Source organism: Desmodus rotundus, chromosome 7, assembly GCF_022682495.2.
Source record: "Desmodus rotundus isolate HL8 chromosome 7, HLdesRot8A.1, whole genome shotgun sequence".
In the NCBI taxonomy this organism is placed as follows: Eukaryota; Metazoa; Chordata; class Mammalia; order Chiroptera; family Phyllostomidae; genus Desmodus; species Desmodus rotundus.
Genome location: NC_071393.1, coordinates 97742276 through 97874159, shown reverse-complemented (window position 1 = coordinate 97874159; position 131884 = coordinate 97742276). Strand labels below are relative to the sequence as shown.

General features: G+C 38.6%; 1 protein-coding gene and 1 pseudogene across 2 annotated transcripts; one reads left to right on the top strand and one right to left on the bottom strand.

Annotated features, from left to right (window-relative positions):
* Window positions 1-11678: 11678 nt before the first annotated feature.
* Window positions 11679-119726, bottom strand: GLCE (glucuronic acid epimerase). 2 transcript variants are annotated; one of them, XM_024568518.3, is made up of 5 exons: window positions 119515-119726; window positions 73378-73469; window positions 22983-23578; window positions 20694-20939; window positions 11679-15462 (listed from the first exon to the last, which is right to left on the bottom strand). In XM_024568518.3, exons 3-5 carry the CDS (start codon window positions 23563-23565, stop codon window positions 14438-14440), a joined length of 1854 nt encoding a protein of 617 aa, XP_024424286.1. In that variant the 5' UTR covers window positions 23566-23578; window positions 73378-73469; window positions 119515-119726; the 3' UTR covers window positions 11679-14437. The 2 variants fall into 2 exon arrangements, with proteins under 2 accessions (XP_024424286.1, XP_024424287.1); XM_024568519.3 differs by lacking the exon at window positions 73378-73469.
* Window positions 84297-86216, top strand: LOC112312000 (COP9 signalosome complex subunit 4-like; annotated as a pseudogene).
* Window positions 119727-131884: the final 12158 nt, after the last annotated feature.

Sequence of the window (131884 nt, the reverse complement as noted above, 5' to 3'; positions counted from 1 at the left end):
AATGTTTAGAGACATTTTTTAAGTCAATAGAACAAACCTTCATATAAAATATGCAATTAAAGTGATATACCAAATATAAGGAAATTAGGAAACACAAATAAAATGCTCACCTGGCTATAAAGAAGATTCCCATTCAAATAGTTCAAATATAGAGACTATTTTCCAGGCGTTATAGATGAAGGCAGAGCCTCAACTGGAGAGAGGTTTGCACAAATGAGCAAAGTACTGGCATTTTTGGTTTTCTTGATAATATCTCAGTGTTGAAAAACGTGAAAGAACCTCAGAAATGCCACATGGAATCTTCATGCTAATTAAGAAATGTAAATCAACACACTACTTTCTTCATCAAGAAAGTCTTGCTGTGAAAAAATCCCGCTGAAGCAAAGGGTGTGCCTGTAGGGACACAGGCTTCCACAGCCTGCTTCCCTCGGCACAGACCAGCCCCAGACATTCAGGGGTGGGATTCTGTGCGGCACCAAGCCAGGCCGTGCTTCATGAGGGGCTGCATCTGTAAGTGATAGAAATTTGTATAGAAAAATTAGAATATTATATATAATGTTTCCTGTAATCATAAGTTATCATATAAAAGCCCATTAAAGTGTTTGAACACGATATGTAAAATTTATGGTTCACTTCGGAATCTAAGTACTGCTTTCAGGAATATATTGATAATTCCAGTTCCTATTGTTTCAGCAAACTGAAGGATCTCCACGCAGAATGTAAAGTGGGACTGTCTAAGAACTCAAGAAAGATGGTCTAATTTGGCATTTCTGCCCATAGAACAAAACTTTTGTAAAAATCCTTATTACAACAACATAATTAGTAATTTTGTTGGAATAAAGAGCCAAATTTTATGAAATAAAGAAATAATGCATAACTTATGTGTTTGTGTTTTATTGTTCTTTCAAATGTCGCTAGCTCACCCACAGAAACGCTCAGACGTACTTAGTGCTGATGAAGTGCTGTCATCTTTGACATTTTACTAACTCAACCATTTAAAAACCAGTCTTCAGTCATACAAAAGCACCATTTTTCTTTAAACTTATTGTAACCCTTGCTCAGTGACACATTTTTATTGATTTTAGAGAGAAGGAAGGGGGGAAGGGGAGAGAGAGAGAGAGAGATAAACACATCAATTTGTTGTTTCCTGCATGTGCCCTGACCAGGGATTGAACTCGCAACCCTTTGGGGCATGGAACCATGCTCCAAAACCACTTTGAGCCACTCAGCCAGGGCCGAAAACCACTATTTTTCAATTTTGTCATTATTAAGGTATTATTTGTCAAGGTAAAAGGAGAAAAGAATTTCTTTTAGGGGCTTGTGAGCCTGATTAATAACTTTTAAATATTTAGCCATAGGGTTGGGGACCTTCAGTTGTACTCTTCAGGCCCCCAAATGTCAGGCGCCAGCATGAAGACCTTGGCGGATTGTGATGTGATTTATGCAGACGCCTCGCTGGCTTTCTTTCCACGGGCTGTGAGGCATAATGGGGAATCCTGCCTGGGTTTGAAACAAGAGGACCCACCTTACTCGCCTTATTTTCCGTTGTCACCCGTAAATCAAAGGTGATACTGCCTGCCCCGTGGCGCTGTTCAGAGATCATGGGAAATAACACATGAGGAAGCGTTCCGAACCATGGAGAGAGAACTGTCCAGATGGGAACTATTCCACCCGGAGCCCAAGACCCCCGGTGACTCCGCCTCCCTTCTGCATCACCCTTTCCGTCTAGTAGATGGAGTCACAATTTTCTTGTGGTTTAAGCAAAGAAAGAGTTATAAACTCTCAAGTCTTTTATCCAATGCATAGAAAAACTTAGATGGCTCAATTAGGTTGTTATCTACTAGAATTCATGAAAGAATCAAACGTTCTCGGAAAGATTTAGAATGAAATGTGGCCCCAGAAAATGGACTTGGTAGCCGTAAAGGTTACAAGAGAAAACCTGCCGTGTGACAGAAGCTATCATCAGTGAAATCTGTTACTTACAAAAGTTCGATCCATGAGCCAAATTTCTGATATAAAACTTAAGTGAAAAAAGAATTGGCCCCAGTGAAAATAGTATCAGTCAACTTGAAATGAAAAATCGAAAAAATTGGAAATAGCTTAACTGAGCTTTATAGAAAATTGATCAGGGAATTAAATTGACTTAATGGAGTCCATTCCGGAAAACCCTTTCCCAAGGAAAATTCATCAAAGTCAACGTACTTTCTAGTTACATGTTTGTGTTCAGAATGTCTCCAGTGGATTCTCTGTGGGATTTTCATTAAGACACAAGGGGTAACAGTTGCCCGTGGTAGGAGTTGCACCAGGGAAGTCACAGTGTAGAGGTGCTGGGACAGGGTGATGGGCAATGCCTTTGGGTGTGGGGCCCCCTCTTTTTATAAAAACATAGTATTAAATGTAATGTGACTATGTTGGTATAAAGATGAATATAATCCAGGCTAGATTCATTATTTCATATTCGTTATTATATTCTTTTGTTCTTCTGATTTTAAAAGAAATTAAAATTAAAACACTTTTGTGGGCCCGAGGCACTTAGACTAATAAATAAGTTGGCCCCAGTGGGAGTGCAGGTCACAGGAAAGCAGGATGATCAGAAGCTGGGGGAGGGGTGGGGCGGGATGGAGAGCAGAGGTGTGGCTTTATCTGCGTCTTCTGAATGGAAGGAGCCAGGGCGATGGCTCCCAGCGCAGCCTTCCTGCAGCTCACTGCTTTTCCCAAGGCCTGCGTGTCCATTCACGTCTTTCTTCACAGCGAATGCTCCACCTCTCAAGGAGCCCTGGGTGTAATCTGTTCTTACAACCTAAAGGGCCCAACTAAACACACAATTCTAATGCTCCCTCCCCAAACTCACGAAGCCTCTCTCAGCAAACTCACTTCATGGTTGCCAGCATTGGCTGAGCTGTCGTCTATAGAGAGCCACATGTGGTGGTGGGGGGGGGGGGCACCTTCCTGACTCAGCTGTGTGCTATTTGGGCTGAGATGGGATCTTTCTCTTTTTTAGGCTCACCCCCTAGGCATCCCACCTACTGTGTGCCAGATGCTGGGAGTATGGCATTAACCAAGACATAGGCCTGCCCTCAAGGATCTCATTCAGGGTCGCTCACGGCAGGGTTTCTCAACCTCGGAACTATTGATATTTGGACCAGATCATTCTTATTTGGGGGGTGTGTCATGTGCATTGTAGAGTGTTTAGCAACATCCCTGGCCTGCCGTCCTAGATGCCAGCTGTACCTCTCCCCCAAACTGCTACCATGGAAAATGTCTCCAGACATTACCAAATGTCCCCTATGGGGCAAAATCTCCCCTGGTTGAGGACCCCTGGCTTAGGGGATGGGTGTTGACCTCCGAGTCAGACAGAGCTCAGGAAGCACACTGTAGCCCTGGCTGTCTGGATGCTTCATGGCTGACGTGCTGTTGAACTTGGGTCTTGTTGCAGAGCAGAGCCCTAGAGGAATTGGCAACAGCACAGAGGAAAACAGGTGAGAGAACTCTCACCAGGTAAGACTGAGGAGAAAGAGGCTTAGATAATGGGTAGATTTCATTATCAGTTGGAGGGTGAGGGTAGGTATAAACACCTGAAAAACCCTAAAGCAATACAAAGGTTACCCATGAGTTAAATCTAGTCTAAAGATGTATTTTGTTTGGTCCATCTAGTAATAATTTAATTTTTGAAATTAAATTTGAAATTTTAAACACTTAATTTTAGCCACAGTCCCCACCATTCCTTATCATACACTGACCCAGTTATTCATTTACAATGTTTTAACTGCCAGGTTTCTGAAGGCTTGTCAGTTTATATTTTTAAATATAAAAAAATACAGTGATTTTCCAATTGGGTTTCATGGACCCTCTCCAGATCTTTGGATAAAATTCAGGGCACCGGGAGGCCCCATAATTGTGGGCAGGAACCACGAGGCCTGAAATGTATCTAAGATTCTCTGAGCATTTTTCTGGTGAGAGAGCCCCTGGCTGTCAGACTTCTCCAAAGGGTCTGCCCCCTTCCCTGAAAGAGGCCTCCCTCGGTAGGGATGGGGCCTCCGCTGATCCTTGGAGAAATTTTCTGCGATCAGCAAAGGAGGGACCTAAGGCTGAGTTCTCACCTTTTCCTCTCAGTCTCTTTTAATTCAGCTGGTAATTAAAAATATTAATGCACTGTGAGGTCTGCTTAGAGCACAGGCAGGCACTGTGGCTGTCACCAGAGGGCTGGGCGCATTGATTTACGGCAGCCAGGCAAAGTGAGTGACTTTGTGAACCGGAGAGAAAGCCTTCGGTTAATGACTTCCTCCCCCCATTAGGAGGCCGATTTGAAGGACACAGAACCTGAGAGGGAGACAAGCATTGCAGCTGGGAGGCTGCAGTCAGCCAGGGATGGCACTGGGCCAGGTGGTGTGGGCTGCACCAGGCCTCTCCCACCCTGGCCCCAGGTGCCCCTGGCTGTGCGGCCTCCCAGCAAACCACTCTTATAAAAGGACCTCTTCCTCCATGTACACCCAGGTGTAGGTGTTGAGAACAATTTCCTCTGCATGTTGACTGCAATCGTAGTTCAGCCACAGGGCTGAGTCTGATTTCCCGGGGGCTTGTTGGAGTTGAGGTGAGGGTGGCGGACAACTTTGGAATGGCACCTAGGAGGTGGACTTGGGAGAGGGGCAGGAGTCCTGTCCTCAGACCCAAATCCCTTTTCTTCATCTGAGAACTGGAATTGTTCTTGAGACCCAGGCACAGCCCAGCATTGTTTCTGGGTGGGTCCAGCACGGGCACGGACTCTCCTTTCCATGAAAATGACAGCAGTGGGGTGGGATTTTCCTGACTTCCCCCGGTTTTCTGGAAATCCAGCCTCCTTAAAACTTTTGACCAGAGGACTTGCAGGTGGGGCTCTGGATTCCCCAAGGGGACTGGCAGAGTGTCCACTGTGTGCTGGGGCACACTCATGCACGTGTGCTCACACTCAGGTCTGTCCCTGACCCACCAGAGGACTCCGTACTGAGAACTCTGGGGACTGATGGGGGATGGAGAAAATGAAAGCCTTGGGGCGGTCCCTGTCTGATGGAGGTTCAGCCCCCACCTGGGTGATGGATGCCCTAGTCTGATGGTGTGGCCACAGCCCTCTATTCAGAGAACCCCGTGAAGAGGAAGAAAACAGGGCCCAGAGCAACGCAGGAACTAAGAGAGGGGTGTGCAAATGCAGCTAATAAGGCCAACAAGTGCCCTGCCAAGGGCTGAGCCAAAGACAGAGAGGCAATCACATATTTCCCTCCCTCTTCCCACCCCATGTGATTCAAGCCTTACCCGTGTCCATTCCTTGAGCCTTGGAAACAACACCAGACACAAGCTACTTCTCCACCTCGACTGCACATTATAATCATTGCACAGTCCAGTCCACACCAAGACATGAGATTGGAATCACTGCGGGCAGGGGACCAGGCATCCGTGGTTTGTGTAACTCCCCAGGTGATTCCAATGTGCAAGCAAGTCTGAGCTCCCTGCACTGGGAAGTGCTTCTGAAACTTCAATGTGCACAACGGGTACCCGGGGACAGTGACACAGCACTGACTCTGATTCAGTAGGTTTGGGATGGAGCCTGAGATTCTTCATTTCCAGGAAGCTCCTGGCTGATGCTCGCGCTGACGCTGGAGGGCATAAAGAACACTGTCAGAGTGCTGTGAGGACGAAGCCAGCACCCAGTCCCCTTCTTTCTCTGGAAGCTTTCATTAACCACTTAATGAAACACCCACCATTTATTGAGCTCATTCTATGGGCAGAGCTCTGTGCTAGGTGCTAGGAATAAGGCAGAGACCAGAGCCACGCTCTTGCCCTCAAGGAGGTTGCACCCTGTGGTGCAGGCAGGGTTGTGCACAGGGAAACCGACACGGGAACAGGTCCATTTCTGTTGGGGAGAAAGGCTAAGCAAGCACAGAAGGCAAGGAACTGTGATAATGGGCACCCAGGAAGCTGCCTTAGCTGGGTGGTCCGAGGGGCCTCCCCAAGGAGCTGCCCATTGACGTTGATGACTGCATGGGGAGAAGCCATGAAAAATCAGGAAATGGAGTCCCAAGCAGAGGGAGTGGCAGTGCGAAGTCCCAAGGTGGAGCTTGGCTATTCAGGAAGTCCTCAGTGTTGAGCCCAGTGAGTGATGGGGAGCGGCTAGGAAGGAGCACCAGGCCAGGGGGAGGCAGGGCTGGTTCGCTGGGAGCTGCCAGCTCGCTAGTGAGGAGTTTGTATTCTGTTTTTGGGCAATGGAAAGCCATTGGAAAGTTTTAAGCATCTGATTTTTTATTCTAAACCAGTGTCTCTTTGGCTATGTGAACACAGGATTACAGAGAGGCAAGAGTGAAATCCCACTGGTGAATAAAGAGATGCAACACACCCCCCCCCCCCCCTAAATCCTCTTCCTCCTCAAACCTTCAAATACCCTGGGAAAAGGCTCTGCTCCCAGGCCCAGGAGGGGACCCAGGTCTTTAGAAGACCCATTTAATCATCCAGACCCCCCATCTCAGCCAGTGGCCCTTCTGCTTTGATCCCTTGTTACCCCTCACCCTGCACAGCCAGCCCACGCGCTCTGCCATGTGTCCTTAATGCAGCCACATCTCACCATCTCACCTCCGGCCACCCCGCCTCTCACTGGATCCCCTGCAATGCTCACCCCACTCCCACTCCCGCCCCTGCAACCCCATGTCCACACAGCCAGAGGAGTCACTGAAGTGCGGAGAGGTGTGGAGAGCAAGTGGCTGCACCTCCCACAGCTAGGGCGCCGCGGGTCAGTCACCCTTCCCATGGCCGCGTGAAAACAAAGGCTGGGGGGCCACTCAGTGGTGGAGGCCTAGCTTGGGTTTTCCTTGGGAACAAAATAAAACTATCTTCCTTAAAGTTTACGAAGCAATGGACTTCTTAAGATAGGTTATTTTCCCCCCTAAAATGTGTTTTCATTAGATAAAGACCTAGCTTTAAACAAGGAGACCGAGCAACATGTAGGGAGGAGACCTTTGCGTGGTTTTCTCGGTCACTTCCTTCTGCACTGTCGGGAGAGCTCAGATGCGATGAGACACAGCTGGACCCATAACCAAAGAGAAACAGAAACCAAGAGAGAAGTGCCCCAGCCCCCCTTTTTATGCCAAGCTTAGGGCCAAAGGAGACAGGACAAGGCCCTGCTCGTGTCCGCTCCAGGCAGCACCCTCCTGGGGACTCCTTTCTGCACTCCCGCATAGGACGTGAAGGCAGCGCTTCAAGTCCAGAGACCCGCTCTCCGTTGGGCTCGGCCGTGGGCGCACTGGCCCTGGACCCGCGCCCACGCCTCTGCTCCTCCATTAAAAGGAGACGCCCACGCCTCTGGTCCCCTAAGATCATGTTGAGGAAAAATTAAAATAATGAAGGGACTCTAGAGTTTCATTCATTCAAACTCTAATTTGGAATTGGTAACATTTTAAACATATTTTGTTTTCATAGCCCAGAATAAAAGCCGTGTGCCTCCAGAGTCTGTTACTCCGCAGACTTATAGAGGGGCGGGGCTGCCTTACTCAGCACGGTAGCCCCAGCAGAAGGCAGAGTGCCTGGTGACTGTTTGCTGTGAATCCTTCCAGATGTTTTCTGTGCGTTTCCATGTGTGTGTGCATTTGCACAAACACAAGCACACGAGACTCCGTAGTAAATGTAGATTTTCAAGTCTGTTAGGGAGACGGTAAACAGCAGGAGGGTGTTGGAGAGGCTGCAGAGGGGCTGTGACGATGGGTCATCCCAAAACGAATGTAAACAGATGGTCCAGAGATGCTGAAGCAACGGGGCACACACCAAGGAGACTTGGTTGCTGAAAAACCTCCTGTTTCTGGGCTCTCCTAATCGTTTAGTGGAGCAAGCACCACTTTGAGCAGATCTGATATTTAGAGTCCACAGATGAAGCGGACTCATTTTCTCATCTGGCGGGTGTGGGAGAGCACTGGGAGGAGATCTGTGTCCCTGGTGGAGCACACTCTGCGGGGCCCCTGGGGAGGAGGCAGATGGTGGATCGCGGTTATTGATTGGGGTCGATGCTTTAGAACATGGCATCTGGGGGCAGACATACCTGGTTTCCAGACCTTGGCCTGCCCCCAAACTGAAAGTTGTTTAGCGTCTCCAAGCTTGATTTTTCATCTGTAAGGTCACGTGACATTTTCGGAATTAGAAAGAACGCCTGCGGAGTCTTTGGCAAGAGGCGCTCGGCACTTCGGCTGTAATGACACCACTGCTTGGCCTTTGCTTGTGGAAAGGGAAGGCTCCCCAGTGCCCACCGGAGGAGAGCCCTCCGGCAGGGACTGGGGCAGGAAAGGGGTCTCGGTAGGTAGGTAGTGCTTGATTGGTAGAAAGGTGTCAGTAAGTATTCAGTGCAAAGAATTGGGTGACTTACTTCAACAGTGTTTCCCTTTCTCCAGGGCCAGAGTCCTGGTGAGTTGTAAATGAGATTCAGTTTGGGGATCTCCTACCATGGTGCTGGTTCCTTCTCCCTGTTTCCAAACAAAGAAGCCCCACCCCAGAACCATGGTTTGCTCTACCCAGACACTGAAAGCTCTCAACATTTACTCACGCTTGTAAGTAGTTGCCCGGATAATATCTTGTGGATACCACCAGATGAAGCTAGTGCCTCTCTAGGTTACCTGCAGGAGTTGGGAAGATGCACTGTTGTCCTGAATACCTTGCCATGCCATTGATGGGATGTGAGAATTAGTTTGGGGTCTCCCATTCTATATTCAATTGAATTGCACAGAGTTAATACCACTGGTGTTAAAAAAAGACAGAGTAACAGGCATTAAATGAAAATCATGCACTTTTGCCAAGACCCCCACCCCTACTTAGGGATTTACTTCCTTCTCTAGATCCAGAGATTAACCCTCTTTACTAGGTTTTCTAAACTGAAAGGGGACAGCCATTTCTAACTCAGTGATTTCACTGGGTGCAGACGAGCGCAGCACGAAATCCCAGGAGGGCACTGGCTCTTCCAGGTGGTGCCCGGATGCAGTGAGCTTTTGGTTGCAGAGTAATACCCGATCTAAACTGCTTACCATTCATTCGTTCATGGGCTGCTCTGTTTCTCTCTCTCTCTCTTTTGGAGAGACACACACTTCATTTATTTATTCATTAATAATTTTTTTAGACATGGAAATATATTCCCAATATACATATACAAGGGCTGCTCTATTTCTGCTCCTTCACAGGGCCTTTTTCTTCCCTTTTGTTATTCACTTTGCTCCTGCTCCTCGATGGTTTGCTTTGCGGTCCTGTCATTTCACAAGATCCTTCTACTCCTGGAAAGGATGAGCAAAATTACAGTGTTGCTGCTACTTAGCATTCAGGAGGCGCGGCACACACACACGGGTTACCAATCATGCCTACCAGATGGTGAATGTATCTTGTTTCATCAGAAAGTGAGCAGCAGCAAACGCTCAATTTCATCACCAATACCACGTTTAAATTCACATCCATTTTCAATTTGACATCCTTAATGAGTTGGCAAAATAAAAATCAATATTTTATCCCTATATTAATAGTTTGTAAGTTACAATAATGCAGACCTGAGATTTAAAAAATTGTCATTAAACAAATCTAACAACTTGCTATTTTGACATACTCTGTATCTCTATTTTTTCAATACCTCAGAGTTCTGTATTCAGAATGAGCTAATGGAAATGGCATATGGTAGGAAGAATAAAAATCTAGCAGCTGATGTTGGTGCCTATGTATACATATATTAACACCACTGTTGGAGTTTAGAGGTTACCTCTTGTTAGTTTACAAAGAGAAGTTTAAGATCAATTAGTTCTCTCTGATTGGACTGCATGATGAGGCAATTGAAACCCATGGGGTGGAGGGAGGTCCTGGTGCTACAGCGGCAGAGCCAGGGAGCCCTGTCTCCTGAGTCCCAAGACTCGGTTTCTGCCCACCAACTGGTCCCTTAGCATCTGAGCTTTTAACTGGTTATCAACAAACTGAATGGCAACCCTGGCTAGTTCAGTTTCTTGTGCTCGAGAGTGAAGAGTGGTTGTTATGGGCTTAACTGTGTCCCCCCCAATCCAGGGTGAAGCCCGAACTCCTAGGATCTCAGATGGTGACTGCATTTAGAGAGGATTTTACAGAGGTAATTAAGGTAAAAATAAGATCATATAAGTGAGCCCTAATTCAGTATGACTGATGTCCTTTCAAGAGATTAGGACAAAGACAATATCCGGAGGACACAAGAAGAAGGTGGCCATCTGCAACCCAAGGAAAGAGGCCTCGGGAGAAACCAAACCTGCTAACACCTTGATGTGGGGCTTTTAGCCTCTGGAATTGTGAGAAAATAAATTTCTGTGGTTTAAGCCACCCGCTCTGTGTCATTTTGGCACAGCAACCCTAGCAAATACAGTGGTCCAGACTGGAGGAAAATGTAGAATTTACATTAATATTTTTCTCCATAATGGAGACACTGTTATTAATTAGTTTTAAGTAACAGAAATCAAGTCCAGCCAACTTAGCATACAGAGGAATTTGTCCTAAGGATACAGTGGTGTCTGATGGAGCTGGAGCGGAATGCTGTTGGCCTCAGAAATGCATTGGATCCAGGGTCTGGGGCACTGCCAAAATTCCTTTTCATCTGTTTCACTGTGAATCTTGTTCGTTCTTTTTTTTTTTTTTTTTTTTTAATCTGTCCCAATTTTGGATTCCTGGGGAAGAGATCATTGGCCCAGCTTGAGTCAGGGACTCGCCCTGGTTTAACAGTCATGCCCAGAAGAGGCAGGGTCACAGAGCACACAGTGGCTGACAGGATATGAAGGAAGCGTCAGCAGGAAAGGAGAACTCACAGGACTGTGGAATAAGTCCTCTTGGCGTGGAGGGTCTGTCCCCACTCAGGGGCAGTGTGGAGACAGACACGTGTTCAGTGTGCTATAGCAGAATGGCTAATGTAGTAAGTTTGGCTGCACATGGCAAAATCAAAGCGAGAGCAGCCCGAGACCTCAACCAGACCAACAATGTGGACTACCAGCCTGTCAAAATGTGTATCCATCAGCTGCAAAAAGCTGATTGGTGATCAACTGGAATTCCATTATATAAATGCAGCGTGTTTATAACCCCGAAAGTAATGTGCAATGAGACATAATGTGAAGCCAGACTGTTCTATGATTTTATAGGCATTTGGGAGCCCAAATTACTTATTACACTCCCTGAGAACAGGGGAAAAGATTAAATAATGCTTATTGTTCTGGAGAAGGGACCACTACAAAAAAATAAAGGAAGGACCAACTTTCCAATTAATATAAATCAGATATAAATAGTTACCAGCCTGAATTAGCTTGGGAAGAGCATGCTCATAGCTGGCGGGCAGCCTGGCTCTGCTCCTTACTTTACCCTCTTCTTCCACCTGGACTCAGGCCTGCAGCCCCTGCCCAGGCTCTACCTCCTCCGCAACACTCTCTCGGACTGACCACATCATCCAGCCTTTTCTTTTTCTGACGCTGTTTGGTAAACACCGCACATGCCCTGCAGACCAGACCTCCTGGTTAAGGCCCATGTGATGTTCTCCTCCCCGTAGTGTCTTAAAAGGTCTGATGCACCTTTTAATAAACATTGTTGCCTGACTAGTTGCCACAGGCTGAACAGAAAATGATGGTTAGAAATCTGCTTGCTGGGATCAAATAATCTTAGTATAATTAGAGAAGAAAGAGAAATATCCAGGTATATTCCTTTTAAGATAAAAACTTTATTTTACAATTTTATAAAGCAGCTTTACATTAAGCACAAACAATCCATTACTTTGTATAGAAACAAAATACCTTTCCATCTGCAAAAAATCAACTTCTGCTGTATATAAAACTAACATGTGCACATTGTGCTTGAACTGCAAAGTCTGTACAGCTTTACAAAGGACTACCCTTCAGAAGGGCATCCAGTAAACACTTTATTGCATATTTAACACATGGTATATAACCCACATGTACAATGGAGGAAAACAAGAAAAGCGAGTTCAAGGAGGATGCAAATAGCAGCTTTCAGTGGAAGTTTGCACACTGACAAGGAAAAAGGACCGCCACATCTGGAGAGTTGTGCTTGTGTGTCACTTCTGCGTTCGCTCACACACACTGGATGGTTTTTGGATGAAGCCTTTATGTACAGTAACTGCTAAAGGGTCAAACTTGACCTTTATCTGAGACTTTTGGCTAGTTTAAAAACTGAAGTGGCAATAGATTTAACTTAACATCAAAGCTAACTCAAGATAAGTGTAACTCAAGATAATCTTGAAACAAGGACAAATTTAAAGAGACAAACTAAAACTTTAAAACACCTTCCCCATTCTCTGTAAGCTCTGAATACGTAAACATTTTACATGGTGTAAAACCCTAGAAAACGCCAGAGGTGTTTAGGGACAAAAACGCAGCGGAGGCTCGTGGGCAGTGTTCCCGCATGTGTGCCCCTGGGCCACCCGCATCCGAGTCACCTGAACGCTTGCTAGAAAGTCAGGTCACCACGGTTCACAGGCAGGTTTGCCGAGTATCTGCAATCTGTATTTCAGTAAGTTTCCAGGTGGTTCTGAGACATCCTAAAGTTTGAGAACCATCAGTGTGTTCGGATGGTGCTGCTACAGGTTCAATTCCTTCTCTCAGAAAACTCTGGGATCACAAGAAAAAGCAAGTGGCTGTTGCGGTGTGGAAGGCGGTGCGAAGCCAACAGCAGTGAGACAGCAATGCCATTCTAGGTCGGCGTGCCCGTCCGTTTTCGGTGGGAAAGGACAGATGTGTTGTTAAGGCACTGATATTTGCCACAGAAGCAGTACCATACTGTTTTCCCCGAGTCCCTCATCTGAAATACCAGTATGCAAACTCAAGGCAAGAGCCAGACTATTCTAAAATAATAACAAATATGATGAAGTAAAAGGGTTTCAGACTGGAGAAAGTTTATTTTTGAGCACTGAAATTAAAAAGGAAGGTATCCAGATATTCTTGTTGAGACATCTAATGTATAAGAACTACAAAGCCCAAAAGCTATGGGGAAACCTAATAACCCACAATTATTTTATTGTGGGCAAAACAGAGTTGTGATGTGCATTTAATATAGGTCATAGAGAAACTGTACTGTCTGTACGTGACCCCTGAGAATGTGGGGTCTCATTTCCCAATCTGTTAAGTTATGGTACTGATTTAGTGTGCTGTCATGCATGAAAGCAAAAGCCAGCAAAATCACCCTCCCTGGGTTCTGACCTAATGCTTGAAGCTCTAGAGCGGACACTGTCCAGGGTATGGGGGCTAAGAAACCTGCATGTATGGTGGGGTATAATGAGATATAAAAGCTAAATAAAGTCTGATTACACATGTACAACAAACGCAGTAGCTTCAACTCTACCCAATAGTTTAAATAATTTAAAATTAAAATTGCAAAGGAAAAACAATGATGCACCAAACCAATGTTTTGAAAAGTTGACGACCAAGAATGATCTAAGTAGGAAAAACCTGCTGTGATTCTTATGTGTAATGTCTGACCTCGTATTTTTCCTTAAGGGGGAAAAAGTCCTAAAAGGGTAGTGGTGGTAGACTTATCAAAATTACTAGCTCCTTCCCAAATTTAAGTTTATAATAAAATATCCCAAATAATGTCCCTCAAAATGTCCCCTTGAATAGAAAAAACTCTTGCGTGTAGTCTGAAACGAAATACAAAATTCTAGATAGTGACAAAAGAAACCATCGCAATGGGGATGGGGGAGGCATCGACCGATTATCAAATCTTTACTGATTGTAGATCAAGTTTCATAAAACAGATGACATTTTTGTGATTTCTTGTGCAGTCAACATGTTTCATTTTAGTTGTGCTTACATTATGTAACTGTGAAGCCTGAACACTGACTGTGCTTTTAATTTACACATCAATAAACCATAAATTCAAAATATTCTCCATATATAACAAATTGAACAAATGCAACAAATTGCCCCCAAGACGTTAATCCATAGAAAAAAAAATCATTTAAAAAAAGTTGCACACAGTCCACTATTCAGGCTACAAGTATTTACTGTATTACAGCACATTATTTCTTAAAGTCTGCTTTCAACATAAACATAAATAATCACATTTTAAAAGCACCCCAGACTCAGTTTTCAGGTAAGTGATAGACAGTTGGCCTGTTCAGCTACTTACCATTCATTTTCCCAAACCAAGAGGGCCCGGGCTACCTGCGGAACTGTACCGGGTGTAGTAAGCAAGGCAGGGCGAAACACCTTTGTTTAGCCCACCGACTAAACACTTTCCTGCTCTAAATGCCACCTACAATTTTAAGCACCCAACCCACGGAATGCAGATATCTCAGAAGACTGGTTTTAAGGATCATTTATCACTTTGATGTTGTCCACAAAATCCTAGTCTACGACCTTTTAACAGGTGCCTATGCTCTGCTGAGACAGGGCCCACGGTTTTCGTTACAGCAGAGGTTGCAATAGGACTTTGGTTGTGAGCTCTAGTTGTGCTTTGCCCTACTGCCTTTCAGGTAGCTTTTCCACCTCTTGACAAATTCTTTGAAGATTGGGGACTCGTCAATGGTGCTGAGGAGCTGCAGTTGATTGATGTGAGTGGTGTGATAGTCCCAGCGGGCCAGATTGGGGGCGATGCCAAGCATGAAGTGCCGGAGGTCATAGATGGTTCCTGAGCCAGTGTCATACAAGGGGAGCATGGCTTTCAGGGACTCCATGCCATGCTCATACAGGGCCTTCGCTTCTTTCCCGAGTTTTTCTCCTGCAGTTTCTTTTAAGTCGTAGAGCCCGATTAAAGAATACATAAAGCCATTTAAAACAAAAGAGCTAGGTGTGGTCGGATACTCTTCATACCAGTCATGTTTATTCATAAACACAGCTTTAACTCCATGCTGCTCTGACAGAAACTTGTAAGGGGCTGTTGCCCTTAAAGCTGAATTGAGGAATACATGGTCTTTTGTTAGTAGATAGGCCCTGACTAATGTAGAAATGGCTTGCCCTTGGGCCATGGCAGAGTACCACCCTGGCTCTAAAGACCTGAACCCCTCCCCTAACTTACGGGTTACCATAATTGGCCAGCCGCCTTTCTCATCCTGGTTCCTCACCAGCCAATCACTGGCAGCGAAGAATGCGGCCATGTGGGCTGTTGTAGAAATGGTAATGTTATCAAGGAATCCTTTCCCTTTTGCAATCAGCCGTACCACCTTCCTGGGCATTATTTTGGTTGGCTTGACAGCTTTTGTGTTGGAAAGACCCACTCCTTTCCTGAGGTCAGTGACCAGGTCTCTGGTAATCGTGCTCCATGAAGTTCTGGGCCCAATGCCATAGTATATGTCTCTCTCTTTAAAAGCAATTAGCTGGGTATTTGAGACATAATGTACAGTGAAGAGCTGATTCTTTTCTGTCGTCTCCAATACCACGGACACACTCCCATTTGTCAAGAATTTGAGGTCGAATGAAATAATAAAATCTTTTGTGTTCCCCAGTTGCAAAGATACACCTTCACTGGTCTCTGTAGGGAATAAAATATACCAACAAAAACTGATTAGAATAAAACCTCTTGTATTTAAAAGTAAACTGCAATTCATCCTTGACAACCACTGACCATACAAAAGTAATACTTTAATATTTTGTGTCAGATCACCATTATTATTGTTGGTCTTATTATTACTTTTACTAAATTAACCACAAATGACAGGTGAGTCCATGATGGCTTGTGAGCCATCTTATCTTTTGGCTCTTATCTTTTGGCTCACGTGGTTTTACTTTAGCGGGTTAAAGGCCAATGGCTAAGGTACTATTGATCAAACAGCATTTTAAGGATCCAGTGCTGGCTGACCAACAATCAGTGACTGTTCTGGTATACCGCTCTACAAAAAGAAAACCATAGCCAAAAGCTAGCTGAACCCCGCTGGTCTGGCTCCACAATACATACTCTCAATCACTATTTGATATTAAATACGACAGGCCTGTTTTCAGATATCTGCTGAACTTGTGGATAACATTTCTGGTAATTAAGGAATAGGTTCATGTAGTCAACAAAGAGTGAGGGAAACTGAGGGAAGTAGAAGTACAGGCTGTGGAGTTAAAAAGAAAAAACCCTGCCTATATGAATTCTTACTCTACCACTTATAGTTGTGAGATGTTCAACAAATACACCTCTTTGAGTCTCAGTTTCTTCACATGTTAAATAGAGATAATATTACTCTGCAAGGTAATTGGGAGAATTTAAAAAAAGATTGTGGCTTTGACCATAAGAAAAAAATGATAGTGACTATTATTATTATTCGGAAGCCACTGGCTTCAGAAGATTATAAAACAGTAGAAGCTGTTCAATCTGGCAAATCATCAAACAGAAAATTTCTCTTGAATATCTGTAATACAATAATAACTGACTCCCCAAAATGTGACTTTCTGTACACCGCTGTGCTAGATCTACCACGCAGAGAAATTAGGCACATTGAATCAGACGGCAGCAGCAGCAAGAAAAACCACCAAAAAAAGCCACACAAATTTTATAATATTAAAGGCAAATATAAATATCTTGATCTTTATTGGGCTTAAATATTCAAAACACATTCACAGGTATTATCTCATTTGATCCTTACAATAATCTACTAAGGCTGGTAGAGCAGGAATTACCACTTCCATTTGAGGATGAAAATATAGAGGCTTTGCAAGGTTAAGAGGTTTGCCCAAAGCCAAACGCTAATTACTGGTGGAGCAGGGACTAGAAGCCAGGATTCCTAAACTCAAATTCAAAGATCGTGGAAAAGAAATGATATTGGAAGTGGCATTCTCATGAGAATAATCAGTGGGAGGGTTATTTCTCTTAAAATATAATGGGAGTCAGATCTGCTTGAGGAAATCTTTAGTGTGTGACCAGGAGCGAGGATAAGAAATGTGAACTGATGATGGTGTGTACGGTGTGATTAGTTTGGAGAGTATTAGCATGCTGAGTTGATCATTAACTCTCCTAACATTGGACTTTACCGGTGTGGATATAATTGACCCAAGGCTCTTAATTACTTCATCTGATGGACAATTATGGAAATTGTATTAAGAATGAGAACATCTTGCCCTAGCTGGTATGGCTCAGTGGATTGAGTGCCCGCCTGTGAACCAGGTCGCCTGTTCAATTCCCAGTCAGGGCACATGTCTGGGTTGAGGGACAGGTCCCCAGTGGGAGCCGTGCAAGAGGCAACCACACGTTGATGTTTCTTTCTCTTTCTTCCTCCCATCCCCTCTCTAAAAGTAAATAAATAAAATCTTTAAAAAAAAGAAAACAAAAAAAAGAATGAGAACATCTTGACAGACTTATATATCAAATGATGCTCTGGGTGATTTTTTAAAAAGTGATTTCAGAAGTATACTTGCACAGTTAAAATCCACTTAATCTGGAGAGATGCCAACGTGAAATCTCTCTCTTAACTAGCATTTTTCTGCATCAATAGTAAAATGGAATCTGATGCTCAGTACGTCCCTGAAACACTGCAGGATTCTGTTGACTTTGAATCACTCAAGACTGAATTATATTCAGCAAAGCAGACTATTTTCAGTGTTACTTATTTTTTCATTCCCAGGGTAATGCCTCATTAATCAGACAACAGTATTAACTATGACATCCATTTTCACCAAAATGGCAACAAGGACCCATCTTTAGAAGTTCAAATGGAGGAAGCTGAAGTACCCATTTTTCTCCCAGAATTCCATTCTGATTTTCACTTTATGTATATGAATCCAATGAAATGATGTAGTTCAATCAATCACCGTATGTCTCAGTATAACAGATTAGTTCAAATAACTCAGTAAGGAATGATGTCATGGAATATAACCTTTTAAAAAAACTACTATTAATCTTCCTAAAACCTCACACCACCAGAGGGGATTATTGAGCTACACAGAAATGACACAGAAGCCACAATCCCCAATTTAAATCAATCTACTGACAATCATAACCTTCATGGCAATTTTATGAGATAGTTCTTTTAATTTACATTTTATAGATGTACAGAAAGGTTAAATAACCTGTCAACATCATTGAGAAGAATCTGAGTGGTAGAAAATGCAATGTGACCACGGGTGGGCAACCCTGGTGCTTTAAATCCACTAACAGAACGTTCTGAGTTTCCTGTTTGAAATCCATGACCTCTTCTCTCTCTGAGCAGTTATTCCCGGGAGTCATGACAAGTGTCTATTTTTAGTATACGTGTACACATACTTTAGGCAACAAAGAATGAAAAAATTTAAGAGTAGTCGTAAAATCAATGTTTTCACATCAAATACAAACTATTAGGAATCATTCACTTAATCAACAGGTGCACCACCAGAATGGGAAGAGGCCCTACTCAACACATCGGGGAGCACTGGGAGACAAGGGCGAGGCAGGAGAGAAGCTCACAAGAAGCCTGAGGAAGAATGGCTACAGAGAGAGGGAAAAGTGTGGCCATGGAAATGAAGTAAAGAGAGTGCTTTGGGAAAGAAAAAGCTAGTTTAATCTTTAAAAAAAGATTTTATTTATTCAACTTTAGAGCGAGGGGGAGGGAGGGAGAAACAGAGGGAGAGAAACATCACTGTGAGAGAGAAACATCGATCAGTTAGTTGCCTCTCGCCCCAACTGGGGTCCCTGGCCCACAACCCAGGCATGTGCCCTGACCAGGAATTGAACTGGAGACCTTTTGCTTTGTGGGATGATGCTCAACAAACTGAGCCATGCTGGTCAGGGCAAAACCTAATTTAATTTAATAGAGTAGGACAGGTATAAAGTTTCAGTTCATTCCATTTTAAAATTAAGAAGAGGGACAAAACATTATCCAATAAACAAAACAATAAAAAAAACATGCTGCAGATCCATGTTATGATTCTTTCCTCTAGATGATTTTGTACCTTTGCAGGGGGAAAAAAATCAAGGGCAAATAAGAAAAAATAAAGGGCCAAAAGCATTCAGGGGCCTATGCTTTTACGTACAAGTCCCAACTTCTTCTCAACAGTGATTCTCTGAATTTCTCCCCCATGAGGTCGATGTTTTGTAAAAAGCCTCACCTCCCATACCAACGCCTTAATAAAACAGACTCACTGCTGGCATTCCTTTCTCCTGCTCTAAGCCAACAACACCCATGTAACTCCAAGTCGCTCTCCCTCCAACACTTGTATCGAATGCCACACCAGGTGTACCTGGGTGTCAAAACAAGCACTCCACCCCCAGCAAGCACACTCCCATCAACAGGGAGTTCCAACTGCAGCTTGTGTCCTACTGGCAGAGTTACCGCCATGGACAGAGTTCCCTCCTCCACATGCTTAAAACCACCTTAGGAAGTAGTTGTATCTCCAGCTACAGGCTGCAGAAAGAAGGACTAAAGTGAGGGTCCCTCACTTTGTTGAGGGGACCTATCTTTTGTATTAACCCAGGGCATCCAAAAGTGAGCCGCCAAATCTATTGCTCTAAATAGGATAGAGTTCAAAAGACTGTTCTAGAAAAATTCCCAGCACTTGAGGAGATCAAGATGAGGGCTGCTGTTTTCCACCCGAATCCAGACAACATTATTAATTAGTGCAAAAATAAGTGCCTTTGGTGCACACCAAACCAAATATCCATTTGCTTACTCTAATCATTTCCTGCTGCAATAACCTCTTAGGTATCACAAGCTAAATATTCTTAAACATTTCCACATACTTTCTCACCCAGCCAAACCTGCTGTGTTACAATAAGCAAAGATGTTCTATGCACTGGACTATCACAGGATGCCATAGAAGAAAAGGAGTTCTAGTCACAATAAAAATGAAAGGTCACTCATTATTTGCACTGCATTAAGTACTCATAAATCCATTACTTAAAGCCATTCGGAATGAGTAGATTTGCATTGTGGCTTTCAAGGTCTGTGAATTACACAGTCATCAATAAAGGACAAGGAGAGAATACAGAAGAAGTCTTCTAACCTTCTCTTTTTCTATTTACCGACTGCAAGGCTGGCGGGAGGGTGGAATGAGTTCTGTTCTTGACGACATTTCCCCATAGAGAATTTAAGCCTGAAGTGCTAACTAAAATTACTTCATTGTCTTTTTAAGTAATGGACTTATTAATTCTCATGGATATTGATTAGTAGAGAAAAATGCATTACATCCTAATTAATGAGACTGTCTTAGTAAAAGGGGAAATGTTGCATAAAGTTAATTTGATTTTATAAATGATTTTATTAATGAAATGGTTTTATATGAAGTTTGAGACAATCTAGTACATTAACAAAATTCAATATGGATGCACACCTAGTTGGTAATGCTCTCTTATCTTGAAAAAAATTAAAAACTACTGGTAAATAATAGGCAAAGGAAAGGATGGCTCTTTCTACAAAGGAAAATTTCTACCATAATGCAAAATAGTTTAATAATTAAAGAATAAATACTGTACTGAAATATTAAAATAAACAAAGAAACCTCATTCTTATGGGCTCCAGATCCCTGAAAAGAGATGCACACCATGCAGTACCCTGGGTCTAAATACTCAGTCTATGGCTTGGTTCTTCACACAGTAAATACGCCTTTTATAACCTTGAATTTTTAGCTGTTTCTTTACTAGGGATTTCTTTCACTTGAGTGACACAATTTATTTCTTTATATATGTAAAATAAGGGTCTGCTGATGTATTTAAAAAAAAACAATTTTAAGAGAGACTCAAAATCAACATAGAATTAGCAGACACACCCAAAAATCAACATAAAATTAGCAGACACACAACTCCTCACTTACCTGGAGCAATGAACTGCTTAACATTGGTGAATCTAGACTTATCAGCCACACTAGCCATAAAGCAGCCCTTTGGCACGGTCCAGTCACTGGGCTTGCTGGTTTTGTCCCTGTCTTCTGCTGTCTCATATACCTCTATGTGAGGGGGTTTCTCAGTTAGATTCTTGCTGTAATGACTTAGCCCATACTGTGCAATTTGGATTGGGTAGAAATAGCCTTGAGGTCCCCATTGTGTAGATAAAGGTACACCTATAAAATAGAGAACAAAATAAAGAACCATGTCCAGATATTTATAAATTTGTTCTGAACACCACTCTTCACTGTTTTACTTCTGGGGATATTATAACGTTATCAGCAAAATTTGAGCTTCCTCATTATACTGTCTTCATATTTAACTAAAATAGTACTAAAATACAAGATACAAAAAACAAAATTAAGGGTTCATTCACTTTCATTCATTATTTGTTGACAGACAGCAATGTGATGTTGTAGATTACCTCTTAAGGACTGACTTTTTATGTAACTTTTGCTCATAGTTACAGATGTCATGTTTCATAATCCTGCTTCATACACTCAAGTTTTGTACAATTTAAATACATGTAGATAACGTTACTATAGCTTTATTATAGAATAGCAATCCTAAAACTTTATTAAACATTTATACTCAACAATCAAGTTAACCGCATATTCCTCTCTCTCCAATGTCAAGATGTGTTGTCACAAGTATATAATCTGATGGTTAAAGCATTTGCTTAAGAACCCAGTTATGACTAGGCAACTTAAAGTGTAAACAAGCTTGCAACTCTTCTTTATATCCCTCATATCAAAATGTAATTCTCGAGAACAAGAAGTATTTTTTTAAATGAATAAAAGTTATATGTTTAAACACAGATACTTGAAATAATTCATTAATGGATTATCTCTTGTGAAGTTCTAAGGAAAACCTTTAAGTGTTTGGTGTATTTATTTTAGTAATTCCCTACATGGGAAATACGATGGTACTACATTGCACAGATTATTGTATTGTTGCCTCGCAGTGTATGTGGTGAGAATAAACTCCTATCTGTATGTAGTTCCAGTCCCAGTAGAAACTGGAAACCTATAACATTGAATGTGTTCTGATGTAGTTTCAACACAGTTTAAGAAATTAGGGACCAAAGAGGCTAAAAAACCTAGGCTACAAATAAGCTTTTTAACTTCTGAATTCTCTCTCCAAGGGAGGGTTTATTTTTTTTAATTCAAAATTTTATTATTTTCATTTAATAGAAGGCAGGCTTATACAATCCCATTAAAGACGGGTGATAACTGTTTACAATGATGTGCAACTGGTCTAAGAACTGATAGAACCTGATCAATGGAATGGCTGGCCAGAATCATACTCGAGTATTCAAAATATTTTAGTATACTGATAAAGCCTGCATCATGAATTAGTGAGGAAAAGAGATTACTCAATACATGATAGGGAAAAAAGTCTAAAGTAAGACCCTAATCTTTTACCATTTACCAAAACATTAACCAATTTAGCTGGATTAAAAAGTTAAATGTAAAACAAAACCAAACCATAAAACTGTTAGTGAAAGTACAGAGGAAAAGCTGACCATGGTGTGGCAAATGACTTTCTAAGCACAAAAGGAAGAGGTTAAAAAAAATCCCAAAATTTAGTAAATAGAAGTGAAAACTTCTAACATTAATAAATCATAAGTAAGTGAAAAGTCAAATTCAATGTGGCTTTCTGATCAGTCCTAGGTTGGAAATACAAATTTTAAATTATACTAATACACTCATAAGAAACACCAATTGCTCCTAGTTTGAAAAACAATCTGCAACAGACTATAGCAGTTCAGTATCAGTGGAGAGAAAATGATATCTATTGTCTAGTTCTGAGGACTTTAAACCTCCATCCAGAGCCGATACCTGGCTAATCTGGTAACAAGATTATATTGGGACATTGATGGGTCCATTGAATGGTCTTTGCTCCTTTCCCATCTCCTCTCATAGGATAATTGTATATTTTAACCAAAATTTCTGGAGCTCCTATGCCTTGGCCTTATTGGTGAAAATTTTAGATTCTGAGGCAGGGTAATGGAATAATCCTATTTGATCAGGTATATGTAATGCCATCTAGAACGTTGCCCTAGGTTCAGAATAAACTGTTTGTCCCTGCTAAGTCAGAGTGATGACAGGTCTCTTGATAGTAAGCTACGTATGTGCTTGCTATATAATGAACACCTACAGTTTCTTATTCTTCAACACAATCAGGATAGAAGAATGCAGCGGAACAGAGATACTAACCTTCAACCCCACTTATACACTTGACTCTGTCTCGGACTTCCACATTGTAGCCTTCGAAGGACATAAACACACCATCAGGGTGATAAGGAGCTCTCTGTGCATAGACTTTGGAATAGCTATGAGAGAATTCAAACCGATCATAGCCATCATACTGAACCACCTTTCCATAAACGTCAAAGTATTTCTCTACCCAAGTGAATGGAAGAAAGATTTCATTCCCCTCTCGTCTCCCTTTAATTGTGTGGTCATCATTTATGAGACAGTCAATTTCTTCGTATTTGAGCCCTAACACCTTGCTTCCCCCATTGCTATTGAAGCCCCCAGCGACAGGGGGTGCTTTCTGCTGTTCTGGAGGAAATGCCTCCTCTGAATGTTTGGCCAGATGATTCACATAGTTGTTACTCTCAGATGCTGCTGCTCTTTTTTCTAATCCATCCACTCTGAAGCCACTACTCAAGTGCCGTGGAAACTGGATCGTTTTGTCGCTGGAACACTTATTCCACAAAAGTACTGTAACCAAAGTGAAGAGTGCGCAGATGATAATCAAAGTCTTATAGTTGACCCGAGCTGCCAAGCAACGCATATTCAGACCATACCTATGGAGTCAAGAAGAAAAAATCATGCAAAGATATACTACTGACATTTCGCAAGATTTTATTTTTTTATGTTGCATAACCACACTTAGGAAATTTTATTAATCACATGTAATTTAATCAGATTTAAAATTACTAACTCAAACTTTTCAGCAGAGACACAGGAAAGACAAGAGGTGCTTTCCCTTCTTATTGGTCGGCCAAAAAGTTCATTTGTTTTTTTCTGTAAGATGGCTCTAGTAGCGCTTAGTTTTCTTTCACTTCATTCGAAACAATTTTGTTAGATTGTATTGTGACAGCTGTCATATCAGTGTTCATAAAAAAATTATCAAAATTGGCGAATCTTCATGCAGCTTTTTAATATTGAAGCTGGAAGAAAACATGTAACATTTTTGGCATATTGTGCTTTATTATTTCAAGAAAGGTAAAAATGCAACTCAAACACAAAGAAAAGATTTGTGCAGTGTATGGAGAAGGTGCTGTGACTGATCAAATGTGTCAAAAGTGGTTTGCAAAGTTTCATGCTGGAGATTTCTCGCTGGATGATGCTCCAAGGTTGGGTAACCAGTTCAAGTTGTTAGCGATCAAACTGAGACATTAATTGAGAGCAATCAACGTTATACCATGAGGGAGATAGCTGACATACTTAAAATATCCAAATCAATAAAATTACTGGTGAAAATGAAAAATGCATCTTTTAGTTTATGGAAAAAACTAAATGGACTTTATGGCCAACCCAATAAAATGCTCAGTTGGCATGATCCTCTAAAGCAGAGATCCCCAAATTTTCTGTTTGTGGCTCCATTTGGACCTTAGTAATTTTTTCACAAAGCCCGTAGGCCCTAAGAAACATCTAATAGTTCCATTTATTAAGTAGTTGGGCCCAAACAACTTAATATATATTTTTGTCTTAACAACTTAGTAGGTGTTACAAAAACAGGTCTTGTAAAGGTAAACACTGACACCCGTGCCGCCAAATCCAACAGTGAATTTTTAGCGCTCATCCTGCTTGTCCTTTTAGCAGCACAAAACAGTCAACGACTCCGTGTTCAAACACTTCCTTCCCATGGCTTCTGGGGCACCCTTCTGTCTTGGTTCTCCTTACACCGCACTGGCTGCTCCTCCTTAGTCATCTGTGATCATTCCTTCTCATCTCCCTGAATCTCAAATATGGGAGCGCCACAGGGTCCCAGTCCACAGACCACCCCCCTTATTCTCTTTATCTCCAAAATCTAATCTCGAAGCCAAACCTTTCCTCAGAACTGCAGACACATATGTCTAAGTGCCAATCCAAGTAATTGACATCTTTACTTGGAGGTCAAATGGACTCTGAAATATAACACCCAAAACGTAACCCCTTATCTCTCCCCTTAATCTGCTTCTCATTTCTAACTGCTGGACCACAAATCTTGACTTCTGGCTCACCTCATGTCCAGTCAGTCAGGAAATCCTACTGGCTCTACCTTCGCGTTATACTCAGAATCTGACCTCTTTTCTGTTACCTCTATTACCACCACGTCAGAGCCAGTCACCTTTCACCTGGAATACAGCGATGATGTCCAAACTGGCCTCGTGCTTCTGTCCTTGCTCTACTATTCTACCCCTGAGTCTACTTTCAAGGCAGCATCAGAATGATGCTTTTAAATGTAAGTTCGATCATGTCATTCCAGTCAAGATGGGAGAATTTGATGCTGTTGTCCCTGCTGGCCACGTGGTATACCAGCCAGCTGTGATTGCACATAAGCAGTCCCAGCTGTCTGTTGCTGGGGTCATCGAGAAATATGAAAAGTCATGGGTTAGTTATATGTGCAATATATAGAGCATTTCAGCCTGCTGAACGTAAAGGAAATAAATACTCTCATTGTTGTCTGCTATGGTAGGTCTGTAATTTATTTTGTGGTGTAAATTCACAACTACTTAAAAAAAAGATTTTATATATTTATTTCTGAAGAGAGGGGAAAGGAGGGGAAAGAGAAACATTGCTGTGAGAGAGAAACATTGATCAGTTGCCTCTCATATGTGCCCTGATCAAAGATGGAACCTGAAACCCAGGCATGTGCCCTCACCAGGAATTTAACCGGCGACCTTTTGCTTTGCCGGATGCCCAACTGAGTCACATCGGTTAGGGACAGCTTAACTAATTTTATTGTTGGTAATCCACCTTCCCCATTTCCTCTCTATAATCCCTTTTAGCACCAGTGAGATTTTTAAAAGATCAAAGCACAAAATGAAAATGTTTAATGAAAAATTACACAAGGAATTTCTGTTTCTCAAGATTGATGGTGAATGTGTAATCCATTCACTTAATTCCCAGAGAAGGTGAACTTTGAGTTCTTGTCTGTCTGAAAACAACTTTACCCTGCTCTCACCTTTGATTAATAGTTTGGTGGGATGCAGAATCCTTGGCTGCACAGTGTTGGAATGGTGTAGGTAGTGTTTGAAATGGTGTAGGTAGTGTTTTACTGTCTTGAAGCATTAAAGGTTGCTCATGAGAGGTTTGATTTTAGACTGATACTTGTCCCTATGTACATGACTTTTCTCTAGATCTTTTATCCTAGGAATCCTGCAGTTTCACCAGAATGTGTTACAGTGTGATATCTGATTCACTATTTCAGTACTTGGTGTGTCCTTTCAATATGAAAACTTGTCCTCTCATTCTTGTTTAATGGATGTTGTATCTTCTTGCAGCTCTGAGTATATTAGAGTTCCTTTTCTGAAAAGTTCTCTCTGGTTAACTCTAGTTTCTCTAGTGGCATTTTTTCTGATTATTTTAGTCTTTCATGCCGTTAGTTTTCCTTACATGCCTTGTAATCTCTGGTTACTCATTCATATTTAGGCCAGAATGACTTATTAGACAACATAGATTTTCTCCATTACTGTCAAGATGGTCTGTTGTTTTATTAGATTGCTCTCCTGAGGGGGCCTCTGTGTAGGCTAGGTATACTGTGTTCCTTTAAGGTTGTGTAGGAGGGGAGCCAGCAGGCTCTCTAAATGCCAGAATAAAGACGGCTTTTCCTTTTGTTCTGGGGACATAACTTGTACTCTAGAAGCCTTAGCTTTTCCCAATTTCTCTACAGAAAATCTATCTGCCTGGCGTTTTGCCTGGTTCATACCAACTATCTGTAATCCAAGTACAGGGGTGGGAGAGATGGGGAGGTGAGAAGAGGGCGTCTTCTAGTACTCGGAAAGAGGTCCAGAAACCTGTTCAATTATTGCTCTTGGGTAGTTTTCCTATGTATTGTTATTGGCTTCTTCATTTCTTATTTCTATGCATTTTATTTCTGTGGGGCATCAGGAGGAAAAGGAGGCAAAGGTACGGGTTTAATCTATCTTAGAAATCATACAGATTTTAAGAGCTAGAATCTAATAACATTTTATCATCTACATTACTACTATGAGAAAATGTGTTGAATGCTAAAAAAACAAAGTGTGGTATAAACAAACCTTCGGAGAATTTCCTTATATTGTAGTACAAGTAAACTCATAACACTAAGTGGTGTTTATTTTATAAAAGGTCCGTTATTAAAAACACTTATCTGGCCCTGACTGGTGTGGCTCAGTTGGTTGGGCGTCATCCCACAAAGCGAAAAGGTCACTGGTTCAGTTTCTGGGCAGGGCACATGCCTGGGTTGTGTTTAGTTCCTGGTCCGCACTCAATGAGAGGTGCTACCAATTGATGTTTCTCTCTCACATCGATGTTTCTCTCCCTCTTTTTCTCCCTCCCTTCCCTTCTCTAAAGATAAATACAATCTTTAAAAAAAAAGCCCCAGTTACCTGACACAATTTGAATCATCTGTCAGCTATACTTAGTATGTAGACCAATTAAAATTGAAATATAAAGTTTTTGTTTTTGTTTTTGTTTTTGTTTTTTTGCCCTGGCTGGTGTGGCTCAGTGAATTGAGTGTCAGCCCGCAAACGTAGGGGCACATGCCTGGGTTGCGGGTCGGGTCCCCAGTTGGGGGTGTACAAGGTGACTGATGATGTGTCTCTCGCATGTATATGTTTCTCTCCCTCTCTTTCTCCCTCCCTTCCCCTCTCTCTAAAGATAGAGAAATAAAATCTTTTAAAACAGAAAAGAAATATAAAGTTGTTTTGTCCTATCTTTGAGAGGTGCTCCTTCTACGTGACCCAAATGAGAGTGACTCTGCTCAGGAGAACTAGCTACCATAATGATAAGGCACATGAAAGGAAAAGAGAGAAAAATCATAATTAAAAACATTCAATAACCTTTATGCCCCAATTTTATCTGATACCATTCCTTACTCAAAGCAATCAGGGCTTCCGAGAGAAACAGAAGATTCCAGGTCTGGGGCCTTACCATGACAGAAAGCAATGAAGACTTTCAAATACCAATGGGAGCATAATCCAGGGGATGAATAAAGTAGAAAAGGACAAATAAAAGATTGGAAATATATAAAGGTGAAAGATACCTTGGAGGTTCACTATACTTTTCTCTATACTTTTCTTTATGTTTAAATGTTTCCATAATTTAAAACACGTATCAGAGCAAAAAGGCACAGGACAGGGATTAGCCTGAAAGATCCCTTCCTTGCTAGTCAACGTTGTGAGAATTAAGACTGACACTAACTGATCCAACAAAAATCCATGAGTCTACAATGATAGTACAAAAGGAGAGCCAGAAAAAAAACTTGTATCATCTTCTGAGCTGGTTAAAAAATTTATCTGATCTTTGCAGGAGAACAAACCAATAGCCTCAGATGTTAAAAAAAAAAAAAAAAAGAAAATTCTGTTTTACAAGAAAAACTGTGGCTAATAATGTAGAAATAATTAATTTCTTAATTTCTTTTCTTTAAAATAACTTTTATTTTTTCATTACCATTTAGTCTCATTATACGCCCCCTACCCCACGGCAATCACCACACTGTTGTCCACGTCCATGAGTCCTTTTTCCTTCATGCCCCACAACCCCCTGCTTAGCTGTCATTCTGCTGTGGGTCTGTCTCTGTTTTGCTTGTTAGTTCAGTTTGTTCACTAGATTCCACATATGAGTGAGATCATATGGTATTTGTCTTTCTCTCACTGGCTTATTTCACTCAGCATAATGTTCCCCAGGTTTATCCATCCCGTCACAAAGGGTAAAACTTTCTTCTTTTTTATAGCCAAGTAGTATTCCACTGTGTAAATGTCCTGTAGTTGTTTTATCCCTTCATCTACTAATGGACACTTGGGTTGCTTCGATATTTTGGCAATTGTAAATAATGCTGCAATGAACATAGGGGTTCTTGTTTTCTTTTGAATTAGTGTTTTGGGTTCCTTTGGATATATTCCTAGAAGTGGGATTACTACAGTTTTGCCTGAGATTTTGCTGCCTATGTTTTCTTCTATGATTTCATGGTTTCAGGTTAACATTTAAGTCTTTAATCCATTTTGAACTTATTCCTGTGTGTATTGTAAGATAGTCTGGTTTCATTTTTCTGCACATGTCTAATTTTCCCAACACCATTTACTGAATAAACCATCTTTAGCCCATTGTATGTACTTCCTCTGTTGAACATTAATTGACCATAAAGGTGTGGGTTAATGTCTGGGCTCTCTATTCTGTTCCATTGATCTATGCATCTGTTTTCATGCCAGTACCATGCTCTTTTGACTGCTATGGCCATATAGTATGGTTTGATATTAAGTAGTGTGATTCCTCCAAGTGTGTTCTTCTTTCTCAGGATCACTGTTGCTATGTGGAGCCTTTTGTGGCTCCATATAAATTTTTGAAATATTTATTCTAGTTCTGTGAAATGTCATAAGAATTGCAGTGAAATCTATAGATTGGTTTGGGTAGTATGGACATTTTAATGATGCTAATTCTTTCTATGCATGAACACGACATGTGCTTCTACTTATTTGTATCTTCTCCAATTTCTTTCTTCAGTGTCTTACAATTTTCAAGTACAGGTCTTTTACACCCTTGGTTAGATTTATTCCTAGGAATTTTGTTCTTTTTGAAGCAATTGTAAATGGGATTGTTTTTTATATTTCCCTTTCTGTTAGTTATTGGCATATAAAAATGCGACTAATTTCTGGATATTAATTCTGTATCCTGCTACTTTGCTGAATTCATTTATCAGTCCTAGTAGTTTCTTGGTGGAAACTTTAAGGTTCTGTATGTGCAGTTTCATGTCATCTGCAAATACAGACAGTTTTACTTCTTCCTTCCCAATTTGGATGCCTTTTATTTCTTCTTCTTGTCTGATTGCTGTGGCTAGGACTTCCAGTACTATGTTGAATAAGAGAGGTGATACTGGACATCCCTGTCTTGTTCCTGATCTTAAGGGGAACACTTGTAGTTTTTCCCCATTGAGTATATGATGCTGGCAGTGGGTGTGTCATATAAGGCCTCTATTATATTTAGGTATGTTCCTTCCATTCCCACTTTGCTGAGAGTTTTTTTTTTTTTTTAAACATAAATGGACCCTGGACTTTATCAAGAGCTTTTTCTGCATCTATTTATATGATCATGTGGTTTTTATCCTTTATTTTGTTTATGTGGTGAATCATATGTATTGATTTGTGAATGTTGTACTTTGCATTCCTGGAATAAATCCCACTTGATCATGGTGTATGATTGGTTTGCTAATATTTTGTTGAGGATTTTAGCATGTATGTTATATATGGTCTATAATTTTCTTTCTTTGTAGTGTCTTTATCTGGTTTTGGAATTAGGATAATGCTGGCCTTGTAAAATAAACTTGGGAGCCTCCCTTTCTTTTGAATTTTTTGAAATAGTTTGAGAAAGAGAGGTGTTAGTTCTTTTCGGAATGTTTGATAAAATTCACCTGTGAAGTCATCTGGTCCAGGGCCTTTGATTGTTGGGAGTTTTTTGATTACTGCTTCAATTTCACTAGGTGTAATCTGTATATTCAGATTCTCTGATTCTTCCTGATTCATTTTTGGAAGATTGTATGTTTCTACAGATTTATCCATTTCGTCCAGTTTGTTGGCATATAGTTGTTCATAATATTTTCTTACAATCCTTTGTGATTTCTTTGGTGTCAGTTGTTATTTCTCCTCTTTCATTTCTGATTTCATTTATTTGGGTCCTCTCTCTTTTTTTCTTGATAAGTCTGGTTAAAGATTTGTCAATTTTGTTTATCTTTTCGAAGAACCAGCTCTTGGATTCATTGATCTTTTGTATCATTTTTTAAGACTCTATTTGGTTTATTTCTGCTCTGATCTTTATTATTTCCTTCCTTTTACTCACTTTGGGCGTTGTTTGTTCTTTATCAAGTTCCTTTAAGTGTAAAGTTAGATTGTTTATTTGAGTTTTTTCTTTCTTTTTTTTTTATAGGTCTGTAATGCTATGAATTTCCCTCTTAGGATTGCTTTCCCCATGTCCCACAGATTTTGCATTGTTGTGTTCTCATTTCCATTTGTTTCAAGGTGTCTTTTGATTTCTTTCTTGATCTCATTGTGTACTCATTCAATGTTTAATAACATGTTATTTAGCTTCTGTGTCTTTGTGTCTTTCAGTGTTCTTCTTGTGACTGATTTTTAGTTTCATACCATATGGTCAAAGACAACGCTTGATATGATTTTAATCTTAAATTTATTGAGACTTGTTTTGTGTCCTCACATGTGGTCTATCCTAGAAAACATTCCATGTACACTTGAAAAGTATGTATATTCTGCTGCTTTGGGGTGACATGCACTGAACATATCAATTAAATCCATTTGATCTAGTGTGTTGTTTAAGGCTGTGTCTCCTTGCTGACTTTCTGTTGGAAGATCTATACACTGAAGTCAAAGGGGTGTTAAAATCCCTGACTATGACTGTATTTCTGTCAATCTCTCCCTCTATGTCCAACAAAATTTGCTTTTTATATTTAGGTGCTCCTATGTTGGGTGCGTAAATGTTTACTAGGGCTATATCCTCTTGTGGGATTGTTTCCTTTATTATTATGTAGTGTCCTTCTTTGTTTCTTACTACAGCTTTGGTTTTAAAGTCCATTTTGTCAGATATAAGTGCTGCTACCCCAGCTTTCTTTCTTTTCATTTGCATGAAATATCTTTTTCCATCCTTTTACTTTTAGTCTGTGTGTATCCTTTTGATCTGAGGTGGATCTCTTGGAGGTAGCATATATATGGGTCTTGTTTTCTTATCCATTCAACTACCCTATGTCTTTTTGTCAGAGCATTTAAGCTATTTACATTTAAGGTGATTATTGATAGATACGTATTTAGTGCCATTTTATTGTTAGACTATTTTCCTCTGTTTTTTTTTTTTTTTTCCTTTCTCTTTTTCCTCTTCTTCTTCAAGCAAGCCCTTTAACATTTGTTGCTGTGCTGGTTTGGTATTAACAAACTCCCTTAGCTTTTTCTTGTCTGGGAAACTCCTCCTTTCTCCTTTGATTTTAAATGAAAGCCTTGCTTCATTTAAAAGGGTAACATAGCCTTGGTTGCAGGTCCTTGCTTTTCATCACCTTGAATATCCCACAGTACTCCCTTATGGCCTGAAATACTTCTGTTGAGAAATCAGATGACAGTCTAATTGGTGCTCTCTTGTATGTAACTACCTGCTTTTCTCTTGCGGCTTTTAGGACTCTCTCCCTTGTCTTTAAGCCTTGACATTTTAATTATGATGTGTCTTGGTGTAGACCTCTTTGGGTCCAATTTGTTTGGGACTCTCTAAACTTCCTGGACTTGTGTGACTTTGGATTCACCAGATTAGGGAAGTTTTCAATCATCATTTCTTCCAATAGGTTCTCAACCCCTTGCTCACTCTCTTCTTCTTCTGCTATTCCCGTGATACAGATGTTGTTATGTTTCATGCTATCTAATATGTTTCTTAAGCTCTCCTCAGTTTTTAAAAATCTTTTTTCTTTTTGCTGCTTTGCTTGGGTGTTTTTTTCTACCTTGTCTTCCAAAGCACTGATTCGATCCTGTTTCATCTAACCTACTGTTTATTCCTTCCAGTGTATTTATTTCAGATATTGCATTCTTTATTTTGAATGGTCCTTTTTTATGGTTTCTATGACCTTCTTCATGCTGTTGAGTATTCTTATAATCATTGCTCTAAACTTTCTAGTTGATAAATTGCTTGCCTCCATTTCATGTAGTTCTTCTTCTGGAGAACACTCTTGTTCCTTCATTTGGGGTATGTTTCTTTATCTTCCCATTGTGGCTGCTCCTTTGTATTTGTTTCTGTGTATTAGGTAGATCTGCAAGACTTTGGTGAACACCTAAGTCAAACCCTGTCTGTGATGGGCCCTGGGCAACCTGTTAGGAGCTATCAGAATCCACAGTGTGTGGCTCCCTTTGCTGGGCCTGGGTGTGTGCGGAAAGAATGAGGCTGTGCACCACAGTTGGCTTTTACTGGCACCAGGACCTGGGGCAGGTCAGCTGAAGCCTCAGAGCTCCCAGCAATCTGCCTCTGCCTGCAGGTTTTCTGTAGGGTTAATGTCATCCAGCTGTACTCTTCCGCAGCAGGGGTTAAGCAGGGTGGGGCAGAGTAATTCCTATGGGTGGGGCTATTGCTTCCCCTCAGTCTGATGCCACTTGGAGGGGAGTGCTCTGCTTGAGAAAGATGGCTCCTACAGTATGGGAAATGACTCAGTATAGGGATCCTGGTGGCTGTCCCTTCAGCTCTCTCCCCAGAGCCACCAGCCCCAGGCTCTCCCCAAGCTTTTCTAGCCCACTCTGCCCTTCCTCTGCCAGAGCCCATGTTAAGTGGCAGTCACATTGTGGCTTCTGTCTGTCTGTCCATGGTTATAAGGCTTCTCTCCAGCTAGTATTCAGTTGGTTATTCAGGATGATTTTTCTATGATTTAATTGTAAGTACAGTTTGGTCCCGGGAGGGGGTTGGTTAGCTTCTACTTACACCTCTGTCATCTTGGGTCTCAAAAAAAATTTTTTTAAAGTCAGAAAACTAGTATTATGGATTCCCTTATGAAATCACTAATTTAGGAAGTATTATAGTCAGGTATATGTTTGATAGGGACCTAGAGATTTTCTAGTCACAGGGAGAAAAAGATGAAACTCTACAGTAAAAAAACTGAATGGACATTACCCTAATTCAGTGGTCAAATTCAGTCTCGCCCAGATATTGTGTTTCTTGATGAGTTAAAATATAAAGTACATAACTTATTACATAGCCTAACCAAAAATGTTTAATTTAAATCTCTCAGGCCTTAAGATTTAATTTCTAGTTAACAGGAAATACAAGGTATAGAGGAACAAGTTATAGGTGGGAGCAACCAGACACAGAAGGTAAGACATCCAGCAGGATATCTGGCCCTGTCTCCTCAATAAATTAGTGGTATAAAAAGAAAGGGGGACAGGATTAGATGTTTTTAAAGAGATGTAAGGAATATAACAACCAGATGTGAAAATTTGTCCTACACTGGAAAAATTTGACTATATACTTGATAAAAAGAAAATACGGAAGAACATATGGAGGACACTGTTAGTTTAAAAAAGGTTACAAAACAGTAATATAGTATGATCTCACTTTAGTATAGAATGCACACATATACAGGTCTTTATTTTCTAATTTTCATGATTATATTTGCTGTTTTTTAACTGTAAAAATTGACAATTAAAAAGGACAAGGTCAATTTTGTTAAAATATTGAAAGAAAGAAATGTAAAGTTTAAGTTAAAAATGTCCATAAGTATTTAGTTTTCAAAGTAGACACTGATATTTTCAGAGGGAAGGAGAGAGACTGTAGAGATATAAAGAGGATGGAGAGAAAGAAAACCCTGAGTACTGGCGCATGGTATTAACTACCAAATAAGGCTTATGGAAAGGTAAATGTGAACATTTTATTATAATATTGTTCAAATGGTAAAAAACTGACCATAGAAATTTTCAAATATCAAAAAGTAGACTGCATTGACATTTCGCTAAGTAAAATGATAGTAACTTTAAGAGCTAAAATGAGGTTTTTTTGCTGAGCGGTGATAAACTTCCCATTTACTTTAAAGCTTCTGCCACATCCATGAACTAGATTAACCTTTCAAGTTACAAAAAAAAAAGTTAAAAAGAACCATAAATTCAAAAGCCTTGAAACCTCATCTATTGCTGACCCTAAAAATCTATTTTGTTAGAAACATAATGCAATAAAAATTGGCTTTAGTAACTTTGGAGATCTAAAACTGAAAATAACATTCAGTAAGATTGTAAAGAAACTGGAAAAACTTTGCAGAAATAGATAAAAATTAGGAAAAGCAAAATATGACTTAGGTCTTCTTGGGAGAGCAAACTATTCTCTTCTAAAATGACCTTCAGCCCTCGCTGGTGTGGCTCAGTAGATTGAGTGCTGGCCTACCAACCAAAGGGTCATGGGTTTGGTTCCCAGTCAGGACACATGCCTGGGTTGCAGGCCAGGTCCCCAGTAGGGGGCGCGCGAGAGGCAACCACACATTAATGTTTCTCTCTCTTTCCCCTTCCCTTCCCCTCTCTCTAAAAATAAACAAAATCTTTTTAAAAAAATGATCTTCAATTCAAAGAACTCTTCTGTGATACCTTACTTTTCAAATTCACTTTCCTAACCAAATATTTCAAATGACCATTAGAGTATTTCAGTAGGCATTAGAACTGTGAATATCAGCACTGAATCTATAAAATATGAAGGTCATATTTCAGTTATGAACAATCTTTAAATAAATTTATAAAAGATTTAATAATGTAGACCAAGGCTCGCTTGCTCATTCTTTCTTTTATTTATTTATATATCTAACAATTTAATGTTATAATTTCTTTGGTACCAAGTTGATCGAAGGAATAGTAGTTGCTCAATAGATAATCAAACTGACTATATTTGTAGAAAATAATGAGACAAAAGCTATAAAAAGGTTACACAAATTTGGTGTGAAACACAAAGGAGGCCTATAACTCTTATTTTTGTCAGGTATCGAGGAAAGCTTCAAGGTGGAATGAATAGAAGATTGACGGCCAAGCATGCTCACAACTCAGGGTATTTGCACTTGCTATTCCCTCTCTCTGGTACTGTTTCCCCAAATATCCACTGGCTGGCTCCCTTACTTCTTCATTCTTCAGGTCCTTATTTAAGTGTCAATATATGAAAGAGGACTTTTCTGACCACACTATCTAAAATAGCAGTTGTCACCCTGTCATTCTGCAGGTCCTGGGTAAATTTTACTTTTCTTCCTAGCTTTCATCACCACTTGATAGTATGTATACATATTTATATTATTAGCCATTTCTAATCCACTAGAATTTAAATCCCATGAGGACTGGGATTTCATTTCTCCTGGGTCCTCAGTGGCTAAAAATGTACCTGGCTCACAGTAGGCATTCAATATAGATTTGGCGAACGAACCAACAATGTTAAGTATGCAATTTAAAAAAATAACAGACATTTGAAATAGACAACTTTGTTTTTTCCCCATATTTGGGTATTCTGAAATCATAATCCAAATAAAACTGAACATAATGGATACAACAGAACATGGATTGTGATGCTGTACATTTGGTCAACTCTTTAAAACAGATTTACAATTTCATTATTGCTTAGTTACGTTCCATCTATTTACTGTTTGATAGATCAAGATTTAAATTATGCAGTCAAATGGTTCAGTATTCTGTGATAGCGCTAACTCAAAGGAGAACTGACTTAGTATTTCTGGTGGTTAGGTTTCTGCCAGTAATGTAAACAAGCAGTATTCTCTGGCAATTATTCTCAATAAAGGACAAACTGAGAAGATAATTTTGCTGGTCTGTTTTTTAAAATAACAAAGTTAAAATAATCTTTGATACATGTGGATCAAAGCATCAACTAACATTATATTTCTAGGTAAACATCCCAAACAAATTGAGCAGGGGGTATATGGCACATTACATTATTTACATTTCAGAGGTGAAGAGAGTAAGTTGTAACTGCCCACAAGAACTTCACTAAAGAAGAGGACAGGGACAAGATAAAAGAGAATTTAAACCTGATTAAAAATTGTATTTCCCCTATTTCACAGATGATAAAACTGAGGCTATGTGATGTTAAGTAATTTACCGTACCTAGGCCACAAGATTATTTGATAGTTCACTTGAGATTTGAACTCAAATTTGTTTGTCTGACTCCAAACCCTGTGTTCTAACTGACATGTCACAGGGTATCTTTGCGCATATGTATATAGCGTTTCTGAAGCTGAATACTACCCTTCCTCAGGAGATACTCTAATTTGTATCAGGTTACTAGTTGTGAATTGAACTCAAGCATTAACAGGGCTTATTCTAGCCAAAGTTGAATTCTGATGTTGAATTAATAGTTTTGCAAAGGTAAAATACAATTTTAGGAAAAATTATCTAGGTATTCTAAAAATTTATTAGTATTTCTGAATGAAGCTACTGGAATTTTTGATTTTTCTTCAAATTCAACAGTGTAATAACATGCCATATTAAGAAAAGAGTTGAAATGAGTAATAATTATGGATATTTATGTATATATAGTCCAACAAAGCCCTTGAAAATAGGATCCCCGCTGGTCCCACAAATCCAGCAACAACTTACAAATGCATTACAAAGCACATTTCTGCTAATAATTATACTGATGTTCTGGGATAGCTTGTTAAAGCAAAACTTTTCTCCAGAGATAGAACTGGAACATAATTACAGTTTCATCAGTCCATGTTAATTTGAGGCTTTGAAAATAATGTGTTGGTGCTCTAAAACTCCCAAGGTAGACGCGTATATAAGGAGAGTAACTAGCATTAGTATAAAAAGTTGGGGTGTAAAAAGTATAAATCTTAAGATAAAAATATCTTCATTTCATTGATTGTCTTTAATTAGCCATGGCCAGAAAACAAAACCAAACCAAAAAACCACAACCTGAAATATAAATGTTTTAATCTTTTTTTTCCTATTTAGTTTAATTTCTGGCAAGAATATACAATCTTAGATTTACATTGCCTATATTATCCTCAGAATGAAAATTATCTGTGACATCAAAGCTCAAATTTATCTGCTCAGTTACTCAACACTAATCCGCTTTGAAGCAACTTAACCCAGTGCTTTTGCTTTCTCTGCCGTTCTCCTATATACATATCCATTGACACAAAAGGAAAACAGTAAAACAAAACAAAAATGAAAAACTGCTAACTCTAGAAGCAAAGGAGAACCATTTAATAAAGAATGGTACTTGTATAAATAAACACTCAGAAAGAAACTCGGGAACTGGGGAAGATGCACTTGCGGTCCTGTACTGAATTTGTAAGGAGAGCTGAGAGCACCTATTGTCCTCCAGAGTGTGGAAGCCCACTTTCTGTTTTCTCCTCAATTAAAAAAAATCGTGGTAAAATACACGTAACATACACATTTCTCTAACGGTTAGTGATATCGGGCATCTTTCCATGTGCTTATTGGCCATTTGTGTATTTTCTTTGGAGAAATGTCCATTCAGTTCCTTTTCTCACTTTTGAATCGGACTGCTTATTTTGTTATTAAGTTTTAGGAGTTCTCTATAAACCCTTATCAGATATGTGACTTGCCAATATTTTCTCCCATTCCTGTGGGTTGCCTTTTTACTGTCGATACTGTCCTTTGATATACAAAATTTACTTTTCATAATGTCCAATTTGTTTTTTCTTTCGTTGCCTATGCCTTTGGTGTCATATTCAACATTTTTCAGTTAATTTTTGCATATGTTGTAACTAGGGGTCCTACTTCATTTTTTTGCATGTGGATATCCAGTTTTCCCAGCAACAGTTGTTGAAAGAGGCTGTCCTTTTGTCCACTGAATGTCTTGGTATTCCCGTCGAAATCATTGACCGTGTATGTCAGGGTTTATTTTGGCACTCTGTTCTAGTCCACTGATCTGTTTGTCTGTTGCTATGATAATACCAGGCTGTTTTGATTACTGTAGCTTTGAACTAGTAAGATTTAAAATTAGAAATGTGAGTCTTCTGGTTTTGTCTTTCTTTTTAAAGACTGCTTTGGCTATTTGGGGTCCCTTGAGATCCCATATGAATTTTGGAATTCAGGTGGGTTTTTCTATCTCTGCAAAAAGATACTGAAATTCTGATAGGGACTGCCTTGAACCTGTAGACTGCTTTGGGTAGCACTGACATTTTACCATTAAGTCTTCTAATCCACGAACATGGGAGGTATTTCCATTTATTTATGTCTTAACTTGGAAATTCATATTCTAAGCCTACTGGGGTCTTCTACCTGACACCCTTACTTTTGTAGGAAAATCTTAGTGTGCCAATAGATCACCAAAACAATTCCAGTCTTGAAGAATGTAACAACATAATGTAAAATGTTTTAAATTATTAAAGCATTTGTTAAATAATTTTAAGCAGTGAAGTGCAGACATTAATTAGTACCATATTAACTACCTGTCCATACTAATAGAAGGAAAGAAGCTCTGTTTACACAAAAATATTAAATTAATGAATAGGGAATCAATTCCTATAGTACCAGTTATGACAGTGAACTAGTGAACAGACTAAATTCAATTAAGTTATTTTACTTTGTATTACTATGTATTTAGTTGAGCCTAAGATCTGACACTGAGGAAAATTTAAAATGTTTATGTATAATCCCTGCTCTCAAATGACTTACAACCTCAAAGACACAAGACTTGAACCTACAAGAAACTACAAGAAACGAGTGAAAAAAATCATGTTAAAAGTGTGTAAAATAAATATAATGGTTGAAATTGCAAGTTGAATAAAAAGTAATATGGCAGGTAGTTAGGAAAGAGAAAGATGCTTGAAAGGGATGCATGGGGAGAACATTCACTGAAGCAGAACACAGATGGTATACATTGGTCTACAAGAGACATTAACAACCATTATGTGAGTCCTTTTCAAAAACAGAATGATGTACACTCACGACCATGGATTCCTTAGCTATATTGCAAAATACTTTTTTATTTGTTTCTTTATTTGGTTCCAATGAAATGGGCAGGAAATGAGTGCTATTTTACAAGACAGAAAACTGAGGCACAGCGACATTAAGTAGCTGTGGAGTCACATACAGAATTGAAGTCTCCTGATTCTAAGCTCTCTTATGCCAACGATGCCCAAAACCAGAAGATTAAGTCTCATCCGGGCAGGGAAGAGATGTTTCAAGATGTTCCCAGGTGGTTCTAATGGTAAGTTAGGTCTGGGTGCCAATATACTATGCCAGCAGTTCTTAAACTTTACTGGGCATCAGAATAGCCTGAAAGACTCATTCAAACACAGATTGCGAGGCCTCACCCCTAGGGTTTCTGATTCACTAAATCTGGGTAAGGACCCAATAATTTGTCGTTTCAGGTGAGAAATAGATGCTGTTGGACCACACTTCGAGAATCACTATAATATACCATATGCACTCAGTATATTTAACTAGTAAGTACTATTTACAAATAAAGAAATATGAGTGCTGCCCGAACTCAGGACCATTTTAGGCAATTCTGAAGATTAAGGTCAATTAGCACAATGATTTTTACAAAATAATGAATCCACACTCCATTGAGAATTACTTCAGGTAGTGTCTTTGCTTTCTAAAATTAACAAAGCAGTGATTCAAGAGCTAGCTAAACCCAAAGCATGAAGTAATACTTGGAAAAAAAGTCTCAAGTTGTGGCTTTTACCTATACATTGAACAATCTCTCAGCTAGAACATATTTTGCAATAATTCTTTCAGAAGGGTAGGTATGTAGCATAGATTTTGAAGCCTCGTTGAATTAAAAATATATGTTGCTTCTTAGTCAAGTAATTGTCTGGATTAAGAATTTTGGGGTCCATGCCCTGGCTGGTGTGGCTCAGTGGATTGAGCGCGAGCCTACGAACCAAAGGGTGGCTGGTTTGATTCCCAGTCAGGGCACATGCCTGGGTTGTGGGCCAGGTCCCCAGTGCGGGGTGCATGAGAGGCAACCACACATTGATATTTCTCTCCCTCTCTTTCTCCTTCCCTTCCCCTCTCTCTAAAAATAATTAAAAATAAAAATATTAAAAAAAAGAATTTTGGGGTCCAAATTGTACACAGAACTCTGTAGACACAGAGCAATCAGCAATTGTAAGAGCAATCTCAGTTTTCCTTTTTTACCTTTGTGAGTAACTTGTGTGTGTGTGTTTTTCTCCCTCCCTAGATTCCTGATTATTTTTGACAAGAAGAAGCACAAAGTTTCACCATAATAGGCTTAGTTGTTAAGTTTCTTTTTACTAAAATTGCCTGGTATTTGGAAACAATTCTGTTTGAATTATAGACTAGGGTCATCCTTCAACTCAGGAAAATGTTTTTCCTATAGTGTGTTTAATAGTTGCTGTTCAATTTGTCCTAGTCTCCTATAAAGCATCGATTATCTCTACGTTGGATCTCTTTTACTCTACCTTTTATTTATGTCTGTCATCTTTTTCTTCATATTTTGTTTTTCCATCTCTTTTCTCCTATTCCTTTGCATTCTGGTAGAGCTTCTCAAATTCATATTTCATATCATGGAATCAATCTTCTTAAGTTTCTTATCCGCTCTCTATTGTTTCTGCTGTACAATTTAATTTGGATACTGCATATCTAGTTACTATTCTATTGTTTCTTATTTGGATACTGCATTTTTAGTTTTCAACCTACAGTTTCTTTTAAAAAAATATTTTATTATTTATTTATTTATTTATTCATTCATTCATTCATTTATTTTTAGAGAGAGGCAAAGGGAGGGAGAAAGAGAAGAAGAGAAATATCAATGTGTAGCTGCCTCCTGCATGCCCCCCACTGGGGACCAGGCCCACAACCCAGGCATGTGCCCTGACTGGGAACCGAACCAGCGACCCTTTGGTTCGAAGGCCGGCACTCAATCCACTGAGTCACACCAGCCAGGGCAACGGTTTCTTATATTATCTAATATCCTTTTAATTTATGCTTCCCAATCAATTAGCTAGTCCCCTTTCATCTTAGTCTACTGTCTTATAAACTCATTTTTCATGTTTTACTCCAAAGACTCCACAATTTTTGAAATTTGCAAGTATTTAAAAAAAACTTCCAAAGATTCCCTTGTTATTAAAAGTGACCTTTAGTATTGTGGATAAAAAAGGGGCCACGTGCTGAACCTGACAAGCTCAGGGGAGGCCTGCACAGTGGGCCTTACAAACTCAGAGACTGAAAAAAATCACTTCGGACGGCCTGGATATAAAATTCCTAACTAAAAACAGTCATGGTGGTCGTCACCTCCTAGGCCTATAGCTTCCTTGACTATCTTTACCTCAAGCGAGCCTGTCTATAGTGTTTTTGCATCAACATACCTTTGAAGTGTCAGAGTGGTCCCCTCTGCCAGACCCCTCAGGGCACAGCTTCTGCACCAGAGCAGGAGACCACAGAACCCCATTTTCTTTTTCCCCATAAACCATTCCTATGTGCTATAAATGGTAGAATTTAACTATCCTGTACCCAGCAATATAAAAGCGTGTGTCTCTCTGTTTTACTTTTTATCTAATCCTAGAATTTCCCCACTTTGCTTTCTCCTGCCCCCCGAATCTACCATCAATGGATTTCATGTAATCCTCCTCACATTTCCTTTTATTCTAATGTATAAAATAAGCTGCAAAACTGCCATTCTCCAGAGCATTTTCTCAATCTGTTGAGATGTTGCTTTCTGGTAAATGCCATCAGTTCGGCTCAAATAAATTCATAAAAATTCTCTACAGGTCTGGATGTTTCTTACGTGACAGTATCAAGAGTAAGCTTTTGCCCTGTACTGAGTGCCACATTCCTCTTTTTTAGTGGCTGCAGAGTCTTATCTCAGATTCCATTCTGGGTATTTTCTGTAAAACAGCAGCTGGATCTACAGCTTGATAAAAGTAGGGTTTGATTTTTCAGCACAATATTTTAAAGCAGAGGTGTGAACTTTCATCAGGAAGTATGTAATGTCTGATAGTTTCTCTTTTTGTTATGCTAGGATTAATCTGTACGTTAAGGTGTGGTTAGCCTGATCCAGCCTTTATAAAGTTCTTCATTAGCAGTCCATCTAACAGTTTTAGCTATCGCTGATCACTGTTTCAGGCATAACAAAACAATGCTCTTCTAATTCTATCAGCCCATCTTAATGTATTAGCTGAAATACTTCTGCAAAGAAAATCTTGCCTTTACCATCTGTTTGGTTATTTTGAGGTATATAGTTTGTATAGGAAATGCAGAATTAATGCTTGAATCTTTCTTTTTACTTATCAATTTTAAAAAGAATGAATTAGCTCCCTAAAAACCTCCAAAAATGAGCAATACATTTTTAGTGGTATATGAACTCACAAATTCTAAACATATCCATTGCAGTTATTACTTCTTGATGCTCAAATGATCCCATCTTTCATCAGTGCGAATTCTTCAAGTTGGCTCCTAAGTCCTTAGACACAACTCAAGTAGGTTCTGATAGCTTTCCTGCTTTCTTGTATGACAGGATACCCCAGGGTCATCAAGCACACTTCCTGCCGAAGAGCTGAAACAGCCACTCTTCAAAGAGCTCCAGTTACTTTCAACAGAATATCTAGATCACTTCTAATAGAACTTTCTTGACATTTCTGTATTTTAGGTAGATAAATACCCCCTTCCCATCTTTCAGTGCTAGTGTACAATTTTTCGATATGTTAACCATTTCAATCGTGACTAGGGGTGGAGTTACAGGGAGTCAAATGCCTTTGCTCAAACTGCTATCTGAATCTGCTAGGATTAGGTTCTGCTGCTACCAGCGGACACCAGAAAAAAGTCCTTATATATTCTAGTCATTGTTATTCACAAAAGTAAACAAAACTCTTGTCCCTGAGAAGAATGTACCTGCCAAAAAGGACTCCTTGTGGTTAACTGAACTCAAATTCATAACCAGAGTGTAACAGCCATTGTTTACAGAGGTCTCTCACACATGCTGCATTTCAGGGAAGAGCCACAGACTGGGCTGTCAAGCTTCCTGCATCGCGTACGTGCTTTCTGAGCCAACCCTTGTGAGAGAGCTCCTAGGATGGTATTTCAACCAATAGGACTGAGACTTTCCCTGTCCAATGGGAGCTGTGCAACTATAATCTTCATTTGCATCTTCACCAACCAATCAGAGCAGCTCTGCTCTGACCAGTTGGGACAGTGCTTTTTGGATCTATTAAACTGAGAAGATTTGGAGCCCTCATTTGTACAAGAACAAACCAATCAGAGCCTGGGGACGGGCACTACTATCTATGTAAGCAAGCTACTTCTGCCTTGTGGGAATGCACTCTAAGTGCAGTCTTTCCACCAAAGACTGTGTTTCCCCAGGTGGAGTTGTAACAGCAGAACTGGAGCTGTATCTTCGGAGGTGGAGCTGTAACATCTGGGCCTCCTGGCCTGAGCTGTTTGACAGCTGTGCTGTTCCAAACCATGCTATATCACTATTGAGCTATCTCAGCCATGCTGTCCCACAACTAAGCTATATCACAATTGAAATATTTGTACTGGCTAAAGTCTCTCGTCTTCCTTCACTGCACTTCAGATTGGGAACTCCTGTTGCTGTTGAATTGTCAGTAAAACTTTCAGTTGACGGAAAAACTCAGAAGCAGTAGGCAGTCTGGACCAAATATATACCTACATCATCAAGGATCTAGGCCCCTTCCATCCTTTTACATCACACTATGGCCCAGGAAAGCTGCTGAAGCCTCAGTATGTTTGTGTTGTAGCCCAGAGGAGAGACGGAGGGCATAATGGCAAGCCATCTCCCAGTACAATGTCTTATCCATTGTAGGTACTCCTCAAATATTAAATTGGAATGTGCCTTATTCAGTCATACTGAAGGTATGTATCTAGTCACAGTGTTTAGAGTCATGTATATTTTCAAACGAATCTACCGGCTTGTGCTACCTAATATGGCAACCTAGTCTTCCCACAGTCCAGAGCTTATGCTAAAAAAATCCCCCCCCAGCATTCCATTGGTAGGTCAACCCTGTTACCTTTATCTATCCTCAAACCTGCATGAGACATATTTAGGTTTTTAAAAAACTACCTAATCACATTTGAGTGATAACTTTTTTTGGTGGGGGTAGGAGGAAAGGTTACAGGGAAAGGAAACATGTAATGAGGGGTTTTACCATATGCCAGGTACTATGCATACTTTCAGTTACTGAAATCCAGCCCTAAGAAGGAGCTCTTATCACAAGCATAGGTGAAAAACTGAGTAGTTTTAACATTGCTGGAAAAAAATTTATTAGCAAGCACATACTAGGATTTAAACGTAGATTTATCTGGCTTCACAGCGTAGGTTTTTTGTATCAGTCCACAACAGCATAGGACCTGGCTCCAAGTCACCGTCTACTTTCTCACCAACTAGCCCAGAGCACAATGGTCTGTGCAGACATCTTAAACTGCTGGCATTACACAGCAACTCCTGAAACTAAAATTTGTTTCTAAAAAGAGCTTCTAAATATATTCAGCTTAATTCTCTCACACACTGAAAGCAATAATATAAAGAACTAGGACAGGAATGTTTTTTAAAGAGCAGCTCTGTATCCAGAAAAGCTAAACAATTATAGTGTAGCTAAAATGTTCTTTGAAGTATTGTATAGTACTTAACTAAAAAAGGTTTCTGCTTCTTCTAAGCAATGTGTCAAACTAAGCATATGCTATGTAAATAAATCAGTTCAGAAAGGAGTTCAAGGCCTCTCCGGCAGAGTGAGATTTCTCCCCTCATTAGGAGAGTCAGGAGAAGGAAAACCTAACGATGTGTTTGCTCTGCATGACTCATGGACAGGGGGGTTTACCATACAAATTGGTAGAACTATCCTAAGAAGTTCTACAAAATGGCTGCTGATAATGTTTTATCACTTTTGGTGCAATCCTGCAAAACAGGAATGACGGAAAGGGAAAGGTCCATCAAGTTGCTTGCTTATAGGAATTTAAACAATCATAAGGCATAAAGATACAGTCTTGGCCATGCAAAAGATGTATGTGGGAGAAATAAGTGCTGATTTTTAAATGTGAGAAGTTAGTTACTAGGCTAATTTTTGACACAGATGTAGTAAACGCAGTTGTGAGCTACTTCGCAAAGCCGTGCAGAAAGCATCACGCTGGAAAAAAACAACTGAGACAAGTGCTAATGGGACTCATGTGAGAACACTCTGTCAGGTTGTCGGACTGTACTGTGAAGTCTATTTGCTAGCTGACTTACTGGTTTTCTAATGTTTATGATAAAAAGAGAAATCTAATATACCAATCTTCTGACACCATAAAATCTTTTGCAATTAAGAAAAGATAAGGTTAGCACCCACATTTTAGATTTCTCTTAATCTCCGTTAACAGAATAGCAGGGCAGGAGACAGAAAAAGAGGGACCTTTATAAAAAGGAGAGGAAGTGACTACCAGTTCTGAGTCCTTATTAATGTAATCACATATAATTCTCATAACTGCTCAGTGGATATTAATGCAGTACCTCTAAATTTTGAAAAGTCAATGTGTTTTTCATCCCCCAATTTCTAACAGAGAGCTCAGAGCCCTTAGTGAGGAATCTTGTTTTAGATTTTCTAAGACTAAGGTATCTGTGATCTAGTTACTCAAGAGAATGCCATACTAACCCCGAAATTCTAAAACTCAATAGGTTATAAACATAAATGTTTATAGTTTATTCATAATAATCCCAAACTGGGGGAAAAAGAACAACAAATGTCCATCAACTGGTGACTGGATAAATAAACTGTGGTTCATTCATACAATGAAATACAACTCAGCAATAAACTGATACCTGGTATCTGCAGCAACATGGATGAATCCTAAAAGAATTTTGCTGAGTGAGAGAAGCTAGACACAAAAGGTTATTTAACATATGATTCCATTTATGAGACATTCTGGAAAAAGTAACACTATAGGGATAAAAGTTAGATCAGCAGTGGCAGGAAGGAACTGACTATAAAGGGGCATGAGGAACTGCGGGTGGGGCGAGTAATGAAAACGTTCCAGATTTCGAATGCTGTGGTGCCGGCTACGTGACTGTGTATGTCCGCTAAAACTCATCTAACTGAACACTTTAAAAGAAGTGCACTTTATTGTATATAAACTACACCTCAATAAACCTGACTTTTAAAACAGCTTGTAAAATTAGTCAAGAATAAATGCATTTCTATAGGTTTTATTTTGAGGAATAAAGGCTATAAAAATATAGAAGCAACTAATAAAATGAGTAAAATAAAAGGAGGTACTATATTTTGGGAAAAAACCAGAGCTCTTGAGTCTAATAGACCTAAATTTGAATACTGGTAAGCTAGACAATCTTGAAAAGTCAGGTAACCTTTCCAAATCTTGATTTCTTGTCTGTAAAGTGGAGAAAACACCATCTACTTCATAAAGTAGTTGTAAGATTAAATGAACACATAATTTGGTTCCCACCGCATAGCAGGCAAACAGAAAATGTCTACGGATGAAGTGATGTCTCTCTTTTTTTAAGTCAATAAAGGAGTAATCATCTATATCTATATCAGTTAATTTAATCAACATACAAGGGTGGGCAAAAGTAGGTTCACAGCTGTGAGTAGGTGAAACACAGAGTTTATCGTTGCATTGTTATTCATTATTGTATTATTTTCCATACAAACAACTGCAAACCTACTTTTGCACCCCACCCCTGTATTATTTGCTATGCATCTATTATATGAGGGGGCACCCCGCCAAAAACCCGGAATTATCTTCTAGAAGGACCTGTCCTTTGTAGTACAGGCTTCCCCACAAGGTGAGTGTTCTAGGAACCCTTCTGTATCAGTGCACCAGCCGGTGTTGTTGTGAGAGGCTGCATTCAGCTTTGCATTTGCCCATCTCATGACAGGTGATTTACAAGCATACCTGACCAAATGGCACTCAGTGTTCAGCAGTTTTTGACCAAAAATAGCTCGGCCCCTGTGCTATTCACCCTCCCTATTTGCCTGATCTCACCCCAAGCAACTTTTTTGTTGTCGTTTCCCTGGATTAAAAAATGTCTTCAAAGGGAAACATTTTGCCCATGTAGAAGAGGTGAAACAAAAAACGGCAGAAGCACTAAAAGGCATCAAAATTGATGAGTACAAAAAGTGTTTTGAGCAGTGGAAAAAACATTATTGCATCAACTTAAGAGTACTTTGAAGGTGAGTGAAGTAATATGTAAGAATAAACACACACTTTTTTATAAATAAATTCTGGGGGCTTTTTGAGTGTCTCCCCCCCCATATGGTATATTAACATTTTCCAAACAGGCAATCTGGAAAAAAAGAGAAGTACATCTCTCCACCCCTGAAAAGAACACCTTTCTCTAAGCTTCGGTAACTTTTATTATGTCATAAAAGTTGATAAGAACAGCAATCGAGAAACACATACAATCTGCCTTTCCACAAAATGATATATTGGTATGGAACATAAATTTTATCAGCAATAAATGTAAATTAAATAAGATTTAGGCTAAGATTTCCCAGATGTACAATTTTCTAAGCAAATAGGAAGGTTACCAAATTGAATTAACTTCAGCACTGTAAGAACTTTCACTAACTCCTACTTAAGACCTTACTGCATGCTGAGCAGAGGGTACAGATACTTTGTTGGTTTTTAAGTTGGAGACAAATGTAAATGACAACACAAATTCCATTTACCTAAATTAATAAGGTGACTGAAATAGAGCTGAAATGTATCCAAAATAATATTTTTAAATTTATTTTTTATTGTTATTCAATTACCGCTGTATGCCTTTTCTCCCCCTCCCTCCCCCCACCCCGAAAATAATATTTCTTAATGTATAGAAATGTATTTCTATATATGCTCTAAGGGTTGAAAGTAAGTTTTCACTGACATTTACATAAACAGTTTCAGATCTTGGCACTGGGATTATTTACAAAGGTGAGATTTGAATTATAAATATTTGGCAAAGAGAAAATTATATCTTGTTTTTCTCCCCAAATCAAAATTCTTTTCTCCATAAATGTATGTATGTATCATGTATGTTCCATATATCTATAGATACAATTTTATTTCTGCAACAAGCCTCACCACTGCTTCATGGTCTTTAAAAATTGCTCCTTCAAAATAGAATTTAAAAGTATTATCTCACATCTTATAAGCTTTAGGCTTTTAACTGTGGAAAATTTTGATTAAGGAATAAGAAATTAAGATGATACACAAATCCTCCCTTCTCTATTAAGCCAGCTACAAAGCAGCTAGGAGCTCCAAACAATCCAATAGGAACCTAGGTTATTAACTGAGCTTCTCTTACGCTCTATGATGCAAATTTGTAATAAGGATAGAGATAATTTTTCTTTGTTAGTACCAAAACTCCATCTCTAGGAAGTAGAGTGAATTTAAAAGGAAGTTTGATGTTATACATTGCATTCGAAGGCATGACACGATTGTTTCCTACTCCCTTACTACTGCCTGAGGTAGGGAAGGAGGGTATTCAAGTGTGGTATTGACGTTTATTTCTTGACTGAAAATTAAATTCTTCTAGCAGTTTCTTGGTGTAAATTTACACAGCCCGAATGCAGAAACAAGAGGATTTTATTTATAGGCTAAAAACAAGCAGGTCATAGGGAAGTTGGTGGTTTCAAGACTTTTGGGGGTCATATGGAACATTTTACATGTTTTTCGTATACTTTAGACCTGCAACTCTTATAGAGCACCCTAAAGTTAAATATGCCCAAACTGAACATGTTTTTCTGGAAGGAATGCCTTATGATGACTCAAATTCTAAGCCAATATACCTCCTTCCAACTTTCCTGCAAAATGAGAAATTACCCTAAAATGCCTAAATACAGATATTTTATCATCTTTAATAATGTCAAATAAGTTATTTATTTACATTACTAGAAAATTATTTCTCATTTGTATATTCTCTGCCTCATTTCTTCCAGTTGCTGCTCTCCCCAAATAGCACATCCTCCACTCAAACAGAAACATTTGCGATTAGTCTCAGGATTTTAGACCAATATAAACCTTGCAACTCTCCAAGGATGCATTTCTTATACTCCCTTGCTGTTGCATTTATATCAGAAAATAAATTCCTTAAGGGGAGAAACCATGTGTAAACGGATTGTTTACCCCCAAGAAAAATGCCTAGGGCAATGCAGCTTTGTTTTTCTTCCATGTAATGGTCTAATTATTCCCGGAATACATCTGAATAAATTCCTATGAATATAATTCCCACTTCAAATTCTACTTTGCTATCCCAAACACTGAGTTACATCTTCCCTGTAAGAAGTAGCCAGTGAAACCCATTTTGGACTTCTGACTTCTAGAACTGTAAGATAATGAAATGAAATGTGTGTTTTAAGCCACTAACTTTGTGGTAATTTGTTACAACAGCAGTAGAAAACTAATACACCTAGCAATTAGTAAGCCCCAATATTTACTATTTTAACTAATCTTCTTGTAGATACTTATATAGAATCTTCACCTTTAATACTACATCTATAATCAGGTTTGGCAGGCATAATCTTTTGGCTAATGAGACAGCAAATGCTAATTAGAGGAAAAACATTAAAACTAAAATACAGTTTCCAACTATAATTGTGTATTTATCTATTTCTCCTTTCAGTTCTACTAGTTTTCCTTCATCTATTTTTAAAGGTCTGTTATTAGAGCCTACCCATTATGGAATATCTCATATTTCTTCCTCTGAAAACCACATTTCTGATATTAATTTAGGAACTCCAGCTTTCTTTTGAGTAGTGTCTACACTGTATATAATTTCTCATCTATTTACTTTTAACCTGTATATTTATATTCAAAGTGTGTCTTTTTGTACACAGTATATAATTGAGTCTTTTTTAAAAACATCAGACAATCTCTTTTAATGAGGGTATTTAAAACATTTACATTTAATGTGGTTATTGACGTGGTTGGATTTAAATCTCTATCTTTCTATTTGTCTATTTATACCATCTTTTCTTCGTTTTCTTTTTTTTTCTCCCCACTATCTATTGGTATTTTTTATGATTCCATTTTTATCTCCACCACTGACTTATTAGCTATACCTTTTTATTTTTTTTACTTCTACTTATGTTGTAGACACATATATTTTTATTCTTGTTCTAAGCAACTCTTGAGAAAAAAAACCTTAAGTGAAGGGAAAATGGCATTTATATCTACCCAATGGAGAGTTTCCAATGCTCTCCATTTCTTTTTGTAGATGCAAATTTCTACCTGGTACCATTTTCTTTCTGCCTGGAGAACTCATTTCTTGCAGGGAAGGTTTGTTGTTGACAAATTCCATGAGCATTTTTATCCAAAAAGTTTTTATTTTGCCTTCATTTTGGAAAGATCTTTCTTCTTGTCCAGTACAGAGTCCTAGGCTGTTTCTTCTTCTTCTGTCAGTACTTCAAGCACGTTACTTCACTGCCTTCCGACATGCGTAGTTCCTGACAAGAAGTCTGCAGGGATTTTTATACATCTGTCAATCTGTTATGTAAGGTGATACTTTCTTTCCTCCAGCTGCTTTTAAGACAATTTTCAAGATTTTTGTCATTTGGTTTCTACAATTTGATAATTTTGCCCGATTCCTCTACTTGGAGATTTGTGAAATTCTATAATCTGAGGGTTTATAGTTTTCATCAAACTTGGTAAATCTTTGTCTACTATTTCTTAAAATATTTTTTCTGTATTCTCATCTCCTTCTAAAACTTGTTTATCTTGTGTAAACTGAATAATAGTGTCTCATGACTCACTGATGTGTTTTTTTCCAAGTTATTTTTTCTCTTGGAGCTTTTTTTTAGATAGTTGCTATTGTTGTCTTCAGGCTTTAACTAACCTCTTTCTCCTTTAATGTCTAATCTGTTCATCTCATTTGCTGAATTTTCCATTTCAGATATTATATTTGTCATTGCTAGAAGTTCTATTTGGGTCTCTTTTTTAAAAAATAACTTCCATTTCTCTCTTTGGCATGCTCACGTTTTCCTCTACCCTCCTGAACATATGGAGTATATTTGCAATTGCTGCCTTAATGCTCTTGTCTGCTAATTCAATCATATGTGTCATTTCCTTCTTTCTATTGGTTGATTTTTGTCCTGATATGGGCCATATTTTCCTGCTTCTCTGAATGTTTGTGACTTTTAGGATGCAAAACATTTAAGAATTTTTCATTGTTGGGTACTGGATATTTTTTTCAGATTTGTTATGGATGTGTATTTACCTTTTGTGCTTAAGTTTCACTATACAAATATATTACAAATTTTTAATTTTTTAATATTGTGTATTTTTTAAAAAGCAGAAAATGCCATTTATAAAAAATGTGAGTGGACAAATAAATTTGTACAATTTATTTGTTTATCTTGTACAAAATTTTAAGTATAGTACATTGTTATTAGCTATAGGCACAATGTTATACAGTAGACCTCTAGAACTTTTTCATCTTGCATAGCTGAAACTTTGTACCCATTAAACAGCAACTCTTCATTCCTCCCTCTAGCACCTAGCAACCACTATTCTTTCTGCTTCTGTGATTTTGACTACTTTAGACACTTCATAAGAGGAATCACGCAGTATTGGTTCCTTTTGTGACTAGCTTATTTCACGTAGTATAGGCTCCTCAAACTCCATCCATGCTGTTGCATGACCGAAGTCCTTCTTTTTCATTATATGTATATACCACATTTTCTTTATTCATTTACATTGCTTCCACACCTTGGCTATTGTGAATAATGCTTCAATGAACAGAGAACTGCAATTATCTCTTCAAGATCCAATTTTAATTATTTTGAACAAATACCTAGACGTGGGACTGCTGGATCATATGGTATGGATTTTTTTGTACCCCTTTAAGTGTTTCTGAGTTTTGTTCTGGGTGTAGTTAAGTTACTTGGTAGCAGTTTAATCATTTCAAGGCTTACTTACAAACTTTGTTAGGTGGGACCAGCGTAGCTTTTAGTCTAGTGCAGTGATTCTGAACTGGTGTGCTGCAAGAATTGTTAAAACATGCCATATCTGACTGTTCAGTCAGGTGTACTGACCTCTTTTCCCTTAGACTGTCAAATAAACAAATGGCAACAGCCAACACAACAATAGCCGTCCAGTGTGAATGCCTTGTCTTGAACCAAAAATACACAGGTCATATAACAGAGCTGCATCTTATTGGTCATGCTGCATAATAAGGTTGCATCTAATTCGTTAAATCTTGGTACCAGAAATCCTTATTTACAAGTACAGACCTGATTGTTTAAAAAGTCACTTTGGACCCTGGCTGGGTAGCTCAGTTGGTTAGAGCGTCATCCTGATATGCCACGGTTGCAGGTATGATCCTTGGTCAGGGCACAAATAAGAATCAATCAATGAATGCATAAATAAGTGGAACAACAAATCAATGTTTAATTTTTTTCTCTCTAAAATCAGTAAAAATAAACATTAAAAAAATTGTAAAAGTCACTTTGGAGCAAAATGGGTAGGTAATTACTATTATATTTTTGTAAATCAAAATTATAGCTATTTTTTGGGTCAGATTGACAGAAAAAATATATTTTTTGGTGTGCCACAGAATTTTAGTAATCAGTAATGTGTGCCATGTGATGAAAAAGATTGAAAATCCCTGCTCTAGGACAATACCCTTCTTAAGACTTTACCCAATGCCTGTCCATTAGGTCTTCCATTTTGGTTGGTGAGGTCACCTTACTCTCTGTGATCTCTAAGACAGCGGTCCCCAACCCCACCCTGCCCTGCCCCACAGACTGGGCTACACAGCAGGAGGTGAGTGGGTGAACTAGCAAAGCTTCATTAGTATTTACAGCTGCTCCCCCAGCTCCCATCACCACCTGAACTCCACCTCTGTCAGATCAGCGGAGGCATTAGATTCTCACAGGAGTGCACCCTATGAAATGTGCATGCGAGGGACCTAGGTTGCCTGCTCCTTATGAGAATCCAGTGCTTGATGATTTGAGGTGGAGCTGAGGTGACGATGCCACTGCTGGGGAGTGGCTGAAAATACAGATAATCGTTAGCAAAGAGGTTTGACTGCATAGAGAACATAATAAATCAATTGCTTACAGACTCATAGCAAAACCCCATCAGGATGTGGCAAGTGACAATTAAGCTGCATCTAGTGGCAGGCTATAAAGCCATCTTCCCCACCCATGGTCTGAGGAAAAATTGTCGTCCATGAAACTGATCCCTGGTGCCAAAAAAGGCTGGGTGGGGACCCCTGCTCTAAGGACTTCTCTTCCTACCCCTTCCAGCTGTTCTTTTCCTAGTGCTGAGTAGTTACGTCATGTGTGTGCAGAGACTGATCCTGAGGCAAGGACTCCAAGGGCCCTCTGCAGGTCTCTGGAGTTCTCCTTTTGTGCAGCTCTGTCCTTCCCCACATTGTGCCCTCAAAATTTTAGCTTCTTTCTCAGCTGTGAACCCCAGACTGCATCCTGTGAGACTCCTGGGCTATTTATGTTCCCTCTCCCTGCACTGGGGCTTGGAAACACTGTGGGCTCACCTCATTTGTTTCTCTTCTCTCAGAGATCATTATCCTAGATTGACTTTTATCCGAGCCTGAAAATCCACAATTAGGAAAACAGAAGTAAAGTTGACAGTCAATTCTCACCATTAATAAGTTCCATTTAATTACGATGCCATTGTTTTGCCCCGACTTAAAAAGCCTTACTGTATTTGTAGCTGACTTCATAGGAGCAAGGGTTAATTACTAAATTATTTCATAAAATCTTATTCTTCTATTGAGTTCATTCTAAGTCAAGCATGACTGAGGATACTCTTCTGTGGAAATGTAAAATTGTCTTTGTATTTTCTTGTCCCATAAAGTGAACATGTAAATTTTTGGCTAACTCTCCAACTATCTTTTTAATTTTTTTTAAATTAAGAAATTTAAATAAACACTTTATCACAGTATAACATACACAGTGTACACAATGATTAATTTTCACGAAGTGAATACACCTGAGTAACCAGTGCCCAGATCAATACTACTAAGAACACAAAATTGGTTTCACATTCATAGTTCAAAGTAACAGAAAAAGAGAGAAATCACGCCATCTCAATAGGTTTTGTCTAATAGAAAATTTTGAAAAAATTTACCACCTGCCTCCCCACCCTCCGATTTTATTAAATGCTTATAGCAAACTATCAATAGAACAGAAATCCCTTAACCAGCCTCACGAGATCCATTCATGCTATTTCTCTGTCAAAACCCTTCCCACACAGGACCGACTCTCCTGACTTTAACACAATAAATTGGTTTTGCCTGTTTTCAAACTTCATATAACTGGAATCATACAATGGGTACTCTTTTGTGACTGGCTTTTCCCATGAACAGTATGTTCCTGCGATTCAGCTATGTGGTTGTGCACTGCAACAATTCATTTATTCTCGCTGCTGCATGGCGCTGCACTGTATATATAAATACGTAACTAATTAGTTACCCAGTGTGCTGCTGTTGAACATTTTGGATTGTTTTCAGTTTGGGGATAGATGAATATTGCTCAGTGAACACTCATCCATGTGTTTTAGTAAACAGATGTTTGCATTTCTGTTGGATATACAGAGTGGGCAAAAGTAGATTTATTGTGCCATTGTGACATTACTTTTAGTAAAGCTGTTTGTAATAATAATAACCTGCATGTCTTTTCCCATATGAACAACTGTAGACCTCCTATTGCCCACCTCTGTACATCGAAGACGAGAATTTTAAGATCATGTGGTATCTCATCATGGGTTTACTCTGTACTTTGCAGATGACTAATAAGACTGGAAGATTTTATTAATTTATTTTGAGAGAGAGGAGAAGGGAGGGAGAAAGAGAGGGAGAGAAACATCAATGTGTGGTTGCCTCTCACGTGCCCCCTCCTGGGGACCTGACCCACACAACCCATGCATGTGCCCTGACTGGGAATTGACCCAGTGACCCTTTGGTTCACAGGTTGGCACTCAATCCACTGAGCCACACCAGCCAGGGCTATGTTTGCTTTTTAAATGTCTTTTGGGAAATGACCATTTAAGTGTATTGCTCATTTTTCTCTTGGGTCATCTGTCTTCCTTATTGCTGAGTAGGAATTTTTTATATATTCTGGCTGAGTTCTTTGTCAGGTATATGTAATGCAAATGCAAATATCTTTTCCCCACTCTGTGGCTTGCTTTTTCATTCTTAATAGTGTCTGTTAATGAACAGCATTTCTTAATTTTAATGTGGTCCAATTTATCATTTTTTCTTTTATTGTTAATGTTTTACAGTCTGTTTAAGAATTTTTGCCTACCTCAGGGTCATGAAGATACTGTTTACTTCCAGCAGCTTTATTACTTTACTTTTCGTATCTATAATTCATCTATAATTAATGTCTTTATATGGTTTTAGGTTGAGATCAAGATTCGTCTTTTACTTTCATATGGCTATCTAATTGACCTAGCACAATTCATTGAAAAGAACATCGTTTCCTCTCTGCACTCCAGTGTTATCTTTGGTATAAATCAGGTAACTATGTACGTGTGCATCTGTTGGCCCTGTTTTGTTTCACTGGTTTGTCTTCTCTTGTGCCAGAACCACGCTGTCTTTATTACTGTAGCTTTATAGTAAGTCTTGGTATCTTATAGTACAAATCCACCGGTTTTATTATTCTTCAAGACTATCTTGGCTATTCTTGGCTGTTTGCATTTCCATAATAATTTAAGAATCAGCTTGCCAATTTCGAAGAACAAACAAATCTTCTTTTGTTTGAGACTGCATTGAATTTTGTTTGAGATTGTATTGGATTTATATGGAAATGACATCTTTATAACACTAAGTCTTTTAATCCACGAACTGACATATTCCTCTATTTGTCTTTTTAATTTCTCTTAATAATGTCTTAAAATGTTCAGTATAGCCCTAACTGGTGTGACTCAGTGGGCAGCGCATGTCCTGCAGACCTTTGCAAACCGAACGGGTGCCAGTTTGATTCCTAGTCAGGGCACATGCCAGGGTTGGGGGCGAGCGAGATGTTTTTCTTGCACATTGATGTTTCTCGTCCTTTCTTTCTCCTTCCTTTCCTCTCTCTCTAAAAATAAATAAATAAAATCTTTTAAAAAAGTTTAGTATAGAGGTCTTTTGTTAGATTAATTTTGGGTATTTGATGTTTTTGATAGACTGGTACCACTTTTTAAATTTCATTTTTTGTTTGTTGTGGGTATGCAAGCCTAAAATTGATTTCTGTGTATCAATTATGTTTCTGGCAACCTTGCTAAACTCACTTTTTAATTCTATTGTTTGCAGTTCAAAAAATTTTTTTGTAACAATCATGTCATTTGTGAATAATTGCAGTTTTATTCCTCTCTTCCTAATTATTATGCTTCCTTCCTTATTGCATTGTCCAGTAGAAGTTTCTGTGATATTGGAAATGTTCTGTATTTGTGGTATATGGTAGCCACTAGCCACATGTGCCTGTTGAGCACCTGATATGTGGCCAGAGCGACTGATGATCTGTAATTTTAAAATCAAATACTTCTAGTTGATAAAATCTATTGAGATAGTGTTATTCTTTCTCTTTTTCTGTTGATCCGGTCAGTTACATTGACTGCGTCCTGAATGGGAAGCCAAACTTGTGCTCCTATGGTCAGGCACCTTGCTCATGACATGTACCTCTGTCTGTCTGTCTGCCTAGATTTGATGTGCTAAAATTTTTAGAATTTGTTCATCTATGTTCACAAGTGAAATGGACCCGAAACTCTCCTCTTTATAATGTCCTTACCAAGTGCTGATCTTAAGGTTATGCAAGTCTCTCTCTTTTTATTGTCTCAAAGAGTTCTAGTAATATTGATGTTATTTCTTCTGAAAATTCTTGGAAGTATTTATTTGTGAAGCCATCTGAGCCTGGAAACTTCTTCATGGAAAAGTTCCAAATTACAGATTCAATTTCATTAATAAATATGGAACTATTCAGATTTTTACACTCAAATTTGTCAAAATTTTCAAATCTATTGACAAAGTAATTTTAAAAAATCCTTATCTTTTTTTTAAGGTCTGTAGTACCTAAGATATCCTTTTTTCATTCCTGAAATTGAAAATGTATGCCTTTTCCTTTTTTTCTTCATCTGTCTTCCTGTGGAGGTTTATTATTTTTGTTAGATGTACTGATTTTGTTGAGTATCTCTCTGTTTATTTCATTAATTTTGGCTTTAATTTTTATTTTCTGTGTTCTATATTCTTTGTAGAAGAATGTTTCTTGTAGGGCTTATGTTTGGACCAAAGCCTTTACTCAGAAAAGATTATCCCCCATTTTTAACTGTTATATAAAAAAAAATTAATTGATGACTCCTCTTACTAAGTTATCTAACAGTTCATTCTACTGAATGCTGTGTTTTTAAAAGCTTCCTGACATACTACTCTAGTATCATCTGTATAATGAGAAGATATTATTCAAGACTAGTGACTGATGTTGTTATAGGGCTTCACTAATACTGATGTTCTCTCTCCAAGTGTCCTTTTATATAAATAGGGGTCATCTCTAACAATTAATTGGATTCCCTTACTGTAAAACATACAAATTAGTCTAGTCAGGATAATCAAGGCCTGGGACAGTAAAAAATATTCCCCACACTCTTAGTGACTTAACAAACAAATTTATTTCTTGCTGACACATAGTCCACTGCCTCAAATTCAAATTACATTTAAACAATTAATCACCATTGATTTAACTCACCATTGATTTAATTAGGTGATAATTCTGTGTGTGTGTGTATGTTTCTACTGACATCTACTCAAGATTATACTACTTAGCAGGCTTACTCTGGCTGAAGACATGAAATCTATATTAAAAGTCTTGATTTAAAGATTAGAAATACGCATTCACATGAAGTCCTTATAATGTTTCCATGCAGCCATGTTTTGATTTTCACTAAGTTGGAATTCATTTTAATATGAACTTTTCTGCTTGGTCATTTAGCATTACTCGGAGGATTCCATTCATTATTTCTCTGCTATTTTGCAATAAACACTATGGACAAAGTAAAAATGCTACACTTAAAAACTGACTGAGTGGATGTATTATTGCCTAGATTTTTCTATCTTCTGCATGTGTACATTTGTGTGACAGGCTGGGTTTATACAGACCAGGAAGTTTGTGAAATCTTTACAAAACTATATATCATTTGCACTGTCTATTCATCTTAGTAGAGTACTCAGCAGTGTTTGGAACTTTGCTAAAATCATGTTTATTACTCATTAAATAGTTCTAAATTGTTAATAATTTGGAGCAAAAGTGATATTTGTGTCATAGACCAAATTCTTTCCCACTCACCTAAAGATAAGCAGTTTAGCAACAGAAAATTCGAGATCACAAGACAGTCTAATCACTACATCTAATAAAAAAGAATTGAAATAGGTGTGTGTGTGCATGCACATACTTATTAGGAAGGTGAGTTTTGATGAATTTAGGGCCTCAGTCCAACAAAAATCTGAAACTTCACACACACATCTTTGGGAAGCTACACAGATTAGTAGTTAAGGATGTAGGCTCCTAACTGTTCCTTCTGGGTTTGAATCCTGGCCCTATCACTTATTAACTCTGTGTCGTTAGGAAATTTATTTAACTTGTTTACAACTCAGTTTCCTCATAAACCAGGATTCAAAAATAGGGTAGGATTAAAAACAAGAGGTAAAACAATAGCTCCTCAAAACCTTATAATCATTATTAACAAATGTCCATATTTTGCCAAGTATAATGTGTACCTTTTTTGCCCAATTTTTTGAGGGAAAAATAAGGATGCTCATTATAAATGGGAAGTACCTGAAATACCTTGTACCTGTTCTTGTGTTTTGTAATTGTTTGTTACATAAAATTTCTTGTACCATAATATGTTCAAAAATAAATGCTAAAATTCCTTTATAATACAAAAAACCAAGTATCTAAATATAAATAAATAAATAAATAAATAAATAATTGAATTAAGAAATTAAAATGAATGATTTTTTTCCCCCTGACAGGTTGGGCCAAAAAATGTGGACATGCATTATACACGGCAAAATACGGTATTTAACCCTATGATCTCACCTATAAGTGGAACCTAATCAACAAAACAAACAAGCCAGCAAAATAGAACCAGAAACACTGAAATAAAGAACAAAATGACAGTGACCAGAGGGGAGGAAGGAGGGGGATTATGGGGTGTTGGGGAAAAAAAGGGGAAGGATCGTCAAGGAACATGTATACCCCATGGACAAAGACAATGGGGGAGGGGGGGTAGGATTAAATGTGGGAAGCAGGGGTGGGTAGGGTGGAGGAGAGTAATGAGGGAATAATGGGGAAAACTGTAATTGAACAATAATAAAAAAAAGAAAAAAATACAGTATTTAGTATTAAGGCCACATATAATTAATGCTGATCTTGCGGTAAAGAACATGTATTTTGTCTATAATGACAGGGAATTCCATGAGTTCTGATGCAAGAATGCCTAATGTATTGCAGGCATTTCCAGAACTAAGGGTTGACTCTGCCAAGCCTAGCGAGAACAAAATAGTGTAATCCTTCCCTACCTGGGGGGAAAGCTTTAAAAATATTTGGCTAGTACTATATTTGGCTAGTCTTTCATTCCTAATGGCAAGAATCATACTTTTTTACATGTACTGTGTTAGTGTAGGTATGTGTATAGTACTATAAGCACTTAAAATTCACCAGCATAGTTGTGTTGAGCTGCCCATTCTAAAAACAAAAACAAAACCCCATAACAATCCCTATTTATTGGTTAAGAATCAGAAAAGAAAAGTAGAACTGTACCTTTTATGTCAGGTTTACTACTGACATAATTTTTGGCATAAGAATCACAGAACTGGGAATAATCTTGGAAACCACAGTCCAATTACTTTATTTAGAGACAAAACATTAAAATCCAGAGTTTAATGACTTGTCCAAAGTCACACAACTAGTATTGGCTGCATCAACATTAGACCTCAACTGTACTAATTTCTAAGGCTGTACTTTCTGTTTCAACTTACTTCCTTTATTGATCAACCTGCAATGCCAAAATAAAAAAATAAGAAAATAAATAAATAGGCTCATGTAATGCTTTGAAATTCTGAATTCTGGACTTTTTCCTTATGAAATGCCAAATAACATTTAGCACTTTTTAAACAAAAAGTCTATAGTTTGCTTATACAGACTGAAACAATTTCCCATACAATTTTATCATATTTGAAATACTTTTATATTTAGCCCTCTGAGAATTTTAGTATGTTAATAATAAATACTAAACTAGTAACTTGCCTATAGATAAATTAAGTGTACAATAAGATCACTAATGTAACGAAAATGTTAAGAAAAACTCTTCCAACCTACAAGTCTACATGTAACCGTAAATTCTGGCAGTATATCATTACTACAGAATAGAATACCATTACGATAAAGAGGGTCTAATCACTGTGCAAATGGAACCTATTGATCTACCATAAAATGAGTTTATTGACAAACAATTTAAAGTGTTATTTGCAGTTATACAATAGTTTGTTTTGTAAATGTTATACCACGTATCATTTCTAGAGTTTAATTAGACTATCAAAAAGTTAATGCAAAGGCCCTCTGCTGCTTCTGTTTGACAGACAGCCATGTCTTCCTGTGCAGTGCCAGCCTCAACCCTGAGACAGGATGGTGAAGGTCGGAGTGAACGGATTTGGCCGTATTGGGCATTTGGTCACCAGGATTGCTTTTAACTCTGGCAGAATGAATATTGTCACCATCAATGACCCCCTCATTGACCTCAACTACATGGTCTATATGCTCTAATATGATTCTACTCATGGCAAGTTCAAGGCACAGTCAAGGCTGAGAACAGGAAGCTTTCCATCAATGGAAAGTCCATCTCCATCTTCCAGAAGTGAGATCCCCCCAACATCAGATGGGGTGATGTTGGTGCTGAATATGTTGTAGAATCCACTGGTGTCTTCACCACCTTGGAGGAGGCTGGGGCTCACTTGAAAGGGGGAGCCAAGGAGGTCATCATCTCTGCCCCTTCTGTGGATGTCGCCATGTTTGTGCTAAGTGTGCATTATGACAAATATGACAGCTCCCTCAAGACTGCCAGCAATGCCTCCTGCACCACCAACTGCTCGGCCCGTCAAGGTCATCCATGACAACTCTGGCACGGTGGAAGGACTCATGACCATAGTCCATGCCATCACTGCCACCCAGAAGATTGTGGATGGCCCCTCTGGGAAGCTGTGGCATGATGGCTGAGGGGCTACCCAGAACATCGTCCCTGCTTCTAATGGTGCTGCCAAGGCTGTGGGCAAGAAGCTTCCCATTCAGCTTCTCCAGGTGGCAGGAGCTGAATGGGAAGGTCACTGACATGGCTTTCCATGTCCCCACTCCCAATGTGTTGGTTGTGGATCTGACCTGCCACCTGGAGAAGCTGCCGAATACAATGACATCAAGAAAGTAGTGACACCCTGGTTGGGAGGCTCAGTTTGTTGGAGCACTGTCCCATACACTAAAAGGTTGTGGGTTTGATTCTCGATCAGGGCACATATTGAAGTAGTGGGTCTGGTCCCTGGTCAGGGCATGTATCGATCAATGATTCTCCCTGTTACTCTGTTTTTCTTCATCTTTCTCAAAAATCAATGGACATGTCCTTTGATGAGGATTAAAACAAAGAGAGTAAAAGCCTGACTGGTGTAGCTCAGTGGATTGAGTACCATCCTGAGAACCAAAGGGTCACCAGTTTGATTCCTAGTCAGGGCACATGCCTGGGTTGCAGGCCAGGTCCCCAGTGGGCAAGCACACATTGATGTTTCTCTCATTCTCTTTCTCTCTCCCTTCTTCTCTTTCTAAAAATAAGTAAATAAAGATCTTTAAAAATATTTTTTTTTAAAGAGAGAGTAATGAAGCAGGCATCAGATGGCCCCCTTAAGGACATTCTGGGCTACACTGAGGGCCAGGTTGTCTCCCCTGACTTTAACAGTGACATCTATACCTTCACCTTCAATGCTGAGGATGGCATTGCCCTCACTACCACTATGTCAAGCTCATTTCCTGGTATGACAATGAATTTGGTTACAGCAATAGGGTGGTAGACCTTATGGTCCACGTGGCCTCCAAGGAGTAAAAGTCACCTGGACCACCAGCCTCAGCAAGAGGAAGAGAGGTCCTTGTCCCAGATCAGGCCTGCAACACACTGAGAACCTCCTGACCTCCACAGTTTCCATCCCAGACCCCCTGAAAAAGGGGAGGGGCTTCAGGAGCCCTACCTTGTCATGCACTATCAATAAATTTCACTGTACCCCACGAAAAGTTACTGCAAATATGCTAAATTTTAAAATATTTTTACTGCTAACAGCAATATACACATGTATGATTTCTGAAAATAGATGATTTTTATTTTTAAGAAAGCAACTAGTTATCACTAATGTCATTAGAGAATTCTAAGATATCAATTGGAGGCTCATATAAATAGCATTAATGAGTACTATGTTGGCTGTTCCCTCATAGAACATGTATAAAGTAGGTTTTCCAAAAGTGACACTCCTCAAGGGTGAAGAAAACACTACATAAGGTTAAGATAATCTCAGTCTTATCTAGTTATTACTTTTCCTCCAAGGGGCTTAAAAGTTCAGAGATTTTTCTAATGATTTTCATTACTTTTTTAATCTTAGGAGAAGCAGTGTAGTATAGTAGATAAGAGTGTACTTTTTGGTAAGAAAACAAAGATTCAGCCCTGACCAGTATGGCTCAGTTGGTTGGGCATCATCCCACAAAGTGAAAGGTTGCTGGTTCAATTCCCAGTCAGGGAACATGCCTGGGTTACGGGTTCCGTCCCCAGCTGGGGTGTGTAGGAGAGGCAACCAATCGATGTTTCTCTCTCACATCGTTGTTTCTCTCCTTCTCTCTCTCCACCCCCCTCTCTAAAAATAAATAAATTTTTAAAAATTTAGAAAAAAGAAAACAAAGATTCAAATCCTGACTTTTGACAATACTAACTGTTAGCTGGGATAAATTTTCTTTACTTGTAAAATGTGGGTAGTTCTGCATACCATGTAGGCTAACTGTGAGGATTAAGTTAAGTAACATGCGAACAAAATGCCCAACTTGGAGTTAACCAAAAAAAGTTGCTCAAAAGAAATTAGACATCACCCTTCCTCAATCCCCCAATTTCAAAAATGCTTGTTTCAATACTGTCAGGTAACACTGTCAACTGCCACATAAGCACAACTGTTTATAGCTGCTACTTTATTAGTGTTGGGCTCTATAGAATACTCAACTGAAGTCACAAACTTCATCTTCCAAGTCTTCCATAAATAAGGAAGCAGGCTGCCATCAAGACCTTAACAAACAGCCCTGGCTGGTGTAGTTCAGTGGATTCAGTGCGGGCTGGGAACCAAAGGATTGCTAGTTCAATTACCAGTCAGGACACATGGCTGGGTTGTAGGCCAGGTCCCCAGTGGAGATCATGTGACAGGCAACCACACATTGATATTTCTCTCCCTCTCTTTCTCCCTCCTTTCCCCTCTCTCTAAAAATAAATAAATAAATTCTTTAAAACAAAAAGACCTTAACAAACAAAAGCTCATATTCTCTTTTTTTTTATCCCTATTGTTCAGGAAAAGGGAAGGAGGAAATAAAACATATATTTACAATATAAATATACATATATATAGTACCCCCCATCCACAAGGACAGGAAAATTGTCTTATTTATATCTTATTTACTAAGAGAGCCAGCCAAAGTTTGACAGTATAAGTTATATTATGTACAGTGATCAGAACAACAACTATAGAAAGGTTGCACCTTCCAATTTAAAACCTGCTGACTTAGACAGCAGTATTGTCCCTTCTCTGACCCTTCCCCCACATACTGAGCCATGAAGTGGTGAAGCAGATTGCCCTATCCAGCAAATACCTAAGGCTCCATCCCACACAACCTAATAGGTATGCCAAGACAGGGAGTCAAAGCAGCTTTACCTAATACACAGAAACAAACACAGGGAGGCTGCCAAATTGAGGAGACAAAGAAATATGGCCCAAATGAAAGAAGAGAACAAAAGTCCAGAAAATGGACTAAGTGAAATGGAGATAGCCAACCTATCAGATGTGGAGTTCAAAACACTGGTGATAAGGCTGCTCAGAGAACTCACTGAGTACAGCAAAAGCACAAGGGAAGAAATGAAAGCACTAAGTAAAATAAAGAAAAATCCATAGGGAACCAACAGTGAAGCAAAGGAAGCTGGGGTTCAAATAAATGTTTGGAACATAAGGAAGAAATAAACAATCAAGTAGAACAGAATGAAGAAACAAGAATTCTAAAAAACAAGGAGAGAATAAAAAGACTGTAGGACATCTCCAAAAGGGCCAACATCTGAATCATAGGGATGCCAGAAGAAGAAGAGAAAGACCGAGAAATTGAAAACTTATTTGAAAAAATAATGAAAGGAAACTTCCTTAATTTGGCAAAGAAATAGACATACAAGTCCAGGAAGCACAGAGAGTCCCAAACAAGATGGACCCAAAGAGGACCACACCAAGATCATCATAATTAAAATGCCACAGGTTAAGGATAAAGAGAGAATCTTAAAAGCAGCAATATAAAAGCAGAGAGTGACCTACAAAGAGAGTTCCCACAACACCATCAGCTGACTTCTTAAAAAAGAAACTTTGCAGGCAGGAAGAGACTGGCAAGAAGCATTCAAAGTGATGAAAAGCAAGGACCTACATCCAAGATTACTCTATCCAGCAAAGCTGTCATTTAGAATGGAAGGCCAGATAAAGTGCTTCCCAGACAAGGTAGAGCTAAAGGAGTTCATCATCACCAAGCCCTTATTATATGAAATGTTAAAGGGATTTATTTAAGAAAAAGAAGATCAAAACTAAGAATAGTAAAATGACAACAAACTCACAATGATCAACAACTGAATCTAAAAAAACAAAACAAAAACAAACTAAGCAAACAACTAGAACAGGAACAGAATCATAGATATGGAGATCCTTTGGAGGGTTATCAGTGGAAGGGGGAAAGGGGAACATAGAGGAAAATGTACGGGGATTAAGAAGCATAAATGGTAGGTACAAAATTGGGGGGAGGGGCGGTGTTAAGAACAGTATAAGAAATGGAGAAGCCAAAGAACTTATATGCATGACCCATGGACATGAACTAAAGGGGGGGGTCGCTGTAGGAAAAGGGGGTACCTGGAGGACAGAGGCAAAGGGGGAAAAATTGGGACAACTACAATAGCATAATCAATAAAATATACTTAAAAAAAGAAAAATATGCAAATGGTCAATAAACAAAAAAAGGCCAACACTACTAGGGATCAAAAAATGCAAAAATCAAACAAGATAGCATTTTTGTCTGTGAAATTAACAAAGTTTTGTTTTTAATAGCAATATCCACTGTTAATTAAATGCAAGTAAATAAATACTCATATATTACTAGTAGAATTTTAAATTGTTACAGAACTTTTTATAAGTTTCAATTACAGTTGATTGATGCATTTTAGCATTCAATAACAACAGAAAACTTAAAATATACATGTCCTTTTTCCCAAAAAATTATCCTTCCAGAAATCTAAGACAAAATTATAACAAAATCTTTAACAAATATAGAGATTTAACTATAAGAATGTCAATAATAGCACTGTTTATAATGATTAAAAATTTAAAACAACCTATATATCTAACAATAAGAAAGCGGTTAAATTATGGTAAAACTGATTAAGACACCTTTAAAAATAGTGATGTAGATACCTACTTATTGACATGGAAAAATGATATATTGAGAACTCACAAATGTAGGTAAGAAAACATCATGTGTAATATTAGCCTAATTTTTTAAAAGAAAAATTATATGAAGACATGGAAAAGACTATTAAAATTAACCAAGAATGAAAAAAAGTCCTGCTGGCTTAAACTCCAAGACTGTCATCACCACAACTACAACAAACCTGGGTTTACCCACTCGAAATATCAGTGACATAACCACATTATCAAATAGGATGCTAAAAGAGATACACTCATTCTGGTACACAAGACATCTTTACATTGTAATGACTTCTAACACCAACATTTTCAGAATCTGAGTATGTACATAAAATACTGTTTTGGCTATCTCCTACTGAAATAAGGGATTAATGCACCTAGTTAACTAGAATCTGTATCAAGGGAATCAATCATAATTACCCAAACAATGTAATAGGAATACTATCCTTCAAGGCATATAATAGTTTTCCAATTTAAGCATATATTTTATGTAATATATTAAGTTCCTGAAAGGACTTTATACAGCAAAAAAAACAAAGCAGAAAACTCTATATAAATAACATGATATCTCTGCACATATTCTAATAGATTAAATATGGGTCTTTACAAAACAAAAATAGTAAATATAAAGATCAAATAGGGTAAAAATCACTCACTAAAACTTGGTCTTTATTCCATTCTGATAAAAGTTAAATATAAGCAAAGAATTCAATTAGTTACTGACTTACAGGTTTTTAAGCAGTAGTCTTTGAAATTCTGGAATGTAGAATTCCACACATTTTTGTTAATCCAGCTCAATGAAGCAATATAGTTGTGTTTTTAACCTGTCGGTCAATTTAAGTCTTTACATAAAGAGGCCCAAGTTTAAAAACATTCATTTGTAATCTCTTTCACCTAATATTAACTGATTAGTTACAAGAGCATACCAAAGGCATCTATTAAATAGATATCAAAAGAAAGTATCAGCTTTCCTTTTTTAGTTGATAGCCAAAGGGGAAAACATCTTACCTAAGACCCTAACATTTCTTTTTCTAAAGTGACATTTGTCAACCCATCACAACCTTTTCCACTAGCAGAATTTATTACATTTTACCTTGTCTTGCATGTCTTTTCAGCCTAAGATGTATTTTATTAATAGATTCTTACAAAGCAATCTAGTTTTGAACAATGAAATTCTCATTCAAATACTCAGCTATATAAAAAACTATATATTCATTCTATTGCAATAAGCATAGAAAACTGAAATTCATACATGGAAATTTGTATTTTTATTATAAAATATAGGCAAACATTCAGAGATGATGGCAACTTGTTCAGTCAAAAATATATTTGAAAAAAAAAAAAAACAACACAAAACTCTACCTACCTGGTTGATCATAAAAGGAAAAAATTAAGAAGAAATAAAAGGGACCAGCTGCCCCTTCACAAACATATGAACTGTATAGCAACATCATTAGTCTTAGAGAAAATGCAAATTAAAACCACAAGTACTACTACACCTACAGCAGAACAGCTAAAAGACAAACACAAACTGACAAATACCGAAAACTATGGAGAGCAATAAAAACTCTCATACAATGGTGGTATGGATGCAAAATTGTATGGCCACTTGGAAAAAAGTAAAGTTAAATATATACTTACACCAGGTATTTACTCAAATGAAATAAAAACAAAGAGAAAGAAAGACAAAAATATACAAAACACCTGTATGTAAATGTTTGTATATAGTTTATTAATAACTGCCCAAAGCCGCAAAAAACCTAGATGTCCCTCGAGAGGTAAATGGATAAATAAGCTGGTAATACAATGGAATGGTACTCAGCAATAAAAAAAAAAAAGAACAAATGATTTATGTAACAGATAAATGAATATTAAATGAATTTTGTCAAGTGAAAGAAGCCAGTGATTCCATTTATATGAAATTCTGGAAAACTAACTAAAGGCATGGAAAATACATCAGTGGTTGCTAGGGTTTGGGGCAGAAAGAGGGGCTGACTACAAAGGGGCAACACAAGGGAACTTAGGGGGTGATGGAACTGTTGTTGGTAAATATATGACTCTATGCATTTCTCAAAACCCACAACTGTGCAACACAAAGAGTGAATTTTCCAGAATGCAAATTTAAACAAACCAAGGTGTCAGGGAAACTGAAGATGGAATGCAAACTGTGACAAATGAATCTAACTGTGTTAGAAGTGAATGACACGCAGACTGAAGGAGATATGGCAGAGAAGACCTGACTTAATTAACTTTGGAAACGAGTATTTTGGCTGGATACTGTGACAATGAAGATAAAAAAGAACTGTTTACAAACACTGTATTCTGTTTGATAAATTTGTTTCTCATAGGAGTATGGGTTACCAATTCTAAAACTACTATCTATACATGCATATCAAATATGTAAATGTAGTTGCAAATAAGCAAAAGAGAAATGCTAGAATAATCCCTATGGTACTAGATTGGATTTGGAGGTATCAGTATAAACTAACTTGTTTCTGTATATACAGGTAGATAACACATACAGAAATAAACATAGATGTGTATATATACAGGGTAGGGTAAAAGTAGGTTTGTAGTTGTGAATATGCAAAACATAGAGCTTATTCTTGTATTATTATTTATTATTATATTATTTTTCATACAAAAACCTACTTTTGCCACCACCCTGTATATGTACGGATTAGCATATAAGCATACATTTCCGAGCTCTGACCACTGAAAGCCCTAGAAGCAGTAACATTTCAGCAGCAATGAGAACATCTAGTACCAGAAGTTGGTTTCTAAATACTATTTTCCAATAAGATGGACCTCAGCTCCTTGGAAAGTGGGTAATTCCAGGCCTGCAGCAGGGAAAATAGAAGATGAGCCTCGAGCATCTTGCAGAGACAGAAAGTTAAGAAATTACATTAAAACACACACACACACAACACACAAAACATGTTGAAAGAACACAAAAGCAAATTTCAAAGGGCTCCCTGTGGCCAAAGCTTCAACAATTTGAGCAACAAAATAAATAACAATAGCTGCAAGTCTAATCCAGAGAATAAGATAAATATCCATCAGTGTACACTGATATAAATACATGATTAGATAAAATAAATGAGGGGAGGGGCAAATCTTTCTTAAAGATGAATTATAATTAATAAATGTAGAAGGAAGGAATGAAATAGTAAATCACCATTAGAATATCAGAGTAATAATTGCTGTAGGCAACACCCACCAGTTAATGCTAAAATTAGTGGCCAAAAATTTAAGGAGAAACAAAAGCATTTGTGTAACCGTGAAGTATTTTCCCTAAATATTTATTAATTTAGGAAAACCAGTAACTTCACAGTGGAGAAATCTGGCAGACATCACCAAACCAAGTGATCAAGGTTAACAACATCACTAGTAACGAGTCACACTGACATCATGTAACCCCGGACATCATGAGCTGAGAGGGACACATCACCTCTCTGGTCATCTTTCCCAAAATCTGTAAGTTCAAGCTAACTATGAGAAAACATCAGAGAAAACCAAACTGAATGACATTTTACGAAATACCTGCAGGCTTCCGAAGTGTGAAGGTAATGAAATCTAAGGAAAGACTGAGGAACTGTCATATTGGAGGAGACGAAGGAAATATAACAAATAAAGGTAATGTGGGATCCTGGAAAAAGGCCATTAGTGGAAAAACTGGTGAAATTCCAATAATGTCTGTACTTTAGTGGCCATTGTTGATTCTTTAGTTCTGATCATTGTGCTAAGGTTACATAAGATGTTAACATAGGGGAAGCTGAATGAATAATATAAAAAAAGCTCTGTACTTCCGAATTTGTGTATCTTTAGAGCTTATTTGTATATCTAAAATTATTCCAAAATGAAAAAAATTTAAGTAAGCTTTAAGTCAGGCAGTGAAAGACAAATACGATGTGATCTCACTTATAAGAGGAATCCAATGAACAAAATAAACAAACAAGCAAAACAGCAGCAGAGACACAGAAACGTGGGACAGACTGACAGCAGCCAGAGGGAGTGGGAGGGGGATCATGGTGGAAAGAAGGGGAAGGGACTAATCCAAGAACATGTATGAATGACCCATGGACGTGGACAATGGTGTGGGGATTAACTGTGGGAGCAGGGGAGGAGGGGGAGAGCAGGGCAGAGGAGGGCAAAGGGGGAAAAATTGGGACAACTGTAAAAGAATAACAATTTTAAAAAAGAAAAGAATAAAGGAAGCTTTAAAAAATAGCCTTTATTACTCTCTTTCAAATGTGTGTATACACTTCTGGATAGCAAATTCTGTGAATAAAATTGTTTTTATTCTAAAAAAATTATTTTGGTAGAAAATGAACTGTATAAAGAAAAGCTGTGAAGAATATATTACTTAAAGTTTTTTTAAAGAAAACCCCACAGTGGTCAATTACAGTTAAGATGTTTTTACATTATCTCCTATGAGGATAAACCTTGGAAGTTCATTTCCAAACTATTTTCTTTATTGACCTAATGCTATACAATGACATTGATCAAGGTCTACAAAATTAAAAAGTTGACTGCTATAGACTGAATATATGTGTCACCCCCAAAATTCATGTTGAAATCCTAACTCCAAATGTGATGGTATTTAAAGGAGGGGACTTTGGGAGGTGATTAGGACCCTCCCTCATAAAAGGAATTGGTGCCCCTCATCTCTTCCACCATGGGAGCACACAGCAAAAGCACAGTCATCTATGAAGCAGAAAGTGGGTCCTCACTAGACACCAAATTTGCTGGCACCTTGATCTTGAGAACTGCCCAGCATCCAGAACTGTGAGGAATAAATTTCCATTGTTTGTAAGTTATCCAGTTATGCTATTTTGTTATAGCAGCCTGAATAGACTGCAACACCAATTCTGTTTTAGTCTGAAAACCGTCAAAGATATGAATAGAAAAAATTCGAAAACAAGTCTACCCAAGCCCTTTCTCACCCAGCCATACAAAAGACAAGCAGTGTATTCCATTAAAAAAACTTCTGCCGCTGTCTAACACACACATATCTAATTTCAATAACACTGTCAAACTGGCAATGACTCAGTATTTGATTTTTAAAATAAAATATTTTATGTTGACTTAGAAAAGTAAGATTGTATAGAGGATTATATGGAAGAAAAATATCAAATTGTGAACTTTTCTGCAAGTTGTTTTCTTTTAAGTACAATACTGAAATATAAATCAGGAGTGATTTTTTAAAAAGATGTCTTAAGATATGATTTTGATAGAGGCAAAAAGCTTTAGCAGTACGTTCTTATATCATCTATCATTTAAAAGGAAATCCTTGCCCTGCCCAGGTGGCTCAGTTGGTTAGAGCATCGTTCCGTACACCAAAAGGTTGTGAATTCGATCCCTAGTTAGGGCGTGTATAGGAGGCAACGGATCAATGTTTCTCTCTCACACGGATGTTTTTTTCTCTTTCTCCCTCTCTAAAATCAATAAACATATGCTTGGGTGAGGATTTTTAAAATGCATTAAAAAATAAAATAAAAATAAAAGGAATTCTTATCCATAAGTATCAGTCTGTGAATCAGATAGATACTTTACAAGTGCAATCCAGTTTAGACCACAACACACAGCATACTACGGTGGCATCATTCACATACCCACCCTATCAGGATTCGTATCGATTCTTCTGCAGCTTCATTTTATGTGTCTTTTATAATTCATATGTATAATAACTCTAATTCTAATCTATACTGATTTAAATATAAAATGTATTGTGGTATAAAACTACTCAAAGATATTCTTACAGATAAATTTATACATTTCTCCCTTTTAAAAACTAAATTTTTAGAAGTTTTAAACTCACTTTTTAGAACACAAGCAAAGATACCTCACAGAAGTCTTTTAGGAATCCAAATATATCTCAGGTTCCACATGACATAATAGAGGATATTTTTCAAATCATTTGATTCTTAAGAGATGAAGATTTCAGAAACTTATTTTATTTTGTTAAAATTATCCAAAAACTAGCAAAAAATGTCTTTTAACAATTTTGGTTTCCAAAACAAATTCAAAACAAGAAAATTCTTTTATCATGTATTTCATTTGCTACTGTATTTAATTTGAGATTGCTTGGAAATTCTAATTTATATGTCAGGTTTAAAAAATATGTTTTTTTCTTCAGCCAAGAGATTCCTGAGAGGCCAAGCAAAGATTTTATAGACTCTCTAGGGTCAAATTTTAATTTCTCCTTCTATCTTATGTTTTTTAAACACTCATAATTTTAGGAATTGCAAACAGGTGTAAGTAATTCAATATAAACTTCAGAGATAAATATAATTCCAACTTTAAGCACTAAGCACAGTTTTATAACAGAATGTTTTCATTTAAAATTTCATATAATCTAAATCACTGTTACTAAGACAGATACTAAAAACATATAATCATTACTCTCAAAATGTTACTACTTCTATTTAAATTCACCAAGAAAGACAAGACATAATTAAATACATCGGTGTGAAAATTTATTAGGGCAGGAACAAGCTTGACCTTTTTCATATAAACTTTTATTTTTAAAGACCTAAGCAAAATAAAGACCTACCCAGAAACAAGCACATGGCATTTAGCTGCTCACAGTACTTAGTTTTGAAATCAATTATTTCAGAAAATTAATACCTCTTTCTAAGAAATAATACAGACCCTTCACTTCAAGAAGTATGGCTTGGGGTAGGAGAACATCTACTCATATGCATATTGAAATCTTCAAGTAGTTTTCATACTTGACAGCACTTACTGACAACTGAAAATTGGTTAGCTATCACCTAACATGTTATAATTATAAAGCATAGTAGAACAGCCTGACTTAGTGATCTAGGCCAAGGGTCAGCAAAATTTTCTTAAAGGGCCAGATTTTAGGCTTGCAGGCCTTACAGACACTCTCGTGACTAATCAACTGTGCCACTGTAGCGCTAAGGCAACTATAGACAACCTGTAATTAATGGGTGAACTATGTTCCGATAAACCTTTATTTACCAAAACAGGTGACGGGCCTGTAGGCCACAGCTTGCCAACTCCTGCACTAGGCAAACAGATCTGATTATCAATACACAGCTCCTTCAGTAAACATATAACCACATGTTCGCTTCATATCTGGAAGTTGTACCTGGACCATTAGCTATTCAAATCACAAAGGAGCCATGAAAAAATTTTCTGAGGTCCGGACCTCAGGTAGATTGAAAAGTCAAAATGTGTTAATAAAGCACACATTAAAATATAAGTATGAAAATGATTAAATGTTATTAAATAATCTTACCTTAATCAAATGAAAGAATCTAAACTCTAATACATGTCTGGTTTCAAACTCAAAATACTTTTTGATCAAAACTTCAGTTTCTTGTCAAATTCCTAGAAAAACAAAATTAAAAACTTTTAAGTTAGATTCCAGTACCAGATAAAATGGGGTAATCACACTCCACTTTGTGAGTGTGGCTACAAGACAGACTACATGGAGCACCTACTTGAGGACTCTGAAAAGTGAACACTAGCAAGCAGCTTGGGTAAGAAGACCAGAATGAGAAGTATCACTGAAAGAGCATTTTGTTTCCCACTGGTTTCTTCCAGCCTGAACTTAATACAGCCCCACCCGGAAGTAGGCATTGGCACACAGAAAGCTTCAGAAGCCGTCTAGTGGGGGGCTCTAGGAAAAGGAAAGTGATCTCTTTACAAGAAAGTATGGAAATCCCTCCCTACTTTTTTCTCCATTCCCTGAAGCTTAGCCTCCTGTGGCAGCTGTGGCAATAGAAGCCACCAAGACCCTAAGACTGATGGAGAGGAACACCTTCCTCTCTGATCAGAGTGGCTGTGCTCCCAAGAGAATGTGGTGAATCCCTGTTGCTTTTTTCCTTTCCTTCTGTCCCCCTGCCCCTTGGCCCTAGATATGGACACAGTTGTAGGTAATGCACATTGGAGAGGGATAAATAAGTCTCTACCTTTCTGGTAAGAGAATGGAAAAGAGGAGCCCCAAAGAATCAGAAATTACTGGAAGACCCCAAAGGAGGAGCTTGGGAGAGCAACACTTCAAAGTTGCTTATGAACCCCTGGGCTTACCCTCAAGCAGCACATGTGTGGATCTGACCCAAACAAGCATATACAGACTTTGAGACTTGAACCCATGGGACAGACCACTACCAAGTTCCAGAATGGCCAATGGGTGGTGCACATGCAGGAGAGTTCCAAATCCAAATAGCCTGGCAAAGTCTTTGAAAATTGATGTTGTAACCACTACCCACAGGACCTGTAGTTTGAACCTAAATGGGCTGATTGCCTACTGAACAAATATATCAACATTCTGCATACAGTTTAAACAAGACCCAAAGTCTCATCACATAAGAGTCAAAATGCTCAGGATATAGTCCAAAACTACTTCACATTAAGAAGAACCAGGAAAATCTCAACTTACATGGGAAAATATGCCTATACCAAGCAAACACAGATACTGGAATTATCTAAGGAAGATATAAAAAATATTAAAGCAACTATTTTAACTGTTTTACCAGGTAAAGATCTCTTGAAACACGTGGAAAAATAGAAAGACTCAGAAAAGAAACAAAAGATATAAAGAACCAGATGCGAATCTCAGAATTAGAGAAATACCAATAACCAAAATTAAAAGCTCACTAGATGAGCTCAATAGTACAACAGAGATGACAAGAGAAAACGTCAATGAACTTAATAAAAATGAGTAGAAATTATCTAATGCGAACAATAGAGAGAAAAAGACTGAAAAAAACAAGAGTGCCTTAGGTTCGATATTTGTGACACTAGAACCCCAGCAAAACAGAAGAGCTCAGTGTCATAAAAATATCTTAAAATATTTTCCAAATTTGCTGAAAGATATAACCTACAGATTCAAGAAGCAGAGCAAGCCCCCAAACAGAATATATACAAAGGAATCCATGACCAGACACATACTAATTAGACTTCAGAAAACTGAAGACAAAAAAATCGTGAAATGGAAGATGAAGGTGAAATAAAGACAGTCTGAGATGAAGGAAAACAAGAGAATATGTTGACAGCAGAACTACTTTAAAAGAATTGCTACAGGAAGTTCTTCCAAAGATGATAAAGGGTATCATAAGGAAACTCTGGAACACCAGCAATGAAGAGAGAGCAGCATAATTGTTAAGTATCTGAGTAAATATAACAGACTATTCTTATCATTTTGAGTACTTTAAAATTAGTTTCATAATTGAAAGTAAAAAAGTATAATGTTATCTGATGGGGCTTCCAAAGTATATATTTTAATATGTATGTAATACAATATAATATGTAACACAACTACAGCATAAGTGGGCAAGTAAAGTGACTTCAATGGTGGTATATTTCTCTTTTTTCTTTTTTATAGTAATTACCAGAGGGAAATGTGGGTGGAGGAGGTAGAAGTGGGGATAAAGGGTGATGGAAGGAGACTTGACCTGGGGTAGTGAACAAACAATACAATATATAGATGATGTATTACAGAATTATACATGTAAAACCTATATAATTTTTATTAAGCAATGTCACCTCAATAAATTCAATAAAAAAGAATGGTAGTACATTTTTATGTGCCACTTGAAGTAGTAAAAAGTTAAGTAGACTGTGAAAACTTAAGTACATTGTAATTCTTAGAGTGACCACTAAAAAAACCCCCACACAAATACAGTTTAGAACACAATCAATAAATTATAATGGAATACCCAACCAAAAACAAAAAAAAACTCAATCCAAAAGACGGCAGGGAGAGAAAACACAGAAACAAAACACAGAGGCAACAATAAAAAGAAAAAGAAGAAGAAACGAAAATGGTAGGCACAGATCCAAATATATTAATAATTACACAAATGTAAAAGATCTATAAACACCAATTAAAAGAAAGAAAAAAAGAATAGTAGAAACATTCTTTAAATATAATGCCATAGGTAATGAAGCCATTGTTGAAAGGGGTCATGAACCAAGGAAAGTGAACACCTCTAGGAGGTAGAAAGGACAAAAAAATTCTCCCACAGAGTCTCCAGAAAGAAATGCAGTCTTGCTGACACCTGGAATTTGGCTCAGTAAAACTGGTCTCACACTTGACCTCTGGAACTGTAAGACAATAAATTTGTGCTGTTAAAGCCACTTTTATAGTAGTTTTAAAAAATTTGCATACAGTGGTAGAAAACCAATACACTGGCTCATAAAATAAACCTTTATAAACTGAAAAAAAAAGAAATTAAATCACATAAAGGATATTATCTGATCAATAATAAAATTAGACTAGATATCAACAATAGAAAAATAACAGAACAACCTCCAAAGAGTAGGAAATTTAAAAACACACTTTTAAGCAATCCATGGGTCAAAAAGGAAGTTTCAAAGGGAAACAGAAAATATTTTTAACTAAATATATGACAACAAGTCAAAATTATGGCATGCAGCCAAAGCAGTAATCAGAGGATAAATTATAGCATTAAATGCTTATATTAGAAAAAAGAAAGGTCTAAAATTAATAATAAGGATTAATTTTAAGAAATTAGAAAATGCCCAAATTAAAAAGCAAGTAGAAGAAAATAATAAACAGGAGAAATCAGTAAATTTGAAACAGGCAATATAATACAGAAAATGAGTAAAATCCAAATTGGCTCTTTGAAAAGTTCAATACAAGAAAGACTGGCAAAGACAAAAAGGGAAAAAAGAACACCAATTCTCAATATTAGTATACATAAGATTTTGCCATAGACCCTACAAACATTTAAGGAATAATAAGAAAATGCTGTGAACAATCTTATGCACATAAATCTGACAACTTAGATTATACGGACCAATTCCCTGAAACTGCAAACTTCCAGTGTTCACCCACAATGATAGTAAGTTATAGTCCTGTAACTATGAAATGAATTGAATTTGTAGTTAAAAGACTTTTAAAAAAAGAAACTCTCCAGTCCACGATGACTTCACTAATTTACCAAACATTTAAAAAAGAAATAACTGCAGTCCTGGTTGGTGGCTCGGTTGGGTTGAGCACCACCCCATACACCTAAAGGTTGTGGGTTTGACTCCCCATCAGGGCACATACCAAGTCTGCAGATTCGATCCCAGTCACAGTGCATACTGGAGGCAATCTACTGATGTTTCTCTCATTGATCTCTCTCTTTCTGTCTCTCTCTCAAATCAATGAGCATGTCCTCAGGTGAGGATTAAAAAAAATTAAAAAAGAAATAACTGCAGACTGGTAAGACTAGTATGAAACAAAACCGTCCCTATTTGTAAGTGAGATAACTACATAAAAAATTCCAAGGAATACAAACAAACAAACAACCGTCCTAGAAGAAATAAATGAATTTATCAAGGTCAAAAAATAAGGTCAATGTCAATTATATTTCTGTATACTAAAAAATGAACAATTTGAAACCTGAAAAATTTTAAATAATGCCATTCAAAATAGCTCTATAAAAACAAAATACTCAGGTATAAATCTAATAAAATATGTGTAGGATCTATATCCTAAAAACTACAAAATGTTAATGAAGTTAGTCAAAGAAGAATTAAGTAAATAGAAATACAGATGATGATCACAGACTACAAAACTCAAATTGTAAAGATGTCAATTTTCTCCCAAACTGGTCTACAGATTTAATGCAATTTCAGTTAAAATCCCAGGATCTTTTGTAGTTACAGAGAAGCTAATTCAAAAATTAATATGGAAAGGGAAAAGAACTAAAGTAACCAAAGCTATTAAAAACAAATGTTTTAAAACGAAGAAAGTTGGAGGAATCACCCTATTCAATTCTAAGGCTTTAAGCTATAGCAGTTATTAAGACAGTGTGATAGTGGCAAAGGGATAGACATACGGATCAATGGAATAAAACAGCATGTCCACAGATAGTTCCATACAACATGGTCAACTAATTTTTGAAAAGGTGCAAAGTCAATAAAATGAGAACAGCAATGGTCTTTTGACAAATAGTATTGGAACAACTGAGTATCCATATGAAAAGAAAAAAAAAAACAACTTTGACCTAAACCTCTTGCTTTATATAAAAATTAACTCAAAATGGGTCACAAACCTAAATGTAAAATATAAAACTTTTACCAAAAAAAGGAACAAAATCTTTGTTACCTAGGGATGGGCAAAGAGTTCTTAAATATGACACCCAAGTAAAAAGTGATAAATTGGACTTTATCAAAATTAAAAAGTCTTGCTTTGGGGAGATAGTTAAGCTAACATAAACAAGCTACAAACAGGGAGATAATATTTGCAGATTAGATATCCAACAAAGGACTTGTAGCCAGAATACAAGGGGGGACCCAAAAAACCATTATTTATCTTATAAAGGGCGGGACTCTTGTAGTACAGGCTTCCCTCGCTAGGTGAGTGTTCTAGGAACCCATCTGTATCAGTGTACCAGCTGGTGGTGGTGTGAGAGGCTGCATTCGGCTTCGGTGAATTTTTTTTTTTAAGATTCTTTCACTGTGTTTGCTCATTTCATGATAGGTTATTTATGAGCATACCTGTCCACACCACAATGAGTGTTCAGCAGTTTTTTATCATAAAGGGCATGACCCCAATGCTCCACACTCCCTATTCACCCAACCTTGCCCTGAACGATGTTTTTTTGTTTCCCTGGATGAAAAATGTCCTCAAAGGGAAATGTTTTGCCCATGTGGAAGAGGTGAAACAAAAAATGGCAGAAGCACTTAAAGGAATCAAAATCAACGAGTTCAAAAACTGTTTTGAGCAGTGGAAAAAATGTCTCCATAGGTGTATTGCATCAAATGGAGAGTACTTTGAAGGTGACTGAAGTTTAAACATGTAAGAATAAATACACATTTTTTAATAAATAAATTCTGGGTCTTTTGGATCCCCCTCCATACAAAGAACTCTCAAAACTCAACAATTTACATGTGAATAAAAGCACACCAATTAGAATGAATAAAAAACTGCTATATATTTACTCAAGTGAACTGAAAACTTACAGTCACACAAAAATCTGCACATTGTAACAATAGCCACAGGGGAGTGGGGAGGGGATAGTGGGGAGAGGGGTCTATAGGAGCTACTATAAAGGACACAAGGACAAAATCAAGGGGGAGGGTAGAGGTGGGGGAGGGAGGTGGGACTGGCTGGGGTGGGGTGGAGGGAAGGGGAGAAAATGCAGACAATTGTAACTGAATAAAAACAAATTAATTAATTAAAAAAGAATAATAAATTAAAAAAAAATCTGCACATGATGGTTTACCTGAAACTTTACTTATAATCACCATAACCCGGAAGGAACCAAGATGTCCTTCAACAGGTTGTTAAAATGACTAAAGAAAACAATTTGGCTGATACAAACTTAACACTTCTTGAAATGGACAGTTTTCATTCAGAGAACTGCAAAGTAGGGCAGAAGGCAGGAAGTTTTTTTAAAGATAAAGAATGAAGAACAAGGAACAGAAAACCAGAAAACATCTAATTAGCTAGGGCCACACAGTTCGGGGTGAGAAGAGTTGGCTTGGCATTTGGGGATTGGCGGACTGGATAACTGCGTTTCTGGTCAAGTGGAGTATTTACAGGCACACAGTAAGTTTTGCTTTGCTGACATGGAACCTTGGGCAGGAGTGGCTCCATGCTGGGCCTAGAAGGTTATTCCAATAAGGGGAATGGATAAATCAATTTTGGTATACCCATAAAATAGAGTACTCTGCAGGAATAAAAGGAAATAAACGATTTGAATTCATGCAATGACACGGATAAATTTTAAATGAATTTTGCTAGATCTTGAAAGAAGTCAGACCCAAAAAGCTGCACACTGCATTACTGCATTCACTGTGACACACTGGAAAAGGCGAAAGCATAGGAAAAGAAAAGAGACTGTTGGGGATTAGAGGGTACGGAAATGGCTGACTACAGAGCAGGTGCATGGCTGCAATACTGTGACTTAAAAGAAACATATATATTTGGTCATTCAGATCACCAAAATAGATTTTTCATATACGTTTGGTCTTCATCCAGAGCCCCCCAAGCCCTTGGAATTTCTCTAGTGGCAAGTGCAATGGAAGCATCCTTTCTTATAATATTTGGTCTCTTGTCTTCAACATCAAATAATTGAGAACCATGAGAGTGAAATAAGTGTCTTATTATTCATAACCAGCCCCTTCCCACCACAGTGCTCGTTTATGTTAATAAGGTGACTTTTGGAAAGCATCTAAGAATAGGGGCTCGTTGCCAGGAGAATCAACTACATGATTAGAAGGCCAGAACTTTCAGTCACCAAACCCTACCCCCAACATCCAGGGAGGAAAGAGAGGCTGTTCCCATTGGTTGAATCAATCACCAATGGGAACATCCAATGATTTAATCAATCATGCTCACACAATGAAGCCTCCATAAAAGCCAAATAGGAGTGTTTCAAAGAGCTTCAAGGTTGGTGAACATGTGAAAATTTGGGGAGAACAGTGGGCTTGGAGAGGGCATGAAAGCTCCACACCCTTTCCTTATACCTTGCCCTACGCATCTCTTCCATCTTGCTGTTTCTGAGTTATATATCCTTTTATAAACCAGTAATCTTGTAAGTAATGTGTTACTTTGAGTTCTATGAGCTGCTGCAGCAAATTAATCAAACCCAAGGAGGAAATCACCAATCTACAGCTGGAGGGTCAGAAGCACAGGTGACAATTCAGACTTTGGATTGGCATCTGAAGTGTGGAGGTGTGGCAGGAGACAGCAGTCTTACGGGATTGAGCCCTTAATCTGAGGAATCTGACATTATCTCTGGATAGATAGTATCAGAATTGACTTGAATTGTAGGACATCCAGCTGAGGTCTGAGAATTACTTGTTGGTGTGGGGACCCTCTGCCATCCACACATTGTAACTGGGGCCAGATCCTTTTAACAGGAGGATTTTTTAAAGTGATTAAATTATCTATATGGTACAAGGGTAGTGTACAATGACCCTGTGCATTTGTCAAACCCCATATAAAATTATATATCACAAAGACTGAACTTTAGTGTATGCAAATTTTCAATCATCAACTAAAATGTTGGGGGGATTTCAAGATAGAAGACAGTCTGTGACAAATGAATCTGACTATACTATAAGTGAATAGCATATCCCCACTGAAGGGAGTATGGGAAAATGAGTTAACCTAAGTAAATCTGGAAAGCAGGGTCTTGAATGGAACTTTAAGTCTAAATACAAAAGGACCTGTACATAAACACTATACTCTAGATGGTAAATTTATTTCTCACAGTGGTACTAGTTAACAACTGTGAACTTGCTTTAGATGTACACTGGGGTGGAACAAGTAAGTGAATGAATGACTGAAGCCAGGCTTCTCACTGTCAGAGAGAAACTACAGTAAGTCAGGGGAGAAGGCTAGAATGAACGTATGGTCCCAGGTTAGAGTCACAGACATTGGCATGAACTTAACATATATACTGCTTAATATCTAATACATTCATAAAATGAAGCACATCCATAAAATGAAGCAATTGCCCCACTACCTTGAGTGTAGGCTGGAATTAGTGACTCACTTCCAAAGAACAGAATACGGAAAGACAAAATAATTTTACAGTGGAGGAACCTAGCAAACATAACCTTAACCAAGCGATGTTATCATGTATTCCCCATGATATGATGAAAATCTTCCCTAAAATGCTTAACCTCCGTCTAATCATAAAAACATCAAACACAAATTGAGGGGCATTCTACAAAATAACTGACTAGTACTCAAAACTATCAAGGTTACAAAAAAACAAGGAAAGACTGAGAAACTGCCACAAACTATAGGAGACTAAGGAGACATAACAAATGCAATGTAGAGTCTTGTATTGGATCCTGGAACAGAAAAAGGCAGCTAGTGGAAAATCCAGCAAAATCCAAATTTAAAATTTGGAGTTTGGTTAATGTACCAATGGTGGTTTCTTGTTTTGGACAAATCTACTTGGTTTTGTAAGATGCCATCCTTATAGGAAGTTCTGCATTATCTTTGCAATGTTTCTATAAATCTATAACTATTCCCAAGTATAGTTCCTATTATTCTAAAAAATTGTCACAAGACTCGAACACACCATTCACCAAGAGGATATATGTATGGCAAATAGCACATGACAAGACGTTCGACATCATTAGCTATTAGGAAAATGTAAATTAAAACCATTATCAGAAATCATTGCAGACCTACTAAAATGGCTAAAATTACAAAGACTGACCATACCAAGTGCTGACAAGTAGGCAGAACAACTAGAACTATCATACATTGCTGATGGGAATACAAAGTGGTACGGACACTTTAGAAAACAGAAAAGTTTAGCAGTATCTTATAAAGTTAAACTATACATTTACCATCTGATTCAGCAATCCCAACACTATGTATTTATTTACCCAAGGGAAATGATCACATCCACACAATAGCCTGTACACAAATATTGACTGCTCTGTTCAACTTAGCTAAAAACGTGAAACAACTCACAATCCTTCAGAAAATGCATGTACAAACTCAGTACATCCACACAATTGAATACTACTATGTACTTAAAAGTAACCTTAAGGCATCATGCTAAGTAAATAAATGCATGTGTAACAGTTTCAAATCGCTACATACTGTGCTAATTCCATTAAGTGATCATTTTTGAAAAGACAAATCTAACACGACAGAGGGGCTGTCATGAATTACTGACAGGGTGAGAAAGGTGCAACTACAAAGAGAAGTGATAGCATGAAGGAATTTCATGAATTAATCAAACTGTCTGGATACTGACTGGGATGATGGCTACATGAATCTACAGATGTGTTAAAATTCATCAACTGTGCACAGAAAGTCAATTTCACCACATGTTCATTTTAAAAAATAAATTTATGAACTAAAACAAACAAATAACCTTTAAACCAGCAAGGTTTTCTCAGGATATTTAGTTTGGATTTTATAGTCTATAAATACTCTCTTGTTTATTTTGGTTACTTTGAAGACAGAGCAGTGACAAATACAGCAGCTCAGTCCTGACATGTGGAGTCACTGGGAGATCAATAACCTAAATGTCAGTTCCTCTAGGTAGTCCATCACCTGCAAAGGAATCTAATCTGCTAACAATCACAACCGCACCTAATTGAAGAGTAAATCCTGACATCTACTTAATGGCATCATCATAAAAGAACTTCCATTAAAGTTGAAGAATACTGATTTATAGCTAGAGTATTCCTGGGAGGGAAAAAATGTTTGTGTTTAATTCTAGTTCAAATGCAGAGAGACCATTCTAAAAATAAAAAAGTAAAACACAATAATTTATTTCTACCTTTATTATCAGGGGAAAAATTGTTTTCTTTGAGTAAGTAGGGCAAGGTGAAACAAAAATGTAAAATGGTTGACTATATATTGTATGTAAATCAGATAATGTATATACTATACATACACATGGCACAAAATATTCAAATCCATATACTATAGGAATTTAAATTTTTAAAAAATTTTAATAGATTTTATTTATTTATTTTAAAGAGAGGGGAAGGGAGGGAGAGAGAGGGGGAGAGAACAATGATGTGCAAGAGAAGATTGCCTCTTGCACGCTCTCAATGGGGGACCTGGCCTGCAACTCAGGCATGTGCCCTGACTGGGAATCGAACCAGTGACCTTTAGGTTCACAGGCTGGTGCTCAATCCACTGAGCCACACTCGCCAGGGCAGAATTAATCTAAACGTAAAAAGCATAAGTACAAAGGTGCTACCTTTCCTAAACACCTTTATCATATTATTTAATCTATTCCACTCCTAAATTTGTTTTAGGTGTTATTTTTAAAGAGCATATTCAGCCAAATACTAGTATTTAAGTGAAACTCAATGATTACTTCTGTTTTAAGGATATAATTGTTCTCAGTTGTGCTAGTAAGTTTAGCAACAATTTCACATTGCTACACTTTATTTAAAAGAATCATATATTTTTTAATAAGGCCAGTCTACAAGTGCACTAATTTCAAATGAAAAACAAAACACTTATGTATGAAATAGTTTTTGCCTTAAGACTTTTTGTTTTCCTAATATTACATTTGATTAGAAGTGAAATGGCTTGCTTCAAGAATTTAAGATTATTCTGCCCAGAAACACATTTGGAAAAATATATGACTTACATCTGGAACCTTATCCTCTCTAACTGAAGTCATTCATATAGTCACTCTAAGAGTTCACTAAGGCCATTTTAGTTTCAACACTCATTAAAACATACTTATTCCTCCATGTAATTTTCTCAGATGTTCAATTTACTAAACAAAGGCTGCTTTAATAACTCAAATCTGACTTCTAAAGATGCAATGCACCTCTCAAAAGCTTTCAGTAAGACAGTAAATTTCATCTGTCTCTCTGTGGCACTGCTTGTATTTAAATTACTCCTTTATTTTAAGGTCCAGAACCACAAAAGGGCTTTTCCCTCTCTTTTCAAAAGAATCGAGAACCTCAGTCATTTTTATCATTGTGCCACTCACTGATATACTTCCAGCTGTCTTCAAAAGTTCCCATTGAATAAGAATTTTTACATATGAACAAAATCCAACAGGATGCTACCCTTTCCTAGACACTGAGACAGCAAAAAAATCCACAGAGCTTGGCTGAGCTGGAAGAAAGATGGCAGCAGTCATGTGACAAGATTTGGCCCAGCTCATGAATTCGAACAGCTCTCATAAAGACCTGGTGGGCAAATATAGTCAGATCCTAGAAAATCCCATTCAGTTATCTGGGGCAGAACAACTAGAAGCTTTGAAAGCTTTTGTGGAAGCGATGGTAAATGAAAATGTCAGCCTTATGATCGCTCGACAGTTGCTGACTGATTCCTGCACATATCTCCCTAACTTGCCTGATGGCACAGCCAAAGAAATCTTTTTTATTTTCACCTTGGAAAAGATCCAGCCTAGAGTCATTTCATCTGAGGAGCAGGTTGCTTCCATAAGACAGCATCTTGCAACCACATATGAGAAAGAAGGTTGTAGAAAGGCGGACCAAGTGTTGGTAGGAATTCCTTTGGAAACAGTAAAAAAAAATAGTACGATGTGGATTATAAACTGGAGACACAACTGAAGAATGCTAGGCTGTATCTAGAGGATGTTGATCCGGTCCAGGCACATGCTTATATAAATTGAGCATCATTGCTTCAGAATGAATCAACCAACAAACACTTACAGAGACATTATGAGGTAGGCCATGCATGTGTTTTAGATTATTGAAGAAAATTCACTGAAGCTGCACAAAGGTACAATGGGCTCTCTTACAAGACAACAGTGCACAAAAGTGAAAGACAGAGGCCTTAAAACGTTTGCACTGTACCATGTTAGCATCAGCAAGACAACAGCATTCTCGAGTGCTCACTACTCTTCTTAAGGATGAAAGATGCAACTTGCTGCTTATGGGATCCTAGAGAAAATGTACCTGAACAGAATCATCAGAGGAAATGAACTTCAAGAATTTGCTGCCATGCTCATGCCTCACCAAAATGGAAGGAACTACAGCTGATGATTCTAGCATCTTGGACAGAGCTGTTAGTGAACACAATTTGTTGTCTGCAAGCAAATTATATAATAATATTAACTTTGAAGAACTTGGAGCTCTTTTAAAGATCCCTGAAGTGAAGGCAGAATAGACAGCATAATGATAACAGAAGGACGTATGAACGGATTTATTGACCAGATTGGTGGAATAGTTCATTTTGAAACATGAGAGGCCCTGCCAACATGGGACAAAGAGAATCAATCGCTTTGTTCCCAAGTAAATAACCTTTTGGAGAAAATTAGCACCAGAATAAACAGCATAAGCCTTGGAAGCCCAAATGTGGCTGTATGCAGGGGAGGGCCCACAAAAGGAACAACAGCTTTTGCCAGCACTTCTGTGCAGAATTTCTGTGCAAACTACATATTTTTCCATGTGGTATGGACTAATTTCACTATCTTCAAAGCATTTGCATCATGACCTTATATATTTCAATCCTTTTATGCTGGACACTATTACGGCAGAGGTACAAGCATTTAAGAATGTGTAGTTCCCTCCTCTGGTCAAGATGATGGCGTAGGTAAACACAACTGGCCTCCTTGCACAACCACATCAAAATGACAACCAAACTGCAGAACAACCATCACTCAGAACTGTCAGAAATCGAGCTGAATGGAAGTCCTAAAACTACAAAATTAAAGGAGAAACCACACTGAGACTGGTATAGAAGGGGCAGAGACACTGAACAGGTTGGTCCCACACCCATGTGTAGCAGATAAGAATCGGGAGGGATATCTCAGGACTGAGGGGCCCCAGCCACACACCAGGCCCACCAGCCCGGGCTTCTAGTGCCAGGAAGATAAGTCTCCATAACTTCTGGAGTCCTTGGCTGTTCCTCTTAAAGGGTCTATGCAGACTTACTTGGACTCACTTCCTCTGAGCTCCAGCCCAGGGGCAGCAGACTGAAAGGCACCAGAAATATACCGGGAGGAACTGAATTATCCAGCATCAGGGCAAGAGCTGGAGGGCAGCTTTCTCCCAGACAGGAGTGCTGGCAGAGGCCACTGTTCTTTTCTGAGTCACCCCCTCACCCCACAGAGCCACAGAGCCAGGAGGCATGCACCATATCTGAGACTCCATCAGCCTGGTTCACACTGTTGGCTCCACACTGCTGATTCCCAGAAGCCCTGCCCCACCCAACTTTCAGGCCCACCCAAGTTGTTTCCAGTGGCTTTTCCATACCAATGGCTTGTCTTGACCCATGCTTCAGATTTCCTAAGTTCTCTCAAAAAAGCAGCATCTGGCTTTAGCAAGCCCGTACCTCTCACTAAGTGGCCTTCAGCAGGGCACTAGCAGCAGCAAGCTTTGCTTCACAGCTTGACCTTGCCAGGGTACCTCCAAGCCCAGCACAAGTACTAGCCATTTGTGGATTGCTTTGTTGCTTTTTCTGGGTGACCACGGACAGAACACAAATGGTAGCTCACCTTGGATGTGCCAACAGCAATCAAGGCTCAACTACAAGAGGAGTGTGTAAACACAATGGGCGCCCAGCTTCGGTAATAGGCGAAACTGTGCCGCTGGACCCTACAGGACACCTAATATATTAGGCCACTCTACCAAGCCTGGGAGACATAGCAGCTCTGCCTAATACATACAAATAAACACAGGGAGGCTGCCAAAATGAGGAAACAAACATGGCCCAAGTGAAAGAACAGAACACAAAACTCCAGAAAAAGAACTAATAAACAAAATGGTGATAAGCAAGGTACTAGATGCAGAGCTCGAAACAGTGGTTATAAGGATGCTCAAAGAGGTTAGTGAGAACCTCAACAGCATGAAAAAGATCCAAACAGAAACAAAAGATACACTAATTCAGGGGTGTCAAACTCAATTTCACCGGGGGCCACACATCAGCCTCGCAGTTGCCTTCAAAGGGCCAAAAGAATTTTGGGACTATATAAATGTAACTACTCCTTAACTGTTAAGGAGTTGAAATTATATTCGGCTCTTTGAAGGCAACTATGAGGCTGATGTGGCCCCTGGTGAAAATGAGTTTGACACCCCTGAACTGTTGATATTAACAACTATTTATAGGGAATCATCAGTAGAGTGGATGACACTTAGAAACAAATTAGCGATTTGGAATATAAGGAAGCAAAAAACACCCAAACAGAACAGCAAAAAGAAAAAGCATCCAAAAAAATGAGGATAGTGTAAGGAGTCTCTGGGACAACTTCAAGTGTACTGACATTTGCATCAAGGGATTCCAGAAGGAGAAAAGAGCAAGAAATTGGAAGCCTATTTGAAAAAATAATGACAAAAAATTTCCCTGACTTGGTGAAGGAAACAGACATACAAGTCCAGGATGTGCAGAGAGTCCCAAACAAAATGAACCCAAAGAGGCCCACTCCAAGACACATCATAATGAAATGTCAAAGGTTAAAGATAAAGACAGAATCTTAAAAACAGACTGTCAGCTGATTTCTCAAAAGAAATTTAGCAGGCTAAAAGGGATAAATTAGCAAGGATTATTCAAAGTCATGAAAAGCAAGGACCTACAACCAAGATTATTCTACCCAGCAAAGCTATCACTTTAAATTGAAGGGCAGATACAGAGCTTTTCCAGATAAGAAAAAACTAAAGGAATTCATCATCACCAAACCATTATTATATGAAATGTTAAAGGGACTTATTTAAGAAAGAGAAGATCAAAACTATGAACAATAAAATGGCAAAAAATACAAATCTATCAACAATTGAATCTAAAAAGCAAACTAAACAAACAAGAAGAACAGAGACAGAATCATGGATACAGTGAGCATTTTGATAGTTGCCAGATGGGAGTGTGGGGTGAGGGAGGACGGGTCAAGAGGTGAGGGCATTAAGAAGTACAAATAGGTAGTTACAGAATAGCCATGGGGATGTAATGTACAGTGTAGGAAATAGAGTAGCCAAAGAACTTACGTGCATGAACAATAGGGGACTGCCTGAGGGAGTAGAGGGTGCTGGGTAGAGAGGGGGCAAAGGGGAGAAAATCAAGACAACTTTAATAGCACAATCAATATATTTTAAAAACAAACCAACACAAAAACTTAAGTGCTTTAAGTCTCTACAAATGTGCTTATTCTAACAGATGGAGAAGAGAGCCAAAAATTTTTTTCACAGAAATCAACTTTATCTAGTAACGTTTTATAGATTATAATACATTAAACCACCTTTATAAAATGAAAGTAGCTATTATATTCCTTCACTCAAACTAGTATCATCCAAACTTAATACAACAATAGCTATCTCTTCATAAGCAAATCAAATGAATTTTCTATCCACTATTCCAAGTTATTTTTTCAGAAATTAAATTTTGTATAAACATAGTTTGGCTATTTGTTTGGAGACAGAAAGAGTCATAAAGAGTCATATTGATAAGAAATTATACATAAATAATGTTAAATTGGCAAAGAATCATGAAGGAATTTTGGATGGAGAATTCAGTATGTATTAAGGTGGCCTAAGAGCCCATGTGACATTTACACTTTGTAGCCCAAACTTCTGTTACAGGTATATTTAGCCACTCACTAGTAGTTCCAAGTGAAAAAAAATTTTTTTAAAAAGAAGAAAAAATCCTCCATAATGGTCAAATTTGGAATTAATGCCAGGGTAGATTATCTATAAATGACCTACACCAATGCTTACCCCAATCCATCAATTACTAATATTCCACATTGCAGCTTTGGGAAACTACATAGTATATAATTGTAACCTTGACCATCTCTGAGAAAATTAAGAATAACTGTCTCTAGAAGTCTTTGAACACTTGATAAGAATCGTCGGTTTTCCCATAAAGAGTAGACTGACACTCAGCAGATAGTGGTAGGGCAATAAGGGATCGTACATGAGGAAGGCGGAAGCTCTAAGAGATGTAAATAACACATAGTAAATCTCTTTCATTATTTTAAGTCTATCCATTTACAGAAAAGCCATATTGAGAAGTTTGTTTTAATATGCTTCTGGGTTGGCAATTCTTTACTATCTATTGATACATACTTATTTAAAGCAACTGTTGATCATTTTTTAACTGGGTAAGTATTTTCTGGCTATTGAATGCAGCAGGAAAAGGTGAAGATTTATCAATTTATAAGATGACAGCATTTTAGCACTCTAGAGTTTTTACTAAGAAAAATAAAATGGAGTAAGTGAAAATTCTTTCACTTTTTAAAAATCCTCACCTAAGGATTTTTTAAAATTGATTTTAGAGAGAGAGGGAGAGAGAGAGAGAAACATTGATGTGAGAGAGAAACGTTGCTCGGTTACCTCCCATATATATCCTGACTGGGGATCAAACCCACAACCCAGGCATGTGCCCTGACTGGGATCAAACCCACAACATCGTTGGTGTATGGAATGACGCTCCAACCAACTGAGCTGCCCTGCCAGGGCATACATGATTCTTAAGGCCTTTTAAAAAATTCTTCAGCAGAATCTTAAACTGTCACCTGAGACTGGATTACTGAACTCAAAATTCCTCACTGCTTTTGGAGCAGAACATAGCAAAAAAGAGAGCAAAGTCTAGTTCCCAACACCACAAAGGAAAAACAAAGTAAACCTTTGTTAACAATATCTGTTGAGCATCTAGTCTAGTATGTAAAACACTTTCAGTGGTGGGGTGAAGGGCCAACACAGAAAACACTAGACTAGGACCTGCTTTCAAAGAACTTACATACACATAAAACACACAAAGAATCCTTTATAGAGCATTGCTGTATCTGTTTTGTTTGTTTTTTTATAAGCATACTGCCATATACATAAGGGCAGGGGCCATGTCTTGTCTTGTTCACTACAATAACCTCAGTGCCTATTGTGATACCTAGCACAGAGTAATAAAAAAATTTTTTTTGGATAAATGAAGACTTTCAGCAGTTACGTCAGTACTGACGCCTGGCTTCCTGGACTCCAGGAACCTACCACCTTAGATGGGCAGAATAATGGCCTCTGAAGACATCCCTGCCCTTCTCCCTTAACCCCTGGCCTAGTTTTCCTGACATGGCAAAAGGGACTTCCAGTTACAACTAAGGTCAAGGACACTGAGATGGGGAGATTATCCTGGATGATCCAAGTGGACCCAATGTAATCACAGGAGTCCTTTAAGGTGAGAGAGAAAACGAGAAGATGGGTCAGAGAGACGAGACAGAAGGAGGAGATACTGGAAGTCTTAAAGAGACCTGACCTGTTGTTGCTGGCCTTTAAAATGGAGGAAGGCAGGCTGCAAATGAAGGAATGAGGGGGGGCTTTAGGAACTGGGAAGAGCCCTCATCTAACAGCTTGCAAGGCAATTGGGATTTAAGCCCTACAACTGCAAGGAAAAGAACCCTGCCCTACAGCCTCCGGAAAAGAACACCACCATGCTGAAATTTTGGTTTTAGCCTTGTGGGACTCCCATGTTGTCCTAATGACCTACAGAATATAAGATAAATTTTTCTTGCTTAAACCACTAAGTCTGTAGCGATGTGCTATGGCAGAAATGGAAAACTCACGCATTCCCTTTAACCTCTGTTCTAGCAACCCCAATACACTGCTTCTTCTCACCATCCTGTCACTACTGCAATAAAAGATCTAAAATTCTTAAATACTTCAATCTGATCACAATCTCCTATTCTTATTAACTCTCCTACTTTACACTTCTCCCACATGCCATTATGAAGGAAAGATCTTGTTTAACAGAATGGATATCTTGAAATAAAAAGAATTAGTATTTTCTAGTTGCAATGTTTGGTCAGCATTGTGCCAAAGAGCACATGACAGCTCTATAAAATAGTTACAATCAAACTTCAAATATCACATTCTTTGCAACATACAGTACCAAGGGCATACACTCAAATGTGTTATTAAACAACCCAGTGTGTCAAATCCTGATTTACTTTCAAAGGAAAGGCCTTTTGTTTTGAAATTTGGAACCATTTCTTTGCCTCTTTGCACTTGCTCTAAAATATTAAAAACAACTTCATAAACAATCTGTTTAGCCACAATTAGAATTTTATCTAGTTAAAACAACAGCAGAACATGCCACAACACAGATGGCAGAAGACTTTCTCCTTTCCTGAGCAGTGTCAAAGAACTGTTCTCCTATTTCATGAGTAAGAAGAACCTTGTTGCAGGCTACCTCATTCACAAAATACATAGTATGAGGGGAAGGGCAGCTTTATTAAGAAAGACTTTGTTCAGCAGAACTCTTGCCTATTTCTCAACGTAAAGATTTTTCTTACTGCCCAGAAAAAAACCTAGCCAAATATATGATTAAGGAATCAGAATGGATGGAAGTCTGTACTATTGATTTTGCCTTGGTTTCAAGTCCTTAAGCATATTAATACCTTTATGGAACAGGTTCCCAAACTCGGAGCTTTTAAAAATCCCAATGCTCAAGTTCCACCCGATACCAATTAAATCAGAATGTCTGGGTATGAGACAGGCATCAGCATTTTTAAAGATCCCTAAGTGGTTCCGGTATAGTTTATTATTGGCAATGTGGCATGGTTCGGTGAGCTGAGGGAATCAGGAGGTCTGGGATCTGGCATTGGCTCTACTACCACCAGCAAGCCTGGGTATGTCACAGGGTGGCCATTTCTCTCTCTGTAAAAAGATAAGCTTAGACAAGTCATTTCTAATATCTCACATGTTACCAGTCTACGATGAGATTCCTTAGTTCTCTTCTAAAGACTAAACTGCCTCAATATTTAAACTATGCAAAATATTAAAAAAATAAAAATATATGATCTAATATGGATTACAGCCTGTTTGAGGCTTATTTTTGTAAGGAAAGATTATCTTACAGTAGAAATTTAGCTGCACTTCAACGGCACAGATTTTGATATATCATTATGTCTGTCCCCCCAGGTCATAAAATGAAGTGTGCTGAAAATGACAGGGATGCTTGAATTATCTCAAAATATAGCTTGCTATTAAGTAGTAAGTTATCATTTGATAGTCTCAAACTGAATTTGTACCCTTGGCCAGCCCTCTTACAAAGAAATGCTACCAGCTAGGAGGGTGCATGGGGAAAAGGTAATTCACTCAACAAGTTAAGCATTTTATAGTACCAGGGTTTGGGGATTGGGAAGCAGACTTCTAAGATGCACCACCAATGATCTCTGCCCCCTGGTATTCACATGCTTGCGGTATGTCCTGTTCCCCTGAGGGTGGGCTAGGCCTAGTGACTCTTCTAAAGGAGAGAATATGGCAAAAGTGATGGGATATCACTTTTCTGATCAGGTTATAAAAGACTGAGATTTCCTTTTTGCTGGCAATTTTTCTTGCTCCTTTGCTTACTTGCTCTGATCTCAACTGCTTATTCTGAGGACAATGTTCTATGACAAGGTCTGTGTAACAAGAAACAAAGGGCTGGCCAATCCCAAAAGGAAACAAATCCTACCAACAACCATGTGAGTGAGCTAGAGAAGTGGATCCTTCCACAGCAAGCTTTTAGATGGATGGGCTGCATGCCCAGTCAATTCATTGATTATAGCCTTGTAAGACACTGACCTAAGCTGTTCCTGCATTCCTGTCCTACTGTGAGATAATAAATGTTGTTCTGAGCTACTAAATTTTGAGATAATTTACTATGCAGCAATAGATAAGTAAAACAGGTACACAGAAGTGAATAAAAACACTATAGTGAAGGAACCAAGAGCTGAATAATGAATAGGTATCAACAACCTAGTAATGGGTGAGGGACATGTAAATACAATAGTAAACACTGTATTAATATTTATTTAATGAATGACTAAACCAACCAAGAGGATTCTCTCATTGACCTAGTACTTTAAAAAGTTTCAAAGGTACCAAATTTTACATTCATATTTTAATCACTGTGATTTATGTTCTGACAGATTTAACTTCTTAATTATACTCACATTGGGTTTATATTAAGTTAGTTTGCATTCCCCTCACTGCCTACTAATTAAGAGGGGAAAAGTAGTCCAGAATCATCCTAGACAACAAGGAGCAACCAGGTTGATTTAAAAAATAATTTTTCAAAGATGATCCAAAGTGGAAAATCCACATGCAACATTTCACAGAATATAACTGTTAAGAATTTTCAAAGTCTAGGAGTAGAAGAGAGGATGAGTAAAAATTTCAAACAAAATTTTACTAGCATAAAAAAAGCCCAAAATACCTTAAGGAGATTTTATAAATTTTTGTGGGTTAATTTATAACTTTAGCCTAAGATAATATCATGTGTTTCCCATCCATTTTCCAACCTACATATACTTCATTTCCTTATTTTTAAAACTATCAGTGATAAAAGAAATTAACTACTTAGGTGAAGCAACATTTAAACAGTTTCTCAAAGATAAGAATAGGACTTGATTGAGAAAATAATTCTATAAATATTATTTTTACATTTGTGTAATATTTTACAAATGTAGTATTTTACACATTTTCCATGGTGCTATTACATCTTTATTCTGATCCTCACACTGACATACATGTACTTAAATAAGCAGGCAGATATAATGACATCCTCCCCTACCTCCAACATACTTACACACACTTTACAGATGGAAAAAATTGAGTCACAAGAGATTAACTGACTTACTACAGATCAATAAGCTGTGAGTGGTTCACCCTGTACTGTAACAGTTCGTTCAAATCTAAGTCCACCGTTTTTATCATGACACGTTATCTCACCAGTGACTAAAGGAAAGGAATCACTGCATGAGTCTACAAAGACTTGACTGTAAAGACATCTGCCTTCAGGGTTGGGGTGTTCCACATTCCAACCTATTATAAAAGTGTTTGCAGATGTTACAAGTGTGCTAATATTCTTATAGAAAACAACATGAAAAAAAATCAAAGAAGTCAGTAAAAATCAACTAAAAAAACCTTAATACCCTAAGCAATAGTAACAGGAGATTAATGGTTATCCTCTGTACACAACAGCAATGTTCTAGAACCTTTGAACTATTAAATAGATACCTAATACCACTGCGGCCAAAAGAAGATATTTAACAGAGGCTACTTCAGGTAACACATATTAATGACTGTTAGACCTCATATTAATCCTTATCTGAATAACACTGAAAATCTGGACTGAAAATAGTAAGAATGAATTCTTTTGCCCTAGAAATGAAGTCTAGATTCGTTTCTAAAGCCACGTCAGACTTATTGAGACTTTCAAACTGCAAATATGGCTGCCAGCCCAGCCCAGCCCAGCCCAGTGGGCAATAGCACACTTGGAATTAACACAATCTGGCCTTGATGGAGAGGGCCATTCATTTCTAGGGCCAAGTCTAGGATACACTGATTAAAATAAAGGACAATTTACAGGGAAAAAATCAATGATGTGGAAAATAAGGATGCAAAAACAACCAACCAGAACAATATGAAGAAAAAAGAATCCAAAAACACAAGGATAGTGTAAGGAGTCTCTCTTTTTACATCATGGGAGTGCCAGAAGGAGAGAGGAAAAGCAAGAAATTGGAAATCTATTTGAAAAAATAATGAGAGAATACTTCCCTAATTAGGCAAAGGAACTAGACATGCAAGTCCAGGAAGCTCAGAGAGACGGAGAGTCCCAAACGAGATGGATGCAAAGAGGCCCACTCCAAGACGTACCATAATTAAAATGCTGAAGGTTAAAGATAAACAAAGAATCTTAAAAACAGCAGGAAAAAAGCAGTTAGTTACGTACAAGGCAGTTCCCATAAGATTGCCAGCTGAAGGGACTGGCTAGAAGGGATTGGCAGGAAATATTCCAAGTCATGAAAAACAGGGACCTATAGCCAAGATTGCTCTACCCAGCAAAGCTATCATTTAGAATCTGGATGGAGGGAGACAAAGGGGTGAAATTGGGACAACTGTAATAGCATAATTAATAAAAAAATTTTTTAAAGAATAAGGAAATGTTATGTTTACATCAATAAATTTAACTCAGACAAAATAGACAAATTACTTGGAAGACAAACTGCCAAAGCTCACTTAAGAAGAAACAGACAGCCAGACAATTCTATATCTATTAAAGACATTGGAATTACCACGGTACCTCAGTACTTGTCGTTAATTGTTTCCGCAAGTCTTGACAAGTGCCAAAACCGGTGAGTACCAAACGACGAGCATTTTCTCTCGAAGGGCCATTGTGATTCCTACAAGTTCTAGCAAGTGTGATGAGTGCCAAGCAAGCGCTGAGTGCTGAAACACATTTTTCACATCAAAATGTGACGAGTACAGGGTTTGACAAGTTCTAAAGCTAACGAGTTTCTGAGGTAGGACTGCATAGTTAAAAATCTTTCCATAAAGAAAAACTCTAAGCCCACTTACTTCACTGGTGAATTTTTCAAAAATTTAGGAATAAATAATACCAATTCTAAAAAAAATACTGAAAACTGAAGAGGAGGTAATACTTTTCAACTCATTGTATAAGGCCAAATCTCCCATTAATGTAGATGCAAAAATTCTTAGCATTTCCATAAATCAAGTCCAACAATAAATTAAAAAAATATAATATATTATGACCACGTGGTGCTTTTACAAGAAAAGCAAAGTTGGTTTAAGATTTGAAAATGAATCAATGTTAAAAAAAACTTTTATGTAAGATTCTATTCCTTAATGTGGTATGCATGTTCTTATTTTCTTATTCTTAAACTGTACACTCCTATTAATTCTTTTCTTCATTTGAAAAAGAAAATAATATCTTCTTCAAAGAGGAGTTGTAGTAATTAAATGAAAGCAGGTATGAAAACTGCAATGAAAGTAGGAGTGAGAAAGGGAGAGTGGGATTTCCCCATTAGAGTAATTTTGAGTTTACTTAATCTCTATATTTAAATGTTTCTTTTGTAAAATGAGGATACTAATACTCTCCCATCAGATCAGAGGAAAAATAAAGTGACATAAATGTTAGGTACTTGGTATGCTTGTACATAATAGCAGACTTAACATGTTAGTTCTCCCTTCCCTTCAATGCCGGTAAGTCTCCGATATAATAGAAAAAGACATTCTGTAAGATTGATCTTCTCATTTAGAAAAGGGTAATGCCCCAAATCCAACATGATAGATAACAGCAAGTACCTCAAAACCAAAAGGTAAACGATAATTAATTCAAGAGGCATATATGCTCTGTTTCACCAATTACTATTGGTACAGAGAGAAACTATTCTTAACATTCTACAGTTTATTAACATATTCAGACTCAACACCTACATCAACTGAAGACATGATGAATATATTAAATAGTATTTTAAAGTCAAATTTCTTAGTGTCAACTTAATTTCATTCAACTCCAAATACAAAGTTTTGCTGTTGAGCTCTCAGCAATGAAATGTGACATCGCATTTGTAATAACAACCAAATTCCACCCACATTTCGGTGTGAAATCTGAGGGTTCTTTTAAAAAATAACATTCCAAGAAAGGAAGAACAGAGTATATATGAGAACAGTCAGTAACTGAAATAACTAAATGTATCCATCATACCGTGCAAGCCACATAAAGCATTACATTTTACATTTACTCCACACTTGTTATCTTCAAAAACAGCTTTAACCAAAAAAAATCAGGGCAAAAATTGGAAGTAAAAAAAAATTCTGGGGAATACTTGAAAAGTAGCCACCAGGTTACACTAACTAGAATCAAGCCTTCAAAGAGATTTTATAAAACATCTTTCTTTTATTCATTAAGCATTCAATTTCAAAAAATCTAGACACATCTTTATTTTCTACGGATATATTTTGAACACTCAGAATGTAAGATCAATTACTTATTTTTTAGGAACAGAAGGTCCCGTGTTATTTAGGCTTCCTTCTTTTAACTGCCTACTCTTTAATTAGTGTAATATTAAGACAATTTAAAATTGTGTATTACTCTATACTTTTCATATTTCTTTCAGATCACTTTATTTAACTCTCATAAACACAATTTGGTGAGCAGATGGGTAGTATTATCTCAGCCTATAGAAAAGACAGTTGAAGATCTGAGAGAGGAAGAGATTTGCCCATGAGCAACACATAACTGGAAGACAGTGAAGCCACAATTAATTAGAACCTTAATCGTAACCCACCTCACTTTCTACTTTATCACAATGCTTCAGGCAACTTGAAGAGAGAAAGGAGATATGAATCACTAGTCTCTATGTAAATGGTAGCTAAGTCAATTATCTGAATGTAAAAGCAGTTAAAAATTATTGGTTACAAGGAGATACAGATTCAAATTTGCCAACTATTCCAATCTTTTCACTACTTCAACATTCTTTTTAAAGAAAGGAATGCCTAATAATTGCTATATTGCTTTATATGACAGAAAGCTCTGAACATGGGTAATTAAATGAGTAAAACATGACTAAGCATATTTTATCTCATTATGAAAGTATAACCACCGCCAAAAAAATGGAAGAAAAAACCTCAGAGCCACAGGACACAAGCAAAGCAGACACTGTGACTGCCTGCTTCAATAACCATTCCACAGCTCCAAGTGGCAGCACCTCAGAGAACTAATAATGGTGAGCCTTATCACTGCCAGAAACTGATTCACAAGCAACAAATCATGCCAGTGACCTACGAAAAGGTTTTCTGGTAGCTCTGGTTAAGTTTGTCCTTTCTGCTAAGAGGAAGCCAGACTTTTTCTTCCTTGCAGAACATATGGTTACTTCCTGGGAACCATCATACAACTATAAGGAAAATCCCTCCTTAGTATAAAGCCAGTGTTATGGAGTGGAACAATGCAAAGAATTTGAAAGAATCCTTGCCGTCTTCATTAAAGTACTGACCAACTAATCCTGAAGCCTACAGTGCCCCTGATTTCCAGTTAAGTTAAGCTAATAAATTTCCTTACTGTGTAAGGAAGGCTGTTTGAATTGGGCTTTCTGGTACTTAGAGATGGAAGGGGCCTCACTGAAACAGACATGGAAGTAATACACGTCACCACTGGGCAAGAAAAGTTGCCTTAGAACCAAAATGAGCTCTTGGATTTTTAAAAAGATTTTTCAGAACACTATTATTCTTTCAGTGGGTAATTTAAATATAGTAATATAAAATAAACAAATTATAAAACAACTTTTAAAAGGAAGTGGAATAAATCTATTTTTAATTTTTATAATTAATATTTTTATCTGGATTGGATATTCCCTCAGACTTGGCGGGAGGTGGAGTTCATGAGAGAGGAGAGCTGTCATTACGCTGCGCTGCAAGACTTGTACACTGAAAGTGACAAAAGATTGTTGAAAGACTTTCAAGAAAATCTAAATAACTGGAAAGACATCCCATGTTCATGAGTGGGAAGGCTTAAAATTGTTAAGATGGCAATATCCCCCAAAGCGATCTACTGACTCAATGCAATCCCTATCAAAATCTCAACAGCTATTTTTGCAGAAATGGAAGAGTGATCCTAAAATTTACATGGAATTAAAAGGGATTCCAAACAACCAAAAAATAATCTTGAAAAAAAACCTGGAAGACACACTTCTCTTTTTTTCCCCTCTATTTTAAAATGTACTAAAAGCTACAGTAAGCATGCAGTACTGGCATAAAGACAGACATACAGAACAATGGAAGAAAATCAACAGTCCAGAAATAAACCCATTCACCTATGATGAACTGATTTTTGACAAGAGTGCCAAGACCATCAATGGGTAAAGAATAGTCTTTTCAACAAATGTTCCTGGGATAACTGGATGTCCACATGAAAAAGAACTTGGACCTCTATCTTACACCAGATAGAAAAGTTAACTCAAAATGTAGCAAAGGCCTAAATACAACATCTTAAACCATAAAAATCCAAGAAGAAAACACAGGGTTAAATTTGCATGACCTTGGATTGGGAATGGCTTCTTATATATGACACCAAAAGCATGGGCCACAAAAGAAAAAAAAATGCATCAATTGGACTTCACCATAATTAAGTTTTGTGCATCAAAAGATACTATCAAGAAAGCAAAAAGGAAACCTACAGAATGGGAGAAAATATTTGCATATCATATCTGACAGGGATCTAATATTTAGTATATATAAACAACTCTTAAAACTTAACAGAAAGACAAGCCTATCAAAAATTGGGCAACAGATTTGGACTGATATCTCCAAAGAAGACATACAAATGGCCAATATGTACAACACATGAAAAGATGCTCTGCATCACTAGTCATTAGTGAGATTCAAATCAAAACCACAATGAAATGCCACTTCATACCCACTGGGATGGCTACACTTTTTAAAAAAATTAACGTCAAGGACGTAGAGAAAGTGAAACCATCACACATTGCTGGTGGCAATGTAAAAGTTACAGCTGCTATGGAAAACAGTAGAGGGCTGGGCAAAGTAGGTTTACAGTTGTAATACAAATTATAAATAATAAAATAATAAAATAAAAATAAACTGTTTCATGTATTCACTATAAGCCTACTTTTGTCCACCTCTGTATAGTAATTCCTCAATAAATTAATCATACAATTTCCATGTTACACAACAACGTTGTTCCTGGTAGATATATCAAACAGGTGTTTAAAAAAATAATTTGACACAAATATTCACTATCGCCAAAAAGTGGAAACAATCCAAATGTTCATCAGTGAATGAATGGATAAACAAAATGTGTTGTGTCTACTCTAGGAAGTATTATTCAACCATAAGAAGGAATGAAGTAGTGCTACACGCTACAACTCGAATGAACCTTGAAAACAATATGCTAGGTGAAAAAGCAAGACACCAAAGGGCACATATTGCTTGATTCCACTGGCAAATTCACAGAGGCCAAAAGATTGTTGGGAGGGGTGGTGAAAAAAGGAATGGGGAATATAAAATAAACAAATTGTTTAATGGGTACAGGCTTCTTTTCAGGGTGATGAAATATTCTGGAACTAGACAGTGGTGATAGTTACACATTATTAATGTATTAAATGCTTTGCTGTAGTTTAAATTTGCTAATAATATTTTATTACTAACACTTGCTATTATGAAACCATTAGGTATTGAGAACAAGCAATGTACCTAACAGAAAGTTTTGCTATGGAGAATTATAATCAACGAATAATTTTTTTTAAAAAAAGGTTGGAGCTGGAAAAGTCCATAGAGAATAGCTTGATTAAACTCTGTTCAATACATACTTTAATGCCTCAATGACAGAATGTCTGCTCTATTTCCATTTCAGTTGTTAAAAACATCGACAAGTACCAAGATTTCCCTTTCTCTTTCATTCATTGTTCCTAGCTCTATTCTCTGGGGGTGCAAAAGATAAGTCTAATTCCTCTTCCACATGCCGTTCCTTCTTGTGTTTCACAGAATCACAGATTTGAGACAGGAAGAATTTGAAAGATCACTCAATTACACAATTTTAAAGGAATTCCCCATGAAAGTATCCTTTTTTCCAGGCTGAAAATCTTAAATGTTCCAATTATTTTGCAAGCACCTGTTTCAAGACACTGCTTCATACTGATTTCTCTCCTCTGAATACATTATCAATGCCCTCCTTAAAATGTGACAAATGGAACTGAGAACACTAAGCGAAATGCAGAGTACAAAAGGATAATCAACTATGTTTGGACTATATGCTCCAAAATAATGTTATTTTTAGTGGGTGTTAGCCTTTGGGGCAGTTATAACAAACCACTGACTCACCAACTTCAGACAAATAAGACACACGCAGGCACACACCTACTTAAAAAAAAGCCCCACCTACTGTCGTTAGGTCTCCAAGTCCCCAACTCCGTATTTGAGCAGAGCTTTGTTTGTTCCTGTCTAATATATACACATGAAATATAAAATTATTAGAACAAATAATTTCTTAGATATAGTCTTTCATTCTAATTATTAAAAATAAGGGGATGAGGGAGGACAGGGAGGACCCTGATTCTGTCACATAACAAACATGCTATTAGCACTCACCCTCACAATTTTAAGAGTAAAAAAACATGGAACTGGAGAGTATTATGCTAAGTGAAATAAGCCAGGTGGTGAAAGACAAATAGCATATGATCTCACCTATAGGAGGAACCTAATGAACAAAAATAAACACACGAGCAAAACAGAACTAGCGGAATGGAGCAAGGAAGATAATGACAATAATCAGGGGGAAGGGGGAGAAGGGGGGAAAGAAGAATGGTCTAATCAAGGAACTGGTATAAATGACCCACGGACAAGGACAACAGGGTGGGGACTAACTGTGGGGAAGGGGGGCAAGAGAAGCAACAGGGGAAAATTGGGACAACTGTAATAGAACAAAAAAATAATAAAAAATAAACATTTAAAATAGGACATGGGGGAAGACAGCATCTTGAGGCATACCACTAGGAATAAACTGTAGTTTATTTTTACCATCAGCCCATAATCAATTACAAATCTGCCTGCGTATGTAATTACTCAGACTACATTTCTCTTGTCTACGAAGGTATCTTAAAAGGCTGTCACACATACAGCTGTATAACCTTGGGGGTCCCTTTCCTTATTTATGAAACAGGACTAAATGAGGCCATCTATGTTTACAGTGTACAGCACAAAATTTAAAACTGCAATAATTGTAGCTATAATTTTAGACAGGCTATAGTCAGAGTGTCTCCTGGGGTACCTACCAGTTTACTTGCCCTGTACGAGCAGAAGTGAGGCTGGCTGGCTTGACCTGTTCTGTGTGAACCCATGCTAGCTCCTAGTGATCACTGTCTTATCGTTTCAGTACCAACAGTACATGTGTTTAATAATCCGAGAATCTGTTCACGAGTGACACCAGGTTACCAGTTTGTTATAATTAACTGCAACTTTCACTTCCTTTCTAATACGGTACATACTTAAGAAGCTAAAACACTCTTTTACACATACTAGGTATTCAAAAACAAGGTTTGTTGAATCTGTTCAAAAATCAAGATGAATTTCTTAGTTTTGATAAATGTACCAAGATTATATAAGATGTTAACATTAGGGGCCCAGACCGGTGTGGTTCAGTTAGTCAGGCGTTGTCCTGCAAAGTGAAAGGTCGCTGGTTTGATTCCCAGTCAGAGCACATGCCTGGGTTGTGGGTTCAGTCCCCGGTCAGGGCATGTGCAGAAGGCAACTGATCCATGTTTCGGTTCTCTCCCTTTCTTCCTCCCTTCCCCACCTCTAAAAATAAATAAATAAACAAATAAATAAATAAATACATTTTAAAAAGATGTCAACGTCAGGGAAAGCTGGGTGAATGGTACATATGAATTCTCTCTACTATCTTTGCAATTCTATGAATATATAACCATTTAAAAATTAAACATTATTTTAAAAATCCAGGTTATCTTCTAACACCTCTGATAAATTCTTTCTTAAAACTCCTCAAATATTACCAACTATTATTAGGTGAAAATTCTTTAGCAGCCTTTATAGCCCTATAGCTAATCTGGAATAGGAGAGACAAATTTCAGCAAATAGGAACACTTATAAAACCCCTATTTATCCTGGGCCACATAGAGTTAGTATTCAGTAAACAGTAGTCATCCCAAGATTTTATTTTTGGAAATAAGGGCCTTTAAAAAATCCATCCCAAGCAAATATCTTTTCCTTAAAACATTAAAACTCTGTAGAATCCAACTAAAACCTCTGACTACTTATTTAGCACTGGCATTCAAGTCAAGCTCAAAGATCTTATATGTATGAGACAAATTACTACTGTAACTATTAGCATGAAATCTTTATAAAATATATTTTAAAATGTGTTTATATCATGGATAATTGGTTTTTGAATTAGGTAAATAAGAATTTAGTACTGCCACTTGCAACAACATGAATGGGCCTTGTGAATATTATGCTAAGTGAAATCAGTCAGAAAAAGCTAAGAACCATATGATTTCACTCATATGTGTGATAAAAAACTGAAACTCAGACACAGACAACACTATGGTGGTACCTAAGGGAAAGGGGGGAGGGGGAGTAAAGGGTAAAGGGGCCAAATATATCATGACAGAAGATTATTTGATTTTGGGTGGTTGGCACACAATGCAATACACAGATCATGTATCATAGAAATGTACACTTGAGCCCTGGCTCTTATGGCTCATTGGACTGAGTGCCTGTGAACCGAAGGGTCTCTGGTTTGATTCCCAGTCACAGCACATGCCGGGGTTCCAGGCTGTTCAAGGGGCAACCAACCGATGTTTCTCTTTGCACATCAATGTTTCTCTTCCTCTCTTTCTCCCGCCCTTCCCCTCTCTCTAAAAATAAATGAAAATCTTAAAAAAAAAGAAATGTACCTACATGATGATATTAACCAATGTCACCCCAATAAATTTAATTAAAAAATAAGAATTTAGGAAAATGATGAATTTTATTTGCAGTTAATTCAAGCTCAAACTATTACTGTTAAGCAGTGAAGTCATGAAAATTTTGCTAAAACTATAACCACTGAGCATAGAAATCCTAAAATACCTAAGAATAAAGTATCTTTCCCCTAAATGTTCTCTTAAATACCTCCAAATAGCTTTTATACTTTAAAGAGTTTCTTTCAGGTACCAACTGTCTAATTTTCAAAAACTTGGCTTTCCATTCTGGAACACTGCTATAGAATCGGTACTATAAACAGAAGTGCTATTGTCAAAGAATCGATCCAATAATAAAAAGAGCTAAGGCCACTTGTCTTATAGAAAATTACTGCCAAATACTGCCAGACCCTGCTTTTCTTCCTTCTGGGCCAGTAGCCAGATACTAATCATTTTTAGACCCTTTCTAATTTTTATTACACAATTTAGTGCACAATACCACATCTGAACTAGACAGTATTTTAATGAACGTTCTCTGTGATTCGTCTAATGTGCCCTCTCCCACACACACAACCTACAATACCTCTGGAAGTATATAGAAGGAACTGCCTACAGTGGGGCAACTGTTTGGTTTTTTATAGTAACTATTCAAAAAATTAATTTTTCTATTAAAAGGAAAAACTACAATAAAACATTAATTCTAGTTAAAATATTTCACCTTAAAAATAACTTATGAGGAAAAAATAATGTATGAGGCATTCATTACCTTTTAAAAATATTTTATAGGAGAAAAGACTCATGGACATGGACAACAGTATGGTGATTGCTGGGGGGAAGGGGGTGTAAGGGGACTAAATAGTAATGGAAAAATATAAAAGATTACATATTAAAAATAAAATAAAAATATTTTGTAATGAATTGTTTTAAAAACAATTTACAATGCTCAACTTTACTTATAATCAAAGAAATACAAATTACAGTAAGATTGTTTTTGCTTATCAAATTAGAAAAGGTTTTTAAAACTAACATTGAATTGACATAACCTTTCTAGAAAGCAATGTGTCAATATCTATAATTTTTTAAGTTCTTACCTTTTTTTTTTTTTTTTTTTTTTTTTTTTTTTAATATATTTATTGATTATGCTATTACAGTTGTCCCATTCCCCCCCCCACTCCACTCCATCCTGCCCACTCCCCTCCCTCCCACATTCCCCCCCTATAGTTCATGTCCATAGGTCATACTTATAAGTTCTTTGGCTTCTACATTTCCTACACTATTTTTACCCTTCCCCTGTCTATTTTCCACCTATCATCTATGCTTCTTATTCTCTGTACCTTTCCCCCTCTCTCCCCCTCCCACTCCCTTAATGACAACCCTCATGTTCTAGTTGTTTGCCTAGTTTGCTCTCGTTTTTGTTTTATGTGTGGCCGTTAATAACTGTGAGTTTGCTGTCATTTTTACTGTTCCTATTTTTGATCTTCTTTTTCTTAGGTAACTCCCTTTAACATTTCATATAATAAGGGCTTGGTGATGATGAACTTCTTTAACTTGACCTTATCTGAGAAGCACTTTATCTTCCCTTCCATTCTAAGTGATAGCTTTGCTGGATACAGTAATCTTGGATGTAGGTCCTTGCGTTTAATCTTGGGTAATGTAATTATGATGTGCCTTGGCATGTTCCTCCTTGGGTCCAGCTTCTTTGGGACTCTCTGAGCTTCCTGGACTTCCCGGAAGTCTATTTCCTTTGCCAGATTAGGGAAGTTCTCCTTCATTATTTGTTCAAATAAGTTTTCAATTTTTTGTTCTTCCTCTTCTCCTTCTGGCACCCCTATAATTCGGATGTTGGAACGTTTCAAGGCGTCCGGGAGGTTCCTAAGCCTCTCCTCATTTTTCCAAGTTCTTGTTTCTTCATTCTTTTCTGGTTGGATGTTTGTTTCTTCCTTCTGGTCCACACCATTGATTTGAGTCCCAGTTTCCTTCTCATCACTATTGGTTCCCTGTACATTTTCCTTTGTTTCTCTTAGCATAGGCTTCATTTTTTCATCTGTTTTTCGAATAGATTCAACCAAGTCTGTGAGCATATTGATAACCAGTGCTTTGAACTGTGCATCCGATAGGTTGGCTATCTCTTCGTCGCTTAGTTGTATTTTTTCAGGAGCTTTGAAGTGTTCTGTCATTTGGGCCATTTTTTTTGTTTGTTTCTCTTGGCGTGTCTGTTACTTTAAGGGGTGGAGCCTTAGGTGTTCACCGGGGCGGGGTAATGCTGGTCGCAGCGCTGTGACGCTGTAAGTGGGGGAGGGGCCGAGTGGGAGCAATGGCGCCCGCCTCACTCTCCTCCGGATTTCAATCTTCCACTCCGATACCCACAATCAAACTGGGCCACTCTGGTGCTGGTTCCCGAGTAAGTGGGCCTGTGCACACTCTAGGCCCCTGTGGGTCTCTCCAATGACCTCTCCTGTGAGGCTGGGAGTCTCTCCTGCTGCCGCCCCAACCCCCACGGGCGTTTTCAATCAGAGGTTTGAGGCTTTATTTCCCTGAGCTGGAGCCCTGGGTTACGCGGTTTGCTTCGCTCCCTGTCGTTTGTCGGGTTTATCTGTGGGCGAATGTGGTGCTGCGGGGTGCTACCCGCCACTCTGCCTGCCCCGTTCTCCGCCACTCTGAGTCCAGCCCTCTGGGTTTATCTGTGCAAATGTGGGGCCGCAGGGTCCGCTAGTGCTCGGACTGCCTGCGCCATTTGTCCCACACTCCGCCAGTCTCAGTCCCGCCACAGACACGAGAGTCCTCTCCACCCTGGTGCCCGTCTCCGCCCCTCCTACCAGTCTGGATGAATGGTTATCTTCTATTTTCTTGGTGTTGGTCCCCCTTGCTGTTCGATTCTCTGTCAGTTCTGGTTGTGCGAGGAGGCGCAGTGTGTCTACCTACGCCGCCATCTTGGTTCCCCAGGATCAGTTCTTACCTTTTGATTGAACATTTTTATTCCTGTCCTAAGAAAATACTCAAATATGGAGAAACATTTATGTACAAAGATTTTCATCAATATTATCATCAGAGGAATAAAACATTCAATAATTGAAATGATTAAATCATTATACATCTATTCAATATAAATATGCTGATATTAAAATTAGGGTTTTTAATTTCCTTTAATTTATTAATTTTAGAGAGAGAAAGAAGAGACAGGAGAGAGAGAGACAGAGGGAGATACCGATTTGTTATCTCACTTATTTATGCATTCTTTGGTTGATTCTGGTATGTACTCTGACCCGGGATGGAACCTGCAACCTTGGCATATGGGGGTGGGGGCATGGAGGGATGGAGATACTCTAACCAACTGAGCTACCTGGCCATGGCCTAAAAATTAGGTTTTGAAGCATTTTTTTAATTCTCACCCAAGAACATTTTATTGCTTTTTAGAGACCATAAGTTAGAGAGGAAAGGAGAGAAACATCAATGTGAGAGAGAAGCATTGATTCACTGCCTCCCAGATACACCTGGACTGGGACTTACACACACCTGGACTGACGACCACACCTGCAACCTAGGCATTGCCCTGACAGGGAATCAAACCTCACTCTTTCAGTTACAGGACGATGCTCCAACCAACTGGGCCACACCAGCCAGGGCAGGGTTTGAAACAATTTTAACAAAGTAGAAAATATTCCTGATTCACTGCTTGCTGGAAGGATAATCATTAATACAAGTAAATGAATACATTCACGGGAGGAGGAAGAATACTCACATATACCATAATATTAGCAATGCTTAAATTTGGGTTGAGGCATTAGATTTTTGTCCTTGGTGTTTCTCTAAGTTTTTAAAACCAGTTCCCAGAAATTATAAAATCAGGGATAAATATTATATATATTATATATGTACAGACCACACACAGACTTTTAAGTTTATAATATTGCAAAACTGATGTGGTATTTAAACAGCTAAAATAAATTGAGTTTAATCCTTCTAATTAATAACATTTATGGAAGCCAATGACAAACTAAGCTATGTACTATGTATAATTAAGATGATTCCTACCATACAATAAGCACTCCCAGCTAGCTTATTTTTAAATCAATACAATAAAAAAGAAAACTTTAGACTACCATATGATATGGGCAAAAAATTACACCCCAAACAGGATTAATAATGTAATTATGAGTTAAATTATAATACTTATTAGGATAAATAATACCCCTGGAAGAAGGAACTGATTAAACTAACAGATAACATCTAAATTAATAAATAAAACCAAACTTTTCCTTTAAATAGACTGAGTCCGCTAGTGGAAGAAACAATACTTACTATCCGTACAGTTTGAAGTGTAAATAGAGTTTACCCACAAAGATTATTTCTACCACTAGGTGCCTAACTAGGAAATCACAAATCTCACAGTCACCATTATGCTTAGCATCCTCCAATGGGTGACCACGGCTTTAATGCAGTCTTTACATTGGTTATAAGAGCCTTCTTGCCTTGCTTTCTTTCACTCCCTACTCCTTCATTCTCACTTGCTTCCTATGCTCTAGCCCAGTGGTGTACAAAGTGTGATCCTTGAACCACCAACATCTCCATCACCTGTTAACATCTTAGAACTCCAAATTCATGAATCTCCTACCAGGAGATTCATATGCACATTATAGCTTGAAATCCATTGCTTTAGTCCTCCTGAGTTGCCTGCAGGTCCCCAAATGTGCCTTGCTCTCTCTCTCTGCAAATGCAATACCCTGCCTATAGTGTGCTTTTACCCACCCCATTCCCTATCAGGTATCCCATCCACCTTGTTTCCCATTCATCTTTCAAGGCATATCTTGGGGGGAGGGGGATGTAAGAGGGTTAAATGATAATGGAAAAATATAATTAAAAATTTTTTTATAAAAGACTTAGCTTAGGAATCATTTCGAAAGGGAACTGAAAACTTTTCTGGAATGAGAAAAATATTTCTCAGGATTTTTTAAATTATTGTAGGGGCTCTCATTTGCATTCTTCACCAACTAAAGCCACTTCCAAAATGACTTAAGGCCATCAAAGAAAGTCTTTGCTTGACATATCCCCAAATATGTCATTAACAGATGAAAGAAATAAAAAAGATTCAGTTCTTCTACCCATTGATTTCACACCATAGAATAGTAAGAAAATATAATTATGGTAAAACCAAACAGTAGGGGAAAATGACTTTTATTATGGAAAAAATATAGGAAAATAGCCAATAAGCTCTGAAACTCACATTCTGAAATTAATTTGATGTTTTTTATACACATATCTCTCCCATCTTCTGGAGGAAGGAGAGCAAGTAATAAAGAATATGGTTTTTTTTTAAAGGCTAAGCAAGAGGAAAGAAAAATGTGTAAGGACTGTTCTCCAATATTTTTAATAAACTTGAGATAATCTCACAGTACATGATTAGTTAATAATTTATCTTCAGCCACTTAATGACCATCTAGGATGTGCTAAGAACAATGTGGGATTAAGAGTTATGTGTATCTATCTATCTAGAGAGAGAGAGATGAGGTTAATTCCTAGTTATTTAGCCAAGAAATGAACCTTATGACCACTGAAATAACAAGCATAAAATTGTTCATATCAACTTTGTTCCTAAGAGCTAAAAACTGGAAATGGTCCAAATGTTTATCAACAGTAGAATGGATAAATTATTTACTCGTAAAATGGAATACTACACAATTAAAAAGAATAAACTACTGCTAACTCTAAAAACATGAATCGCACAGACATAAGGTTGAACAAAGGAAACCAGATATAAAAGAATGATTTGATTCCATTTATATGAAGTTCAGAAATAAGCAAAACTAACCTATTGTGATGGAGATCAGAATAGTGGTTACGTTTGGGAAGTAGGAGTGAGTGTGAGAAAGGCTTCTAAGGTCCTACAAGTATTCTATATCTTGAACTGGTTGGTGATTACATGTTCTTATGTGTAGAAATTCATGGAGTTGTTCATGACTTCTGTATATAAGTTTTTTAAAGTCCTATAAAAATTTAAAAAAAAAACATTGAAGAAAAAGTTCCTCCTCCTCCTCTACGCCAGCTGGAAGGGAGGAAGGGAGGGAGGGATGGAGGGAGGGAAGGAAGGTAGGTGAGTAGGTTAGCTCAAATGATCTTCACATTTCTGTTTTAAAGTTCAATTGTCTAATTCATTCAACAAAACTCTGAGCACCTACTTTGTAACAGGTACTCTTCTGGGTGCTGGGTATACAGCGTTGAATAAAATGTGTAAAAACTCCTGCTCTCATGGATCTTACATTATAATAGGGATAAAAAGACAATTAAAATAGAGTATGTTGGATAGCAAAAAGGCACAAAAAAGAAACAAAGCAGGAAGAGGAATACAAAGAGTATGTGTGCAAGGGATATTATAATTTTAAATAAGGTAGCCAGTAAAGGCCTCACAGAAGGGGTGACATTTTAATTAAGACCTGAAGGAAGCCCTGGCCAGGTGGCTTGGCTGGTTGGAGTATTAACCTGTACACAAAAAAAAGTTGCAGGTTCAATTCTTGATCAGGGCACACACTCAGGTTGAGGGTTTGATCCTTAGTCAGGATTTGTATGGGAGGCAGACCATCAATGTTTCTCTCTCTCCCTTCCCCTCTCTCTAATATCAATAAAACATATCCCTGGGTGAGGATCAAAAAAAAAAAGACCTGAAGGAAGTAGGGAGGGGGACATGGATATCTGGAAGAACGTGTTTTAGGCCTTCTGAAAAAACAAGGCGGTCACTGTGACTGAAGGGGAGTGAGCAAGGGTAAGGTTAAAAAAAAATAATGAGAGGTTTGAATTTTCCCCAGTCTTCCTTCTTTCACACCACTCCAACTCTTCATTTAAAGACTAACTTAAGCCCTGGCTGGTGTGGCCCAGTGGAATGAGTGCCGGCCTGTGAACTGAACGGTCATGGCTTCGATTCCCAGTCAGGGCACAAGCCTGGGTTTCGGACCAGGTCCCCAACTGGGAGCGTGTGAAAGGCAACCGGTCAAGATACCTTTCACACATTGATGTTCCTCTCCCTCTCTTCTCCTCTCTCTAAAAATAAATAAATAAAATCTTAAAAAAAAAAAAGACTAACTTAAGGTAAACCTTTTATACACAGAAACTTCTGTAACCGCTAGCTACTCTATACTTATTTAATCTTCTCTGCTTCTAGAGCTGTATTATTCATGGCATCTTTATATATTATCTTGTAATGAAATACAGGAGTGGGCAAAAGTAGGTTTACCGTTGTTTGTAATAATACAATAGTTAATTAATAATACCACAATGAACTCTGTGTTTCGCATACTCATAACTATACTTTTGCCAACCCTTGTGTATAATGCCTTCTACACCCAAATAAACCAAGCATCTTCAGAGCAGTGACTAGATTTTATGCTTTTTTATATCCCTAGTATTTGGCTCATGGTTGGCACTTAAATGGTTACCAGTAAAAGCCAATGCTAATAATATCAGGCATAAGATTAGTAAACTTTGGATAGAATTTTAAAAGTAAAAAAGAGGAGGGAATGAAACCAAGACTAGGGAACTATTGCGTTGGCCAAAAAGTCTGTTACATTTTTTCTGTAAAAGACACATTTTTCATTTTCACCAATAACTTTATTAATGTGGATATTTTGAGTAGGCCAGCTGTCTCCTGCTATTGGCTTCTAGTGGGTAGAGTCCAGGGGTGCTGCTAAACATCTTTCAATGCATAACGTAGCTCCACAGCAAAGAATTATTTGGCCAAAATGTCAATAGTACCAAAAACTTCACAAACCACTCCTGACACATTCAGTCAGTCACAGCACCTTCTCTAATGCACTGCACGAATAGTTTTTGGGTTTCAGTTGCATTTTTACCTTTCTTGAAATAATAAAGCATAATGCACCAAAACTGTTACATATTTTCTTTTTTTTAAATTGTTGTTCAAGTACTGTCATCTCCATTTTCACCCCACCACAACCCCTAGCCCCACCCATCCCCACCTCCCACCCTCAAACCTAACCCCTTTGGCTTTGTCCATGTGTCTTTTATACATGTTCCTTGATGACCCTTCCCCTTTTCCCCCCATTATCCCTCTCCCCTCTCTGGTATGGTTACTGTCCGTTTGTTCTTTATTTCAATGTTTCTGGTTATATTTTGCTTGCTTGTTTGTTTTGTTGATTAGGTTCCATCTATCTTCAATATTAAAAAGGCTGCATAAAAATTCACTAATTTTGATAAACTTTTTAAAAGATTTTATTTATTTTTAGAGAGAGGGAAGGGAGGGAGAAAGAGGGAGAGAAACATCAATGTGTGGTTGCCTCTCGCACGCCCCCTACTGGGGACCTTCCCAGACATGTGCACTGTCTGGGAATTGAGCTGGGGATATTTTGGTTGGCAGGCCAGCACTCAATCCACTTAGACACTCCAGCCAGGGCTGATAAATTTTTTTTTAAATGCACGCTGATATGACAACTGTCACAAAACAATCTAACAAAATTGTTTTGAATGAAGTTAAAGACAATAAATACTACTAGAGCCATCATATGGAAAAAAACGCAATGGACTTTTTGGCCAACCTAATACATGAGGAAAGGTACCGAGGTGTCTCCATGTGTCATGATCCAAAGTCAGGATTATCTCTGAGCCATGTTCTTAAGACTCTGAAATCCTCAACATCACTTTTCTAAAGGCCACTGTAAGCTTTTTTTGCTTCGGGGGGCGGGCAGGCGGGGAGGAGCAGTGGGAATCGACATCTGGTATTCCTTTCAAATAATTGTTTTATAATACTAATGTTCACAACTAACAACTCTTAACCAACTGGCTCTGTGATTTTGAGCCAGTCGTTCAACTTCTATTGCTATGTAAGGTCCCTCATATGCTAAATGAGGGAGCTGGATTAAATAGCCTATAAAGTCTTCAAATTCTCTACTTTAGTTTTTTATGAAAAATCTGAATGAATAAACCTTACGACCTATTTCTCCAATTTATAAAATGAGTAAAGTTATCTATTGATAATTTTAAATATTCTAAGCAGTCATATTCAAGAAGCAGTGTAGTAATTGGAAAAACCATAGGATCTGAAGTAAGACCAATTTGGATTTAGTCAAAACCTGCTTCTTAGTAGATAGTGACCCCGAATAACTTATTAAATCTACAGGACTTGTTTTGAAAACTAAAAGCAATGTATGTAAAGCAATTATTAAGCGAATATAAAAACCAACACACATTGGCAACAATAATTTTCCAGAAAGAAACCAGCCAAGGCAAAATATCTATCAAATATCGGATATCCAAGATCTGAAATACCCAAACTAGTTCATAATTCTCTTAGCAATTTTAAATATAGAGATTAGTGGTTGTCTCAAAATTCTGCAAGACTTTCCTGCAAGTTAAACAAAGTACTCTTAACTCCTATAGAGCAGGGAAGTCTCACATCTTAAATGAGGATAAGAACTAATGATCTACTATCAGTTTGAGGTTACTGAGACAAGAGAAGAAGATAATTTAGAAAGACCCAAATTTTAAAAAAACAGGACAAGACTGAGATTTGGACTTATCTCAGACATTATGAAGACATCAGTCTTGGCATTGTGAGTTCTAGATATGTAATGAGTGCTGACAGTGTAAAATAACAAACAGAGATATAAAAAGTAGTAAGACAGCTCTGGCTGGTGTGGCTCAGTGGATTGAGTGTCAGCCTGAGAATCAAACGGTCGCGGGTTCAATTCCCAGTCAGAGCATACGCCTGGGTTGTGGGCCAGGTCCCCAGTTGGGAGCGTGCAAGTGGCAACCACACATTGATGTTTCTCTCCCTCCCTCCCCCTCTCTGAATAAATAAAATCTTTTAAAAAAATTGAAAGTAGTAAGGCAAATATGAACCTGCCTTTCAGTCCAAGAAGAGACAAACAATCACAGCAGACTAAGAAACATAAGAGAATGAATGAACAAGACATAACCAGTGAGGAGAACCAAGATGGCGGCGTAGGTGGACACACTGCGCCTCCTCGCACAACCAGAACTGACAGAAAATCTAACGGCAAGGAAGTCCGACACCAAGGAAATAAAAAATAAACATTCATCCAGACCGGTAGGAGGGGCAGAGACGGGCACCAGGGCGGAGAGGACTCACGTGGCCGTGGTGGGACTGAGACTGGAAGAGTGTGGGATGAACAGGGCAGGCAGTCTGACCACTAGCAGACCCTGCGGCCCCACATTTGCACACAGATAAACCGAGAGATAAACAGAGTGGTGGAGAACGGGGCAGGCAGAGCAGCGGGTAGCACCCCGTGGCCCCACATTCTCGCAGATAAACCAGACAAAGGGCAGGGAGCGAAGCAGACCTCGCAACCCAGGGCTCCAGCTCGGGGAAATAAAGCCTCAAACCTCTGATTGAAAATGCCTGTGGGGGTTGGGGCGGCAGCAGGAGAGACTCCCAGCCTCACAGGAGAGGTTGTTGGAGAGACCCACAGGGGCCTAGAGTGTGCACAGGCCCACCCACTTGGGAACCAGCACCAGAGGGGCCCAGTTTGATTGTGGGTAGCAGAGTGAAAGATTGAAATCCGGTGGAGAGTGAAGCAGGGGCCATCACTCCCTCTCGGCCCCTCCCCCACGTACAGTGTCACAGCACAGCGACCAGCGTTACCCCCGCCCCAGTGAACACCTAAGGCTCCTCCCCTTAAAGTAACAGAAGTGCCAAGACCAAAAAAAAAAAAAAAAAAAGTGGCCCAAATGACAGAACACTTCAAAGCTCCAGAAAAAATACAACTAAGCGAGGAAGAGATAGCCAACCTATCGGATGCACAGTTCAAAGCACTGCTTATCAATATGCTCACAGAATTGGTTGAATCTGTTCGAAAATCAGATGAAAAAATGAAGCCTATGCGAAGAGAAACAAAGGAAAATGTACAGGGAACCAATAGTGATGGGAAGGAAACTGGGACTCAAATCAATGGTGTGGACCAGAAGGAAGAAAGAAACATCCAACCAGAAAGGAATGAAGAAACAAGAACTCGGAAAAATGAGGAGAGGCTTAGGAACCTCCAGGACATCTTGAAACGTTCCAACATCCGAATTATAGGGGTGCCAGAAGGAGAAGAGGAAGAACAAAAAATTGAAAACTTATTTGAACAAATAATGAAGAAGAACTTCCCTAATCTGGCAAAGGAAATAGACTTCCAGGAAGTCCAGGAAGCTCAGAGAGTCCCAAAGAAGCTGGACCCAAGGAGGAACACACCAAGGCACATCATAATTCCATTACCCAAGCTTAAACCCAAGGACCTACATCCAAGATTACTGTATCAAGCAAAGCTATCATTTAGAATGGAAGGGAAGATAAAGTGCTTCTCAGATAAGGTCAAGTTAAAGAAGTTCATCATCACCAAGCCCTTATTATATGAAATGTTAAAGGGAGTTACCTAAGAAAAAGAAGATCAAAAATAGGAACAGTAAAAATGACAGCAAACTCACAGTTATTAACAACCACACCTAAAACAAAAACAAGAGCAAACTAGGCAAACAACTAGAACAGGAACAGAACCATAGAGATGGAGATCACATGGAGGGTTGTCAATAGGGGAGGGGGAGGGGGAGAGGGGGGGAAAGGTACAGAGAATAAGTAGCATAGATAATAGGTGGAAAATAGACAGGGGGAGGGTAAGAATAGTGTAGGAAATGTAGAAGCCAAAGAACTTATAAGTATGACCCATGGACATGAACTATAGGGGGGGAATGTGGGAGGTAGGGGGTGGGCAGGATGGAGCAGAGTGAGGGGGGGAGAAATGGGGCAACTGTAATAGCATAATCAATAAATATATTTTTTAAAAAAAGACATAACGAGTGAATAACCTAGTGGAGTGGGAAGAGAGAGGACCAGAGGACACAGAAGACTTAAAAAGCTGATAGTGCTTAAGTTGTATCTGATAAAATCAGTAGCCCTTGTCAGCAAGGCAGGAGAAGGAAAAGCATTCTAAGCAGCAGGGAGGGTACATGAAAAGACTCCAAATCAGGAAACAGTATGGCTCTTTCAGTGAACTGATTTTATTAGTACAGTTAGAGCTCAAGGTTTATGGGGGCGTGGGGGGGAATGGCAAGGGATGAGTCAGATGATGAAGGGCCTTGTAATGATAAATAGTTTGGGCTAAATACTGTAGGCAAGGAAGAAGTATAGGTTTTAAGAAACAGGCACTGGACAGATTTGCATTTTAGAAAAATCAGCTTGGCAGTAGTAAAGGATGGATTGAAGGGGGTCAACCACTAGGGACCTCATTCTACAATCAGACTTATTTATATAAGGACATTAGATTATCATATAGATATTCTACTACAGAACCAGGAATCAGAAATAAAAACAACAATGCTTTAACAGATAAAGCTAAATTATCAAAAGGAAATCACTTACCCTTATGAATGTATATTCTGGAATTAAGTATTTCCTATATATCTTAAAAATGAAGAGGCTTCTAAAATTAGGTATGATATGTAAAAATTACATAGAACTAGTTGTATCCTGAGAACTAGCTACTCTTATGGCATCTGTCTCTTTTTGTACATATAATGCTGCAGATCTGCAACATAAAAACCAGTGCAATAGAATCCTTGGAGTTGCAATTTATATTGATTAATTACAGAGATGTCTTTTGCTTTAATTTTACACAGGAAGAAACTGAGGGCCTGAGAGACTAAAGAATTACCTATGGTCATATGGCTAGTTGCACAGTGAAGAATGGAATTTATGTCATGATTTCCTTTCTAGAAACTGCCTTAGTATATCATGTTTATAATTCTAGAATGTTGAATGATAATCCAAACGACACTCTGGTACTGTAATTTTCAGTAGTGTAATAATGAACAATAAAACTATTTTTATGTTTTACATGCCTCACAAGAAAAACATATTAGATTTGCATATGTTTCACAAAAAGAACTCTTCCTGATGTCTGTGCTACAACAACAATACTTCCCTCTCTGCCATAAAACCACACCCTATTCTTCTGTAGGGAATCTAAAAACTTCCTTTGTCAAACTTAGGTCACAGTTAAATTTGAAAGAAGAAAGGTCTAAGATTAATTTACCTTTATATAATTAAACTTCTAATACCTTGAACATGTTTTAACATTTTACTTAGGTCCCAGTCTTTTTCTTATTTTGTCGTATTCCCCACCCCACCCCACCCCTATAACTCTGGGATCCTGAAATATGTGTGTTCCCTTCACTAGTACACACAAGAAGTGGCAACACTGACACAAAGCCTGTAAATACTGTACTTTTCACAAATTTTCACAGTGACCAAAATGTTTTAAATTTTTGACTTCTCCAATTTATACTTAAGTAATGTCTGCTCATTGAAATAGATTTAAATAATATAAAAACATAAAATTAATAGCGGTCTTGTGCCTTTTCAATTTTCTCTTGAAAAAACCCCCAACACTGATAAATTTGATGTGTGTCCTTACAGACTTTTTATGTTTACATAACGAAAGGTGCTAATCCTCGGAGACAATACATATTTAACACCCAAACTCTACATCTCATAATTTAATATTTCTTTAATAATTCAGCAGGTAGACCATTATCTTGCTTAGTGGTTTCTAAGTTACCACAATAGGCATCAATTATATTATCATTCAGGGGTCTGAGCTAAACCCCAAGTATGCTGTCTATTTCTTCTCGATTATTTTATGTATGTATTTATTTGTTGTCTTTCCCTCTCTCCTTGTAGGTTACATGAGAGCCGGAATCACTGTACCTCCAGTGCTTGACACCTCGGAGACAATCAAATACTTGTTGACCAATAAGCATGTTTACTTGGAAATTAGAAAAGCTGTTTTTAAACAAGTTATTGAATCTGCTTAATATCTCATTTGTCTTTCAAAAGTGAGGGGGGGAAAGTCTACTTATTTTATTTTATTTATTTATTTTTTTTGGCTGTAGTTTCATACAAATATCTGCTCAGCAGATCAGTTTTGATAGTTATAAAAGTCAATCAGGTTTTTTGGTTTGAATTATAACAAAAAAAAATCTAATCTCTGCAACAAGTTAAATATTGCTGTGTAGGATTCCACTGTTTTTTTTTTTTAAATGATTTCAAGATTCAAGGATTACTAGTACATTATCCTTAGCATTTCTGGACCTAAGACCAAAAGAAGAAGACTAAGGTAAGCAAAATTCTTTGCTTTGAAATACTCAAATTTGTCTATTTACCTAAAATTACAGAATTACTATTTGTACAGGATCCACTGCCTGCCACATTAGACTTCATTTACAGGCCTCTCTCATAAACCTTCTGACCTAGAGATTTTTATTAAACATTATACACATATATACAGATCATTTTATTTTAATTCCACCTTAGTCTGGGCTAGTTACCAAGAACTCTGCCTAAGTTTCACCGCTACCTGTACCTTTACAATAATAAGCGAGATTCTCTACAAGAGCTCTGTTATTCACCCTTACAGGTCTCAAATGATGCTGTTGCAGAATTCTAGTTTAGGGACTTCAAATTCCAGTATGTTACTTGGAGGCTGAACTTGAAGTTATCCCTCTCCCCAAATGCTTTTCAAAGAAGAGAATCCAGAACATACCTCCCAGCACGACCTGCTTCTGCCTAATATTCAGGCAAGACTTGAGTAGAGACCTAATAATGCAGTATCAGCAAAGCAGACCACCTAAGGAAAGGAAGCCAAAACCACCAAAAGTACACGTTCTTCCCCATCCTTAGCGGTTTCCACGCACAACCTGAGGACACTCACCTCCTAGAGAACCTACAGTCTACACCCCCACCTAGAGTGCAGCCGCTCATGTTCCCTGAGCAGCGAGACCCGCACGCCCCACAGGGATCCTGGGACAGAGAAAAGAAAACTGCAAAACAAACCCACTATTTCTCCAACTAGGCAACAAAACCGATCAACCCTTCAACTAAGCATTGAGTACATTCTCATCTGGAAAGAAAGACGTGTTCCTGGATGCCACAGACTGTCCACTGGCCCACTCAGGATGCGACTAATAGCCCCCTCTCGCTGAGAGCCACCCCAACGCCTGATGAGCCGCACCCTCCATTCAAGATCACCCCGGGACCCGCCTAACTCTCCCTGTTGCCCCCGAAAAGACTCGAGACCAGGCCAAGGTACTGCCCCCCTCTGGGCAAAGCAAAAACCCCAGTAAAGACGTTGATCTCTGAGGTACACCCTTCTTCCGCCCCCAGCAGCACACCAAGGCGGCCCGGTCCCTGCAGGATGCAGAGACCTCACACTCTAGCCCGGAGACCCAGCAAAACAGACCCCTTTCCCCGGAACCCTAGTAAACTGCTTCTTCCTCCCCGGAATGCGAAACAGACACCCGCTCCCGCTCTAAGGACCCCTCCAGACCCCAACGATCTGCCCCTTCAGAGACCCAGCACCTTGCTAAACTGATTCTTATGCCCCCAAAGAGCCTAAGACCCCGATAAAGGAACCCCTTGTCCCGGAACCCCGCTACAACACCTCAATGAACCTCAGGACCCTGATAAATCTCCCTCGATCCCAAAGACCCGGCACTCTCTCTGCCACCACCCACCTCCACCCCAAGCCAGAAGAGCCCTAGGACCCCCAACGAACCACCCCCTCACCCCGAGGAGCCCTGGCACCCACTACACCGACCTTGGGCGCCTGCATCCGATCCCACTTTACTGCCTCCTCACCCTCCGCACTGCCGAACCCAGCCAAAGCCTTGCGCCCACCAGGCAGCGCCACGCTGCCCCGGGAGCCGCCCCCGGAGCCGCCCCCGTCGGGAGCCCGCCTGCCCCGGCTGCTCCGTGTACCCGCTCCTCGGCAGAGACGCGCTCTGGGCTGTCTTACCTGGGTAGCGTCGGAGGGCAAGCGGACTGGAAAGCCCTGAGGAAGAGGAGGCGACAGAGAAGCGGTGGCCCAGGCCTGCGGCTGCCGCAGCTCCCACCTCTCCGCGAGGAAGCGCTTGTGTGAAGAGAGCCCTCCCGCTCCCAGCGCAAGCAAGAAGCCCAGCCACAGCCGTGCCCGCAGCTCTTCCCGCGAGATCCCTGCCACGGCGAGGGGCGGGGCCACGACGAGGGGCGGTAGCTGCGGCTCCAGTGACAGCGCCCAGAGCCTGTCCGCGGTGGCGTAGGAGGCCCTATTAGGACCAATTGTAAAATAGGAAAGGCGATTTGCCCCGCCCACTGCTTCCTTCCCTCCTCCGCCCCTCATCAATAAAGTAGGGGCAAAGGTAATAGCGACCTTAAGTAGTTAGAGGTTGTGGACGTTTCGGGGGAAAGTAACTTGGATAGCGAGTTTGGCTTGTCTCTGGACTTGCACAGCCTTTGCAGATACACCTGGTTTAGGGAAGAAGCTGGTCTTCACACCTGTGTAAGCAGAGGCTCTGTTACCCTTGGTTACAGCTCTGCCTGAAGTAGGCACAAGGTTCGCATCTTCCTAGTACAAGGCGCACCCTCTTTGGTTACCCTGTCTGAACTACCATTCCCCCATCTCGGCCTCTCCTCCCTCTCCACCTCAAACATGGTGCCGTTGTTCAGATGCCCGTGTGTTCTAAACCCCAGTTCAGGACATCTGGTCTGACAAAGTACTCTCTTCTGATTCGTGCATTTATTTCTACTTAAAGCCTTCTAGAAAAGTAAAAAGTAAATCTTACTTGAGTCACCAGTGCAGCAGATTACATGAAAAGTCGTGTCTCTGTAGACCCCAGTGTCTGGCACACACAGGACACTGAGTAAATGTGAAAGGAATGAATGAAGAACGTGATATTTAAATATATGAAATCTGATCCCCCCCTCCCAAAATTCTGGCTCTCTTAGCCTGTCCTCTACACGGAGAGCCACGCCCTTAAATCCAGTCTCTTCATGGTTATGCCTGTCCTGTAGCCTTCTTTCGCAGTCCCCTCCTCATTGCCTTACCTACAGCTGCAAGAAGTGCCTTTCTTCTCATCAAGGTTAACCCCAGCACCTGCGCACTGGATCTCAGCCATTCCCAGATTTTGTTTAATCAACTATCTTCTCTTTCCTCATCAGTATCCCCCCTCTAATCTAGCACTTTTCTTCCACAAACACACACCATCTCCTCCATCTTTTCAACAGAACAAAACCACCCTCTCAAGCTACTCTAGCTTCTTTCCTTTCTTTTCAGAATCATACTTTTTGAGAAACATTAAAGTGTATTTGCTATCTCTACTTTCTCATCTCTATTTTTCCCCACTACAATGTTGCCTTTGCCCACACAATCGGCTGTTCTCTCAAAAATCACAAAAGACCTCTTTCCTAATGGACAAATGGCCTATTTGGGGACATCTTTCCCAATGACCTCTCTGCAGCCTTTCGACAATGCTGACCATCACCTCCTTTGGTACCTAACTAACCATATGTTACTGATTCTCCAGCTATTCTTCTGACTTTTTTTTTTAAATCTCCTTTCCTGTTTTGAAAACTGTTGCATATTGATGTCTCCTTATCTTATAGCCACACATTGTGCATAATAAGAAAAATGACTTTACACGGTTGTACACTTTGAGTGCTGATAAGTGGCTCAAACAAAAGCTATTAGAAGAGTCCAGAGGGAGGAGACACGACTATGAGGCTGGGTCTTAAAACAGTAGCTTGGTCTATCCAAATGCAGGACAGAAATGGAGGCCTTTCAGAGAAAAATAGTGTGAACCTGAACACAGAGAAAATGATGCGGGCAGAGCCTGGTTATGGGTAAACCAGTTTGGTGGATGGGAGATTCCTGCAGAAGAGCAGTGGGAGAAAATATTAGAGAGGGGCCAATAGTAAAAGGGCTTTAAAAACCCAGGCCAGCTGGTTGAACTTGCTTCTGTATTAAATGAGGAATCAGAACCAACCATAATGTTTGCAGAACCCACAAAAATGCTACATGTGGAGGCCCACATGTCAAATGTCTAAATATGTAAAAGCTATAAAACAAGCCAACAATATATGAAATTAAAAAACTAGAAGACCAGGTTTGCACTTAGAATACGGGACTTCTCAGTGTTCCCTGCTGGAACAGGGAGAGCTGGTCCCCACAAAGACCAGTCTTGCCCTCTTTGATTTCCACAAACAGTTCAGCCCACGCTGCAAGGTACTCCACATTCCCTGGGCACTCCACCGCACATGTCCAAACTTTGTTCCCATGTTTTCCTCTATAAAGCTGTCATTTCTTGGCTGTTCCACAGGTCTAGGAGTAATATTTCAGGATGTAGGGGAGAAGCCCATATGGGCCCTGGATGCAGGCTCACGGTCATTTGGGCAAAATATTCTGGCTTCTGGGTACCAGGAGCAAGGTCTAAAGGGGTCAAGTCAGCTTGGACAGGCACATTATTTTCTATTTGATGGTCTCCTGTTCAGCAGGTAGGAGTGCAGCCTCCAGGAGAGGGGCCAGGGCAGAGCCCCTTAAAGGCAGACCTCTCCCACCTGCATCTATAGGTAGCAACAGGAGAACCACTGAATTTCTTTGGTAGGGTAATGACTCGTATAATCGATCTGTATCTTGAAGTATAAATCTCTGTGTTTTCTATGCTTCCCACCTTCTCTGCTCTTGTACTGGTATCTTAATGGCAGAATGTACTGGAAAGAAAACTTATTCTCCACTCTACTTTGTCTTTATATGGCATCTTCTTTTGCCTGAGTTCATAAATTATACCATTCTATGATTCCTTATTAGTGCATCAGAAACCCAGGTGTCTCTAAATGTGGGGGGAAAAAGAAAAACTATAAAGTGCTCAGCCTGGACTAAAGCTTAGAACACTTACATTTGACTTCTAAATTAAAATGCTTGGGAAGTAGAAGCTCTTGAAGAGGCCCTGCGTGAAGGGTACACAGGCAGGGTAAGTACTAAAAAGGCAGTGAGCCACCACAGACGGGGGCAACCCCTCTCACCATCTGTCTTTATGGCACGATGCTTCACTCTGTGGTCTGACAGTCACGCTCTGTTCTTGCAACCTCTCCATCTGGTACCAAGTGCTCCTTTCCTCACATCCCGCAATAAAAGCCAGAACCACCATGGTTTCTGTTTTTGAGATCCAAGCCTAGAATTCCTCCCATGGATTCTGCACAGCTCTCAGTGGTGCTGTGGATAATTTCAGCAGGAGGTTTTGGCACTTGCTTGATCCCAAGAGTCGATTCTACTCATAGTCTCACTCTCACCATCTGTGGCTGATCTTTGCCAATCAGCAGCAGAACAGAACCAACCAACTCCTTACTCAGGTCTTACCATCTGCTGCCTGATTCTGACCTATAAGTTCAGGCAAGTCCAACCAAACACATCTATCGCTGTTCAGCACCCATACAGCATCCTTACTGCTGTCCCACTCTGCGCATGCCCTGGGAAGAGCTACCTCCTGGCCACTGCACATTCGCAAGGGACATAGAAAACAGTATTATGTGAAAAGCTGAAAGAAATCTGCCTCTCTTAGGCCCACCCTCTACTCCATCCTTTTAGAATGTGGGTGGAGCACCTCTTTGGTTAGGCTGGAAGGCTGAAATTCTGTATGACTTATCCCAAGATTGAGGGAATAGTATTCATCTGTCCATTTGCTGACCATGAACCTCTGACTTTGGTTTGTTTTTTGCAAACACCCTGTAACAAAGGGAAGAAATCAAAAGTAGAGGTTTAAAGTATGTCAACAAATTCTTAGATATACTTCCCTTCAAGAGGTGGAGCTTAATTCTCTTCTCCCTGAGTATGGGCTAGACTAGTGATTCATTTCCAATAAAGAGAATATGGCAAAAGTGTCAATATATGACTTCTGAGACTTGGTTGTAAGAGCCATTGCAGCTTCTTCCTTCGTCTCTCTCTTTGACCACTCACTCTGGAGGAAGTCAGCTGCTGTCTTAGGTACATTCAAGCAGAGACCCACATGGGAAGAAACGTAGGCCTCCAGCAAATTGCTGTGTGGGTGAGCCACCTTGGAAACCCCAGCTCAATCTTCGGAGACCTACAGCCCCAGGCCAACACCTTGGTATACCCTCATGAGAGGCCCTCAGCCAGAGCCACTAGCTAAGCCTTCCCTAGTCCACCCAGAAACTGCGTGAGACAATACATGTCTATTGTTTTAAGCCACTTCATTTTGAAATCATTTGTTATGCAGCTGTAGCTAGCTATTATGAGAGTCTTGAGAATAGTTCAGTTCACTCCTACTCCTAAAAAAAATCTAAAAACTCACATCCCAGTAATCATCAGGCACTAACATGACCTAAAGGACAAAGAACAATGGATTTGTTGCCATAACTTGCTACATCTAAAAGGCAAGTGGTGTTACACCAAAAGAAAATGGAAGAAAACATATCTTGGTGGGAACAAAGATTCTTGTGCCCTACAGACTATTAAGAGCATCACAGCATTCAGAGATAACAACAGCCCCAGGGGGGTGGGCATTTGGAGGCAGTTGATAGTAGGTTTTGAGCAGTAGAGACACTTTTCACTCTCAAAAGCTTAGAGTGCTTTACAAACATATTACTGCCATCCAGTCTTATGGTAAAGTATATGTTTCCATGAAAACAGAGAGGGAAAAAACCTGAAACATCCTCTTACCCATCCACATTAACTAAGAATAAAAAATTGAAAATTCCATCTATGGGGGCTCTGTCAAAATTAAATTGACATTCTGACCATATTAAGTGTTCATGTTAGAACAGAGTATGTTTGAAAGTGAGAAGACTGAAATTCTTTCTAAATATAAAACTGTGTTTCTGAAGTCACAACATTGTAAATTAAGATTCAGTGGAAGAGCAATTTGCCTATTAAGTAAAAAATGGGGATAAGGCATGTAAAAAGGAGACTGGTTAGCTAAGTTACATACATTGCCTGTCTAAATTCATTTTACATATGTAAGAGTCATATAGATGGGCCATACATACAGAGTCAAATAATTTACAAGTTACCCAGGAGATGCCTTACAGCTAAGAAGATATATTTGAGATTCATTTACATCTTCATGATTTAAATGGCCATAACACAGCTGTGGTGATCTTTCATTTCCTTTAACAGTGAGGGCAAAATTGAGTCTTTGAACCACAAGATCTCAGAAAAACTGAATTCTACATCCTTCTCTCAACCTTTCACCATCAATTTGGAAAAAAAAAAAAATCAACAAATACTTATTGGATGGCTACTAAGTGAACAGGCCATGTGAAAATCAGAAATATACAGTGCATTGCATGTGGTAAATTCTCAATTGCTAACAGATAAGTTGATGACAAGGCTCCCTGGGCAGCCACTCCTGATTACCTAGCCAACAGCAAGAACCCCACCCCCTCTTCCCTTCTAACAGAGCCCACCTTTAGTTCAGCAATGTCCTTGCTCTAGGAATGAATCTTGTTTGAGCTAACCCAATCTCCACTATTCCATTCCCCTTTGCCAGATACAGTAAGCCCTCACTTCACGTGGATAGGTTCTTGGAAACTGACTTAAAGCAAAATGATGCATAAGGAAACCAATTTTACCATGGGCAATTGATACTAACAATAATCAAGCTCCTATGGTTTATTTTTGGTCACAAAAACATCACCAAACTTCTAAATAAATACCCCAAACACTTTCTAATATTAAACATTGAACCAAGTGTGAGCCATACATATGTTTATGAAAACAAGTAAGAGAGTTATTTTCCAACCCGCTTATTCCAGTTTATGGTTTCAGGTGGCCAGAGCCTCTCCTGGCAGCTCAGGGCACAGGGTGGGCACCCACCCTGGACAGGATACACCTCCATCGCAGAGCCACTCATACCCACTCACACTCACTCAGACTGGGATAGACAGGTCAGCTCACCTCATGTGCACAACATTGGGATATGGGAGGAAACTGGAGTCCTTGGACAAAATCCACACAGACATGGGGAGAACATGCAAACACCACACATACAGTGGCCCAGCCAGGTATCAATTTCTTTTCTCATCACTTACAATGAAATGACATTGAATGAAACAATGTTATTTGAGGACCTGCTGTACATTGCACATGCTCAACAAATATATGTAAAGAAAAATAGAAGAAGATAAAAAAGAAATCCTATCATTTTACCAAGGCTCGGCATCTATTTCAGGCAAGCAAACTAACTCTTTCTCCCTGAGCCTGCACGTATCATGTATTGGGAATTCGAGGGACAAGGAAAGGGGAGAAAAGAACACAAACCACATTCTCCAGAAGTCCTCAGGGTGCGTGGAGTATGACTTGTGATCCAGTTCATTCTGGGATCACAAGATAAGACAATGGCTTTGCCTTCCAATGAAAACACAACCAACTTTTTCCCGGGAAGGCTGGGAGCCTGGGGAGCAATCAGGGATGGAAGCCGTGAAACTAGTGGGCAGATAACCATGGCAGGCCCTGCATTTCCGTTCCTGCTGGGGACAGGCCCAGCACCTGGGCCGTGGTGACCGTATGTCTCTGAGGCCTCACTTGCAAAAGCCACTGCCCTTCTTCTGACATTTTTTTTTTAGTAGCACCTAAAACAAACTGTTCATTAGCAATCCCCAAAAGTTTTGTTTAAACATCCATATTAAATCATTATTACTGACCAAGAGTCATCCATACCTATAAACTTTTGTACATATATTGGGGCAGAAAAATCTGAGAAAAACTGCTTTTGAGTAGTTAAGGATGGCTCCTCTTTCTTTCCATGAAATGCAAACAATAAACCTTCCATTTTTCTTGTGCACATTTCCCTGTATTTTATAAGCCTCTGCTGTCAGAAAAAAAATACTTCTGGAATAGCTTAGTAAACTTGCTGCGTTAGTGGTAACTTAACCTTTCACTGGTTAAGTGGTAACTTAAATTAACCAACACAGAAATGGTAAGTTGCCGTAATTAAAGCATTATCTTCATTAAAGATTATTAGATGGGGAAGGAAAGGGCTCCCTGAAAACCAGCGTGTGCTCTCTGGGCATGACAACCCCAGAATTTTGAAAACAGAATGATTGAAGGGTCCAGAATTGAATTTGATGATTGGGTATCTCTGTAAAATATGAAGCATGTTAACAATGACTCTTTCTCCCCAGTGTGTTCTAAAGATTGTTTCCATGGCAATCTACATTGTTTTGTCTCAATTATTCTTCATGCCATTTTTCCCTCTATCTAGATATTTGTGAGGCACCTATCACTTGAGTATCTCTTTTCTGAACAAGTCCTCAGCAGGAAAAAGAGAATATTTCTTGGAAGAAATGAAAGGCTGATGCTTGTCAAAAAGAGCCCAATGTGTGAGATCATGTAGAGCCTGAGGTTCTCTGCAGAGTGCCTGCGATCCATTTTCTGTTCAGGTGGTAGAAAGACAAAAGCCCTGGTCCACATCTTTGGTCATTTCTATGATGTCATTTCAGGAGTCCAGTCCTTTCTAGGCTTTGGGCAGAATGATAAACTGGGGCAGGGGAGGCGGGCTGGATTGGGAGGAGATCACACCTAGAAAGCAGACGCCTCCCCTACATAGTATAGATAATGTTATTTGTACACCAACCATTCCTTTTGCTCTTGACACACAGGAAGACTGCATTTTCTAGGTGCAACCAGGTACTAGTTCTAATCAGTGATGAGGGCAGAAGCCAGGTCCTGCATCACCTTGCGGTAGACTGTCGAACACTTGAACTATGTGGGTGAGAAACAAACCTGTTATCTGTTAGGCTACTGAGATTTGGGGTTGTCTCAGCAGTTGGTCTAATTGATGAGATAGGGACATTTTCTGTGGAGAAAGTGTCACTCAGTGATAGATGGCAGCAGAAAGTCCATGGAGGGTGACAAAAAACAGTGACCAGAGATGAGATGGATTAGAAAAGAGTTAGAGTCCAGTTCAGGGTCTTCAAGGTGGTGTTAACTTGTCATTAATTGATCATGACAAGCGGGAGTCTTGGGATCCAAGGACCGGGGATCCCCTCCCACTGGACTCCAGCCCCTGGGGGCACAGTTTCCACAGTGATGGTAAGACAGGACCCTCATTCCAAAGAAACAAGATGGAGCATTTAGAAAGGAATGGGGCAAAGCAGGGGCTGGAACAGAAGGATGAGATATAAACCTGGTGAGTAAGACTGCAGCACCAGACAGAGGCTTGGACATGGGAGAACAAGGCAAGAGCCTCTCCTCTGGCCTAGAGACATTTCAGGGGAACAGGAGCAGGAGCCATAGTAGGGCTGACTCAATGTCAATCTTCTGGGGTAATAATACTCAGAGAGGAATCTTGTAGAGTGGTGCTTGCAGCAGGGTACAAAGTGGTGATGGTGAACATTGTCAGAGGACAGCAGAGCATGGAGAAAAAGCCAGTCACACTGTGGGACATCAGGAAACCAGAGCTCAGGAAGAGAGACAAGAGTCAAGAGACCATCTATAAGGTCAGGAGGTGAGAGATGGCTGGAAGAAGAAGGTCAAAGAGTAATTTGAGAAAAAGCAGCAAGAATGGAGCTGAATGATCAGTCAGTTGCCTTCTAATACTAGGTCAGGTTGACTTCAAGGGTGGCAACAAGTGGGAGATGGGAAGGGGCACTGATGAGCTAGGAGGCCAGGCAGTTCCTGACACCAGTCAACAAGGAAAGGAAACCAATCACCCCAAGGAAACATCCTCATCCCTCCCTTGCAGCACTGTGGATGAACTGTGTCGATGTGTTGCTGAGGTCTGGCTTTCCCTGCACATCACTATAATCCACATGTTCTCATATAGAGAATCAGCACTCATCTCATCCAGCTAGTAGGAGGTGGAAGTAACACTCTAGCTGCAGGCACTGGACAGTTGCCTGTTACTTAGACTCTCATAAAAGAGTTTTTATAGGCAGTGAGTGATGAGATTGTTAACATTTACATTCTGTCCCATGCCTAGGAGTTTGGCTTGCTGTATTTGAAGGATAAGAGTTCTGTAGTTGATCACTATGGGGTGTACTGTGAGTTTATTGGGAGAAGTGGTTAGCAGCTCTTGGGGTAATTAAGCTCTCATCCAGAGACTGAGGGAGCTCGAAATGACCAAGAATGATAAGCACATTGAATTGGACAACTGGTTAGTTGAGCCCAGGGTTCAGTGTCTGGTGTAGAGTGGTAGATGTTTCCCCACAAGACTCTCACTGTGGACTGAAAATTCATTGACCATAGAAAGAATTTCCACAACATTTTTTCAAATAAAAGAGATACAGCATTTTGTTTTATAAGCTGAAATCAAATTTATAATTTTTAAAAAAATCTGCAAGAAAGAATTCACTGGCTTATAGGCTATAAATAATCTCATTTACACTATAATGTAAATGACTAATGTCAGACACCTTCCAGAGTAGGTTTTTAATTGTGGAGAGGCAGAGAGCAGGGTCTCAGAAGTAGGGGTAAAGTGGGACTATGAGGAAGGTAAAACTCACAGGAAGAGAGGTAGCTAGGGATGCTACTGATACTCTTTCACAATGTGACCTCAACTTACTGCTCCAGCCTCCTCTCACTTTTTACACCTGCCTCCAACACTGACCAGATATTGATCTTTCTCAAAACACATTATGTCCTTTTATGTCTCTGTGCCTCCCATGTCTACTCCCCATGCTTGGAACTTTTTTCCGTCCATGGTCTCTGCCTGGACAGAGACCATGGGCAGAAATGGTCTCCTTCCAAGTCTAAATTAAATGTTATCTCCCCTGTGAAGCTTGCCAATCTCCCAGGCAGTGCCTGTTGCTGCTTCTTCTGTGTTCCATCAGCATTTTGGTCAGGCTCTCTTTAACACTGGTTATGTTAGATATCTTTTCCTTTAGGCTGTGAAGCCCTCAAAGGCAGAGATCATTATTACCTTGTCTCAGGATTCTATGTCCAACATAGAACCAGGTATTGTCACTTCTCAATTCATGGCTGCTGCATTGGTGAAAATTTTTCCACTTCACAACTTCCTCCAGAGTTCAACTCTTTCCTCAGACTCTACCCTATATCCTTGGTCCTCTCAGTCTCTCACTTCTCATTTTTTTCATTGGTAAATTTGAAGAAGTACACTTGAGTTGTGAGAATAAATGAAGAAAGAACTTAAATTCAAGTGGGAACAATCAAAGCATCAAAGCAACCTAAAAAGATTGTTTATATGGCCCTGACTTTGGAAAGGATTTAACATCAGTTGTCGATTCATAAAAAACAAACAAACAAACAAACAATAAAACAACCCCTTTCCAAATACCAATTATGCTCCTAATGCTTGACTGGAAGCTGGCCTTTTAAACTTAATTTTAATAGAGTTTATATACATTTACCATTTCAATTTTCTTATTGAAGTATAATTGAAATGAAACATTATATTAGTTTCAGGTGTACAACATAATGATTCAATATTTGTATGTATTGCAAAATGATCACCACAATATCATTCCAATTTTCCGAGAATAGATGAGACCAAAATATTGCATGCGCTAGAAGATATTATTCTTCTGGGCTGATCATGCACCACTATGATGAGAATCCATATTTGAATAAAGTTAACAACCAATCATTAAGCTAATGACCAGTCAATTCAGAAAGATAAAACCCAGAGCCCAAAGCAGCATGGTAAAGTAGAAGGAACTCAAATTTGAAGAAAGTGGTTCATGTCCCAGCTCAGCCCTTAGTAGATGTGTCTTAATTCTTTGTCTTTTTCTTCATCTTCAAATAAAGAGGGCTTGGCAGAGTGTAGTTTTCAATCATGGCAACAACACAATCCCCCATCCCATGTACTCTTTTTATATGGTGACAATGATTCTTGTCCCATCTTGTCCTCTTCCTTGGTCATAGGTAAAAGTTTGGGACTGCCAAACTTCTCTAACATAGTGGAGGAAAAGGCATACAAGTACAGGAAGAGCAGAGAGTCCCAAACAAGATGAAGTCAAAGAGACTCACTCCAAGACACATCATAATTAAAATGCCCAAGGTTAAAGACAAGGAGAGAATCTTAAAAGCAGCAAGAGAAAAACTAATTAGGTACCTACCAGGGAGCTCCCATGAGACTGCCAACTGATTTCTAAACAGAAACATTTCAGGCCAGAAAGGATTGGTATGAAGTATTCAAAGTGACAAAAAGCAAGGACATACAACCAAGATTACTTTAACCAGCAAGGTTATTATTTAAAATTGAAGGAGAAATAAAGCGTTTCCTAGAAAATAAAAAGCTAAAAGAGTTTGTTATCACCAAACCCATATTACAAGCAGTGTTAAAGGGACTTCTTGAAAAAGGAGAAGGAGAAGAAGAAGGGGGTGGGGGTGGGGAATAGAAGGAGAAAGAGGAACATGGCTAAACAAATAAAATGGTAATAAATACATACACATCAATAATCACTTTAAATTAAATGCTCCAATCAAAAGACATAGGGCAGCCAAATGGGTGAGAAAACAAGATCCATATGTATGCTGTCTACAAGAGACCCACTTCAGAACAAAAGGTACACACAGACTGAAAGTGAAGGGATGGAAAAAGATATTTCATGCAAATGGTAAGGCAAAAAATCTGGGGTATTAATACTTATATCTGACAAAATAGACTTTAAAACAAAGGCTATAATAATAGAGAAAGAAGGCCACTACATAATAGTAAAGGGAACAATCCAACAAGAGGATATAACCCTTGTAAACATTCACGCACTAGACATAGGAACACCTGAATATATAAAGTAAATCCTGATGGACATAAAGGGAGAGACAGACAATAATACAATCATAGTAGGACAATTTAACACTCCATTGACATTGATGGATAGATCTTCCAGACAGAAAATCAACAAGGAAACAGTGGCCTGAAATGATACACTAGATCAAACGGGTTTAATTGATAACTTTAAAGAATTTCACCCCAAAACAGCAGAATATACATTCTTTTCAAGTGTACATGGAAATTCTCTAGAATAAACCACATGTCAGGTTTTAAAACAAATCTCAATAAATTTAAGAAGACTGAAATCATATCGAGCATTGTCTTTGACCATATGGTATAAAACTAAAAATCAATCACAAAGAAAAAACTGAAAAATACACAAAGGCATGAAGGCTAAATAACATGTTACAACACAATGAATGGGTTAAAATGAGATCAAGGAAGAAATCAAGAGATACCTTGAAACAATGACAATGAGAACACAATAACCCAAAATCTATGGGACACAGAAGGAAATCCATAGTATTACAGGCCTATGTCAAAAAACAAACAAACAAAAACCCTCAAATGAACAATTTAACTTTACACTTAAAGGAACTAGAAAAACAGTAACAAGCAAAACCTAAAATGAATAGAAGAAAGTAAATAATAAAGATCGAG

Excerpts from the sequence above, each read along its gene's own strand:
- GLCE (XM_024568518.3), bottom strand. The coding sequence starts at position 23,565 with ATGCGTTGCTTGGCAGCTCGGGTCAACTATAAGACTTTGATTATCATC. Across the intron at positions 20,940-22,982 it reads GTGTATAAGTGGGGTTGAAG|GTGTACCTTTATCTACACAA; the intron begins GTTAGTATCTCT and ends TCTATTTTATAG. Across the intron at positions 15,463-20,693 it reads TAAGCAGTTCATTGCTCCAG|AGACCAGTGAAGGTGTATCT; the intron begins GTAAGTGAGGAG and ends TATTCCCTACAG.